Source organism: Equus quagga, chromosome 9 (assembly GCF_021613505.1).
Source record: "Equus quagga isolate Etosha38 chromosome 9, UCLA_HA_Equagga_1.0, whole genome shotgun sequence".
Classification (NCBI taxonomy): domain Eukaryota; kingdom Metazoa; phylum Chordata; class Mammalia; order Perissodactyla; family Equidae; genus Equus; species Equus quagga.
This window is the reverse complement of record NC_060275.1, coordinates 37,765,110-37,909,288: the sequence shown is the minus strand read 5'-3', so window position 1 is coordinate 37,909,288 and position 144,179 is coordinate 37,765,110. Positions and strand designations below refer to the sequence as shown.

Sequence of the window (144,179 nt, the reverse complement as noted above, 5' to 3'; positions counted from 1 at the left end):
ATTATGGAGGGGGCTGGCGCCGTGGCCAAGTGGTTAAGTTCGCGCGCTCCTCTGCAGGTGGCCCAGTGTTCCGTTGGTTCGAATCCTGGGCGCGGACATGGCACTGCTCATTGAGCCACGCTGGGGCGGCGTCCCACATGCCACAACTAGAAGGACCCACAATGAAGAAAATACAACTATGTACCGGGGTTGCTTTGGAGAGAAAAAGGAAAAAAACAAAAATTTATTATGGAAAATTGCAAACATAAAAGTAGGCAGAAGAATCTAATGAGGCTCCAGTTTTTGGTAATCTTCCCGCAGATAACAGTTGTAAAATCTGAGCAAAACATTTAAAAAATTATTTGAAGGCCTTGGAGATTGACCAAAAGAAGGCAGACACCGGAGAAGAGACCAACTTTGAAAGATGACTGGAAATTATTGAGGTTTGTGAGTTTGTGGCTTTTTACCCAAAGGCAACCTCCAATCCGTGAGCAACTCCACCTGCAGAGAGACAAAGCCCAACTGGCTTGAAGGGGACACAAAACAGAGTTCGAGGCCAACAGAAGAACTGGAAAGTTAGGGGGATAATCCACAGAGGCATCCCTGGAGAGGGTGAGCCCCCAAATATGTGCTGTAGTAGTTTCTACTGCTCCCATCACAGTTTAGTGGCTTAAAACACACAGATTTATTATGTCACAGTTCTGGAGGCCAGAAGTCCTGTGCAGGTCTCCCTGGACAAAAGCCACTCTGTTCTTTTCTAGAGGCTGTAGGGGAGAATGCACTTCCCGCTCCTTCAGATTATTGACAGAATTCAGTTCCTTGTAGCTGTGCAGTTTCCTGCTTCCTTGCTGGTTCTCAGCTGATGGTCATTCCCAGCTCCTCCTGGCCACTGCCACATTCCTTGACTTGAAGCTTCCTTCTTCCGTCTTCAAAGCCCGCAGCTGCAGGTTGAATTCCTTTCACACTCTGTCCTTCTCCATCTCATCTCTCTGACCCAGCCTGAAAAGGTTTTCTGCTTTTAAGGGACCATGCGATTAGATTGGGCACATCCCGATTATGCAGAATAATCTCCCCATTTTAAGGTCAGTAACCTTAATCCTGTCCTCAGGATCCCTCTTGCATGTAAAGTAACATATTCACAGCTCCAAGGAATAAGGACATGGATGTCTTCAGGGAGCCATTATACTGCCCACCAGAGTCTGCCCTCTGGTCCCTCAAAGATGTCACATCCTACTATCAATAATAACATTAAATATAAATACACTAGGCATGCTAACTAAATGACAGAGATTGTCAGACTGGATTATAAACAAAACAAGAGCCAATTGCATACTACCAACAACAACAACAAAAACGGGCTTTAACTACAAAGATATAAATAGGTTGAAAGTAAAAGGGTGGAAAGAGATACACTATGAAAACAAAAAGAATAAGAAACTGAAGTGGCCAACAAGTACACAAAAAGATGCCCAACATCACTAATCATAAGAGAAATGCAAATCGAAACCACAATGAGATATTATCTCACATCCATTAAGATGGCCACTATTTAAAAAAAAACAAAACAGATAATAACAAGTGTCACTGAAGAGGTAGAGACACCGGAACCCTTACACACTGTTGATGAGACCATAAAATGGTACAATCACTATAGAAAACAGTATGGAGCTGCCTCAAAAAATTAAAAATAGAATTACCATATGATGCAGCAATCCCACTTCTAAGTACATATCCAAAAGAATGCCAAGCAGGATCTCAAAGAGATATTTGCATACCCGTGTCCACTGCAGCATTATTCAAAGTAGCCAAGATGTGGAAGCAACCCAAATGTCCATTGAATAGATAAATAAAATCTGGTATGTACATACAATGGAAGATTGGGCATCCTTTAAAAAGAAGGAAATGCTGTCATATGCTACCACATGGATGAAGCTCAAGGACATTATGCCAAGTGAAATAAGCCAGTCACAGAAGGAGAAATACTATATGATTCCACTTATATGAAGAATGTTAAGTAGTCAAAATCATAGAAACAGAAAGTAGAAAAGTGGTTTCCAAGGGCTGGGGGGAGGGAAAACTAGGTTTAGTGGGCAGAGAGTTTCAATTTTACAAGATGAAACAGTTCTAGAGATCTGTAGCACAACAGTGTGAGTATACTTAACCCTCCTGAGCTGTACATTTAAAAATGGTTAAGATGGTAAACTTAATATTATGTGTTTTTTACCACAATAAAACAAAAGAAATCCGAAGTGGCTATATTAATATTTCACAAAATAGACTTTAAGACAGAATATTATTAGAGATAAAGAGGGACATTTCATAATGATAAAAGGGTCAACAAATCAGGAAATTATGATTATAATATTATATAACATATTAATAAATTATAAATAATTTTGTATATAATTATAAATAATAAATTTATAAATAATATATAAATATAATATAATAATTATAAGTGTTTATGCACCTAGTATCAGAGCTTCAAAATACCTTAAGAAAAATTAACAGAACTAAAGTGAGAAATAAGCAAACCCATATCTTGGTAAAAAATTTTAAGACTTTGCTCACGATAATCAATAGAACAACTTAGACATAAAAAATCAATAAATATATAGATATATAAAAAACACTATAGTCCAGGGGTTGGTGAACTGTGGTCTATGAGCTAAATCCCACAAATAAAGTTTTATTGGAAAATAGCCACACTCATTCTATGTATTGTCTATGGCTATCTGTGGCTGCTTTCACAGAACTGAGTAGACGCATCAGAGACCATTTGGCTTGCAAAGCTTAAAATAATTATTATAGGCCCTTCATGGGGAAAGTTTGCTAATTTTCTACTCATCTCAACAGTGTTTGTGATTGCTTGTTGGAGCATTTATATAATAGCTGCTTTAAAGTCTTTGTCAGATAATTCCAACATCTGCACCAATCTTGTTGGTGTTTGTTAATTGTTTTTCCCGTGTGAGTTGAGATTTCCTTGGTTTTTCATATGCCAAGTAATTTTGGATTGTCTCTTGGAAATTTTTAATACTACGTAATGAAACTCTAGGTCTTGTTTAAATCCTTTGGAGAATGTACATATTTTTGTTTTAGGCAATAGACTCGCTAGGTTCAGACTAAAAGTTCACCTGCCTTCCGTGAGTTACGGTTCAAACGTTAGTTCAGTTTTCAAAGCCCTTGCAGTGCCATTTGGATAGATCCTGAATATGTACCACTTGGTGGTCATCTGGGACCTGATCGATGACCACTGACCAGATCAGTCCATTAGTTCAGTTCTCAAAAAAAATTGGTATACTGATCAGATCCGTGAGCCCACAGCTCTGTGGTGAGCCCAGAAGTTCATATATGACTTTATGGGATTTTCCCATAACGTTAAGAAAGAGCTCCTTTCTCTCCACAATTTCCCCAGTACATTCTAGTTCCCCAAATTCCACTTTTTGGTTCTATGGCCAGAAAGCTGGGGCCAGAAAGCTACTCCACTGTTGTGTACTTCTGTGACTGCTCCCATCTTTGGCCAAGTGGTGGAAAACAGAAAGAGAGGGAACAAAAGCAATAGAGATCAGTCAATTGGAGAGGAATGTTTCCTTTTCTCAGAGTTTTGGCTCCTGCTGGCTTATAATGTGGCCTTTGCGGCTGCCACCATGGGATGGTTTGGGAGCTGGGGCTCAAGAAAATGAAGAGAAGAAAAAAATGTGTGGAGAATTCCACACTCTCTCTCTGGTGTCAGGTATCTTCTGCTACTCAGCCAGATAAAGGGCTTCCCCTGGAACTCTACATGCATCCTAGTGCCCACTTCTGAGCTTCAGGCTGCACTGCATTCAGGCTAGCAGATATCAAAGGAAGAAAGATGATAAACTCACCTCTAGGTTCATTGATACGTCGTCTTCTTCTTCATCCAACCTGCTACTATTTACTTTTTATTCTTTCTATGGGTGCTCTATGCATCCTGCCCAGGTTTCATAGTCTCATTCAGTGAGAGACAGGATCGAGTGTGTGTCCTCCACCCTCACCCAGAACAAGAACCCCAATGCCAACGATTAAAGAGGGGATATCACTACAGATCTTACAGACATGAAAACGTTAATAAGAGGATATTATACACAAGTTTATGCCAATAAGTTTGACAGTTTAGATTTAATAGATAAGTTGCTTAAAAATACAACTTACCGAAACTAACACAACAAGAAATGGAATATCTGAATAGCTTTATATTTATTAAAGAAATTGAATTTGTTATCAAAAACCCTCAGAGAAAACCCCAGCCCAAGACAGTTTCACTAGTGAATTCTATCAAATATTTAAGGAAGAAATAATACCAATCTCATAAAAACTTTCAGAACACAAAGGATAAACGCACACTTTTCAACTTGTTTTATGAGACCAGCATAACACTGACACCAAAGACCTCACAAGACATAAATACAAAAATCATTCACACAATATAAGTAAATCAAATCCAACAATATACAAATACATCATGAAAAGTGGGGTTTATCCCAGGAACACAAAGTTGGTTTAACACTCAAAGATTAACCAATGCAACCCACCACACTTAGGAAATAAAGAAAAAAACATATGGATATCTCAAGTGATGCAAAAGAAGCATTTGACAAAATTCAACCCCTTTTATGATTTAAAAAAATGTTTTTAACTCTCAGCAAACTAGGAACAAAAGAGAACTTGCTTAATTTGATTGCAGGTATCTATGAAAAACCTACAGCTAATTAATTCTTGATGAAACACTCAACACTTTTTCCCTAAGATTGGAAAGAAGGCAAGGTTCTTTGCTCTTACTACTTCTATTGTACTAGAAGTCTTGTCCAGATCAATAAGGCGGGGGGGAAAAGGGTGTATAGATTGAAAAGGAAAAATATACCTCTATTTGCAAATGGCATGATCATTTGTATAGAAAATCCTAAAGAATCAACAACAACAAAACTTCCAGATCTAATACATGAGTTTAACTAGGTCACTCAGGTAAATTAAGATGTGAGTCTAATTGAGTCAATATACAAAAATCAATAGAATGTTTATATACTAGCAGCAAATGTTGGGAAAGTGGAACTTAAAAAATAATCTCATTTACAATATCATCAAAAGCAGAAAATAGTTTGGAATAAATTTAATAAAATACATGTAAGCCCCATATACTGAAAACAACAAAACATTGTGAAGATAAATTAAAGAAGATTTAAATAAATGGAGATATATACTACATTCATGGATTTAAAGACTTGAGTTTAAGATGTCGATTCTCCCCCAAACTATCCCTAGGTACAATTCATTGTCGATAGGTTTCTTTTGGAAACTGGCAGGACAATTCTAAAATGCATATGGAAATGCAAAGAATCTAGGATATCCAAAGCAATCTTGGAAAAGTAGAACAAAGCTGGAGAGCTTATACTACCTGACTTCAAGGTTTATTCCAAAATTACAGCAATTAAGACAGCATGGTATACACATAATAAAAAGTTTTTTAAAAATAAAAAGAATAAATATAACAAACTCACTGCCAACGATTGTCAACTCATGGCCAGTCTAGTTTTATTTTCAACTCCTTCAACTTCCTTTCTGTCCAGTACGATTTTGCAGCAAATCCTTATTAAGGCCCTGCTCTGTGGCAGGCCCTGGGGTCCACATAGAGGGCAGCAAACACCAAGGCCAGCTGCCATGGCTTCACATTCCGGAGGGGAACAGGTAAACAGTGGATGAATAATAATTTCGGAGAGTGAGGTTAGTAGGACAACAATAAAAACCAGTTCTGGCCCAGAGTGACTTGGTGGGCGGGGGCGAGAGGCGGGTAAGTGTATGTGTTGGGGGGTGGTTCTTTACTGGGGTACTCAAGGAGGGCCTCTCTGAGGGGGTGATATTTAAGCCAAGATTGGAATAATGAGGAAAAGCAGCCATGGGAAGGATCCTCATTCAAAGCAGGAAAAAGCAAAGGCCCTGGGGTAGGTCTGAGCAGGACACATTGAGCAACAGAGACAAGGCCAGCATGGCGGGAGTGGTGTGAGGGTGGGCAAGTGAGACTAGGTGAGATCTGAAGTGGGGCAGTGGCCAGCCACACAGGGCCCTGGAGAACAGAGCCAGGCATTTGTGTTCCAAACGCAGTGAGGATCCTGGAGAGGACTCTGAGTAGGGACACTCTACGTCCCCAAAAATGATTTACATTTTAAAAAGGCCACTTTATCTGCCCTGTGAAGAATGGACTAGGAAAGAGGAAGCAGGAAAAGAATATAGAAGGCTGTGGTAGGAGTGCAGGCAAAAAAAGAGGGTGACCAAGGCATGACAAGAAGTAGGCAGAGTCATGATTTCCTTCTGGTGGGGAGCCGGTAGGGTGGACCGGCTACAAGGGGTGGAAAGAGGAAGTGGCAATGGCATTTGGTGGGGCTGAGACAGAAGAAGACTGAGCGGCAGGGCAGGTTGGTGGGGGAAATCAAGAGTGCTGTTGGGCCCCACTGCATCTGAGGAGACAAGTTGCCATGCAAGTAGAGTTGCTGAGGAGGCATCTGGATATAGGAGCATGGTGCTCAGAGAGGGGAGAAGAGGAGCAGCTGATGGAAGGTGTGCTGGGAAGCAGCGGGAGTGCGTGTGCATACATGTATAGTGCATTTCTCCTTTTTCCTGCTTTATTGGTTAGTGAAACTTATAGAAAATCTAGAAACCGATGCAACTATGTTTTTAAAAAAAACCTTATATATGAGAAACTGAGATTTCACCTATGCTACAGAGTTGTGAAGATTACATGAATTAATACAAGTAAGATACTTAGAAAAGTGCCTCGCATATTCGGTGTTCATTGCATATATTTTTTCTTTTACTTCAATTCCAATGGAAAAAGAGCAGTTTACCTAGTAAGGAATCTTTGCATAACTTGCTAACCATCTGGAAAACATGTCAGTTAGATGCTCTACCTTATACATTTTATATTGATTAAAGATGTGCATGGAAGAAATCAAACTAGAAAAGAATGAGAAAAACATTTGGATGAATAGTTAGTTGCGTAGCTTCAGCATAAACAAGGCCTTTTTAAGCTACACAGAAAGTGCAGACGCAATAATGAAAAGCATTTGACCACATACAAAAGAGAAAATGCAAACCATCAAAAAACATGTGAAAAGAGGCTTTGTCTCACTAGTATTTAGGTGAACCATTGGCCTTTGTCTTTTTGCCCATCAAATTTGACCCAGCTTTCTCAGACTTTGACGCTGGGAGTGTGAATTGCTGCAACATTTTTTGGATGATCTGGCAAATAAAAAATGTGCATATCATTTTGCTCATTAATTTCTCTTTTAGGAATTCAGACAAAAGAAATTAAAAGCACCAGCATATACAAGATTTTTGCTGCCACATCCTTTGAACAAGCAAAGTGCTGAACAAAATTTGAACGTTCATCAATAGGAAAACGGTTAAATAAATTATGGTTCGTTACACTTTGTACTACTGTCAGCTATTAAAAAGCATGTTTGAGAACTATTTCTATTGACCTGGGAAGATGTCTGCGGCCTGTTGCTAAGGAAAAGGGCAAGGTATGTAGTAAGGGACTAACATTCTATTTTTGGTTTTGGTTTTTTGTGTATGTTTTGTTTTTTTGTTGCGTGTGTGTGTGGTTGTTGTGATTGGGAGTGTTTATACGTTCATACATGTACTTATGTGTATAAGGACATAAAAGGAGAGGAAACGCAACTGCTAATGTTGATCACATCAGAAAAGCAGGATGGAAAGGTGGGAAAATCAGGCGCAATAACTTTTCTTTTGAAAAATTAAAATATGTTAATATAGATTAAATACATACTTTCTCTTTACAAACTTTTGTAGTGTTTGACTCCTTTCTGAAATTAAAAATGAAGGATAAATAAGGGTCTAGTATCCAGAACATACTAAAAAAAAACCTTCCTACAACTCAACAACAGAAGGCAAACAACCCAATTTAAAAGTGGGCAAAGGACTTGAACAGACATTTCTCCAAATTAGATATCCAAATTGCCAGCAAACATGAAAAGATGCTCAACGTAATTAGTCACTAGGGAAATGCAAATCAAAACCACAATGACATGCCAGTTCACACTTGCTAGGATGGTTAGAATTAAAAAAACAAAAAAACGGAAAATAAATGTTGATAAGGATGCTGAGAAATTGGAACCCTCGTTAAACACAGAATTACTATATGACCCCAATTTCACTTGTAGTTGTATATCCAAAAGAACAGAGAACAGCTACTCAAATATACATTCCTGTTCGTAGCAGCACTGCTCACAAAAGCCAAAAGATGGAAACAACTCAAGTGTCCATCAGTGGATGAACGATAAATAATAGATGGTATATACATACAAAGTAATATTATTCACCCATAAAAAGGAATGAAGTTGAAGCTGGGTACCTGAGGGTCACTGTAAATATTCAATAAGAACATGACTACCCTTCCACCTTGGTTCCAACACAGACACAGATGAAAAAAAGTTAATCTTGTTAATGTGCTGTTTTCTTGTTTAACCTGAAGGATGATTCAAGGGTAACAAGGATTTTATGAGTTTGTTTTTCAGAAGAAAAAGAATGCTTTCGAGAAGTTATGATCATCAGCTAACCAGCCCCTAGCTATCATGGATGCCCAAAAGTCTGGTTGTCAAAATGCTTATCTGGAGCAAAAGAAACACAGATTTCTGCTTTGTTTCTTCAAAACTCCTCCTCCCAAGCTCCTTAGCTCTATCAACCCCCCTGCTTTCTTTTCTTGTGGAGGCAGACTTGAGAGAACCTATCTTCCCATCTTCTGGTTTTAGCCAACTGGAGTAAACCTTTCTCCATCTCCAAGCACTGGTTTCTCAGTGATTGGCTTATTGCACACAGGGCACAGGAATTTGAGATTAAGAGGTTTGGTATCACAGTTCTGATGCATGCTACAAGGTGGATGAACCTCAAAAATACATTAAGTGGAAGAAGCCAGACACAGAAGGCCCCATGTATGATCCCATTTATATGAAATGTCCAGAATAGATAAATCCATAAAGACAGAAAGGAAACTAGCGATTACCAGGAGCTGGGTGGAACGGGAGAATGGGGAGCAACCGCTAAACGGGTATGGGGTTTCCTTTAGGGTGAGAGAAATATTTTGGAATTAGGTTAACAGCAGTGTTTCACGTAACACTGTAAATGTACTAACCGCCACTTAATCATGTTAAAATTGTTATCTTTATGTTGTGTGAATTTCACTTCAATTTAAAACGGAAACAAACACAATAAAGACCAGCTCGCTCGTGCAGGCGCCGAGAGCAGGCGGACTGAAGTCTCTCCTCCCAAGCGCCCAGCGGCCTCGTGCGGAGCGCGCATCCGCCTGCCGCGCGGCCCGAGTCAATACCCGGCTCAAGAAGCCAGAGGGGACGTGGGCTCGGGACTGACAACAGGGGTGTCAGAAAGGAGGCTATCAGGAGAGAAAGACAGACACGCCGGTGGGACAGTCAGCTCCTGATAGTGCCACCCCTGCCGGGTCAAGCAGCTTCAGCCAGGATCCGGGCCGGGGCCGGGGCCGAGGCCAAGCCCGATCCGCGCCGGGCCAAGGCGACGGGGCGGGGTTTGGAGGCGGAGCGGCCGCAAAGGATCCCGGAACCCGTCAGCCGCGGGCGCCGGTTTCCGGAGGGAGCTTGGAACCGCATGTCAAAGCCGGCACGCTAGGAAGCCGGCTTCCGGAGTCAGCTTTTGTCGCCGCATCCTGGTGGCGTGGGGGCGGCGGTGGCCATGAGGCAGAAGCACTACCTTGAGGCCGCGGCGCGGCAACTCCGAGATAGCTGCCCGGGCCAGGCCCGCTATCTCCTGTAAGACAGGGCCAGGCGGGCACGCGGGCGGCGGGCGGCGAGATGGTTTCCTGGTTCCTCACGGGTCTCTTTCTCTTTTGCAGCTGGGCCTACAGTTCGTCTCACGGTAGGGAGAACAGCCGCCCGCGCGTCCGGCGCGGGTCCGCCGCGTCGCCCCGCTTCCGCACGGCTCTCACACTGGTCCAAAAGAGAAACCCGATCCACCCACTGCCCTGCTAGAGCCCCCCGACGATTCCCAGTTTCTGAAAAACCCAAATTCCTTGCTGTGCCTTACCTTGCCTAACCTACGAGCGGCATTTGACCCCCCCCCCGATCAGTCTTCTCTAAATAGTTTACTTACTTGGTTTCCAGGTCATCACATAGGTCACTCCTACCTCTTTAGCCAGGGCCGCTCGACCTGCGTTGCTGATTCCTCCTAATTTCCCCGATTTCTGTATAAATGTTGGAGTGTCCCAGGACTCGGTCCTTGGACCTCTCTTCTAGCTACACCCACTTCCTTGGTGACAAGTTTTCATCCGATCTCTTGGCTTTTATATTCCGTATACTGGGGACTTCCAAGTTTATGTCCTCAGTCCAGACCTCTCCCCCGAATTCTACACTCAAATCCAGATAACGTTCCTGACAACTTCTTTTGAATGTCCGTTAGGGCAAAATCCGTGCTTCACCCCCACAACACGGTCCTCCTCCATTTTGTCCCATTTCAGGAAATGGTAACTCCATCCTCACAGTTATTCAGCCCCAAAACCTGAGGCCATTCTTGACCCTAACAGGCTTCCTCCCTAAGCCAATATGCCAGCAAATCCTGTTGCTTTAAAATATATCCAAAATCTAACTACTTCTCATCACATTCTTCTTACTACCCTGGTCCAAGCCATCAGTCTCTGCCCTGAGTTACTGCCAGCAGCTCCCAGTGCATTTCTACAGGCGGCTCAATCTAGCAGCCAAAGTGAGCCTAATAGGAACCTAGGCCACATCACGTCATCTCTGCTGCAAACTCACAAATGACTTACCATCTCAGAGGACAAGTGAAAATCTTTTAAAAGGACTACAAGGCCCTGCATCGTAGGCCCACATGACCTCTCTGACCTGCTTTCCCTTTTGTTCTCTTAACTCCGACCACTGCTAGGCCTCCTTGCTGTTTCAGGGCCTTTGCAGCTGCTCGTCCTTAAGCCTGGAACTCTCACTTCACATATCTGTGTGGATTCCTCCCTTGCTTCTGTCTGGTCTCTGCAAATGTCACTCCACAAAGCCTTCCCTGGCTACCTTGTTTAAGATGATAGCAGCTCCATCACCATTCCCTATTCCCCTTTCCTATTTTTTTCTTCCTAGCACTTAACATTTGGTGCTGTTACTTCCTAGCTCTCTCCATGGATTGTCCTTTGTTCCCTGCTGTATCTCCAGCACCCGAAACAGTGCCTGGCACTTAGCAGTCACTCAGTAAATATGAATGAACTTTCCATTTGGCAGCTCTTTGTGGTGCTGTTGCATCCCTAGCACTTAGCACAGTGCTCACCAGTAAATATTCATTGAATAATGCATGGTGTGCCCACCTTCATTTTCAGCTGTGTTACCTTCACACCCCACCTTTCCCTGAATAGTTATACTTTCTTTTTCACTGTGCTTCAACCTGAAAGCTCTTTATCAGGAATGGCTGCCATCTCCAAATACAGATAGAATTTATAGTCATCTGTGATGACCTTTGTCAAGCCTTCTCTTTGAAGTGTTTCTGGCTGGTCCATGCAGTTTAATAATTTCCAGAACATTTTAATCCTATTCTGTTATAGTTCTTACCAGTCTGACCTTCATTTGCATAGGGCTCCCCTAGAATATGAGTTCTTTAAAGATAGCAACTCTCTCACTTCCACATTTGTGTCTTCATAGCCTAGCATGGTAGATAGTCCGTGAGTGCTTTCTTGATTGTATAAAGGGTCTGGGGCAAGTCTGTTGTCCTGTTACCTTGTATTGAGAGAGCTATCTGCAGACAAAGCCTAACCCACAAACCACAAGATTGTGCTGTTTACAAAAGAAACAAAATCACACTATAATTTATTTTGTGATAAACGTGTTTGTAAAATTGGTTAGACATACAGCCTTTTTAACCTAGTGGCGAGTAATGAGTAGCAGACTGAGGCCTTAGAGAGTGGCTAAAAGGAGTGAATCCAGCAGCCAAAGTGAACCTAATAAGAATTAGAATAACTAGAATTACAGTGTTTTGCAAAATAAATTGCCAGTTCATCTTTTTGTAAATTCTCATATTTTGAGTTTCCTTGAGAATGTAATCTCATATTAAATTATATACTTTTTCACATTTATAATAGTGGTAGTTTGAGTTAAAATATTCTGATTTGCTGAATCATGAGTTTCATTTGTATAATTTTAGATGATAAAAGTGCTTTTGAAGGAACATGTCCATACTGTTTCCAGTTGCTGGTTCTGGATAACTTTCGAGTGCGCCTCAAACCCAAGCCCAAAATGACACCCAGAATACAGAAACTTCTTAATCGAGAAGCAAGAAATTATACACTCAGTTTTAAAGAAGCAAAAATTGTGAAAAAGTACAAAGACTCCAAAAGTGTATTGGTAAGATTTCAATTCTAGTTTGTATAAATAAATTAGAATTTTCTTTCACTTAAAATGAGATTAAGAATTAGCCTGAATATAACTCAGAGATTTGTAGTAGTATATTTAGATTGTCCAAGTATATAGATAAATTTTTTCTAGTGATTACTGTTACATCAAAAGTACAGCTTAGGGGCCAGCTCAGTGGCACAGCGGTTAAGTGTGCACGTTCCACTTTGGTGGCCTGGGGTTCGTCCGTTCAGATCCCGGGTGCGGACATGGCCCTGCTTGTCAAACCATGCTGTGGTAGGTGTCCCACATATAAAGTAGAGGAAGAGGGGCACGGATGTTAGCTCAGGGCCAGTCTTCCTCAGCAAAAAGAGGAGGATTGGTGGCAGACGTTAGCTCAGGGCTAATCTTCCTCAAAAAAAAAGTACAGCTTATTTTTTATTTTTCTTTTCTTTTTTTCTTTGTCTCCCAATTCCCCCCAGTACACAGTTGTATATTTTAGTTGTGGGTCCTTCTAGTTGTGGCATGTGGGATGCTGCCTCAACATGGCTTGATGAGCAGTGCCATGTCAACACCCAGGATCTGAACCGGCGAAACCCTGGGCCGCCAAAGCAGAGTGTGCGAACTTAACCACTTGGCCACGGAGCCGGCTCCTTATTTTTTATTTTTCACAATTACCTAAAACCAAACATCATGAGCTCTCAGTTGTTCCCAGATCTCATTGTTGAGCACAGTTATTTTCACAAATTTCAGGATTTCCTGAGCTGACCAATGTGACTGCACCTGAACTGCAGTTACCACTAAATTATTTTTTCAGTTAATGGTCCTCTTCTTCAAAGAGCAGTACCTTATGTACTAAGTACCAGTGTCACTTCTTCAGTCATCCCCATCCCCCCCTTTTCAGAGTATGTATTTAAGTTTATGCCCAACAAAAGCAAGTGCATCTTATGTTCATTCATTAAACATTTACTGAGGGTCTACTTTATGCCACACAACATTAATACAGGTGATATAAAATGGAATAAAAAACCACAATCAAATTACTTGTGGCTGGGGCTGGCCCAGTGGCGCAGCAGTTCAGTGCGCACATTCCACTTTGGTGGCCCAGGGTTTGTTGGTTCGGATCCTGGGTGCAGACATGGCGCTGCTTGGCAAGCCGTGCTGTGGTAGGCGTCTCACGTATAAAGTAGAGGAAGATGGGCATGGATGTTAGCTCAGGGCCAGTCTTCCTCAGCAAAAAGAGGAGGATTGGCAGCAGTTAGCTCAGGGCTGATCTTCCTCAAAAAACCCAAAACAACAAAAAAACAAATTACTTATGACTAACTATATGGAGACCAGTATCAGATACATTTTGTCTGCATGTTCTATGTTAACATTTATCAACTATTCAAGTGTCTCCTTACTACCAGGCACCATGCTGGGCACGGGACATTAAGACAGCTATGTCTGGCCCAAGATTACAATCAATATTAACTTGAATTGAAACTGCCATATTTAGATAGGTAAATATTTACCAGTATTGGACAGTAAGTGTATTTTGCTTTGTCATAAAATTGACTGTTTAATCTATATCCGGCCTCTTCAAAAAGTATAAAGCAACTTACATAGAGCTTTGATATATGCAGATCTTCCATTTGAATTTTCATCTGCTCATGACCATCACAGTACTTCTCAGCTAAGCTAGTTTTTATTAACTTTGTTGAGGCCTGGACTGAATCCTGTGCTTTGTGTCAGATAGGTAGAGGAAAGGCGTTTAACTATAAAATGGACCATTTCTTGAAAAAAAAAGTCAACCTGTGGAGCTAATGAAGTGAAGAGGTGGAAGAATGTGAGAGTTCATTTGATTGGTATTGTAAATTACGTTGGATCTATAGTTATAGAATCACTAAAGGTTTGAAGGAGTCACTTAAATTTTCAGTGATAGTTTGCCATGTTTTATTGGGAAAAGGCTTGGAGTTCATCTGCAAAAAATGTTAAAGGTCTACTGCTATTAGAAAGACATCCTTCCAGATGTTAAAGGACGTCATTCCCAGTTTCCTTCATTGCCCCCAAACATGGTTGTACGCTGAGAAAGTAGAGATTTTGTTACCTTATAAAAGTATTTTAAATTAAATACACGTGTTTAGCCATTAACTTTTTATTGAAGATTTTCTCATTTTAAATTTGTGTCTTGTCTCATTGCTGCTGCTATATTACAAGCTCGCTGAGGGCGGTCTCAGTTACTCACTCTGTAGTACCTGGTGTAGTCCCCTTACGTATAAAAATTTAATGAACATATAGTTTATTGGATTAAATTGTAAGAGAAATCAGGCCCAATATTTCTTTTTATGGTAGTTGATTACTTGTAAAACATGCAACAGAACCGTTAAACATCACGGTAAAAGCAGAAGCGTTCTATCAGCTTTGAAGAGCAATTCTACCACTCCTACAAGTAAACTCAGCCTGAAGACACCAGAGAGAAAGACTCTGAGTTCTACAAACCTGATTCGTGATATGTCTGGTTCCAAAGACAAGAGCCCAGCTTTGATTTTCAGGTATCTTAATTCATTAAACTATTTGAATTGCCACTGTCAACTCTTGAGTATTTCTTCCAATTTCCTCTGTGTAACATACATTCCCTAAATTTGCCATGCAATTCAGGCTTTGGCCCGCATTTTCCTCCATACCCTTTTCTCCTCTAATGTCATATACTCCCCTATCTTCCATTGTTATCTCTGCATATGAGTTCTAGGTATATTCCTCTACTTCCAACTTCTCCCTGGACCTGTTCCCAGCTGCCTTAAATATATCCACTTGACCCCCATACATGACCCCACAGCTAACTACTCAAACCTGCCCATCCTCCCAAGTTCCTTATTCTGTGAATGAACAGGTCCTTTCTAGACATTCTGACCTGAAATGGTGAGTATAATTGACAACTCCTGCTCCCTTGTTCTTGTCCAGTTGGTCACCAGTTTCTAGCCTACTTCCATGGTGCTTGCATCTGTTCCCAGCTTTTTCTCCCTCCTGCTGCCAGCCATTGAGGCCTTTATTCACCTTTTGTCCAGCCTACTACAGTAATTTCCTGAGTCTTCCTGCTGCTTGTTTCAGACCTTTCTAGTCTGATATTCTCCTAAAGCACAGCTCTGATTAGAAGCCTTTAGTGCCTCACTCTGTAGCATATGGGTCAAATGCTGCAGCATGGCTTTCTAGCCCTCACTGTCCGGCCCCAGTCTGTCTTGCTTTGCCTTAATTCATCCTGTGTGTCAGCAAAACCGAGCCACTCAGTTCACTTTCCTCCTCTCAACCTCTGTTCTTGCTATTTCCTCTATCAGAAATTCCTGCGGAAATCTAACTGAATGGGGATTTGTCAAATGATACTAAGTTAACTGTATGACTGGGCACATGTTTTATTTTTGGTAATCCCCCTCAATACTTTATTCATTATGATAGTCCATAGATTTAATTCCATAGAAACTATAAGGAATTTTTCAACATTGTGTTACAAAAGAGAAACTGAGTCTGGTAGTTTCTTGAACGTAGATAACAAAATTCAGCAAGGACTGGATTATTTTTTCTTACTGAATTGAGTTTTATATTGGGTTTGACGTTTATAGAATTGGGTAAGAATTAAAATTTCAGTTCCAGTTTTCTCTGTATCCTTGATTCAATTATTTTGATGTTTGGTATGCTAGGAATTCATCACAGAAGTTTCCACTCTATTGGATAAACGTAGATAAAAGAAAATTCGGCATATTTCAAATAATTCACTTGCATTTAGACCAGACTGCTTTTTAGATATATGCAGGAATGAGATATTTCACATTTATACAGATGGGGAGTCAGAAGAGGAATCAGACTGACAAACTCCAAATAAGGATTTGGGGGGGTGGAACACAATTGGAGAGAATGAAATAGAATGAGGCATAAATACACACGTACCAGATGGGAATCATGTATTCAGTGGATATTTTTACAGGGCCTCCTCTGTGCCTGGTGCTGTTAAAAAGCACTGGAATATAGAATTAGTAGTATAATGTGTCTCCTCTCTAGCGCTTATATTCTAGGGAGGCAGATACAGTGGACTGGTATCTACACGTGTAGGTTGCGATCCTTCACTTTTGAGAAAGGAAGTGATCTTGAGCTGTGAGGAAGAATGTGTTTTTAAGTCCTTGCTTAGAATTGTCATGAATCTTGATGTCAGACTCAAAGGGAACTCAGACCTGAAGATGCTTTACCTTTAGCCTTCTCTTTCAGGTGTGATAGAAGCTTCCAGAACCACCCAGTATACCTCCTAAATGTTGCCTATAGCCTATTTAGTGTGGAGATTTTTTTTTTTTTTTTTAAAGATTTTATTTTTCCTTTTTCTCCCCAAAGCCCCCCGGTACATAGTTGTGTATTCTTCGTTGTGGGTCCTTCTAGTTGTGGTATGTGGGACGCTGCCTCAGCGTGGTTTGATGAGCAGTGCCATGTCCGCGCCCAGGATTCAAACCAACGAAGCACTGGGCCGCCTGCAGCGTAGCGCGCGAACTTAACCACTCAGCCACAGGGCCAGCCCCTAGTGTGGAGATTTTTAACAAAATGGGAATGACTGTGCTGGATACAGCCACTGCTCGTGTGTGGCCATAGTACAGAAGAGTAGAAAATGACGCCAGTAGTAGTTACCTAGGCTAAGCGGGAAGGACACTTTTTAAACCGTCAGTCGTCAGTGTACCTGAGTGTGGTTTTATGTTTCTTTTCAGAACACCTACATCTGGACAGTCAACACCCACTTGCTCCGCGAAGAATGTGAGCAAAACAAAGAAACACTTCTCTCAACTAAAAATGTTGCTTAGTCAGAGTGAATCCCAGAAGAATCCAAAGGTGGACTTCAGAAGTTTCTTATCTTCTCTGTAAAAGGTGGACTAAGGAAATAAGAAATGTTTAATGCAGTTTCTGAAACTAAAGTTACTCAGAAAAACAGCTTTTTAAAAACTTCTATTCTTTAAATACATGGAAACTGGGGTCCCGGAGCACACTTTTCCTGGCATTCTTCAGTGTTTCTGGAGAAGATCCCTCAGAGTGAAGCACTGAGGCCTGCGTGCCCACAGGGCAGCTACGAGGGTCAGAATATAGGAAAGGTCCTCGTAAGTAGTACAGATATATATGCATGTTGAGTGGTTATATTATTATTTTCTCCTCTCTTAATCAGCATTTTCCTTATGTCGTTTTATTTCATAAGAAACTGGAGACATTTCTGGGAAAGTCTCCTCAGTCCTTTCTAGGCGTCTATAGCCTTATTGCTAATTCAGAAAAAGGGTCAAGTGTGTGTGTCCTAGTTTTCCCACAATCGTCTGCATAACTGTCTATTAGTAAAATTGGAACATTATTCCTATTTTGCATGCAAAAGTAAATACATGGACCATTCTTGATTGTAGATGATTTAATCAGATACCAAAATTTTCATTTTTACAGCTTTCTATTCTTCCTATAGTAATATTTCACTGTTAAGTGGCATTTAATTTTCTCTGGTGAAGATTTATTTCTAGGTCTAAAATTTACATCAGAACATAACACAGTAACAGTTTAGCTATCTTAACTCTTTTCTGGAACGTAGATATACTTTTTTTAAATGATAGGCTAGGATTTTATTCAACTTGTTTTTTAAAAACACTTTAAATAAATGATTAGATACTTTAAACTATAACCTGTTTCCAAGCGTCTCTGCTCCTTTAAAGTTTAGAACTTAGATTTTTTTTCATTAGGGCTTGGCAGACTGAAAGGCCAAGGTTATTAACAAGAGTTGGTCTTGTAGTTGTGTGAAGTGCAATTACACTAACGAGTGCCAGCCTCAGAGAGGGATGGTGAGGGTCATCATTCGGAACTTCTTCAGACAGTTAGCCATAGGCTGTGGGAACTGAGCCTTCCCTTTGTGTCCGCAGCATCTAGCACAGTACTTTGGTCATGAAAAATACTCTCCCTTTCTGGCTAACTTCTCCCTGGAGCATCTTGAACTCTTCTTGCTCTTCTATTCGCTTACCCCTCTCCCTGATCACCCAGTCATAGTGAGCTCTTTATAGTTCTCAGAACGTACCATTTTCCTGCCAGCTTTGGGCCTTTGCACGTGGTTTTGGAGACTGCCCTCCACTTCAACCCCACAGCATTATGAGGGGCCACTCTTTTACCACAGTGCTGGTGATCCTGTAGTTTCCTGTTTCTGCCTGTGAGCTCTTTGCAGGCCTGGGTGATCTCATTTCCTGTGCCCCCAGCACCTAGTTTCTTGCCCAGCACATAGCACAAGCTCTGCAAATATTCCTAAGCTACTACATTTAAATTTGAATTTCTTAGCCCACTTGTTCCACACTAAGTTTAGAACTAAGGTCCTTTCCAGCCACATGACTGAGAAGTGAATAAGAAGTAGTAAAAGTAGGAATTCCTAGGTGGGGAGTTGTTCACCTTATCTCAGTTGCAAATGAAGGACATGGATTCTTGACTTTCTTTTCTGTGAGAGAAGGGTCTTTGGGCATCTCTAGAGAGAATATTAAAATTATCGTGTGGACATAAAACTCTCAGTAGAAAACATAGGACTTTATTACCTTGGAGTAAGCAATGGTTTCTTAGATATAACACCAAAAGCACAAGCAACAAAAGAAAAAATAGATAAATTAGACTTCATCACAGTTAAAAACATATGTGCTTCAAATGAGGACACCGTCAAGAAAGTGAAAAGATAACCCACTGAATGGGAGAAAATATATGCAAATTGTGAATCTGTTAAGGGACCTATATCCATAATTATAAAGAATTCTTAAAATTCAATTCTAAAAAGACAAAACATGGACAAAGAATCTGAGCATACAGTTCTCCAAAGAAAATAAACAAATGGCCAACAAGCACATGAAAAGATGCTCAATATCTAACAGTCTTCAGGGAAATACAAATCAAAACAATGAGATACCACTTCATACCCACTAGCTTGGCTAAAATTACAAGGATAACAAGTGTCGGCAAGACTGTGGTAAAATTGGAACTTTCACACATTGCTCCTGGGATTGTAAAATCCGGCAACCACTTTGTAAGAGTTTGGCAGGTCCTCAAAAAGTTAAACATAGAGTCACCATAAAAATGGAAACAACCCAAATGTCCATCAACTGTTAAATGGATACATAAAACATGATATACCCATAGAGTGGAATATCATTCAGCCATAAAAGTGAATTACTGATACATGCTAGAACATGGGTGAACCTTGAAAACAGGTTAATTAAAAGAAGCCAGATACAAAAGGCCACATATCTTATGATTCAGTTTATATGGAATAATAAATAATGGGAAGAATGAGGAGTAACTGCTAAGGAATATAGGGTTTTTTAGAGTGATGAAAATGTTCTGGAATTAGTAGCAGTGGTTCCACGACTCTTGAATATACTGAAAACCACTGAATTCTACACTTTTTTAAAAGGGTGAATTTCATGGGATGTGACTTGTCTCAGTAAAGCTCTTCTTAAAAAAATGAAAATAAACATTACCTAAAAAAACTAAAGTGTTGATACTTAGGTCTGAATGAAAATGATAGTCTTGTAAAGAGGCAGCAAATGTGCAGTGCAGGTCTCCTCTCACACGTGGGCCTGGTGAGGTCTGTGCTGTGTTCCTCCCAGGCTGAGCTCTGTGAGGGCTGTAAGCCCAGACGTAACTCAGCCAGAAAGCGTTCAGTATGCTTCTGTCTGTCCTGGGACTAAACTTACCAGTAAATATAAATAGGAATTTTTCTGAATAAAAATCAATTTGCATATAATACTAGTTATTTGAAAAGAAAACCCCAATTTTTCTTTTAAAAAATATTATTACGGAGACAATTTTTCACAGACTACTAGTTTTAATTAAGTACAGTTTTTGTTTCCTATTTTGATGTTCAAATTGTTACATCTTGGCCAATGAGAGCCCCTTTTAAGCTGGCTTCTTTATTCTTTCAACCGCATCAGAACTTTGAAAGCATCCTTGCTTTTTCGCAAAGAAAACTTCAGGACCATCTTCATTCTCTCAGCCCTAAGACATGGAAGAAGCCACTCTCCAAGAAACCCTGCTACTTTTGAACAGAAATTAGTAGTGACACAGAAGCAGAATGTTGGGGATACTTTTACTGGGGATAGTAATGGTATTGCTACACTAGGCCACTCCAGACGCAGAGCTGGAAAAGATAATTTCTTAAAAGTTCTGAGTTCTCATATTTAAAATTTAACTCAACATTACCAAATGCCTACTTGAACGTTTTAACCCTTCAATCAAATAATAGTATCTTTTATAATTTGATAAACCATAAAATTATTCTTTTAATTAAAATTCTTAATTCTGACTGAGAATTACTTGTTTTGGTGGCAGTACAGCCTACTGGGTAAGATTGTGATCTTTGTGGTCCTGCCCTGCAGAACCTGGCTGTGCCATTTATTAACTGTGTAATCTTTGGCAAATTCTTAATTTCTCAGAGTCTGTTTCCTTATATGTAAAATGAGGATAATAGTACTTACCTGATAAAGATGCTGTGAGGACTCAATGAAATGGTACATGAAAAACACCTAGAAGAGTGGATGGCATATTGAAAGTCCTCAAGCAATTTGTGCTATTATCATAATTAATCAAAAATATGAATATCAACATCAACAATAAAACCACGAGATGAATAACAAGATCTAGCTTTACCCTCTGTGGTGGTTGTCCTTTGAATGCATCTCACTAATGATGTAGGCAAATTGTTTTGAAGGTATTGATAAAAATTTTTCGTTGTGATTATATTGACAAAGACTCTTGACCAAGCTTTAGACAGGCTTCTCTGAGCCCTTTTTTCTACCAGGCCTTGTCCTTGGGCCCTGTCTTGGGCCTGCCTAGCCCAATTTTAGCAAGAATCCTGCTAGGGCGGTTTAGTGAGAATTCCCTGACCCCTGATATCTGATCACCCTGGCCTGTCTTCAGCAAGAATCCTGTTAAGTCAGTTTAGCAAGAATCCCCCTGCACTTGATGTCTCCTCTTAGTAATTTTCCATCCACTGACCCCCTTCACTCTGCTCCTTGGCTACAATTCCCCAGCTGTCTTTGACATATTTGGAGTTGAGCCCCATCTCTCTCCCCTATTGGGATAGTCTTTATACCTATTGCAAAAGTCCTGAATAAAGTTTTCCTTACCCTTTTAACAAGTGTTAGAATAATTTTTTTCTTTAACAATATGAACGCTTGTCTGATAGATCTTCAGTTTAGTTATTTACGTTCATGTTCAGTTCCAGGCGGTATGGAGTTCTAGTAAGTGATAGACTCACTTTGGTGACTGTTTTCTTGAGGTGGTATGTAGGTACTGGAGGTTAAGGGAAGACTGATCTATGAATTCACTTTATGAAATGCAGAAAATCCAAGTGTTTGAGTCTCCAAAGTTACAGAAGGGGTCCTTCCAGCCTCACTTGGGTCTTCCTATATTGGCTCAATCCACAGTTGTAAGTCCAGGATTTATATACACAAGTTTCTCTGGCATAATTCCAAATCATCATTTACTTTTCTCAAGGACAGAAACTGTAGCAACACTTTTAGAATCAACATATTCTTTTAAAAATTGAGCATCACAAAATGTTGGTTGTAAGTCTTGGGTACAATGATCAATTGGCATTAAGGTTTATAGTCAAAAGAGACTGTCACTGAGCTAACATCTGTGTCAATCTTCCTCTATTTTGTATGTAGGATGCCATCTCAGCATGGCTTGATGAGTGGTGCCTAGGTCCGCACTCAGGATCCAAACCTACGAACCCTGGGCCGCCAAAGCAGAATGCGCAAACCACTATGCAACCAGGCTGGCCCCACCTACTTGCTTTTTAAAGAACATTTTCTCTTACTAACTTTAATATGCAATCACACATATGCATCAAATATAATTTACAATATTTAAAATGTCTTTGAGTCCCTGACTTTTAAAAATATAAAATATCCAGACATATCATTAGATCACATTCATTTCAGATTAGTTATTTCATCATTTCATTCTGAACTTTTAGGAAAAGATCACATAAAGCTCATGTAAAGGTTGGGTAGTGGTGTTAAGTACCCATGTTTTGGGTTTCTGTTTCAGTGTTTTGGAATTACGTTTACAGTGTACACATGTATCTCCTTGTTAGTATTAGCTAACTATAGTACCAGCTATTTTTTTCCATATACCCTCAGGGAAACACCAGGTAGAATACCTGATATTTAAATATAATTGTATATGATTAATAAAAAGAGACAAATGGAAGTTTTTTGGTTTAAAATTTCCTTTAACTTTTTAATTTTGTGGCCAAAAGCAGGCCGCTTTTTTTTCTTTTGAGGAAGATTAGCCCTGAACTAACATCTGCCGCTAATCCTCCTCTTTTTGTTGAGGAAGACTGGCCTTGAGCTAACATCCGTGCCCATCTTCCTCTACTTTATGTGTGGGATGCCTGCTACAGCATGGCTTGCCAAGCGGTGCCATGTCCGCACCCGGGATCCGAACCAGCACACCCAGGGTCACCGAAGCAGAATGTGCGCACCCAACCGCTGCACCACCGGGCTGGCCCCAGGCCTATTTATTTACTAGTGACAATTTTATCTTTTTTTAAAGCAGTTTTATGTTGAACTCTCAAGTCAATATGAGTAATGCTTCTGAATTTTAAATATCTACTCAAACTTCTGCTGTTGTCTTGATCAAACCCCTGACTTTCTGACAACTGGAACATAAAGGAACAGTTGAGTGGCTGGCTGGCTCCAAACTTCTGTTTAAAAATATAACTGGGACTTTTGGATTTGGGGAGAGCACCCTCCACCAAGATTTCAGTAAGTGCTGTGTTTCCTATCGATTCAGTAAGAATTTCACTCTTCCCCTGAGCTGCAAGCATACGTCTAAGATGTACCATCTTGTCTAGGATGAAAGTCATCATTAGAAAGAATGATTCACCCACAATATCACTGGCATGCCAATTCTATTCTAAAGAATTTCTAAACTTTTTAATCGTAGTAATATATGTGTATCAAATATGCTAGTATTCTCACTAGGCACTTTCTTGAAAACTACAGTACCTAAATTCACAGGAGAGAAAAACACTTGGACCAGTCACCCTCAGTTTTACGTGGGGGAATTTGATAACCTCAGTGAACATGTGAGCCTTCAGGCTCACGTAGGAGGAGTTATTAACTTCAATAAAAGCAGGAAGATATATTCCAACTAGTCAGTACTTAGGTTAAGCTATGAATAGCACCCTCACTCAAGTCTTTTCTTAAAGATCCAGGTCTGAGAGACACAGCCAAAGCTGGATGAGGGATGTTCCTCCAAGGAGAATTCGGATATTTTACTTCCGCTAGGACCTAGTTCTGGCTGTTGACTCAGACGCTTTACACAGCCAGAAATGGCATTCCTCAGATTGTGTGGTTAGACAAACTAGACATTGCATTTACCCAACAGTAAATAGTTTTAGCAGCAAGAACAAGTGGCATGGTCCTTGGTCTACAATTAAGACAATCCGTCCCACTCTCCCTCTGTCAAAGGCAGTCAATCCCAGTCATGGCAACAATATAGTGAAAAAATCAGACTGCTCATCATGTTTCATTTTTATCTGCTAGCGTCTTTATTTTACTGGTCCATACTCTAACAATTGTTGCAACTGATTTCAGATATGGAGTCAGGTTTTATGAAACGAAACATGTTCTAGACATCACAGCATTTCCTACATGAACCGAATAAAAAACTACATCACCTTTTTAGCGACAGACAAGAAGAAGAAAAAAATATATGTATAAGTGGCTTGGGGTAGGGGAGAAGGGCAGGCAACAATTCTAAAGACAGCTTGTGGTGTTTGGCTCGAGCAGGACATGCTTGAAATCAGGCAACCACATTGTTCTTTAAAACCTCATCCTTTTTTCCAAGAGACCTACTGTAAACTTAGCCATGTTATTCAACATAAGATTTAATGCCTTCAGATTTCCATTGAGCAAAAAGTAAGTTTATATATACTATCTCATTTATCAGTATTGTTGAGACACAGGTAAAGAATACATCTTAAAATCTTTTTCATTGTTTATTCAACCCATGGTCAGTGGATCAGCCTTCAGAGATGAGTTCAAATGTCATTCATCTTTTCTATAAAGCTCTAATCAGCTATTCCCCACAGACGTCAACCATTCTTTCCTCAATGTTCTATAACATTTTTTCACACGGCTAGTGTAGAATGTATGACATTGTAATATAGTATCTGTCTTCCACGTTAGATTCTGACTTCTGTAAGGGCAGAGCTGTATCTTACTCATGTTTGAATTCTCTTGGCTTCTGGTATAGTAGCACCTGCCACATATTAAAGGCTCAACACATTCATTCAGAAACCTTAGAAACTACATGTGCTATATTAAATGGAAAAGAGGCATTTAGTTAGATATTATGTATCACTATTCATTGGGCTTCTGACAACTTAGGTTCATAAAATCTTGAAAAACTGAGGAAGAGTTCTGGCCTGGGTATTCTTGGGAAACTGCGAACTTTGAGAACATTCTCTGCCTACTGGTTACTTAAGTTCAGTTGGCATGGTTCTTAAAACTGTGAAGAACTCATCAAACTTTCCACTGAGACAGATGCATGGAATTCAGATGTGAAATGAGTAATCCTAAAATTCATTTCACATTCCACTTTAGTTAGTGATCCATTTATCAAAAAGGCAGTAAAATATAGTTTCCATTTTTTTTGTCATCCAACAAATTGGAACAGGAATTAAAATGGCTAGACCTGGTGGTATAATTATACCAAGGGCTAATGAGTCTTTTAAGTAAGGCAGATGATGGTCAGACCCCAGATTGCATTCCTGTTTCTCCTCTCTGTCATCCTCGGAAGAATTACAAGAGGTGTGCTAGACAGAGAAATGAACTAAGAAAATATGGAGAAATTTGCCAGGGTGAAGAGAGTGGGGTTCATGAGTTGAAATAAGGCAGATGAAAAGCATTTCTTGGCTTGTCAGGAAAGTACACTTTTTTTTACAATTGCTTTTGTTGGACCAAGTCCTTTTACTCACTCTAAAGGTTTCCCATACGTGAGAAGAAATCTATCTGAGGTAAAGTTTTGGATGCCTAGGACAGGGGTGTGTAAGACAAACCTGCAACTTGAGTGTGCGTGACAATTACCTAGAGAGCTTGGTAAAAAGATATACTGCTGGTCCCCAACCTCAGATTTTCTAATTCAGTAGGTCTAGAGCCCAAGAATTTGCACTTCTAACAAGTTCTTAGCTGAGGCTAATACTGCTGGCCTATGGAACCAGTGGCTTAGAAGAAATATGAAAGTAAGCTTTGGTAATTCTCGAAATTGTCAGTGTATTCCATTCCCACTAGATTGTAAACTCTTTGAGAGCAGACATGCAGTTGAATAATCTGTGTATCTCAAAAGATTTAACAACATGCCTTAAACAGTAGGTATTCATTAAATGTTGTCAGAATATCCTGGTCAATAGTTCATCCTAACTCTACTTTGTTGATGTGAATACAAATAATTGCTTTGAAGAAAAAAATGGAAATCAAAGCAAGAACTTGCACAAATATTTGTACACCCACGTTCATAGCAGTAATATTCACAGTAGCCAAAAGCTGGAAGCAATCCACGTCTATTGACAGATAAATGGATAAACAAAATGTGGTACAGCCATCCAATGGAAAACTATTCAGCCTTAAAAAAGAGAGGAAATTGACACATGCTACAACATGGATGGACCTGGAAAACATGTTAAGTGAAATAAGCCAGTCACAAAAGGACACATATTTTATAATTCCACTTAGATGAGGTACCTAGAGAAGTCAAATTCACAGAGACAGAGTAGAATGGTGGTTTTGAGGGGCTGGAGGAATAGGGAGCTATTGTTTAATGGGTAGAGTTTCAATTGGGGAAGATAAAGTTCTAAAGATGGATGGTGGTGATAGCTGCACAACAATGTTATCAGTGTCCTTAATGCCAGAGTACACTTAAAAATGGTGAATTTTACGTTATTATTTTACCTCTATAAAAGAAAAAGCTGAGTGTTAACATCTTATCGCAAGCCCCCATCCTTCAGTAGTGCTTTTAGCTAAGATGTTGGTTTTTAATTTATTTTTTTAAGGAAGATCAGCCCTGAACTAACATCTGCTGCCAATCCTCCTCTTTTCGCTGAGGAAGACTGGCCCTAAGCTAACATGTGTGCCCATCTTCCTCTACTTTATATGTGGCACGCCTACCACAGCATGGCTTGCCAAGCGGTGCCATGTCCGCACCTGGCATCCGAACCGGCGAACCCCTGGCCGCCTAAGCGGAACGTATGCACTTAACAGCTGCACCACCGGGCCAGCCCCAAGATGTTGCTTTTTAACTTGAATACTTGTGTAATGTTATCATTTCACTGTAACTTGACATGTTACGCAAAATGTGGATTTGGTGATAGTGGAGCTGCTACAGATCGTATCAGTGTAACAGGCAGCATCATGTAGTGGTTAAAAAGCACAGGCTTGGAGCCAAACTTGGAGCTGGGTCTGAATCCTACTTTCACCATTTTTGTTCAGGGTAACACAGAATTTACACTGCCCCATATGTAAAACTGGAATAATCAGAGTATTGCAAAGGATAAGTGAAGTGCTTAGAACAGTTCCTGATGCACAGTAAGTACCATATATGTGTAAGCTACCATTATTTTATATTATAATTTGCATTGTAGGCCTTTGTTTCTCAAAGCGCAGTCCATGAATTACCTGCATCAGAATCACCTGGGTAGTTTGTTTAAAATGTCGATTTCTAGATCTATCCCAAATCTTCTGAAATGATCTCTGGATATAGGTTCCACTGTATACAACCTACTACTGCAAGGGGGGTAAAGTGGAATGGGAATGGGAAGCACCTGAATTCAGACAAAGTGACCAGAGGCCATCCAGGAATGGAGAACCAGGGGCACTGGCCAGAGGATACATCTCCCAAACTTTCTAGATGATAAATCACAGAATTTTCTGATTCAAAACGTGCCCTTTCTGCAAACATCCCAAGTGAGTTTTATCAAAGAAGTTTGACAAACACTGCCCTAGAGATTCCCACAGATTTCTAGTATTCTCCAATTCTGCTTTAAATTCAAGGTGTGGCAAAAGGGCCTGTGCTCCAGGAAGGAGTTCAAGGTACCAAGTGAATCTGTTCACTCAGAAGCACTTAAGAACTACTGAACCGTAGGCCACAAAAGATGTGGTCTTGTTCTCTACCCATAAAGAACTTGCTATATAATGAACTGTAAAACTGATACTTTATCATCTTATTACCTGGAATTTTGAATTGTGAAGCAAGTCACAGACTTCAGAGTTGGTTTACAGCAGTCCCTAAACCCAGTGGCATCAGCATCACATTGCTGGAAATGTAAACTATCAGGTCTTAGCCCAGAAGCTCTGGGGTTGCGGCTCAGCAATTTGTAATTTAATAAGCCGTCCAGGTGACTGATGTTCTCTCAAGTTGGAAACCACTAGCCAAATAAATGGAATCTCTTTCGGCACTTTCTCCAACATAACGTTGCTCAATACTTCCAGTACTTTGCTTCCCTCCCAGTCCATTAATCTCTCCCCTCCCCACCGCATAGCCAATTAATCAGTCATGAAAATAATCTACACATTTCAAAAAGAACATAAAACTTTATTAAGAACATCTCATATTGTCATCAGATACAGCCAAAGAAAGAGGGGTAAAGAAACAGGGAAATTTCATCTTCCCATGTGCTATTGCCACCTCAGAACAGACTTCGTGTGTGCATGGCTGGAATTACAGATGGCAACAAATGCTCTGTATAAATAAATTCTCTAAGTAACACAATGCTCCCTTTGTACACAGAGAACCGGGTTTACTCTTTAAAAAGCTTTGATATAGTGCAACAACTACGAAACAAGACTACATCTGTAGGAGCTGTTTCTTAATAGAATACAAAGCAGTTCAGTAGCTTTATGTTATTTTATATAAATTTTTAGAATGGAAAATTCAGAAAGGACCTTCTAACTTTCCCAATTAATTTGAACTTTTGAGTTTTTAGATTTCTCAGAACAAGTTCAAAATCTACAGTATAACAGATGATTTGCTCATCTACAGTGACAATGACAAACTAGTTTTGTTCTTTTAATTCTGCAAATCAAGGTGACCAGGTCATCCCAGCTTTCACTGATTCTGAAGGAGTTCTTATAGAAAGACGCTGATTCAGAGAGCACGTCAGAAGGGGTACCAAAATAGCTGCATCTGGACTAGTTCTCCTAGAGGGGAGGTGGCCTATCGAGCACAGCCCATCTTCTCAGACTCCCGGGTTCCCCCATGTGGTTCTTTTATTTACTGTAGTGGCAGAAGGAGTAGAGGGAACACCAGAGAATCTGTTCAAATTGCCCTGTCAGACAGCTCTCTGCACTGTTTGTGGAGAAACGAGTGATGACATCCATTCAAACTACAGTAGCCCTGCTACAAGTGTGGTGACACGCTTTTCTCTGGAGGGGCCAGGCCAAATCTAACCCCATTCTTGAGAAAATGTAGTCTACCTTTTAGAAAGGAAGACTTTACTGCTAAGGCTTACCATGTTAACTATCATAAGGCTGAAAACATAACTTCTAAACCAGACCATAGCATTTGTGTTTACAGTTAGTGAATTAACCAACAAGTGAAGGTTTGTGGAGGATTGGTCAAAAGGTGGCATGGGGGGTAGGATTCAGGTTGAGTACTATCACTTATCACAAATCGCATCAAGCTCTTTTAAAAAAATAATGCACTTTTATCATAAATATTTAGAGCAGATACTGTCATTAAAATCAATATCTAAGTCAGAAGTCTGTCTTAAATGGTGAAAATATTTCAACAAACTTCTAGTAGATTTCAAATCTTCCCAGGAGTACACAGTTATAAATTAGTTTTAAATGGAAAAAAATATATTTTGAATGGATAAATCACCACTTTAACAGATCATAAATAAGGTCAAGATGTTGAAAATAAATATACAAATTTTTGCTTTCACTTTAACAACAAAAACTAACATGGTATACTTTTATAACAGGTATAACCAAGTTTTTATAATTGTGCATTTGTTTCCCCCCCCCCCCCCCCCCCCCACCACCATGCTGAATCTTTTCCTTACATATCCTACACCTAGGGACAGAGGTACACAAGACAGACACCCCATGTGTGACTCTGGCTGCTGTACACCATATCCTTAATTAGAGTGACGTTACAAATGCTGGTTAGGATCTACTATTAGTAATTTGTCAACCACTTTACAAGTTAATTACATTCATGATTAAGTGGATTAGGTCCCCACGTGAGCTTTCTGTGGTAGTGTTCACAGGGAACCTAACTGCTATTGTTTCTGTGAGAAAATGTGCCCGAGTCCCAGAAGTTGACTAAAAAATTTTGGCATATAAACCATATACGGATGGGGACTACTTATATGCGTGTCTGTTTTGGAGAAAGGTCAAATTGTTAAAAGAACTGTTTCCAGAACTAGTGACTATTAAAAATAAATATTTGCCTTCTCCTTCACATATAAATTCGTTTTAACTATAATCTCTACTACTGACAAAGACTGAAGCCATTCAGACTAGTGAGACATAATTGGCTTGTGGAATTTAAAAGGTGTTTTATTGACCATCTAATTTGAATCTGCTTACAATGAAAAGAAAAATGTCTAATATGTAAAGTAATGAATGGAAAAAATGTTTATCCTAAGTCATTATTGAGTACAAATCCACAGCTTAACAATGTGATTGAAAAAGAAAGCAGGAGAGCATGCAACTGCTCTAACACACAGGGTTAGAAATAAAAGGCAAAAGTACATTTGTTTTGGTAATTCTAAATATACAAATATAGTATTTACCAGATCTACCCTGTAGTGTAGCATTGCTTAATTTCCAAATATACAGTCATTCAAAAACCTTAAGGAAACATTAGAAATGTTCCACACTACTTTACTGAACATTAATGAATATTGTGTTCTTGAGATATTAGAGCTAAAAATACTATTGTTTTAAAGTTAAATGGCTAAAGGAATAATAAAAGTATCACTTTATGTTTCTTTTAATCCCATAGATGGCTTTATGTTAAAGGGAACAATTATGTTAAAAGGAGACTGATTTGACAAATGGAAATCAGTTCCAGAATCAGAACTGTCCTCTTGGTAGGATGTCAAAATTTATACTATCTCCAAAAGCATTTTCATATTAATCTACTCAAATAATTCTAAAGTTAATCAAGGGGGCCCCTATTTAACACTCCTTTTATTCTACACTGGCAGTTGGAATGGAACCCCTATAGTGCTACTGAGAAAAAAGTTGTCTAGACTATGATCTGACCCTTAAAATGACATTTATGTTTAGTGTTAAATTACTCACCTCTAGGGAATAAGGAATCAAAGACGTTGAGAGGCACAAAACTGATATTTTGGTTGGGGAGAAGGGTGAAGATTAAGTTGGAACATTTAGTCCCTTCTACAATCAAGTCCTAACTATACCATAATAAAGTCTCAAACACCTCCTGATTAGTTCTTACCCTTTAGGAATTACATACTATATGGTGATTAGATACTGAAGAAAATAAAGAAAAACATTTGAAAATACATGAAGAAACAGAAACATGGAATTTCTCACAAGGCCCTGGATCAAAAAAATTTACAAAAAGATCTTTTGAAAATAATCACTATTTGTGAGCTTATTAATACAGAGAGATCATCACTTTGTTTAAACTAAGTCAATGTTAACTTACCAATAAAATAGTAAACAAACCAACAATTTAAACAATTTTATAAATTACTTGTTTCCTTTGTTAGTGTCACTCTCAACAATATACAAAAATAACGCTACAGGACTATCCACCTAACGTGTCTCCATCTCTTGCAAAGTCCTGGGCCCCAGAAAGAGACTGGTCATCAATCTTCACTGTAGATGTCCCCCGCAAAGGGCAGGTGCATGTGGCTGCCAGTGACATTGGGCAATCGAGATAAGTCTGGCAGGCTCTGGATCCGGGACCTGAGTTCTTTGCGCACCAGGGAAACTCTGGCTAACTTGCGCTTGTATTCCTGTAACATCAAACCACTTTCATTAGCATTCTGGGAGTGCAGAGAAGAGTGATCTAGCTAATGCTCTGCAGAAAATCTAGTACTATACTCAGTTATTGCTGAATAAAAAAGATGATTACAATGTGAGCTTTAGGATCAAAAGAGAGACTTTGGAAATAGACAACTAGGTAAATTCTATTGTTATGAAAAGCCACAATCTTAAGCTGTTGTTTCACACCGGTAAAAAGAAGACTAGTGTATTAATACACTTAACCTCAGCATAGAAGATTTTCAGGTGTCCTTGAGCTTGGATAAGAAAAATTACACATTTATTTTCACAAACCTAAACTGAAATTTAGCATTTATCCTCTTGTAAATGTTGGCAACAAACCACAGGAGTATTATCAAGACCTGGGCGTTTGTCTCTAATAGAAACCAGTTGCTTTAATATTACATTATAGTTTTTTACAGCTATCTTGAAATATTGTTTACATTTATTGCTACTTTGAAATTATGGTAGTTATTAGACCAACCACTAAATGTTATTTAAAGTGTCAATAAAGAATAATACTTTACTGCACAAATTTTATTATTTCAATAACTGTACTTTAATATAACTTGTTTCCTTTGTAATGCTATGTATTTTATTTCCTACATTTAAAATATTTAACTTGAGAAGGGGTGCAAGGCTTCAGCAGACCACCGAAGGATTCCAATGGCACAAAAAGATTAGGACACCTGCCACAGCAGCCCAAGAAGTCGGAGACCAGTCAAGATCAAGTTTGGCTTAGAGGGAAACAGCCCATTGTCTCTAGTGGAAATATCTTCTTTTAACTGGTTTCCAGACTTCCACACGGGAAGAGAAGATCCTTCCATACTCAACTACCTAATTGAGGTGCGATGTAAAGGGGGGGAACCTAGAAAATGGGTGTTCTTCCTTCTAGAAAGAATAGAACATTTTCCCTCCCTCTGCCCAAGGCTGATCTCACAAAGAAAGCAGAGCCGGTGAGTGAAGCTTTCATTTTGAATAGAAGGCCTGTCCACAAACAGCCCTTTTTTAGTGTTTCTCAACTCTGACTACACAGCCAGAATTGTGAGTCACTTCTCTCCAGTTTTTCTGCCTAAAGTGAAATCAACCAGTGAGATTTCTTTGTATTACTGAGTCTCTTCTTTTAAGGAATAACTACACCTGGGGCAAGGGATTTGTCAGAATTACTATATCCCAACACCTGGGGCAAGGGATTTGTCAGAATTACTATATCCCAATTACTAAGGGAATGGGGGAGAAGAGGATTCTGAAGCGCGGAGAACTGGGAACACCGGCAAGGAAAGCAGGCAAAGCTGAAAGCTGAGGAAGCTCAAGGGAGGCTCTGGTCACATGAGAGACATTCATTCTTGCCATGTCTATATGTCCCTGCATTTCTAATCTATCAGGAAGATCAAGGTGGAGTAAAATAGAGTTTAACAGGGATCTATAATCTCAAGGTGTGATTTTTCCTTTTCCCTTTTCCCCTTCACCAGTGACACAGAATGGAACATCAGGTAGGTTTCAGCAGAGTAGCTCAGAGTGGTATATAAAGGAGAAGCACCAGGGTATTTCACATGCTAGATGCATACTTCTCGGTGGGATCTCGTTAGACGTCTCCACATTTAGCATGTTTCTTCGTCAGAACACACTGGTATGGAGGCAAACACGGATCTCCATCTGTCCCACTGTTCTTCGCTGAATAATTCTTGAATAAGTAATACCTAAAGCACTCTGGGGTCAGCCTGCTATGTTTAGATGCTGTTCAAAAATGCTCAGAAGTAACTGCTCTCTGTTCCTCTTGAGGTCAGCGGTTTTGAGAAATGTCATATGCGCATGTAGTGGTCATTACTGCCCACCCTATTTTCTAGAATCCAGATAAGCTGTTCTTCAATTATTAAGATTTATCTTAATACATTGATTCAAATGATATGTGGCAATTAAAAGCCTTCAGCCAAATGGTATACACTGCAAACAAAAAATTGGTAAACAAAAAAAAAAGCTCCCATTTACTGAATGCCCATCACATGTCAGGCATTAAAACATGAACTCATTTAATCCTCTCATTAACCCTATGAGAAGAGTGATTATCTTTCAAAAGCATGTGAAATCATACTTTCCCAAAGTAGGAACAAAAGTAGTCATCAAAAGCTTTCTGTGACTGTCACAGGCAGACTTTCATCCTAAAGACAGAGGATTTGAGTAGCTGTGGTAAACTGGCTGATGTTAGCCTGAAGAAATGGATGAAACCTAATTAACTACCCAATTGTATGATCCAGGCATTGTGCTACAAGTTTTAAATTGCCTCACTGGTGGTCTACATAGGTTGATTTCTTACAGCAACAGTGCTTATAAGATTCTGATGTACAATGATAGTACTTTTCTTCCATCAGAATCATCAGAGTACCATGAATGTACTGTCCTTTTTCACAGCACTTTTAAAAAAGCGTTTACCTATTTACAATCCTCTCTGCCCCACAAGACCGTGAGTGTTGTGGCGGCAGTGCCCTGTATGTGGTAAGTATATATTTACTAAGCACTGGAGATAGTGATAACAAAACAGATGAGGTCTCCCGCCTTTCACAAAGCTAACATTTCAGGGGGAAGGAGGTATAAACATATAAATATTATGTCAGGTATAAATACAATGAAGAAAATAAAGTTGGGCAACAGGAGAATAAAATGGAGCAATGTGTGGGGGCCACTTTACAAGTAAACAAGAAAAGACAGGATTAAGAGTTCAAAACTTTTAAGTTTCAGAACCACTGACCTAAAGGAAACTGACTTCCAGCATGACAGTATGAGGAGCTGACTGACCCACTCCCCAGTGAAACTGGTGAAAATTTTTTTAGAAACCACAACAATCACTTAAAACCTCCAGAAATTACACTAAGGGCAAAGAACATATGAAGAAACATCTATTCAAAAAAGAAAATCTAAGAAAATTCAGTAAGAAAGACAAGAGGCTCTGGTATGTAAACAAAGACGCTCCTTCCCTGCCCACACCCAGCTCAGCAAGGCTCCACTCCAGACTGCTGCAGACAAGGTCACAGGGATCACTCTCCCTGCAGCTCCCAGTCAGAGGGCTTTATTCCTGGAAAGGGCAGGACATCAGCATTTCTCATCCTACCCCCAGCTACCTGTTGCTAAGGCTAAGTCTCAAGAGAATGTGTAGTTGAGAGTCTCACTTATGAAACAAAGGCTCCACCTTGCATATGACAAGCTGAGAGTAGTGGGGCACTGGTAACCCTTGCACCAACTGAGGAGGTGGTTGGTGCTCTCCACCAGAAGAGGCAAGCTGAGAGGAACATAAGTGGCTGCACTCCTCGCCTTCACCAAGAGCTCAGCTCCTATGGCAGGGGTATCACTCAAAGAAATGCTTGCTATTGTCGCCACCCCTAGTTCCGGGGCCCTGACTCAAAGATTTTGATGAGGGAAGAAGCAGGCAGTAAAACAGATAGATCCTAATCTCTTCACAAAGGAGCTATTTACAAAACAGAGCAAGGAGAAGTTCAAGCCTAAGGGTGCTGTCAAGAAAAGTGGAAGCTATGGTGAAAGGCAATTAGGAGATTCATGATAGAAGCTAAACCATAGGCCACCAGTTTGCAGGAGAGAAACAGGGAATAAGAAAGCCGGGAGGAGCCGTCCTTGCGTCAGAACAAATATCTAACACTGACCTCAGAAACAAAATCAGTATCTTGGAGAAATATCTGCACTTCCATGTTCCCTGAGCAGAACTCCCAACAGCCAAGATGTGGAAACAACCTAAGTCTCTGTAGACAGACGAATGGATAAAGAAGATGTAGTATATAATCACACAATGGAATGTTATTCAGCCATGAGAAAGAAGGAAATCGTGCTATTTGCAACAACATGGACAAACCCAGAGGACATTATGCTAAGTAAAATTAGCCAGACAGAGAAAGACAAATACTATATAATCTCACTTATATGTGGAATCTAAAAGAAAAGTGAACCCAGAGAAATAGAGTAGAATGGTGATTACCAGGGGTTGGGGTGACGGGGGAGAGATGGTGAGATGCTGGTCAAAGGGTACAACCTGTAAATTATGAGATGAGAAAATTCTGCAGATCTATGTACAGCATGGTGACTAAAGTTAATAATACTGTGTTGTGTACTTGAAATCTGCTAAGAGAGTAGACCTTAAGTGTTCTCACCACACACACACACAAGTTAACTATGTAAGGTGATGGATATGTTAATTAACCTGATTGTGGTAATCATTTCACAAAGTACAAATATGTCAAATCACCATGTTGTACATTTTCAATTTATACAATTTTATCTGTCAATTTTACCTGACTGAAACTGGAGGAGAAAAGAAAAGAAATAGCTCTCTTTTTTCTACTAGTAAACCAAAAAAATTACCCTAAGCATGAGAGAGAAAACACAAACATGGACCCAGTGGAACATATGTATGAGAGAAAGTAGAGGTGTGGCAGCCTAATCTGATAAGCCAATCAATAGGTAAAGCCACTACAGGTTTTATAAAACCCTTTCACAATCTTCTCATTCTTTTCTAACTAAACCAGCATTTTGGAAACAGCTTTCGAAATACTTATTTTTGTTTTAACTTAAACAACTTAAAGAGAAAGACCTGAATTTTAAAATTTAAATAAAAAACTGCCCAACAGCCAAACTATTAAAAAATTAAGCCTCCCCTCTTAACAATAAATACTAAACTGACATATACTGCTTTTACTGCAAGTGTATAATATTCTGGCTATTCTGTGGGTTTAAAAGGCTTTTGATGCAAATCAAAACCACAATGAGATACTACTTCATGCCTGCCAAGATGGCTTTAATCAAAAAGACAATAGAGAGGCCCCATGGCCGAGAGGTTAAGTTTGCACACTCCCTTCAGCGGTGCAGGGTTTTGCCGGTTCAGATCCTGGGCGGGGTCAGGGCATCACTCATCAAGTCATGCTGAGGCAGTGTCCCATGTGCCACAACTAGAAGGACCCACAACTAAAGAAAATATACAACTATGTACCAGGCGGCTTTGGGGAGAAAAAGGAAAAGATAAAATCTTAAAAAAAAAAAAAGCCAATAATTAAAAGAAAAAAAAAAAGACAATAGAGCCACAGAGTAACATCAGCATCAGGGCAGAGTGGGCTCCTCCCTGACTCTCCCTGCTAAGATATAATGAAAAAGATATTCATAAACCAACAGAGGACATTCACACAACACAAAAGACGTCTGAGAGACGCACACAGCCAGATGTCTAAAGGTGGAGGTGCTGGACCACCAGGGGAAGAAGTAGAAAGAGGTAAGGCAATTTCCTTTCCCTCCCCCAAGGTGACCCAGGGTGCAGGACCTTGCAAGGCTTTGAGAAAAGATGGGGGAGGGGCAACTCTGCAGAAACACCTTTGCTGTCCAAGTTCCCTCAGAGCCCATGGGAAAGCCCCACATAGAGGTGGCTAAGCTATTGTGGGGGTGTCTCCATCAAGCCAGCATCCCAGGAGAGCAGATAGCAAGAGCAGAGTGAGAAAGTCCCTGGGATTGCACAGGCAAAAGCAAGCGCCATCCACCTCACCAGCTCAGCCTACTGGCCAGAGCACCCGAGCATATGATAGGAAAGCAGCAGCTGTGAGCGAGTGAGCCAAAAATCACAGATGGGCCCTGTCAGGATAGATTCTAAGGAAAGGCAGAGACATCAGGGGATCACAGAATACACAGATCCTGACCTCCTCCCCAGTGGCGGCAGGTGGACTCTGTGACCAGATACTATCACTACGTGAAGGCATAAATCCACACCATCAAACAGTATGAAGAAATATAGTAATACTCCAGACCAGAAGGAAGATGACAGGCACCAAGAAATCAACCCTGAAAACACAGAAATTTACAATCTAAGTGACAGAGAATTCAAAATAGCTATCATAAAAACATCAACAAGTTAGACGAAAACACAGATAGTTCAATGAAATCTGAAACAAAATTAACGAACAGAGGGAATTCTTAACAAAAGACATTGAAACTATAAGGAAATACCAATCAGAAATGGAGATGAAAAACACAAAGGATGCGATAAAGAAAAATCTGGACTCCCTGAATAACAGAGCTTATATTATGGAGGACAGATTTAGCAGTCTGGAGGACAGAAATATAGAAATGCTTCAGATGGAAGAGGAGAGAGAACTAAGACTAAAAAGAAATGAAGAAACTCTCCAAGAAATATCTGACTAAATTAAGAAATGCCACATAAGGATTATAGGTATTCCAGAGGGAGAAGAGGGGGAGAATGGAGCAGAAAGCTTGTTAAAATAAATAATAGCTGAGAACTTCCCAAACCTGGGGAAGAAGCTGGAAATACAAATGGAAAAAGCTAACAGAACTCCTAATTATATCAATGTAAAAAGACCTTCTCCAAGACATACAGTAGTAAAACTGGCAAAAGTCAATGACAAAGAAAAAATATTAAGGGCAGTAAGGCAGAAGAAAATAACTTACAAAGGAACCCCTATCAGGCTTTCAGTGGGTTTCTCAGCAGAAACCTTACAGGCTAGGAGAGAATGGAATGATATATTCAAAATTCTGAAAATAGACTATCTCATTTATGAGATTTTTTTATGCAAAGCTCATAGTAACCACTAAACAAACAATCAGAACAGACACACAAATGATAAATAAAGAGAAACCTGAGAAAACCATCACAGAGAACTACCAAACTGGACTGGAAGTCCAAAATACATGGGACAAGAAACAAGGGAAATACAGAACAAATGGATAATGAGAGATAAAATGACAGCATTAAGCCCTCATATATGAATAATCACTCTAAATACAATGGACTGAATTTTCCAGTTAAAAAACACAGAGTGGTGGGATGGACTTAAAAACAAGACCCAACAATATGCTGTCTCCAGGAAACAAATCTTGGCTCTAAAGACAAACACAGGCTCAGAGTGAAGGGATGGAAGACAATACTCCAAGCTAAGGGCAAACAAAAGAAAGCAGGTGCTGCCATACTTATATCAGACAAAGCAGATTTCAAGATAAGAAACACAACAAGAATCAAAGGGAGGCAGTATAAAATGATAAAAGGAACATTTCACCAAAAGGACATAACACTTTTGAATGTATATGCACCTAACACAGGAGCACCAAACTATATAAAGCAAATACTAATTGACCTAAAGAGATTATTTAGATTTTTTTCAATCAAATATACCATTCTCTTTTATTTGATACTGAACTCAAAAGTCTCAACTGATAGGGGGCTGGCCCCGTGGCCGAGTGGTTAAGTTTGCATGCTCCACTGCAGGCGGCCCAGTGTTTCATTGGTTCGAATCCTGGGTGTGGACATGACACCGCTCATCAAACCCCGCTGAGGCGGCGTCCCACATGCTACAACTAGAAGGACCCACAACGAAGAATATACAACTATGTACCGGGGGGCTTTGGGGAGAAAACGGAAAAAAATAAAATCTTAAAAAAAAAAAAGTCTCAACTGATATACTTCATACTTCATGTTCAGCAAACATTTCTTGAGCATCTACTACAGAATGTACCAGTCACTGTGCTGGGAACACAAAGATGAAACGTTATCTTTACCTACAAGAGCATACAATTTAATGGTCAAGCAAACAAATAAATAATAATGATAAAATATGATGTGTTCCATCAGAAGCAAAAACTACTTTCTATGATCTACAAGAACTGGAGGGTGGAGGTCTCTGCCACACTGAGCAGTTTAGGGAAGTGTTAATTCAGAAGGGAGGGGAGGTAAGGAGAACACAACAGGCCAAAGGAACAGTAAGACAACAGGGCAGAGAGGACAAAGGGCATGATATGTGCCCAACAATTCACTATTACCACAGTGCAGGTGCAAAATGAAGAAATTAATTGCCTTACCAAATATGGTTACTTTTAAGTTGTGAGAGGATTAGTCTGGATATAGTATAGAAGAGGATGAATCTGAGGAATAAACCCAGCTTGAGTTAACTACAACTGTCAAGGAAAGAAAGGACTAGACCCTGAACCAAGCCAGTAGTAGTAGTACAGCACTTCACAAGCTACACTGTATATAAAGTAGCAATGCACTTTACAAACTACCCTGTATGTATGTAACAGCTTAATTCAAAAGACAAAACAATGTCTAGTAAGAAAAATCAGCAAGACCTGAATGTAGTTCTGATGTGAAGAATGATGACGGTTCAGGCTTGACGAAGGAAGGGATGGAAGTGCTATTATCTGAGATAGCAAAAACGGGTAGAAACTCGTTTGCAGAAGATAAACAGTTCAGTTTCAACATGTTAAATGTGAGTTATCCTAGGGACTTCTAGTAGTAGGCACTTGGAAATGTGGTTCTAGCATTCTGGGCTAGAAATAAAGATTTGGGCTTTATCATCAGAAAACAAAGTCTATCTAAAACCATGAGATGCGTATAAGCTGACCAGGCTTATATGAGTGCATACATGGCAGTGTTTCTCAATCATTTTAAACTATTTTGCCTCATTCTCTTTCCACTCTATCTCCAGCACATCCACCACTGGCAAAGATTTTGTCAAACTTTGCTTTTTGTGATTTGTTTCAGAAAAAATATGTATGTTGGATGTAATTTTCTGAATTACCCATCATAACACACCACATCCCATGATCCTAATGTGCACCTAGAGGATGCTATGGCCCCTCCCTCCCCTGGTTGGTAACCATATAGGAAAGAAGAGAAGTAAGCTAATGGCAGAATGCAGAAATATTCCCAGTGTTAATTAAGAAGGAATGCAAAAAGTGGTAAAAGTGAATCAGGAAAGAGTAGTAAGCATATATTTGGAAAGTTTTGAACTTTTTCTCTTAGGAAAATACTAGCTTTCCCAACACATGCTTTGGGTGCTGTGACTATAATCCAACTCTTTGAGAACACCACCATTTACATCCATTGTCTGAAGAACTCAGTAATTATCTTTAACCAACTCAGAATATCTGTTCTTTAAGTTCTTATAAGAGAATTCAATAACAAATTAGTTTTATATTGATAATTGAAAAAGGTTCACTTAAAGCATTTTATATTTCAAAGTTTAATGGATTCCCATTCTTCAAGTGAGGCTGCACACAGTGACTTACTTCCAGAGTAGAGTATGAAAAGGGGAAAAAAACACTAACTTCTCAATGGAGAAGGCTGACAAACACTACCTTAGCCAGGTGATCAAGGGCACATCAACACTGGTAAGTCATGCTGATAATACGAACCCTGGATAACATGTCATGAAAATGGCACTTTACCTCTGTGGTCTTCCTCCCCAAAATACGTAACTCCAGTGTAATTGTGAGAAAAACATCAGACAAATCCCAATTGCTACATGCTACAAAATCCCTGAGCAATAGTCCCCCAAACTATCAAGGTCATCCAACACAAGGAAAGTTTAAAAATGTGTCACAGCCAAGAAAAGTCTAAGGAGACATGACAAATAAATGTAATGTGATATCCTAGATGGGATCTTGGAATAGAAAACAGACATTAGGTAAAAACTAAAAAAATTTAAGTGAAGTATGGAATTTAGTTAATAATGTATTAAAATTGGTTCACTAATTGTGACAAACGTACCATAGTAATGTAAGATATTAACAATACAGGAAATTGAATGTGGGGTATACGAGAACTCTCGGTACTATCTTCACGGTTTTTCTGTAAACCTAAAATAAAAAGTTTATTAAAAAAAAGTCTAATGGACAAATTTATCCTCCCAAATTATCCAAACCACTTTGCATACATTATTATCTTAATCTTCACAAAAATCCTGCAACATAAGTATCACTATCCTTGTCTTATACATGAAAAAACTGAGATCTAGAAAACTAAGCATAAACTGCTCAAGATTCATAAATGCCAGATTTTAAGACCATTCATCAAAATTAATGAATAACAGGACGTCAGCAACATGGCGGCGTGAGATCACCTGGTACTCTCTCCCGCCAAAGTACAACCAAAAAGAGCAACTGCTTTCCAACCAAAAAGACAATCCTAATAACAGAAATCGTCACAGACCCACAGCAGCCAAACGACGGAAGGCGGAGAGGCTGCAGCCAGCCTCGGAGGAGCTGGAACCGGGTAGGAGAGAACTTCACTCCCTCCCCTAGAGACTGGGATCGCTGCCACGGGTGAGGGAGGAGTCGGGGAGGAGCCGCATGGGGGATTGTCCAGGACTCCCACCGCTGGAGCAGCGCAAACCCTCTAACAGGGGAAAACTTTCGAGTGGGGGAGCCCTAGCAAGCCAGGGCCCTGGGAGACCAGAAAGAGAGAGCTGATCCAATACAGGTCGGCATGAGTGAAAGTGCCCCTCCTCCCCCAACCCACACTGTGCCCCACCATCTTGGCTGAAGGCGCAGGGCTCAGAAAACAAGCCTCTCATCCCATCTAGAGGCAACAGGGTGTAATTGCAGCCGAATAGCATCATGCGCAAAAACCGCTCTACCATCCAGCAACTTATAAAAGCTCCCAGTCCAAAAGGAAAACAATAAAAATACAGTAGGTCCTGAGGGCTTAATATCCATAATATATAAAGAACTCACACAACTCAACAACAAAAAATTAAACAACCCGATCAAAAAATGGGCAGGAGACAAGAACAGACATTTCTCCAAAGAAGATATACTGATGGCCAATAGGCACATGAAAAGATGTTCATCATAGCTGATCATCAGGGAAATGCAAATCAAAACTACACTAAGATATCACCTTACACCCATTAGAATGACAAAAATAACTAAAACTAATAGTAACAAATGTTGGAGAGGTTGTGGAGAAAAAGGAACCCTCATACACTGCTGGTGGGAATGCAAACTGGTGCAGCCACTATGGAAAACAGTATGGAGATTCCTCAAAAAATTAACAATAGAACTACCATATGATACAGCTATTCCATTACTGGGTATCTATCCAGAGAGCTTGAAGTCAGCAATTCCAAAAGCCCTATGCACTCCAATATTTACTGCAGCATTATTTACAATTGCCAAGATGTGGAAGCAACCTAAGTGCCCACCAACAGATGATTGGATAAAGAAGATGTGGTATATATATATATATATATATATACACACACAATGGAATACTACTCAGCCGTAAAAAAGAACAAAATCGTCCCATTTGCAAGAACATGGATGGACCTTGAGGGAATTATGTTAAGTGAAATAAGCCAGATAGAAAAGGACAACCTCTGTATGACTCCACTCATATGAGGAATTTAAACATGTGGACAAAGAGAACAGGTTAGCGGCTACCAGGGGAAAGGGGGGCTAGGGGTGGGCACAAAGGGTGAAGGGTTGCACCTACAACACGACTGATAGACAATAATACACAACTGAAATTTCACAAGATTGTAACCTACCATTAACTCAATAAAAAATTTAAAAGAAAAATTAATGACTTATAAACTAACAGATCTTAGTTATTCTTGGTTGAATGATACAACATTCACCATTCAAAAAGATGATACAATAAAAAACTATTCGAGATGTTTTGTAGAATATCATTTGTATTAAGTTATCCACATTCCCAGGCAGACATAAGAATATTGCAGAACTTTCTGCAATTTAAGATTCCAAATAATATATGGCCATTAAAACAATATATGAAAATTACTTTAAAAAATAATATGGCGAATCCTGTGGTATTAAGCCTAATCTGAACACAAAATTTTCTTGAATCCAAAAATGATACAAATTCCTTTTGTTCAAACTATTCCTCTGTTACTTGTCCAGAATCCTCATCCAATTTCTGTCCATCCTTCAAGCGCCAGCTTAAATCTCAAGCCCTCCCTTGAACCTCCCCTGATTACTTCTCGCACACCTGAACTTTCACTACTACTTGTTGACCAATCAACAATGTACTGCTTTGACATACTATTGACTATCCACATACTACACATATAGAATACACTTTAAAAAAAGGTTGATAATCAAAATGCCAAAAAATGGAAAAAAATTCTAATCATGCAAATGGTTGAAGTCCTTTCACACACATATATACACATATATATATTTCTTAAGAAAACTAAGTTCATAATCAAGAAGACAGATCTTTTTTTCATATAATGGTTTAGTCACATCCTTTTAAAAATTATTTTTGGCAAGAGGAGGATGTAAATAAAATGAAGAAGTTACCTGAGGGCCTTTCCTACTATGCAACAAATAAAATATTTAAACTTAACCAAAGAACCAACTTTGCATCTTTTTCCTCTACATATTCTGCTCTCCTTTCCATCTTACCCACCTTTGTTTGGCCAACAGCTATTTAAAAATTTTTGAATGAAACACAATTTAAGTCCATAACTATTAAGTATATCCTTCAATTAGTGTGTGTCTGTGTATCCATCTGTGTAATCAACAGCTAGATCAAAATATAGGCTTTTTCAGAACCCCAGGCCTCCTCATCCCACCTCTCCCAACTTTTAATCACTATTTTCCAAACTTCATTTAGCTAACTGCCATCCTTCATAATGTCTTTATCACAAGTCACATATTTACTTAATATTTTTATTTAAATGAACTCATTTTATAATAGAGCTTCCTCCTAAGAAAGAACATCCGTACAATCACAGCTTTGTTGTGCTACTTTCTGTGCTGGCTTTGGATTTGATTCACATACTACAGTAAACATAACTATTAGAATAAAGGTTCTTAGGCAGCACCATGGCATGGGTGCCACTTTGGGAACCAATGCTTTATCTCATTTCTCAACTCTGTTTACATGAGTCAATTTACTTCTCCCTTACCATTCCCCTCATTCAACCAGACCCATTATTTCTGTCCTTAATTTACTGATTATCCTTTACGTGCCAGTGTCATCCACCACTACCCTAAAGCCTGAAACCCTCAAGTCTGACTAGTTTTTTTTCAGTCTCAGCTTTATACCAAAGCTCACTTCCACTGGTCGTATCCAAGCCTCTCCTCTCTTCAAAATTTTACCCACATGTTATAGTCCAGGTGAACCTTCCCTTTGTCTAGAAACCCTTTCAGAGTTCCTGCCTGCCATCCTCCTTCCTGGCCACGAGCTGAAATCATCTCTGTACTGTTTTATTTACACACACACACGAATCTGTCTCCATCCCAATGGCAGGAACCTTCTTTATACTGCCACATTTTCTTTATACTTCTTTATACTTCAACATTAACGAATCAGGAAGAGTGATGACTTGTGCGCACTGAAAGTAAGTTAGAGCTAGCCTGAAATCTGAACCACTGTGAGAAGAGCTTTTCTTTGCAGTTAGTAATGAGTATATATCAAGAGTCCAAATCTCCGTTCTACAAGACCTACTGCAAGACCACACTCCACCACAGAAACTTCTCCTACTCTAGCCTCACACTAACTTCATAGGATCTGCTCTTATTCGAGTTACTTATGAACTTAAATATTACTATACTGTTTTCTAGTCTTCATATCCATAATTAGGAGGAAACACACTTTGTATCTATCTTACTTACAGTGTCCAGCAGAGCACTGGGTATGAATAGGCCCCCAGTCAATACTCCTGGGCATGAAGTCAGAAGATCTGGATACAAGCATTGCCTCTTCAATATACTACCTATGTGATCTTAGGCAAAGACTCCCTGAGATTATCCAAGCCTCAGCTGCTTCCTTTATAAAATAGAGGTATCTATTTTACATGGCTGTGAGCATTAAATAAGTTAACGTGGGTGTTTTCAAATTATGAAGTGCTAAATAATCGCAGTTATCATTCTGGGATGGCACCAGAACCAGCTTGCAGTAAGACCAGCTAAGAGAATCAATTCCCTGAAATTTGGAGTTATTCATTTTAGGGCTGACCCAGATACAGTTGCTTTAAATATAGTCATGCACGCATGATGATGTTCACTCAACAACGGACCACATACACAATAGTGGTCCCATAAGATAAGAATGGAGCTGAAAAATGCCTATCGCCTAGTGATGTGGTAGCCATCCTAAAGTCACAGAGCAATGATTATTCATGTTTGCGGTGATGGTGGTGTAAATAAACCTACATGCTGCCATTCATATTAAAGTAAAGCACATACAATTATGTACAGTATATATTTGATAATGATAATAAATGACTGTTACTGGTTTATGTATTTACTATACTATACTTTTAATCGTTTAGATTGTACTCTACTTATAAAAAGTTTACTGTAAAACAGTAGTACTGTAAAACACAGTAGCAGCCTTATACATCTCATGTTTACCGCGTCTCTTGATTGCATCATTTTCTCTTGTGCTTGATTTAATTTCATGCTGTTTTGTTCATCACGGCCCCTAAGCATACAAAATCCACTGCTAATGTTGCCAGTAAGAGGCCACGTTGAGTGATTGACCTGGAAATGACATTAAAAGTGATTAAGGACTACAAAGGTGGAAAATCAGTGGTGGTTATTGCTCGCCAGTCAGGCATGTCCCACTCCCCCATAGTTACGATCTTGAAGAACACTGACGGAAGCTGTTAAAGGATCTGCTTCATTGAAGGCAACAAGACTAACAAACATTCCAGAAGAGCCTATATCAGACATGGTGAAACTTCTAATGTCTCAGATTGAAGACCAGGTAGAGAAGTGTATCCCTCTCAGCACTCTAACGATCACAGCCAAAGCAAGAAGTTTGTCTGTAACGCTGAAAGAAAAGGACCCAACTATGATGTTGAATCTACTGCTAGCTCTGGGTGGTTTAAATGATTCAAGAACCGTCATTCGTTACATAATATGAAAGTGAGTGGTGAGTCTATAAGTGCTGATGTGAAGGCAGCTGAAGAATTTTTGAAAACTAGATAAGCTGATTGTGGAGGAAAATTACTTGCCAGAGGAAATATTCAATATAGGTGGAAGCTCCCTATTCTGGAAACAGATGCCTGAAAGGATTTTCATCCATAAAGAGGCCAAGTCAATGTCAGCTTTCAAGGCTTTTAAGGACAGGATAACAGTCTTGCTTGGAGGCAATGTTGCAGGCTACAAATTGAAACCCTTTGTGATCTGGCACAGTAAGAACCGCAGAGTCTTCCAGTACATTAATAAGTACACACTACCAGTGTACTACAGGAGCAGTAAAAAGTCATGGATGACTCAGCTCCTCTTCCAAGATGCCCTCCTGAATTACTATGCCAGTGAAATGGAGAAGTACTATTTCCAGAATAACATACCTTTCAAGATTTTGCTTATTCTTGATAATGCTCCTGGACATCCTCCTTTTACTGGTGATTTTCATCCCAATATCAAAGTGGCGTTTCTTCCTCCAAACTCTACTTCTTTGATCAAATCCATGGATCAAAGAGTTATAGCAGCTTCTAAGGCCTACTACCTGAGAACCTTTGCCCAAGCTTTTGCTGCAACTGAGGAAGACGCTGATACAATTCTGGAAGGATTACAAAATCTATCACTGCATCAAGAACCTTGCTTGGGCTTGAGGTGATGTCACCAAGGAACATATGAATGGCACCTGGAAGACACTCAAGCGGTTCATCCATGACTTCAAAAGGATTTACCAAGGATGAAGAGGTTGCAAAAATCAACAAGGCTGTGGCGGAGATGGCAAACAACTTTAACCTGGGCACAGATGAGGATGATATTGAGGAGCTCCTAGAAGTTCCTGAATAAATGACTAACGACGAGCTGTTGGAACTGGAACAGGAATGCATAGCTCAAGAGGCAAGAGAAAAAGAAACAGCAGAAAAAGAAGAATCTCCAAGAAAAGTCAGTGCAGAGTTTAGCAGCAGCTTTTCCAGACCTCAACAAGTTTGAAAACATGGACCCCAACACTGAAAGGTTTTCACTAATAGAGAGGAATGTTCACAGTGCATTATTTTCTTACAAGGAAATTTATGATGAACAAAAAAGAAACCAACCAAGCAAACCACCATGGACATATTTCTGAAAAGAGTGACACCTCCTCAAGAAGAGCCTCAGGCAGGTCCTTCAGGAGTCATTCCAGAAGGCGGCGTTGTTATCACAGGAGATGACAGCTCCATGTATGCTATTGCCCTTGAAGACCTTCCAGTGGGACAAGATGTGGAAGTGGAAGACAGTGACATTAATGATCCCGAACTGTGTAGGCCTAGAATAATGTGTCTGTTCGTGTCTTAGTTTTCAACAAAGAAGTTTAAAAAGTAAAAAAGAACCAATTTTAAATAGAAAAAAATCTTACAGAATAAGGATGTAAAGAAATAAAACATTTTTGTACAGCTGTACAGCGTTTCTGTTTTAAGCTGTGTTATTACAAAAGAATAAAAAAGTTAAAAAAAATCAAAGTTTATAACGTAAAAATGTTACAGTAAGCTAAGGTTAATTTATTATGGAAGAAAAACATTTTTTAAAATAAACTTAGTGTAGCCTAAGTGTACAGTGTTTACAAAGCCTACAGCAGTGGAGAGTGACATCCTGGACCTTCGCATTCACTCACCACTCACTCACTGACTCACCCAGAACAACTCCACTCCTGCAAGCTCCATTCATGCTAAGTGCCATATACAGGTGTACCCTTTTTTATCTTCTATGCCATGTTTTTACTGTACCTTTTCTATGTTTAATTATGTTTCCATACACAAATACCATTGTGTTAGAACTGCCTACAGTATTCAGTACAAGAATACACTGTACAGGTTTGTAGCCCTGTACATAGCCCAGTGTGTAGTAGGTTATACCATCTAGGCTTGTGTAAGTACACTCTATGATGTTCATACCACACTGTGATGTTCACACAATGACGAAATCGCTTAACGACACATTTCTCAGACCGTATCCCGTCATTAAGCAATGCATGACTGTAAAAGTCTTAACTATTTCTGAATTTAAGTATTTATATGGCTGTCTTTTTCCTGCAGATGCTGCTAATAATTATGCTCCCCTCGCTCATACATGACTGTGCCCTTAAAAAAAAAACCACTTGGAGAAGTCCAACTGCATCCACATGTGGATCTTTAGTGGCCATTAAATGCTGTGGTCAACAACTGCAAGCATCATGCCTACCATGTTACAGCCCCTTGCTTCCTACCCACTTGCTGAGAGACAGCTGCTATAGCAGAAAGACGAAAGCAACAAGTCAGGAAGCCCAATCCTGATTCTAATGAGCAAGCCGTGTGGCTTGTGCATGAAGCAAGTTTAAGCACAGTCCAGATTTCAAAATGCTCTGAAAACAAGGCTTATCAAAGTCATTCTCTTGCACTTTTCACTTATGAAATCCATCTTTAGGGTGTATTTCCAGCATAATATGATTGGGCTGGACAACACCCAGTTAAAAAAGATACACTAGGATTTTTTTCCAGCAAAAAAAACAGGGACATCCTAGCATGATGATTAAAGACTTTCCACTCAATAGTATTTCTTTTCTTTTTTTAAAGACTGGCACCTGAGGTAACATCTGTTGCCAATCTTTTTTTATACACACACACACACACACACACACACACACACACACACATATTCTTCTCCCCAAAGTGCCCCCAGTACATAGTTGTACATTCTAGTTGTAGGCCTTTCTGGCTGTGCTATATGGGACACTGCCTCAGCATGGCTTGATGAGCGGTGCCATGTCTGCATCCAGGATCTGAACCAGCAAAACCCTGGGCCGCTTAAGCAGAGCGTGCAAACTTAACCACTTGGCCACAGGGCTGGCCCCTCAATAGTATTTCTCAAAGATGGAGATAGAGGTGCACTATTTCCATGTGACATCTTACCTCCACAGTATTCCAGAAGGTATCTATGCAAATATCGAAGCACCTTAATTTCTTTCTCAATATATGCATCCTTAGCTGAAATCTGATTCAGTTCTGGCCACTTAAAATTTATCTATTTTATCATTCTTAACAATTTTCACTGTAATTAAATATTCGAGAATTAAATATTCTTGGATCACAAAAAACTAATGTGGAAGGTAAAGCTGGTTATATTCATTCAAAATCGTATCAAGACCATCTTCAGAACAGATTATAGAACACTTTAGGCTGATGGTAACCTTCACACTTCTGGTTCCTTTTATTTGTTCTCCTGAAGATTCCTAAATGGTTTCATTCTTTGATGTCTATTTCATTATATCTTTTGCCTCTCTTAAGATGTTAACATACAAGTCTTTCTTAGATGACTTTCTTCAATAATTTTTTTCAGGATCCACCATAATTCACTCCAGTTGGCTTACCCTGGAAATGGGACTCTTTGCTAGATTAGATAGGAAAAGTTAATTGAAGTATTGATCAAGATTTTAAAAACTACAATTTTTTTTAAACAAGGCCAAGAAATTCCCTGATGTCAGGGACTTTCTGAGATCGTAGAGATTAGCCAAGTCTATCGCCATCTCCAGGAGAAAAAGTGCAAAGCAAGTAAAGATTTCAGTGCTCTGCCCTAACTTGTCTTCCAGAAAACAAATACCCAAACTTAGCTTGGGTTTGATATTTTTTTAAAATACGAAATCCAACTATCGAATTCTTTGTTTTTTCTCCCCAAAGCGCCAGTACATAGTTGTATATCCTTCTAGTTCTTCCATGTAGGATGCCACCACAGCCGGGCTTGATTTGTAGGTATGTAGGTCTGTAGGTCCACGCCCAGGACCAAGCCAGTGAACCCTGGCCGCTGAAGCGGAATGCATGAATTTAACCACTACACCACCAGGCCAGCCATTTCTTGTTTCTTTTCATATTATCCTATACCTCTCAAATGGAGCCATTTTCTTTGACTGTCTACAGGAAAGTTTTACCTTTTAGTGGGAAATACTTTAGTGTAAATGAATGTCATCTAACACATCTTACACCTTTTAGTTCCTCTGATGGCTTACTATCATTCCCTTGAGTAGATATCCTAAAAGCGGATTTTGCTTTAAAAATATCCTTGAAATAAGTAATTTCTCACCTGTGAAAAGTTGCAATTCTACTACTGCAAAGGTTCACTAACCTTTCAGGTTGTTAATAAACAAGCGGAAAAAAGAACGTTTTCTCAGGGACTAAGTTTTCTGCAAGGAACTCAATGCCTACCTGGCTATCAACTGAGTTTTGAAAAGTCAATAAGGCTCAATTGTAATGAGGCTAGATACTGTTATAAATAAGCTTCATACATTTCTAGATTTTACGTAGCATACTATGACCCTAAAGAAAATTTCGACGCGCTTACTAAATGCCAACCATTGTTCTAAGTGGTTCACTATATAAAGATAAGAATCTTTATAGGTAGAGACTACCATTATCAATGCATTACAGATAATGAAGCTAAAGCACAATTAACCACCAATTAAGAAACTTCCCCCACTCAACAGATGGGGGCAAAAAGGGCTTCAAACCTAGACAGTCTGGCTTCAGAGTCCTCATGCTTAACCATTATGCTATCCTGCCTCTCATGTCTTGGAATTATTATTGGGATGGGTATTCTGAAGAAGTATGTTATCCAATTGAAAGTTACCTTACATCAAATACAGGATCACCACAGTGTCAGGACTAACAGTCACGTTCCTAAAACTCAAACTCCAATAAGTTAAGGAAACAAACTGTGACTTGTATTAGGTGGTCTAATTCTGCCATTAAAACGTCTTTGAAACAAACAGTAGTGGAGAGGAGTTGTTCTCTCATGAATAACAGAATATTGACCTCACTAGATTAATTTTTTAAACAAAGAGGGACCAATAATAGTAATAGCAGCAACATCATAGAGATGACACAAGGGTAAAAACAAGGCAAGGAACTAGCCAAATCAGGAATGATGATCAATATTCCAGGAAAGCTGAACCTACTAATAATTACCAGCTTTGACCTTGGGGAGAGTGAATAAGCCAGGAACTGATAGGCAGCATGTAACTCAGGCTATTTCTCTATTTATTAAGCAACTTCAAAATCAAGCAAGGAGAAGGAATTTAAGGAAATCAGCTATAACAATCAAGTTAACTTTTCCACTTGTACTGATATTTAAACGAAGTAGACAATTAATTATGCTATTTTTAAATTACTTCCATTTTCTGTGTGACCTTTTAGCCTCACTCCCTTAGCACATATTATCCACTTACTGAAGAATCACACTACCTTGGGGTCATAAAGGTCAGCTAAACTGGTGTTTCCCAAATTGGGTGTTCACTGGAACACTGCTACACGAGGTTTTAATAGGCAGGCCATACCTCAGATTCTGGGCTGTCTGGGAGCAGAAAAAAAGGTTTCTTTGCTACATACCTGCTCTAATCCTCAATATGCCCATGTCCAGAGTGAAGCTCCAAGAATGGAATCTGGTTTTGTAACCTTCCTCAAAATCAGTCAAACAAATTTTTGCTGAATACGTACTACCATCTCCCAGAGAATACAATTGTACAGAATACAACTAAGCAAACATTAGACCTAGCATTTCTCTTGTCCTTGTCATTCAAGCTCTTCTTGACCACCTCCAACAAAAGTAAACTCATTATTTTATTTATCCTTGACTTTTGAAGAACAGTTTCACTGGATATAGAATTCTAGGTTGGAGGTGTTTTTCTTTCAAAACTTTTCACCCCACTCCTCCTTGCTCATGTGGTTCTGCTGAGAAGTCATTGTAATTCTTATTCTGTAGGTAAGATTATTTTCCCTCTGGCTTCTTTCAAGGTTTTCTCTTTGTCTTTAGTTTTCTGCAGTCTGAATATGATATGCCTAAGTGTAAACTGTAGATTTTTTGGTATCCTGACTTGAGTTTGTTCTGTTTCCTGGATCAGTGGTTTGATGTCTGTCATTAATTTTGGAAATTCTTGGCCATTATTACTTTAAAATATTTCTTTGGCTTTATTCATTTTCCTTTTGGTATTCCAAGCATATGTGTGTTACATCTTTCAAAATTGTCCTACAATTCTTTAATGTTCTGTGGTTTTTGTTATTCTTTCTTTTTGCATTTCAGTTTGGGAAGTTTCTACTGACCAATGATCAAGCTCACTGATATTTTCCTCAGCCAAGTCCAGTCTATTGAGGTGACCTCCAAAGGTACTATTCATTTATCAGGTTTTTTTTTTTCTTTTTTTTGTAGCATTTGCTTTTGATTCTTAAGCATTTCCATCTCTCTACTTGAATCTGTTCTTGCAATGGTGTCTATTTTCCATCAGAGTTAACTCATGAATCAGTTATTTTAAATTCCTGGTCTGATAATTCCAAAATTTGGGCCATACACGAATCTGTTTCCGGCCTTTTGGCATGCCTTGTAATTTTTATGAAAGCTGAACATGATGATTAGGTAATAGGAATGGAGATAAATAGGCCTTCAGTGTGAGGTTTTACATTCATCTGGCCAGGAGTTGGGCTGTGTTTAAGGTTTGTCAAAGATGTAGATGGCAGAGGCTGCAACTCATTACTAAACAGTCCTGTCACATTAGGCAGTTTGGACAGAATGGTCTTGCTTGTCATCTGTAATACATCCACTGGTCCTAGTTCTGCCCTCTTAACTAAACCCAATTCCTCTCTTCTGATAGCTTTCAAAGTATCTGAGGACAGGTAGCACATAAATTATGCCTGTCTCCAAGTCTGATCTCTGATATAACCATTTCCTTCAACTGTTCTACAAGGTATTTTTGTTTCCATTTCTTTTGCCAAACTGGCCCCTGCCTCTGGATACATCATAGTAAATTAATTCCTTTTGCTAATGTGGAATCCAGAAATCCAGTTGTGGTTTAACCAGCATCCAATGAAACAGAACTTACTTTCCATATTCTGTGCAGTTAATTAGTGGTTTAACACTGTTTAATACCAGCTATGTCACCAGGTTGATTAACAGCTACATGACCAGTGCTTTCTGCCATGAGTGATGCCAAATCAGGTCCTGAACATATTGATGCAAAGAGCTGATGGGAATCTAAATGCAGGATCGACAGTGGAAATGTTTAAGCAGAGAAAGGTGATAATGAAAGCACTGCAAGATCCACATGGATTCCCATTCAATTTGCACTGGTATGGATCAATGGTCATCACACTGTGAGTCTTGGGTGAGTATCAGAGGCAGCCCTAATTCAACTGAAGTTGTAAGCAAATTCACGTAGATATATGCATTTTTCAAGGGTGTGGCAACTCAAGAAAGGATAACATCTACGTTCTCATGTTCTACAATCTTTCCTTCTGAAGTTTCATACACACCCACACTTTTTTTAATTAAAGAAAACTAAATACACTTAGCTATTCCCAAAAGTCAAATGGTAACTAAAATCTCATTAGGAATTAGAATTAATATAAGACATATTACTATAGCATAATATGTCTAGCACATATTAAGTTGCCAAAATTTATCAAGTTTACTGATAATGAGCTGTCTACTTAATATTTGTGCATTTCATTGTACGTAAATTCTCAATTTTGTAAACGTATTAACAGTTTATTGATCCTAAAAAAACTCCCAAGAGTATTATTTTACATTGGAATAAGATGACTGGATATTAGAAAGTTTCCAAGAATGAAACAGGCTTTGCTCTGAAGCAGTGACTTTCTCCATAACCTGATCTAAACATGACCAGACTTGGGAGGTGCTTTACAAAGAATTCTTGCTTGAGGAGCCAGCCTGGTGGCACAGTGGTTAAGTGCACATGTTCTGCTTCGGTGGCCCAGGGTTTGCCAGTTCGGATCCCAGGTGAGGACATGGCACCGCTTGGCACACCATGCTGTGGTAGGCATCCCACGGAGAAAGTAGAGGAAGATGGGCAGGGATGTTAGCTCAGGGCCAGTCTTCCTCAGCAAAAAGAGGAAGATTGGCAGCAGATGTTAGGTCAGGGCTAATCTTCCTCAAATAAACAAACGAAAAAAAGAATTCTCGCTTGAGGAAGTTAGGCCTGACAGAATTCTTTCTACGAGATTATGTTAGTCTGAATGACATAAGGCTCTCCTTAAAATTTCCACTGATTTAACTACGTAAGAGGGACACATTTTACTTTAACAAATCTGATGTGTGCAATGATATCAAAATTATCAAGACTGGGGCCAGGGGGCCAGCCTGGTGGCACAGTGGTTAAATGTGCACATTCTGCTTCGGTGGTCCAGGGTTCACCAGTTTGGATCCAACGTGCAGACCTACACACTGCTTGTCAAGTCATGCTGTGGCAGGCATCCCACATACAAAGTAGAGGAAGATGGGCATGGGTGTTAGCTCAGGGCCACTCTTCCTCAGCAAAAAGAGGAGGCTTGATGCCAGATGTTAGCTCAAGGCTAATCTTCCTCAAAAAAAAAAAAAAAAAAAAAAGACTGGGGCCAGCCTGGTGGCACAGCTGTTAAGTTCACACACTCCACTTTGGCAGCCCAGGTTTCACCAGTTCAGATTCCAGGTACGGACCTATGCACTGCTTATCAAGCCATGCTGAGCCAGGTATCCCACATACAGATGGGCACTGATGTTAGCTCAGGGCCAATCCTCAGCAAAAAAAAGAGGAAGATTGGCAGCAGATGTTAGCTCAGGGCTAATCTTCCTAAAAAAATAATAATAATAAAGTAAAAAAAAAAATTATCAAGATTTAAATTCTAGTTCTAACACAAATCTTACTTCAAAAGCAAGGAGCAGATAAATTAGATGGTATAGTTACCAATAATAGCACTCCCCCATTAATTACAATGGTGTACTGAAGGAACTGGACTTAGAAAGGCAATGAGGACTTCTGTTAAACAAATAACTTTCAATACTCTTGAAAGTAAACATCCCCCTGCTAAATCTGTGACATATACCTAATTTTTCAATAGGTCCAACAAATATAACTTATTTACCCTAACGGAGATAAGTTCCACTCCTTCCTGAAATGAAGGAAGCAAGATACAATAAACGCTTGCCAGCTATACTTTTAAGTTAAAAAAATCACTTTCACAAACATTTTTTAAAAGATGAAACTGAAGATACACAACTGTTTAAAATAAAAGAACAAAACACAGTGGAATACATCAAAACATTAATGATTGTTTCAGTGTTAGTACAAACTTGTGAGTGCTTTTTTGTTGTTCTTTTTCAATATTTTCCAAATTTATACATGTATTGTTTTTATGATGGGGAAGTGTTTTATGAAAAAAGGGCAAGAAAAGAAAAATTTTAACTCTGCATATGCTCTTACAAGTTGAATTAAACTACTCGGAAGTTCCCTACTATGAGATAAGGAATAGGGAAAAAGTCAAAAGCTTGAATAGATTTTACAAATCATTAGGTTTGATACATACATTTTGAAGATGAGAAAAGAATGTGCTTAATAGTACACAATTTCTTCAAGTTCACAGAGTAAGGTGTAGAACCCATAACTCCAAAGTCTCAGTTCATTACTGTAATCTACAGTCCATACTCACTGAAGACTAATCAAGATACAGACCCAAGTAGGATGCAAATCTGTACATACAGTATGGTTCTAACTGTTTAAATCTTTTATAACTATGTTTATTTACAATGATGTTTCCAACCTGATTTTTATAAGACTAAAGGAAATATATCAAAATATTATCAGGAGCTGTCTAAGCAGTTCTAATGTATTCATTTTAATGTAATTTATTTCATGATAAAAATTTAAATTTTAAATCATAATCTCCCCTACAACAGAGTTTAAGTGCAATAGCAGGGTTGCAAGTTAGGCACAGAGATGCTGGTAATTTTTTACCCATATTAACATATGGAAATGTTTCTTTTATACAGTATTGGGAGATTTCATTCAAGAGGCTGAAGAGTTCTGAGAATGTAAAAATAAGCTATTAGAGACTTCAGGAGCAGTTTCTTGATGAATATGAGATTGGTTTGGGTTTTTTTTTCCATTATTGAGTATAGAAATTCAAATGAAGGGTAACAGTGCTTATTAGTCAGAAAGGGGCAGAGATAATCAAATCTAGCCAGCAGATGACATGCCAGAATTCAAACTCTCTCACTAGCACTAGTCATCTAGATGCTGCACTCCTCCCTGTGGATGATAAACTGTAAGACAGGTCTAGGTAAGGAGTTGAGAAAAAAGGGTCACCTGGTATACATGACACCAGCTTCTGGGTGGAGATACAACACTAAATTCTTGCAGGCATTTAGAAAGCTGTACTGTTTGTTCCTGTATCTTCTTTCCTTTTCCCAATTTTCCTTCTGTCCTTCATCTTTTTTCTCTTTTACTTTGTTTCCATTCCCTTGCCTCATCCTGTGTTCCAATGTCAAAGGAAACTTTTAATATTGTCATCTTTTACAACTGTGAAATTTTCAGTTCTGCATTATCTACAGGGCATCTCCAACTTTCACACAGAGCTCCTTTTGTGTGAAATGTATACAAACTATATACTGATATACCTTATATACACTATTTATAATATATACACCATATACAAATAATCTTAAACAGCTTTTTTGGCATCAAATTGCCTTTCACACATTAGTTAGCAAACAGGTCAAAGCTGCCCCATGATGATGCTGCAGTTAGCATTTCAGTTTTATATAGCAGTCTGTGATTTTATGTGGGTACTGATACTTGTGATAAGAAAGAAGGATAGAAATCAGACATGCAAAGAGTGGCAAATATTTAGGTCCACTCAGATACTCCCTGGACTTCAGCTGGTCAACCATATATTCTGGACTAAAGGAAAGTGAGAACAGAATTTAATAATTCTGAATTGGGATTCGTCAAAAAATCCCAGGATCCAAATGCAAAGGGAATTTCACAAATCCAAAGAGGAAGATATAGCTTCTTTATATTTCACGAAAAGGCAAGATGGCAAATTGTTACACATCTTTTGCTTGACAGATTGAAGGAAAGTTGATGGGACTGCCATCAAAATCAGCATCACAACCTCCAGCTCAATCCAATAAAAACTATATCCTTCTTCCCAACTTGAAGAGCAGTTCTTCCTGACTAGTAAATGTTATTCCTATTTAACCATGAGAATGACATATTCTTTTAAAATTACATTGTCTATATTTAATAATTAATCTATGTCCTTCCTAATTCTACATCTCAAATACTACACAGGGGCTTAAAAAACATCAATAAATATAGTAAAGAATTTTGCTCTCTGGAGAAAAAGAAATGTCCCTCATAGCATATGATTTTGTTGCTAAAATTCAGTATAATTTATTTCTATTCACATTTTTTAGGAATGCATTATGTGCAAAGGTGAACGCTGACTTACTACATTAAGTTTAAGTTTCATCAGCACAATCTCCTTTTCCCAAAATCTCACAAAGGATCTCACTTGGTCCACTGTTCCATTCTCATTTCACAGCCATTATGACTTTAACGGCATTACTTATATTGTTTCCGGCTTACTGGCCTAGACCTCCCAAACATTCTTTTGTTGATCAGAACAAAAAAGTAGAGAGATTCTCATAAAATGGGTGTGAGGACACCCTGTTTTCTGATGGATACTAACTAGGGGGGGGAGGGATGTCCAGGTAATTAGGCATTTTCAGTAGTTTACACCACTGAGCTGGCTTTTTTCTATTAACTATTTCCTAGGGGAAAGCTCTCCCCTTTGAGCCTACTGTCTTAGATACTATCTTTCTGAAAACGCTGGGTGATTCCAGTGATGTTATCATCTTTAGGTAACTACAGAGAGTATGTACAACCTGCTTGGGTTGTCAGTAAGGTCAACAAGATCCAACATGGATTATACCAATGACTGGTTTTCCAGACAAATGACCTTCATCACTCCAGGGCCTCACCAGCCTGGAGGGAACACTGCCCTTTTCCTCTGCTCCAAGCTCCACTCAGACACACACTCCTCACCACTGCTACCTGGCCCAAGAAGGGGGGGATGCACAGGAGTTGACTCTCCTGATTGTTTCCACTGCAGTACCTAGTCACTGTGTGTTATTCCAACCTCCTGCTTCCAGGTGTTCCACTTCCAGACAAAGAGAATTTGTGTAAATGCTCCCACCTCTAGGAGGGCACATGCCAGAGTGTGGTTGATTTATTCAATTCCTGTTAGTAATCCACCTTCTAAGAATACTGCCATTTGGGGGGGGGGGGGGGGCACCCATAGCATTCCTTCTCTTACAAGAGCAGAACCATTACATACATCATATAGAGCATATTAACTTCTTCATTTCCTATATATCTATGTCTCCATTTTATCTATACCTATCTTTTAAGCAATCTTCCCAATCATTATGAATAGAACGTGCTCTGACAATGGAAATGTTCTATATCTGCACTACCCAACATAGTAGCCAAGAGCCATATGCAGCTACTGAGCTTTCAAAATACATCTAGTGCTGAGGAATTAAATTTTAAATTTTACTTAATTTCCAATTTAAAAGCACACGTGCCTAGTAGCTACCTACTGAATAGTACAATTCTCTCTTTCTCTACATTTCACCTCAAACCCTCCATTTCAAGCGTCTCTCCCTCCGTTTTATTTCTCCCTCCTCACTTCATCTCCCTCTCCATTTATTCCTCTTTTCATTATATCTCTCTTCATATTTCATATTTATATAATAGATATGTAACACAATATGTATCTTTATTATACAGTTAAATGATAAAGACAGATTATACTAGATTTTATATTTCTTTATATTTTAACATACATTATCTTTTCTACAAGTTCTAGAAGGGAAAAGGTGCAACTCAGTATAACATCTTGGAAAGTCAAGGGAAGAATGCCTAAGCACCTATTCTGCCTTTGTTTTCTCTAGAGAATAGAGTGAAAATCTAATTCAGGCAAGGAAATAATGTGAACACTACACTTTAATTAAATCCAAGTCTCTTAACATAATTAATTACATTCCAGAACACTGGGATAAAAGGTAGAAAACACTTTAGACCAACTGGATTTCTGAGACAATTACTTCCAAGAAATCACAAAGAAGTACCAAAAGGGTGAACACAGGCAAATACTGTACCTAATTTGAAAAGAGGTAGATTCCATAAACAACAGACTAGTAGGCCTGAGGCAGGTAAGTCAGAATCTCAAAAAATGATTGAACATATTGTTTATAAAAGAACTAAGGAATCCAGGTGCAATCACTGAGATGCTAAGACTATAAGTAGCAATATATACACTTCCTTTTTGAGAGAATTATAGATATAAAAATACTGCAGACATCTTACACCCTTTTACAGTATCTGAATAAATAAGACATTTCACTAGTTAAATGATAAGGTAATGATAAATGATAAGCTAGCTAGAAAATCTCCAAGTTTTTTTTTTGTTTGGGGCTGGAACTTCTGAGGTACTGACTATATGCTGGGCAGTTTCAAGTAAATCCCATAATAACCATATAAAGCAGGAACAGTTACTACCCCTTTTGTGCAGACAAGGAAACTGAGGTCAAATGCTTTGCCCAATGTCACTGAGCTGGTAAGTGGTGAAGCCAAAATTTAAACTCAGGCAATCCAATTCCAGTCCCCACTCTTCACCACAAACCTAAACTGCCTCTTGAAGTGTTCACTGATCTAAGACCAAAGTCAACCAAGAAAAACTTCTAACCATAGGCTTATGTTTCTGGACTTATATCTTCAACACATAAGAATATTTTTACTTATAACTTAGAACATATCTTTAAGAAATCTGCAGAAGAAACAAAACCAAGAGAGCCAAAATAAGAAATAACAAAAGTCACATTTAAAAAAAAACTCTACATGCTAAAATATTGACTCAGATAATAAAGACACATATATTTTAAAAACTAATTATAGAGCCAGCCCTGATGGCTTAGTGGTTAAAGTTCAGCATGCTCTGCTTCAGTGGCCCAGGTTTGGTTCTTGGGTGCAAAACCACACCACTCGTCTGTCAGTAGCTGTGCTGTGGCAACAGATCACATAGAAGAACTAGAAGGACTTATGACTAGAATATACAACTATGCACTGGGGCTCTGGGGGGCGGAAAGAGAGAGACAGGAAGACTGGCAACAGATGGTAGCTCAGGGTGAAACCTTTCCCCACAGGAAAAAGAAAAAGACCCAACTACATGAGAATTTGATGAACAACTCCAAAATTAAGAATGGGTCACATTAAAACAAAAAAGAGGTTTAAAGTAGTCCCAAAATTAGTATGGGCAAAAAAAGATGCCAATGTTACACTGTCAAAATATACACACTCCACACACATAAAACCACCCCTCAGAGCCTAGGAGTAAAAAACAGTTTATACGCAGGAAAAACAAATGCCACAAGTTATTTATGCTATAGTAAAGATTTTATTTACTATAACTTACTTAAATACTCCTTGAAGAATAGAAAATATAAAGACTCACCACACATTTTACTATAATTATTTACTTTGCTTACTGAAATGATCTTAGATCCTTTCTCAGAACCTATTACTTTCATCAAACATATACTTTCAAATATTTACTTGCATAATTCCTAAACACTTGGGTTAGGAAAAGTAATCTAAAAGTGGAGAAAGAAAAATGGTTTAAGCATTCATTGCCAGCAATAAAAAAGCAGCTAACCAACCAAGAGACACATACTAAGGTTTATAAGAAGTAGACAACAGCTAATTAAACAATATTTTACATTTACATTAAATAGGGCCAAACATTCCCATACACTTGGCCAAGCTCTGGAGGTATGTTAATGGACATTTATACTACTGATTCTCCTATGAGCCACTTTAAGAAAGAATGCAACCAGTGCCTTTTGGGACTCCCAGCAGCACGGAGAGGATCCAGGTAACACAATAACCAAAGCAGTACTAGATGCTGTGGCTGATGTGCTGGTCTAGTAGATGCAAGGTTCCAGTCAGGTCTCCACTGACTCGGCAAACTCACAAAACTGGCACTAACTAATCTCTGACTCTGATCCCCTTTCGACTTGCCCTGGAGGTGTAGAATCTGTGAACTGGCCAAGTAAGAGCTATAAGACATCCCTTTTGCCAACAGAGACCCATAAAAATCTGACTAAACAATCTCCATCCCCAACATTAGACAAGCATGCTGTAAGGAAGAATAAATACAACAAAAACAACAGCAACAATTAAAAACACCCATGGAAAATACTGAAGGAAAATGATAGAAAGGAGGAAAAATGATGAGAAAAGATGAGCAATGAAGTAAAGATTTGGAAGATTCGATATATATAAAATAGGAATTTAAGGAGAAACTACAAAAAATTGAGAAACAAAAATAAAAGGCAACTTAAGTTTTCCAATAAAAGGGCACATCAAACATCAAGCAAAATTAATGAAAGATCAATATCTTATGTATATGCTAATCAAAGTGTTAAATGTGTAGGAGAAAAGAAAAAAAATACAGTAACTAGGCCAAAAGCGAAAAAGGAAAAAAAGTGGGGGCCAGCCCCATGGCCAAGTGGTTAAGTTTGCATGTGCTGCTTCGGCAGCCTAGGGTTTCAGGGTTTCGGATCCTGGGTGTGGACCTAGCACCGCTCGTAAAGCCATGCTGAGGTGGCGTCCCACACACCACAACTAGAAGAACCCACAACTAAAATATACAACTATGTACTGGGCGGCTTTGGGGAGAAGGAAGAAAAATTTTAAAAAAGTAAAATAAAACACTACTAAAAAAAAAAAGAAAAAAGTGGCCCAAGAATTCTATATTTCATTTGAGCCTAGCTGTAATGGGTGAAGAGAAAGGAAAGCCACCCTTATTATTTCGAATTATGCATTTTCACTATCAACAGTAGGTTGTAGTTTTTATCTTCCATTCAATATTTGTGGTTATCTCCCACATGTTCCTCAATGCATGAATGTACATGTGCACACACATATAAAAGTATATATTCGAACAAATACTTTTGTGAAATTTCTTAAATAAAAAGGTATATAATAAATTTCTAGCAACTGTTCAGAAATGTGGAGAAACTGGAACTCTGTGCACTGTTGGTGGGAATGTAAAATGGTGTAGCCACTATGGATGGTATAGTATGGTACGGTGATTTCTCAAAAAATTGAAAAGAGAATTATCATAAGGCCCAGCAATCCCACTTCTGGGTATATGCCCAAATGATTTGAAAGCAAGGACTCAAAGAGATATTTGCTATGAACCCATGTTCATAACAGCATTATTCACAATAGCCAAAAGGTGGAAGAAACACAAGCATCCATCAACAGATGAATGGGAAAACAAAATGTGGCACACACATATCATGGAATACTATTCAGTCTTAAAAAGGAAGGAAATTCTGGCACATGTAACATAGGTGAACCTAGAGGACATTACGCTAAGTGAAATAAGCCAGTCACAAAAAGACAACTACTGTATAATTCCACTTATATAAGGTATCTAGAGTAATCAAATTCACAGAGACAGAAAGAAGAATGGTGGTTGTCATGGTTGGGGGCGGTGGAGAATGGGGAGTTGTTTAATGAGTTTCAGTATTGCGAGATGAAAAGAGTTTTGGAGATGGGCTGCACAACAATGTGAACAGACTTAACACTACTAAACTGTACCCTTAAAAATGGTTAAGATGGTCAAATTTATGTTATTGTGTTTTACCACGATTTTTTTAATGAAAAAAACTATACTATCACTTTAATTCTCCTAGAATTTCTCCTACGAACCAGTTACTTTTAGAGAATAATGTAATTTAAATGATCTAGTAAAATGCCAAGAACAGAAAAAATCATTATGTAAAATAAGGAATTCTGATACTTACTGTTAACTGTTATTCACACAGATTGGGTCACATGAATTTACATCAATAATATGTAAGAGTCTCACTTCTACCTCCCCTTGTCATCACAAAGGATGCCATTTTGTTTTCTTAAATCATAGCTGAACTGAGCATAAAAATCGTATCACCTTATTGTTTTAGCTTTCTTTTTTCTCCTACTTCTAAGAATTTACAAGAAAATTACCACAGATAAGCAAAGATTTAGGTAAAAGGTGATTCAAAACAGTATTTTTCAATACCAAGAAACTGGAAAAAACAATTGCTAAACCATATGTAGCTGGTTAAAGAAATACGTCTTTACAAAAATGACAACTATTAAAATAAGAATATTTATAATTATGGTAAAGTGTTTACAATAAATGTGCAAAAAAGACAATGTATAAAATACCATGTACTGTATGACTTCATCTTCCAAATCTTGTCAAAGGTTACTCAAGGGATGATGAAATTTTAGGCGGTATCTGTGTGTACTTATCACTAGTTTCTAAACTGAGGAGCACGTACTACTTTTACAACTAAAAATAAAAAAGAAAACTTTCATTTATTGACCTACCTAAAACCAAAATCATCCTTTCCCCGCCCAAATTAGTCCCCTAGTTTAATACCCTTTCAGTTAATGCCAGAATCATTTGCCCCATGGTTTTCGAAATCTCATTTATCACTCATTCCCCCTCCTCCCCTACCCTCAGATCGAATTAACAAATTATGGTGATTCAACTGTTTCCCCATCTGCATGTTCATTTTCTCACTGCTATCATCAACTATAGTTCAGGCCTTTATGACCCACGACATAAAATTTTCTAATCAAGTCCTATCTGGTCTCCCTATTGCAAATCTTTCACCATTCTAACCCACTCAGCAACTACAATCAGGTTTTCAAACAGTGCCAATGCCACCACTCCTCTCTACCCTTTGGACTGTTATAGCCATCTCCTCAGGCTGACATTCAGTGCCCTTCACAATTTGGCTCCAATCTACTTTTCAATCTCATCTCACTCCTAAGAACTCTAAGCTGGTACAGTAACAACAAATGATAGCAGTTGATATCAGTTATTGAGCACTTACTTTGCCTCAGGCAGGATGCTAAATGCTTTATATGCATAAATCTTTAATCACAATGCCTCTACTGAAGGGTGCTACTATTATCACTTCAGTCCATGAATGAGTGAACAGGTAGAAGGCAATTACAGCTTAAACTCTTCTCTTTCCGTAAAAGAAAGAACACTGGCTTAAGGACTGATTTTATTCATGGCACCGGTTCTCCCAGGAGGTATCACTGCCGACTTACAAACTTAGTACTGAAGCACTGCTGAGGACTGTTCATTTGTTTTTCATGTTTTCTAACACATTGTTCATGTTTTATTCTGAAGGAAAAAAGGGGCAAATTTACAAAATTTTACAATTTTAAAATAGCCATTCATTCCTTTGTTCAAAATGCTCAGCTGCAGTCCTAGAAACTGAGGTCTGTGAACACACAAACCACTTTTTTTTTTTTTAAGTATTGGACTATACTAATATGACTTAAAAATTAGTTAACCTATTGTGCTGGATACAATTTTCTTCAAAAGTCTCAAGTATCTTTAATCATTTTTATTTATTAAAGTATCATTCTTTTCTGATTTAATCACAAGATAAATCACCAGTTTAAAATATTATAGACTTCTTGCAAATTACATTTGTATTCCATACATGCATTCATCATTTAGTGGCCTACTAGCATTTATTTGCTCAACAGAAACACCTGTGTGTGTACCAGGAGAAAGGTTTTGCTCCAAGTATATTGAGGATATGGCAATAAACATGAAAACAAAACAAAGTTCTTCCTCTCATGGAGTTCATGTTCTAGAGGCAGGTACAGAGGATAACCAACTATACAAAGTTTTAAATTTTCAAATAGTGATAAGTACCATGAAGGAAAAACAAAAAACAAAATGACAATATAACACAGTGGGAGGGAGGGGACAGGAGGAAGGGGGGCAGGACAAAGGGTCAGTGGAACCAAATGAATGGAAAAGAGGTGACACAGCAACATAAACCTGAATGAAAAAAGGAACCGAGAAAAGCTCAGGAAAGAGCATCCCAGCCACTCTGTCAGCAATTAGCAAAACAAAAACCCTGATGTGAGAACATGCTTCACTGCTTTAAGAACAAAATGCATGCCTGTGAGATGGTACAAGATGAGGTTAAATGGAGACTCATGACTAGTGAGCTCAAAGCCATATATGGAGTTTAAAATAAGATCCAAAAGTGTACAGGGAAGCACTGGAGAATCTTTTTTTTTTTAAACAAAGTATGATGAGACCTGATTTCTTCTTAAAAGATCAATCTGGCTGCAGTGATGTAGGGGGTTAAGAGAGGGAAAAGGAAGATCAGTTGTTAACAATCCAGGCCATGAATGACATCCACTTAGATAAGCGTGATTTGGCAGGAGTTATGAAACATATATATTATAGTTCTATTTATTTAGACACAAAAGGCCTTTCATTTATATGACAAATTGAACTCACGTTTATCTCCACTCTCTCCCAAAAAGCCACTAAAATAATAAAGCAATTTATAAAGGCATAAACCCACGAAAATGGAGATGAGGCAACCACAGTACACAGATGTCAGGAAACTTTTGGAAGATGGAAAAAACTGAAAGAAGGGATAATGATCAAAAGTAATGCAATTCATCTGAGGAAGTCTGGACAGGCTCAGGACTTTGAGATAACCAAGCTCCTTAAAATGTAATGCTGAGTCTTAAGGCTGACAATAAGGATCAATTAAAAATCTTTACATCAATCTCTTAAAACACTTATCCCACAGAGCCAAAAGATGAGGGATAAGAAACCAAGCCAAATATCTGCATTTGGAGATCCAAATCACATAGATTAGAGGTAAGGCACTGTTCTGAAAACAGACGCCCTATGTTATCTACCCAGCAAATGTGATGCATTTTCTCTGGAGAGAATGGCTGAGAAGACATATAGATAATATTCAGGAATCATCAAAGACAATGATTTAGTACAATCTTACTGAAAGTCAGATTGGTAACATGTATCAAGTCTTTAACATGAATCGGCAATTTCATCTTTAGGAATTTATCACAAGAGATGATATATGTGAGTAAAAGAGTTAACTAGAGATGTCACTGCAATACTGTTTATAAGAGCAAAGCAACGGAAACAAATAGTCATAAGAACATACAGTAGTTAAATTATGATACATCCAGACATTAAAAAGGAAAATAGTGACATGATAAAACACACATAATATATTACATGAAAAGGACAATATACAAAATAATACACGGAGCCAGTACATAGGCCTAGCCTTTTGCTTATGTCGCTTTTTTGCTACAATGAAAATAGATTACTTGCATAATCAATCAAAATAATTAAAAGATTTACATGGTTCTTGGAAAATGGCTAAATTAACCATAAAAAATTTTAGACTTAATAATATTTAGATCTCAAAAAATAATGTTAGAAACCATTAAGAAACTAGTAACATTTGCTTCTTTTAAAAATCCACATAGCTCCATCTTATCAAATTACCTCTAAATTTAAACAATATGGTTTCAATGGAAACCAGAGCAAAATGTAAAGAAATAACTGAATCACAGATGAAAGATTCCATAGTCAGTTCTATATACTTCTTACAACTATGCCCTTGAATAATATTTATAATTTGATGATAATCATCAAAAAGCTACATGCAGATAACACCTTCAGCAACAGATTTTTAAATCTGCATTTTCAGTGCTATATATTTAAAACATTATTTCCTACATTAATAGAGTGTGACACAGGAATTTCATTAAATGTCTTAGGCAAAACAAATTTATCTTAAGCATTTAAAAAAACGGAAATTAAACTTTTTGGAAAACAAAAAGTTTTATAAAAGTAAGCTCTCCTGAAAAACCTGGAAAATACTGTCTAGCAGATAAAGGACAGACAACAAAAGCAAACAGTATGTCCAAAAACAGGGAAAAGGCCAAGTAAATTAAGAAATGTCTACTTAGCAAAATGTTGTCATTTAAAATATTACATATGAAGGCAAATGTGTATAAATAATAATTGAGAAGTAAAAAATTTATACACGGTAATCATTAGTTAAAATTACAGACATGAACAACACCAAAAAGTAACACAAACAAAAACCTAATGTATAATTAACAGTGGGTAAAACAAATGGGCCAGTGGAATAAATAATTGCATTCCCACTAATTATTAATCAATAAATGAGATGGGGACATTTCCTATCACTTTCAAACAATTAGTGAGATGCCTACATCATACATACCACGAACAAAAAGTTCTAATGAATAAAATTATTGGGGAAAAAAAGCCTACAGAAAAATAGCATAGTACTTTTATAGTTAGGAATTGAGAAGGCCATCTTAACTATGTCCAGAAAGCCCAGAATCTAAAAAGGCAAAGACAAATATTAATACACAAACAAAACCAAATAGAAAAGCAGTCAACTACATAGGGAATTCGCAGCAGAAATAAAAAGTCTAATAAATATTTTTTGAAGATGACCAATCTGAGTGGAAAAAAGAATAATTTTTAGCCTATTAGATATGCAAAAACTTAAAGATCACTGACATTCAATGTGGGCAATGCTGCATAGGAAAAGATGCACTCACACTGCAAGGTGCTTAAAAACACAGGGCTTGAGTACACTATCAACACTTAAACATACATTTCCTTTGACCCCACTATTCTGTTTCACTTCTAAGAACCAATCCTGCAGATGTACTTGCACAACTATACAAACCTGGATCACCAGGATGTTTTCTGTAGTACTACTTATAATGCACAAAACTAATAAAAGTAACTCAATGGATGCAATCTGACATCATGAGAAGACAGACAGACTTAAATAAATATTCATACAATGAATAATATGTCCTCATTTTTTAAATAAAGTAAACCTAAATAGACTGACGTAAAAAAAGTAAACCTAAATAGACTGACGTAAGTCTGCAAAAGATAAACACTTTCCTCTCTGACAGCTTTCCTATCCTGACTTCTAGAACTTGGAACTATGATTTGATTTCTCCCTTTAAGAGCCCTCAAATTGTGATTTTCAATTTTCCATGGAAATCTATTCCATAGACTAGAAAATCAATTTTCTATGGAAGTCTAGCAATTTAAAATAGATGAATGTACTACAAGATAAACGGATTTTATAAAAGCATGTTTCCCTATACCAACTGTACCATGAAAAAGAAGTATTCAAAATAGAGCAACAAAGGTAAGACATAATCTCATTGAATATGGAACAATTTCTGATCTCTATTTTGCCCTCTCTCCAAAAATATAAAAATCAAAATGTCATTTTAATTCCCCTATCCATAAATGCCCTCCAAGATAATAAGCTGGGTGAACAATAGTTTATGCAATAATTTCGACTTCTGAATAAATGATTCCTACAGCAATCTATAAAATATTTTATAACTATAAATTAGACATTGTCTGTTTTAGGTTATCTGTTTAATAACCAGCTAGTCACAAGTTTAAAAAATGATGATTCATAATTTCCGAAGTTTTTTTAAACCTTCATGTTTTCATTTATCACAAATGCTTTAATAGCGGCCTCTTTAAGAAATATGAAATAGCCAATTCCTGAACTGATACTTTAACTTCAAGTCCCATTTTCAACAACAACAAAGAGCAATTAATGACACCTTACTACATGGCAATCACAGTTCATGTTCAAAGGTGCACAGTAACTGAAAACTATTTGATGATATCACAGCTGATATGGTAAGTAAAAATCTTGACATCTCGGCCTCAACTTCAAAGTCATGCCACCTACTTGGTACAAAAAAAAATGTCTAAATATCTCAAAGCATTTTCATATCTTCTGACAAAGGAATCGCTTAATTATAAATGATAATTTACAAAGAGTTCTGTGGAATAACTTCCTGGTTTATTAGAAATCTTAAGTATTTCTTTATATGTAAAAAACATTTAACATAATTTAAGTGGTTTCTTCCTATGATAAAATCTAGTCATGCTAAAACAATGAAGAAAGTTCCTAGAACACTTTACTTCAAAACAGTGACTGTGAGGAGGGGGTAAGCAGAAAGAGTTGGAGAGAGAGTGCTTTAGCTTTTGCTGTCACCTTACATTGCCTTAAGTAAAACTTGGAAGCAAATTACGCACTTTCGGTGGCAGATTCCCTGGGTTCTAAACAATTTACTACCTCTTTGTGACCCTGGGCGAGTTACTTAATCTGCCTGTGCCTCGGTTTCCTTATGTGTAAAATGCGGATAATAATATTTCCTGCCATACAGGATTCAATGAGCTGATGTATGTGAAGTGCTCAGAACAGTACCTAACACATCGTAAATATTATTATTGTCAGTCTCACCACCTGTAACTATCAACTATGAAATCTGGCTGGAAAGCACTGGGAAAAGAGGGGGTTGGGAGTAGTATCTGATTTTTTTTCTACACTTACATTTCAAACACAAAACTCTATTTTTGTAATCAGTGATAACCAACTTAAGTGAGAAAGCAGTATAAAGTAGAATAACAAAGTTCCGGTCTTCTTTACAATTTTCAAAAACATGAGACAATACAGGCTTTGGAGTTTGATATTTATTTTTAGCAGGAAGAATATGCTAATGATGATGACATCGTTAGAAGATACGCCCATGTCCAACACCTGCAACAGAAGCTCAATAGAAGTTAAAGAAACCATACCAAAAACTAAAGACAAAAATCGTATGACATTACTTACCCTTAATTCCACTAACAATGAAATAAGTAACAACATGTTTAAGGTTGAAGTTTCATCACAAGATCAAGAACTGGCAAGTTAACTATCAAATGATAGGTATCCTTTAAAAAAAGTCTATCTTTTCCTTTCTATGTAGAATTGGGCAACTTCTCTAAAGGTAGAGGCTGGTGCCAACAAACTACACTCTGAGAGTGTATATGTGAGCAGAGGAGGAGCAAACTGAAAAGAGGTAATGCTAAATTAAGAGCTGAGAATTTGGGGTGGGAGAGCCCTGCTGCTGATCCTTAATCAAGTGGTTGTTCTCAGAGGTAGAAACAGCAATCACCTTTGGCACAATGAGAGACTGCTGAAACAAGAACTAAACACTAATAAATAAAAGTAAATAAAGACAGGCAGTATTATAACATACCTAAAAATTTACAGAGAACTGTCTCTAAATACAGTCATGCGCTGCAGAGTGATGTTTCGGTAAACAACAGACCACATATACCACGGAGGTCCCCTAAGATTGGTACCATATAGCCTAGATGTGTAGGAGGCTATACCACCTAGGTTTTTGTAAGTACACTCTGTGATGTTTGCATAATAATGAAATGGCCTAAAGATGCATTTCTCAGATCATATTCCTGTCATTAAGCGACGCATGACTGCAAATAGATCCAGACAAATTAGAAATTCTCCTACATATTATTAGAATAAGAAACTCCTATAGAAGTAAACAATTTAAACAAGAACTAGTCAAGTGAAAGATTCTATTAAATAAAATCAAATCTGGCCCATCCATCCCTGACAATGGCTACTCTGCTCAAAGAAAATATGGGAGTGTTTCTTTTTTTTATCCCTGCACCTCCAGACTTCTCATCAACAGTATTGATCATCGCTCAATTTAAAGGAACAATGACTTTCTCCCTAAGGGTGTATGAGCCAAGAGTGGGGTGGGACTATGTCAAGCATCACAATCAGGGATGGAATGGGGAGTAACTTGAAACTACCTTCCAAAGCAAAACTGATGAACTGTTCAAGGACAGGTAGACTAGCATACTCAAACAAATTCTATGCCCAAAGAAGTCCTTTTATTTTTCAATTGTACACGCAAAAGACTGCGTGTACTCAGAACAGGAATTAAATAAATACAACCATAATTTAGTGTAGTTGACACCAGATTTTATACCAACTGCTATTTTCCTATTATTTTTGTTCTTGAAGATAAGAGTTTTTACTCATGAGATGAATCACTACTACTGGAATTTCACATGAATAATTTTAAAATGCAACCAATTCTGCTAATTCCAAATTTCTAAATTTACTTACGCAGGTTAATTTGGGTCAAGTAGAAAGAAACCAGTTAATGCAAGGAGTAGCTTACCTGGGCCACTGTCTAAAAAGGTCTATGTCAAAAAAATGCAAAATGTGCAGGAACATTAAAATATTTTAAAATCCCTACTGAAAAAGTAAATAAACACTAAAAAAGGAAAAGGTTACGCACTTCCAATTTATGCTCTTTCTCTGCAAGGGCTTCCTTTTGACAACGAAGAAAATCTGCTAACATTCGAGTGAGTTGCTTCCTATCATCTATTTCAGCCGCCAATCTGCCATTGTAATCTGCCAGCAACATACATGCATCCTCTACCATTTTAGAAAGCCTTTCTCCAGATTCTTTATCTAAGAAAAGCACAGAATAATAAAATTATTACACAACAAAAACAATACCATATGCCGTTCCCTCACTCTGACTCCCAAAACAGTTCCAGACCACATTTTCTTTTCTCACCTGTTATTTTATCTAGTAGGGATACTTCTTGAACTTCAACAGGCAAAGAAGCTATCCTCTGATGAACTGCTGCATCACCTGAAGCTGCATTTTCTAGATCTTGTAATGCTCTAACGAGATCTAGAGTCTAAAAAGTTACACAACTTTAGAATCAAAATAAACGAAGCTTAAACAAATACAAAAGACTTGAAATTTATTTCATATTCCTTAATCCTTACGGGTTATTTCCTAGTTCAAAGTTTCAAATATAAACTGCTTTCAAAGACAGTCCATTTCGTATATATATTAAGAAAAAGAAGCTACACTTTGTTAGGTACTGGAAACATATAAATTGGAAACATATAAATGAGACATGGCCCCTGGCCTTGAGGAGCTCATATTCCAGCAGTGGAGACAGATAGCGTAAAACTAATTCTCTGACTATTAAAATGATGAGATTACTTTATATGCCATATATATACAGTAGGAAAAGGGAAGGCAGGCTGTAATTTTAACCTGGAGGATACAAGTTTTAGGTATGATATATTCATTATATTATTATACATGAGAAGAATTTTCAATACTAAATTAGACATTGGGGGAAGGAGGATACACATCATCTTCTACCACAACATAGAAGAGTCTCCCAGATTCCATTTCTAATTGATGTAATTAAAGCACAAGAGAAATGTAGTTTTGGAATACGTTCAAATATGGTGTCTTCAACGATTCTATGGTTTGTTAATAAGATCATTAAAATATTACAAAGTTCCACATATTTGAGGACTAATATTTATATAATGCTTACATATAAAAATTATTTTATCATTAGGATATTTTAATTGCACCCTTTTCTTACCAGCTATAATTAAGAGGGAAGGGTAAGTCTTTGCCTTTGAAATTGGGGATTTCACAATTCATGTCTATAAAGTTATTCCAAAACAAAATGAGTAAACTTTCTTTTTACTAAAAGCCTCCATCCCCTCCTACCTCCTTTTTTTCTTTTTTTGATCTCTAAGACTTGATCTTAGAACACTAGGAAATTACACACACAAATTATCAATTCTGTGTACATATTAAGATGATACTGATAGTCAGTTACCGATTTTTCTTTAAGCTATTCCCTTATAAAAAATGCTATCACTAGAGTCTACAAAATAGCAAATGATTGAACATGACAAGAATGAACGGAATCTAATAAGAAATATACTATCCCAAGTGTGCTTTTAAATCCGTTACTATGTGTTTAAAATCTCAATATTTAAAAAAATAATTTCATTATAAGATGTAGCCCCTCCACAATGAAAGTGAGCTTAAAAGCAATGACAATTACCAGGAAGCTTATTTCTCATGGTGCCCCAATTAACTTATATATTATTATTTTTAATCAGTCTTAAAAATTTCTAAAATTTTCTAGAGTTCTTAGAAGAAACCTGGCTTGATGGTCTTCACAATGCATGAATGCTTTAACTACAACCTACTTTCACCAAACCTTTGCATCCCTACCAAGTTCATTCTAAGTTCCCAATGCTGGGTCAAGGATCAAATAAGAATGCAAAGTTGTCTGAAACAACACTAACAGAGGAGAATAAAATGAGTTCAAAATGAATCCTACAAAGAGAAAATTTAGTCATTCTTATAAAGAATGACATAAATAAAATGGTCACTACAAAACTAAACCATGGAGAATTCAGCAGTACAACTAATCCAAAATGGTCATTATAAAATGAAAAGCAATAGCACTTTATACAAGTACTAGAGAAGTCAGACAGTTACTCAAAGATACTCCTAAGTACAACTGAGGTTACTTTTTCATCAGGGAGAATAGGAGTGGGTCAGACCCTGTATCTAGAACTCAGATAAACTACTATTCATGGAATCATAATGGGGCTCTTGGCACAAAGTGCTTCTGTGTTGTGAATTATTACCAAACTGGAAAGAGATACAAACCTAGAGTTCCTCCAAATCTTATGTTCTTATTACTTTTCTATTCAAGCTCTTGTCCATAGTGACCACGTAGGCTTCAGCATTCCTGTCACTGAGCCAAGAGATAGCTTGGTTCAGATCCTAGCTGACCTCCTTGGTCGGATTCTTTCTGTCTCCTTAGTACTAACACCGATATAGATCCACAGTTCTAGGCAGTAATCAGTTGTATCTTTCTTTCAAACTCCTTTCATGGGGGAAAGAACTCCATCCAGGCCCTGGTTCCATGCAGTGAGTTCGGGTCCAGTCCTCCAACTCCCAGAGAGTACTGTGAGCTTGTTACCCCGTAACATACTAATTTCCGGCAACCTGTGTCTGCTTCCAGACCAAAGCTCAGTAGGAACCACTCCCTGGCTCATATATTGAGTTGTGTTTCTGTATCATTTCTAGCCCACGAAGATATTTACCTTGTTTTAAGGGTATGGCTATGTCTTCATTTTCTCCTTTTAAATTTTATCTGTCCCTCCTATATGTTTGAAACATAGAAGGAGGAAGCTTTAAGACTCAATGCCACATAATTAAAAATTAAAAATGTCTTTCTGGAATTATCTGATGGCTAAGGAATGCTATACTTACTGTACCAACCTGAGAGGACAAAGGGTACTAAGATAATGATTCTAATTCAAGTTATTTTACCATGGAACTACATGGTTCTATATAGTTACTAAAACCATATGAATACATACTTGTTGCTCTAACACTCATTTTTACATGTTTAAAAGCAAAAAGACTAAAAAGGGCAGTGTTTATCTCTAGGACTGGAATTTTTAGTGTACTTAAATCACAGAACAAAATAGCCTTAACACACAGTGTCTTATTTATTTAAAAGGAAATTGTTTAAATGGTGGATATGTCACCAGACCTAATTATACTTAGCAATCAGAAATACTCTTTCTATGCAAAATACAACTGCCTAATATACAATACACAACATATTGCATTAAACATAAACAATTTGTTGATCAGAAAATAAGAGATATTCACACAGTTTCTTTCTTGTAAGAATTATAATAAAAATCAATTTATAGAAATAAAACATTGAAATTAATAAATCTTGGTGGCCACATGAAGTAATAGTAACGTAACTCCCCTAAGAGAAAAACTACCTGTGGTGGTTCACTTGGAGATCCCAGAGAGGAACAGTTTTCATTTTCATCCACCTTTATCTGTTCATAAGTTCGCTTCCTAGGCTTCTTATCACCATCTGAATTGAAGTAACATTTAAGTTTTAATGAAAGAATACATTTTAACGAAGAGATCATGATAAAAGATTATCATAAAAGATTGTACTTACACAGAGCTTGCTTAAGTTGTTCTAATACATCATTTTCATAAACAGATCTTTCTTCCCAAATAGATAACACTCTTCCAAGGTGCTTCTTACAACTTTCATCAGTTTCACTAAAGAAAAAATAAAAATATTAACAGTAAAACTGCATAGTGCTACGGAAAAGGTAATGATGATTTTAAATACAATTAGTCACTCATTCCCTGAAAAAAGTTACTGAGTACCACTATGTGACCAGTAGTAGTTCAGGGTTGAAGTGATCAAGACAGACATAATCCCCCGCTTCCCTTAAAGAGCTTATAGACATATTATTAAACAAATAATTACAAAAAATGTAAAAGTGTTAGTACCAGCTAATAGGAGTTTACAAAGATGCCCCTAACCTAATGGGGGCTGAACATGAAGCTAGGAAGATTTCTAATAGGTGATTTTTTAAATTTATTTAACAAACATTTATTGATCAATCCACTATCTTTGACACTGAAGATACAAATGGAGCTTTATGGCAGCTGTTATCTATAAGTGCCACAAAAGAGAACAAGGTGTTAAAGATACGTGTAACAGATTTCGCTCAGTTCCAGAAAGATCAGGAAGGGTATGTGAGGAAGTGATATTTAATCTGAGATCTGAAGATTGTGGATATACAGGACATTGGGAAACAGACTACTCTCAGCCACTTCCTACCACCTACATCACTATCACTGTAGACTAAGCCGCTATTATCTCTTGCCTGGATTTTTGTTAAGAGTCTTCTCATTGGTATCCCAGGCTCTACTCTTTCACTCTCTTCTCTACTAACATAAATCAGATCATATTGCTCTCAATCCTCTTAGAGCTACCAATCATACCAAGAATAAAACCACAATTCTTATCCTGGGCCACAAGGTGGACATGTTCTTCTTCCTGGCTCCGTCTCAGTCCACATTCCCTAAATACATTCTCCCTACCTAGAATCCTTTCCTTCTAGAGTCAAATGGCTCATCCTTTCCTTTAGTCTCTGTTCAAATGCTATCTCCCCCAAAGAGTCATTCTTTACTTCGTGATATAACTGAGCAGCCAGCCCTAATGGTCTAGTGGTTAAGATTGGTGCATTTGGGGATGGCCCGGGGTTTGCCGGTTCGGATCCCAGGTACGGACATGGCACCACTTGGTAAGCCATGCTGTGGCGGGCACCCCACATATAAAGTAGAGGAAGATGGGCACGGATGTTATCTCAGGGCCAGCCTTCCTCAGCAAAAAGAGGAGAATTGGCAGCATGAGGAGAAGGAGGATGTTAGCTCAGGGCTAATCTTCCTAAAAAAAAAAAAAAAAAAAATGATTGGTGCATTAGCCACCATGGCCTGGATATTCGTTCCTGGTCAGAGAACCACATCACCTGTGTCCATCGGTTGTTACACTGTGGCAGCTGTGTATTGCTGTGATGCTGAAAGCTTTGCCACTGGTATTTCAAATACCAGTAGGGTCACCCGTGGTGGACAAGTTACAGCAGAGCTTCCAGGCTAGACCAGACTAGGAAGAAAGACCTGGCCACCCACGTGCAAAAAAAACTGGCCATGAAAACCCTATGAATAGCAGCAAAGCATTGTCTGATAAAGCATGAAAGGTGAAAGGACGGCACAAAAAGACCAGGCAGAGTTCTGCTGTGGTATACACAGGGTCACTAGGAGGTGGAATAGACTCGTGGGTACTAACAACAATAAATGACCACCGCCACACTCTCTCGTTCCTTCCCTGCTTCATGTTTCTTAATAGTACTTATCTTTTGACATTATAATATATATTCACTTATCTATCTAGTTATTAACTTTGTCATTCACTGAAATGTAAATTTCACTAGAAATTTTGTTCACTACTGTATCCTCCGGGTCTAGCACAGAGTAGGCAGTCAATAAATATTTTAATAAATTCTAGGGAGACATAACATACATAAAATCTTAGGCAGAAAGAACTAAAAGAGGTTGACTTAGCTTAAACTGTAGACTACAGGGTGTATGTATGGAAGAAATGTGACACAGGAATGGGATGAGGGAGACAGGGCCATGCAGACAGGAACATCTTAAGTCTTGCTCCGGACTTTAGACTTGATCTCTAGGACAAATGAGAACCACTCAAAGGCAAGGGAGAGTGTTATGATCAGCTCTGCAACTCTGACTAGAGTTTCCTAAATGGAGTAAACAATACCGGAGGCTACTTCTGCAATTATATAGAAATGACATTGTGGTAATTGGAATGGAAACAAATTTAAAGAACTGAAGGAACTATAAGTATTATATGGAATAAGGGGAGTGAAGAAGAAAGAAGAGTGGTATATATTATAAATCTCAATATTACAGAGAGTTAAAGATGACACATAATTTCTTGTGTGGGCATCTGGATAGATGAAGTTGCCATTCACGAAGAGAGTGAAGCCTAGAGGAGCAAGCTTGACAGGGAGCAAGGACATAAGGAGTTCGATATCAGACAGTGAGTCTGAGATGTTTGGAGGCATACAACTAGAAATTCGATTAAGTAAAACAAAGAAAAAAAAAATCCAGACTGCAGTGAGTTATTAGGGTGTGGATAACAAGAAAATACATGCAGCATATAAAATTGCCCAGAGGGCAAGTGAAGAATGTAACTCCAGAAGGGGCTCTAGGACTGAACTCTAAGAAACACTAACGTCTGAAAAGTTGGTTGAAGACAGTACCTAAACTGAAGGATAAATAATATTTATTTAAGAAAACAACATTCAGCAGTATTTCATACTCTTATAATTTTTAAAAAATGCACCCAGTGTGACTAAAATTGCAGGGCATTTGATGAGTATATTTTCATCCTTAAATCATTCAACACAGATCATCATTCACCACTGAATTCTATAATTTAGACTAATTTAACAGTCTACCCCAATAATGCTTACCAAGTAATCTAACAAATATTTGCAGAAAATGTTTGGAAATAAGCATTTAAAAAGGGCATAAGCCAAAGACTTCTACTCTCAGAATTTTTCCGTAGCAAAATTTTTCAACGAGTTTATGATTATTTTAAATATTCTCTATTTCCAAAGCATTTTAAAATGTTATGACATACACCCACACACTAGAAACCCTTAAAATCATTATAAGCAACATGAGGGGAAAGGGTACTAAGTTTATCCAGAAATATTAGTTGGAACACTGATAGCTTTATAAACACATGAATTTTCAATTCAACACCTTCATTCATTCTTAATGAAGTTCACTTCAATATGGCAGTTGCTTTTGGTCTCTTAAAGGAAAGCTGTAATTCAAGTACTCCAAATGCCCACCTTAGCAACAGTTCAAAAAAAATTTTCCTTCACAGAAAGTATTTAACACATTTACAAATGCCATTGACAGGTAATTTCAAATGAAAACTTCAAAGAAATACATTCCCTGTTTTTTATTTTAATGGCTTCTGGAAAATTTTAGCAAAAGGACATATGATACATTTAAAACAGATTACCTAGTATCCAGAACAATTATCATACCTTGAAACATGCTTAAAAGCCTCCACTATAACTGGTGCAAAATCTTTTGTAAACTCCGGCCCCTTCCTTTTGCTGTTCTGAATGACATCATTGGCTAGGTAGAGAAAAGTAAGCTTCCTGTTTGGTTTGGCTGAAAAATAAAAAAATTTAAAAATCTACTTAAAATATCCTCACTTAACTTGAAATAACTTTCTCAATTCCTGAATTAAGCAGTTGAAAACTACGACAAACCTACTAACCTTTATGTGCCATGTTCAGCCCTAGTTTGTCATTGTCCTACCAAACTTATCAAGTCACCATTCTTTAAGTCACCAAGATAACTACTCTCTGCTTTCTGAAGATCAATCATGTGAGGAAAAAAGAGAACTCAAGAGGCAGAGGTAGTCAATGAAACATCTTTTTATTTCCTTGGAGTTTTACTAAGTCACCCAAACTACTTATCCTTGACTGCTAGTCTTATCACTATTCCCAAACTAATAGTTTTATACACTGAAATCCTCATGCCTGTATAAAATTGCATCTCTGTGACTCCATCCTTGCTAAATTTTATTAAAACTATTACACAGTATATGAAATGTAGACATTTAAAATAAAATGGCGATTGGTCATGTTATTAAGATGGTACCCTAAATCTTGAATTTATGATTGTTAATACCCATGCTGATTTAAAAATCAATTATTAAGTTATTGTGAAACAAAAGAGTACAAAATGTAAAACAGGCTGAAAGAGACATCGTTTCAATCAACTACATATTTTTTTGTTTATGAAATAAGTATTTGCCAAGCTAATACAATAAACGTTAGGGAGATGGGTGAAGTTTAGACTCTGTTTCCCCCTTTGGATTACATGGCCTTAAATAACTGAATTCATCTTGACAAAAATATGACCCTACTCACTACATTCCGTGGGCGTAGTCATCCTTCTAAAATCTTGTTGAACAAGATGTCAACCACTGTGGGCCAGAATACATTTTTATTGGTTACAATGTTAAGTGGCATATTACTATTGAATATGACTCAAACAAGATTCATATACAAAAGGAATATTTACTTGAATATAACCTTTATACTGACTTTCCTTAATATAATTTTACTAGAATTAAACCTGAAACATTCAAAGTTGTACAATTATACTCAGAAGCATCATACTTTGTGGCATGCACATTACAATGGTGTAGGGACTTACATGCAGGACTGATAATCCACTGCACTGCTCGTGTGGGCCAGTTTACTGGATTTAAGACAAAAACTTGGGCAGGCTTCATCTGGTACTGTAGATTTGAGCATTCAATTTAAAATTTAAGCGTTCAACATATTAAAAACCACTTCTGAGTTCACATCTTTCTTGAGGGGGAAACTAGCGGCCCAATCTTCTCACAAAAAACGGTAAAATATTGAGTCACAACCGATCAGACTTTACAAACCTGTGCCGTACATTGCATAACTTCGTCTGCCTATCTAAAGTTGTGGCTCATCACTTTTCATGCTTTTGAAAGTCACTGGCACAGAATAAAGATAAGGAAGAGGCGGCAATAGCAAACAACTTCTGATTCTTCTGGCTCGTCTCATTAGATAAACCACAGTACAACTGGTTAAGATACCAGGACCCTTTCCCATGAAGATGATAACAATGGCAACATTCCCAATATTCAACCCTGTCCCTTTTTTACCTACTCCTGCCCAAAGAAAAGGCTGGTATTATTTAATTCAAGTATTTGCCTTCTCAGCATCAAAGTGAGTTTAAAAACTCAAATTTTTATTACTACCTAATTGGGAGAGTGCCTGCAGTACTTTTGAGTGAGCACCTGATCTAATGGGCTCTTTTTCCTAAACAACAGTAACAATTATCAACTTTTACTATGTGTTACACAATACTCTAAGCACTTAACATATATTACCTAATTTAATCAAAAAATGTAAGGTACCATTATTTATCTGAAGTTAGCAGTTGAATAAATAGACATCAAAAAGGTTATGTGCCCACACTGAAATAACCAGCAAGCTATCAGCCAGGATTTGAATCCAAAAAGTCCAATTCCAAAGCACTCCCTCTTATCAACTACACTATGCCTCCTGTAATAAACAAAAGAGGATGTCACCTTTTGAGAATATTAAGTAGCAACTCAATCAAAATATTTTAGAATGTTAGCAGCATTATTCACAACAGCCAAAAGGTAGAAGCAACCAAGAGTCCACTGACAGATGAATGGATAAACGAAATGTAGTATATACATACAAAAGGAATATTATTCAGCCTTAAAAAGAAAGGACATTTTGGGGCTAGGCCAGTTGAATAGTGGTTAAGTTTGCGTGCTCCACTTCAGTGGCCCAGGGTTTGCAGGTTCTGATCCCAGGTGCAGACCTACATACCGTTCATTAAGTTATGCTGTGGTGGCATCCCACATACAAAGTGGAAGAAGACTGGCACAAATGTTAGCTCAGCAACAATCTTCTTCAAGCAAAAGGAGGAAGACTGGCAACAGATGTTAGCTCAGAGCCAATCTTCCTTACCAAAAAAAGAGGACATTCTTACACATCCTACAAAATGGATAAACCCAAAGGACATTATACTAAGTGAAACAAGTCAGTCACAAAAAGACAAATACTGTTTGACTCCACTTATATAAGGTGCCTAGAACAGTCAAATTCATAGAGACAGAAAGTAGAATGGAAGTTGCCAGGGGCTGGGGAGAGGGAGATATGGAAAGTTACTGCTTAATGGGTAAAGAGTTCTAGTTTTGTACGATGAAAAGAGTTCTGGAGATGGATGGTTGTACAAAAGTGTGAATGATATCACTAAACTGTACACTTAAAAATTGTTAAAATGGTAAATTTTATGTTATGCGAATATTTTACCACAAAAATGAAAAAGTATATATTTTACAATGTTTTTTAAATTCATGGGCTATTAATCTCTTATAAATAACTCAGAATGGTTTCTACAATGTACACTAAAGAAAAATTTACAAGATTTCAAAATATATTTCCCAATATATTCCAAAGGACAAACTCTGTACCAGAAGCATGGATTTGGTATGGGATGCAAATACCGGGACATTATTTTCATTTTTTTCCCTTGTAAAACCTAGGCTAAAATATGAGAAATACCTAGAAATTTCCATAATTTATACCCCTTTCTAAATTTTCTGAGAAAAAAAAATTTACTTCCATTTAAAACTATGTATACATTTATGTAGGGCAAGTTAATAAACTAATGGAACTAATCACAACAAGAAATTGCAGAAGAAAATCACAAAAATGATTTTCAAATGAATTGATAATTTGTAAATTAACAGAGCCATAAATTGTTATTAAACCATACAAAGTTAACAGAAAGGGCAAAGAAGTCATTTCATAATTCTTTAAAGAAAAAACCATTGGCAACAGAATATAAGGCGAAATCATGGGTCTGACCTAGTCATTTCCTATGTTTCTATCGTTCACAGTGTTCGTTATAAAGACACCCACTTTCCAAATCTTCCATTCCGTCAATTAGCACTGACTTAATGTCTGCTGTGCGCCAGGGACCACGCTGGGCACACGTCAAAAATAACCTTTCCTGTTCACGAGGAGTCTGCAAGCTCCATACAAACTGGCACGTGATAGGTCACATCACTGAAAAGGTTAGCTCTCTTTTTTTCTTTATTCCTTCTCTCCTTTAATGCATCACACCAACACTGGAAGCAATCATAAATATAATATTATATCACAGTGTGTCTGCATGTGTGTATACTGCTATATTTGTACTAATAAAGTAGAAACCAAACAAGAAACAGTCAATATTTATACTGCAAGGAATCATTGTCTTATATCTTGCCACTCTGAATTAAACTCCGGTGGGTACTAACTATAGCCCCTTGTCCTGGGGCCTTAAATAAACAGGTACATGAAAACACACAAATAACAATAAAAACAAAATTTGACTAACATATGAGAACATAATATTATCTAAAAAGCTGACCATATCCCCCAAAAAGGCAATACAAATTCAGTTCATCACACAAGTAAGAAACAGTTACATAATTATTCACAAACAACTCAAATAAAAGAAAGATCAGTTACAAGGCTTCAAAAAAGAAGAGTCCGGGCTATTAGATAAACAATATGAAACGAACTTAGCCACTCAAAAGATTACAGAAATGTCCTCCAATATCACTAATTCATGATCAGTTCATATCTAGTTTTACTTATTCATAATCAGAAAGTGATAGGATCATTACTTATTTTCTTACACTGTACAGACCATATGCCTACTCATTCTGATATAATGCAGCAAATCGTAATCTAACTCAATCATCAATGTTTTTATGGAGAGTGAAATTTAAAACCAGAGTAGATGACAATGCTAATAAATACAACAAACAGCTAAAATTTTAATGTATCTATAAACATAAGAACACTTTTTCCAGGGGAAGCTCTCTACTTAGAGAGAAGAAGCAAAAAGCTGAATAAACAAATATATATATCCATGCATGTATACACACACATGCATGCACAAACGAGCACCACTGTAGGTCTTATAGAAAAAAATCAGAAGAAAAGCCATTATCCTGAAACAAAAAAGATTTATTAACAACTGTTGGACAGCCTCATTTAATTTCCTAGTAACTGAATCACTACAGACTAGAAGACACGCTCATATGGATGGACAGGTGACTGTAGGACAGAAACTACTTTAACTTAGTAATACTCTCTGCCACATAAAGTATATAATCAACAGACAATTCCTGAATGTATTCTATCTGTCCCAGACAGAACAAAGAGTTCAGTCAGACACAGCTGGCTGCTTCTTAATAGCTGAGGTGGGTGAAAAATGGACAGAGCTGGTGTATTCCTGTACCACTGCCAGGAGGTCTCAGATGTTTGGCAGCCCATAAGTTACGCAAAATCCTTCAAAGATTTTCAATTGTTCTCCAGATAACACTTTTTCCTTAATATGAACTAAAAGCCCAAAAAGGTCTCTCTGCCATCTACACTATTCTCTCTTCATGCCTAATACTACTACTACTCCAACTTCTCCAACTCCTACCCATCCTTAAGACTTCAGTTAAATGGGTTCCTCTAGTTTTCCCTGATCATCCAGTAAACATACATCAGGCATAAAGACACCCATTCGTTATAAAGACACCCATTTTCCAAATCTTCCATTCCGTCAATTAGCACTGACTTAATGTCTGCTGTGCATTCACAGGGCAGGCAGCCCTGATATGCTCTCATGGCACCCCATGCTTTTTCTATGGAGCACTTAGCCCAACTATAATTGTTTTTATTTAATCTAGTGCTTCCCAACTACGCTAAGTTCCATCAAAAGCAATAACTGTCAGTTTCATCTACCAATCTATGGAATCAAGCCCAGTAGCTGATTTACGAAATCAATCAAGTTTGGCATAGACATGTGCCTTTAATTATTTGTTCCACTAACTTGACTTCTGGTCTCACCCAGCATAGCTAAAAGAGGAACATATGTAAAATTACACTGCTCCCAGAAACTTCAACTTCAAATTCAGATTATGAAAAACAAACCTACTTAAGAGATTTAGCTACTCTTGCGTATCTTCAATGTATTGAGTTCAAATATCTTCATTTTCCCCCTCCATTCTACACTTCTCACGAATCAATAACCTACAGAAAAATGGTCAAGTAGTGTAAATGGGAAGGTCAAAGAAACACAAATGTTAAGCAATTAAAACCGACTATCATTTTCTATCCATTAGATTGATCAAGATGAAAGTCTGACACTAAAGTTGGCAGAGTATGGGTAAGATTATCACCTTTAGACATCTTCAGACATTGATGATTAAAATATAAATGAGCACAATCTCAGAAAAATAACTGGGAATATCTATGAAAAATGTACATGCACAAATCCCTTGACCCTGTGAATTTCACCTCTAGGATTTTATCCTATGAATATATTCTCACAAATGCACAAAAAATCCCTAAGGATATTCACGATAATATCAAGAAAGAGATGACTAAATAAATCGTGGTACATCTATACAATCCAATACTCTACAGTTCTTCATAAATGAGACAGAGATCGAACAACAAAAGACTCCAAACAGCCAAAGGATCCTAAGAAAAAAGAAAAAAGCTGGAGGTATCACACTCTCTGATTTTAAAATATAGTACAAAGTTATAGGAATCAAAACAGCATGGTACTGGCACAAAAACAGACACACAGATCAATGGAACAGAATCGAGAGCCCAGAAATAAACCCACAAATCTGTGGACAGCTAATTTTTGACAAGGGAGCCAAGAACATACAATGGAGAAAGGAAAGTCTCTTTAATGAAGGGTGTTGGAAAACTGGACAGCCACATGCAGAAGAATGAAAGTAGACCATTATCTCACACCATACACAAAAATAAATTCAAAATGGATTAAACACTTGAATGTAAGACATGAAACCATAGGACTCCTAGAAGAAAACACAGGTAGCACATTCTTTGACACTGATCTTAGCAGCATCTTTTCAAACACCACGTCTCAACAGGCAAAGGAAACAAAAGAAAAAAAAATAAACAAATGGGACTACATCAAACTAAAAAGCTTCTTCACAGCAAAGGAAACCACCAACAAAACAAAAAGACAACCTAACAATTAAGAGAAGATACTTGCAAACCATATATCTGATAAGGGTTTAATATCTAAAATATATAAAGAACTCATACATCTCAACAACAACAAAACCCAATTAAAAAATGGTCAAAAAAACTGAAAATTTTTCCAAAGAAGATACACAGATGGCCAACAGGCACATGAAAAAATGTTCAATATCATTAATTATTAGGGAAATGCAAATCAAAACTACGATGAGATATCACCTCACACCCATCAGAATGGCTATAATAAACAAGACAAGGAATAACAAGTGTTGGAGAGGATGTGGAGAAAAGAGAATTCTCATACACTGCTGGTGAGAATGAAAACTGGCACAGCCACTATGGAAAACAGTATGGAGAATCCTCAAAAAATTAAGAATAGAACTACTACACGATCCAGCTAGTCCACTGCTGGGTATTTATCTAAAGAACACAAAAACACAAATGCATAAAGATACATGCATCCCTATGTTCATCACAGCATTATTCACAATAGCCAAGACTTGGAAGCAACCTACAGACTCATCAAGGGACATGGATAAAGATGTGGTATATATCTATACAATGCAATACTACTCGGCCATAAAAAAGGATGAAATCTTGCCATCTGTGACAACATGGATGGATCTTGATGGTATTATGCTAAGCAAAATAAGTCAGAGGGAGAAAGTCAAATACCATATGATCTCACTCATAAATAGAAGATAAAAACAACAACAAACAAACACATAGAGACAGAGATTGGACTGTGGTTACCAGAGGGGGAGAGGGGAGGAAGGAGAGTGAAAGGGGTGATTAGGCACATGTGTATGGTGATGGATTATAATTAGTCTTTGGGTGGCGAACAAGATGTAAACTACACAGAAATCAAAACATAATGATGTACACCTGAAATGTATGCAATGTTATAAACCAATGTTACCACAATAAAAAATAATAGGATTTAAGTTGTGACATAGAAGCAAAGAATTCAGTCTAAAAATTAATTCCTGTGGTTAAAAATAATGTAAAGATTAAACATTATTCTTAATAGGAAGTCAAATAATTTAAAGTACTATTAATATTACATACATGTACATCTCAGATAAAATCAAATATATGCAGAAAGTAAAACCAAAAAAAAAAAGAAAAAGAATTTGACAGAGGGGTCAAGAGTTACCAAAAATTAAGTCATAAAGGGGAAACACATGAGTTATATATTAAATGATTAACTTGAGCCTACAAGTTGAAAAGGGCTTCTGGGTAGTGCTGACTTGGTGCTCCACCAGTTGACTTTGTCCTGCAAGTGCGATTATCCATGATCACTCCTGTTTCAATGTTCGGTAACACACACACACACACACACACACATAAAAGAAAATTCACCTAGGCCAGGCAAATAAACACCTTTCCCATTCTAAAGGACCAAAGGCAATTCAAGTTCCTAAAATAATTTTTAAAACTTTGATTTTGGTATATGCAACAAATAAATTTTAAAAATCTTGAAAAGAACAAACTTCATCCTAACCATTAGACCACTATACAAGACCCTGTCAACTGGAAGAGTTCTAGAAGAACACACATCACACTGTTTACTTATGTTATGCTTCTAGAGTGGAACTGAGATTAAAACTTTCTTAATCTTTTAAGAATAATATTGACTAGTTTCTTAAGACTTAGGCATTGTTCTAAAAGTTTTTTATGTATTTCATTTAATCTTCAAACAATCCTACAAAGTAAACTGTTACCCCCATTTACCAACGAAACAAAAACTGTCAAAGTAATTAAATGCCCTCAAAAAATGCACTGAAATCAGCAATCCCAGGACCCATACTGTAATCCCTAAGTAAGATTTTGCCAATAAAAGCAGGAAACACCTAAGATGAACCTGGAACATCCTGTCATGATAGCAAGCAAGAAAGCTATTAAAAACTACTGGGGTTGTATCCAAAAGACATAAGCAAGTCTCCAGGAGGTGCCACTGGCTAAGAGCATCAAAAAGAATGACTACAAGAATGTGAAACACAAACATATAAAAATCCTTAAGTTCATTAAAAAACAAGGTGCTGAAGAACTAATTCAGTTGACAAAGGGGAAAAAAAAATCAAAGCATTTATCCTGCTTTTCCTATATGAACTGTATTTCAGAGTCACCAATGATTGGTGAAGGAAAGTTCTTATACAACAAATGCTCAAACTTCAGTGTGCCTCAGAATTACCTAGAGGGTTTGTTAAAACACAGATTACTCCTTCCTACCCATACGGCTTCTGATGGAGGTCTGGGGTAGGGCCCAAGAATTTGCACTTCCAACAAACTCTCAGGTGATACTGACGCTGGAGTCTAGGGACCACACTTTTGAGAACCACTATTGTAGAATTCTGGATAACAAACCCAGAAAGAAAGAATTAGATACTCATAGTTTTGCAACCCCTGATAAAATGAAGAGTCTAACCAGAGAAAGACAAACACCATATGATTTCACTCATATGTGGAATATAAACAAACCCATGGACAAAGAAAACAGTTCAGTGGTTACCAGGGATAGGGAACGGGAAGTGGGCACAGGGGGTGAAGGCAGCACTTATGTGGTGACAGACAAGAAATAATGTCTAACTGAAATTTCACAATGATGTAAACTATTATGAACTCAATAAAAAAAAAAATGTACAGTCTAACCAACCATCATCAGTGCCTACTAAAATCACTGTGTGAAAGGTGATGGGGAACTTTATGATGGATTTATAATGATGACAACTGAACCCATTCATCAATCTTACCCTTAAATATAAAACAACTCGACATTCTGTGTCTCTTAATATGATGCAACAGAAGTACCTAACAGCCAATGAGCTATTCCCTGGGAATGACATCGTAAGGATGGAATCAGCCAAGTGCATAAGGAGGGCAATTCTACAGTCCAGTCCATGTGACACAGTCTCAACAAATAAACTGCACGAAGAAAATGGGAGAGGGGGCATGAATATAAGAGACCTGTTAACCAAATGTCATGAATCAATCTTGCTGGATTCTATTTTGAACATAAACTATAAAGAGACATTTTTTTTTTTATTAATGTTATGATAGATTACAACCTTGTGAGATTTCAGTTGTACATTTTTGTTAGTCATGTTGTGGGTACACCACATCCCCCTCTGTGCCCTCCCCCCACCCCCCCCTTTTCCCTGGTAACCACCGATCAGATCTCCTTATCAATATACTAATTTCCACCTATGAGTGGAGTCATATAGAGTTCGTCTTTCTCTGACTGGCTTATTTCGCTTAACATAATACCCTCGAGGTCCATCCACGTTGTTGTGAATGGGCCAATTTTGTCTTTTTTTATGGCTGAGTAGTATTCCATTGTGTATATATACCACATCTTCTTTATCCAATCATCAGTTTCTGGGCATGTAGGCTGGTTCCACGTCTTGGGTATTGTAAATAATGCTGCGATGAACATAGGGGTGCAACAGACTCTTGAGATTTCTGATATCAGCTTCTTAGGATAGATACCCAGTAATGGGATGGCTGGGTCATAGGGTATTTCTATTTTTAACTTTTTGAGAAATCTCCATACTGTTTTCCATAGTGGCTGTACCAGTTTGCATTCCCACCAACAGTGTATGAGGGTTCCTCTTTCTCCACAACCTCTCCAACATTTGTCACTCTTGGTTTTGGATGTTTTTGCCAATCTAACGGGTGTAAGGTGATATCTTAGTGTAGTTTTGATTTGCATTTCCCTGATGATTAGCGATGATGAACATCTTTTCATGTGTCTATTGGCCATATTCATATCTTCTTTTGAGAAATGTCTGTTCATGTCCTCTGCCCATTTTTTGATCGGGTTGTTTGTTTTTTTGTTGTTAAGCAGTGTGAGTTCTTTGTATATTATGGAGATTAACCCTTTGTCGGATAAGTGGCTTGTGAATATTTTTTCCCAATTAGTGAGCTGTTTTTTTGTTTCAATCCTGTTTTCCCTTGCCTTGAAGAAGCTCTTTAGTCTGATGAAGTCCCATTTGTTTATTCTTTCTATTGTTTCCCTCAACTGAGGAGTTACAGTGTCCCAAAAGATTCTTTTGAAACTGATGTCAAAGAGTGTACTGCCTATATTCTCTTCCAAAAGACTTATTGTCTCAGGCCTAATCTTTAGGTCTTTGATCCATTTTGAGTTTATTTTGGTGTGTGGTGAAAAAGACTGGTCAATTTTCAATCTTTTGCATGTGGCCGTCCAGTTTTCCGAGCACCATTTGTTGAAGAGACTTTCTTTTCTCCATTGTAGGCCCTCAGCTCCTTTGTCAAAGATTAGCTGTCCATAGATGTGTGGTTTTATCTCTGGGCTTTCAATTCTGTTCCATTGATCTGTGGACCTGTTTTTGTACCAGTACCATGCTGTTTTGATCACTGTAGCTTTGTAGTATGTTTTGAAATCGGGGATTGTGATTCCGCCAGCTTTGTTTTTTATAAAGAGACATTTTTGAGGGAATCTGGGATACTGAACACCAACTGGGTTTAAAATAATCAAGAATCAAAGTTAAGGGGGCTGGCCCAGTGGTGCAGCAGTTAAGTTCACACGTTCCGCTTCAGCAGCCCAGGGTTTGCCAGTTCGGATCCTGGGTGCAGACCTACGCACTGCTTGTAAATCCATGCTGTGGCAGGCGTCCCACATATAAAGTAGAGGAAGATTGGCAGTAAATGTTAGCTCAGGGCTAATCTTCCCTCCCTGCCCCCGCCCTCAAAAGAGAAAGAAAGTTAACTTTGTTAGGTGTGCTACAATTCCTACAAATATATTAAATTTTAATTAATTAATTTAGTTTTTTGGTGAGGAAGATTGTCCCTGAGCTAACATCTGTGCCAAGCTTCCCCCATTTTGTATGTGGCTCCCTGCCACAGCATGGATTGACAAGCAGTGCGTAGGTCTGCGCCTGGGATTCAAACCTGCAAAGCCCAGGCCACCAAAACTGAGCATGCAAACTTAACCACTACACTGCTGGGATGGCCCCTAAAATTTTAATATAGCCCTTAATTTATCTATTATAAATATACACTGATATATATGGTTAAAATGCTTTGAAGCTGGGATTTGCTTTAAATAACCAGGAAAAAAGGAGGTGTCACAGTGGGAAGATTTAGGCAGATGAAACCAGAAAGACAGAACATTAATAATGTTGAAGCTGGGTAATGGGTTCATGGAAGTTCAGTATCTTGTTATCTTTACTTTTGTGTATAATTTTTAAAGTCTATCATAAGAAGTTAAAGACTTAAAAGTTGAGCATAAATAGTGAAATCTCCTTTCATCTCCACCCTCTCATCATAAATATGAGTTAATTATTTAGCGTATCTTTTTTGAACAATTTTATGTTCCTTTGGAAACATTATATACCTATTCACATATACACAGATATACACATACATAGAATATTTTCATGAATGAGATCATGCTACACGTTTTACAAACGCTTTCTTCACAATTCATATATCCAAGACATTTTTGTATTCATGAACAGATCTGTTACCAAACTCTTTTTAACAGCTTCATTCCTTTTATAATACCTACTCAGTCACATGATATGTAAGTTGTTTCAAATCTTTAATACTTTTCATCTTTGTAAACCTGAGCAAGTATGTCTATAGGATACATTCTGAGAGGCAGAGTATATAGATGGGAAGATACGCAATTTAAATTTTGACAGACACTGTCAAGTTGCCAGCCAAAAAGGCTGGTCTGAACTCTTCTCACATGAAAATGCTCATTTCTCACATCACCACCAACACAATACTATTAATGTTTAGAATTCTTGCCAATCTCTGGGGAGTAAAACGGTCATGCTTTTATTTGCAATTCCCTAAGTACTACTGAAGCTGATTTCTTAGTCATTTACATTCCTTCTTTTGTGAATTGCCTTTTCATATACTGCTACTCATTTTTCTACTGAACTTTTTCTTATCAATTTATAGGACCATTTTACATGTTATGAGTATTTCTTGTTTTAGATATTACAAATATTTTCTCCAGATCTGTTGCTTAAAATTGAAATTTGATATTTTCTGCATCTAGGAATTTTATAATTTTATGTAGCCAAATCTATTTCCTACATGACTCCTGGCCTATATCTTATTTAGAAAGTCCTTTCACAATCCAAGACTAGAAACAATTATAAATGCATAATATATCTTTTCCTTACACGACTCTAGTTGATTTTTTTCAATGTTATATCTTTAATTCAACTTGGTTAACTTTATATATGGAACTAGGTAGGAATCAAAGAATCATTTGTTAATATTCCCTCCCTTCTCTCAAGAATTTCAAGTTCCTAATTTACCAAATGCCCATATAAAATGGGTCTCCTCCTAAACCGCTACTCTGTTCCTTTCATATATATTCTTATTCCTGTACTGACATCCTACTCTTCTAATTTCAATGCGTTTACAGTCTGTGTGGATATGTAAAAGGGCACATTACCTCCATTATTGTTTTCCCTTCAAAATTTTCAAAATTCACAAGACAAAAACTGCCTTGGCTCTTCTTCCACATTTACTTTTCCCAATGATCTTTAGAACTAGCTTTAAATTTCTTGTAAAAAAGAAAAATAAAATTCTTTATAGATCGCCCTGAATTTACAAATTAATTTGAGGATAACGGACCTCTTTACAATGAAGTTTTATTTAGAAATTTTATAAACTACTGTACTGTTTTAAATTTTACAACAAAGGTCTATGTTAAAGTAAAAGTAACTGTTTAGCACAGAGTTACATTAAAATAAACTTGGTAAAATACTAATGCAACATGCAAACCAAAGTTGTGACAAATAAAAATGGCAAGCAATAGCATATATTGGAGTATATGAGGAAGCCTTTTGGTGTAAACCTAATTCGACCTTGACCTTGTCTTTCCAAAAGGGCCTGACACAGTGGCCATTGAGCATGCATTGTATATCTGCTTTATATATTCCCTATGGCAAGAACAAAGGCCCTCGAGATAAAGGTGCAACTTCCCTCCCCCTCCCAACATTGGCATCCCCTTAAGGATTAAGTATCTTTCCTTAGGCTAGAAACTGATTGCTGAGCTCACCTGTGATCACCCAGCTCGAGATAAGAGACTTGCCTCCTGCTACACCCACTGAGATAGCAGACCCACTACCTGCTGTGTCCATCAAGCGCTGTGCCAACAGGGCAATTTTGTGACTATTGTGGGAGTGACATTTCAATCATATGTGAAACAGCCTGTTTGGGGGTATATAACCACTCTGTATACCTCACTTCCTTGGTGCCCTTTCTTCCCTCGGGAAGAAAGGCCCTGGGCCATGGTCCTCAGATTTCAGCTCAGAATAAACTCTCCTAAATTTTCATTTATAGATTGGTTATGGATTATTTTCCTTGACAGTATCCTATAATGTCAAAGACAAGAAAATACTAGTAGAAGGTAGTAGTCTCAGAGTTCCAAATGATGTGTTCCAATTCCAATATAATAACCAATTTGTAGGGGACTTCTGCTTCTGGGAAGACAGAGCAGATGTACTTTTGGCTATTCCTTCTGCAAAGTACAACTACAAATCCTGGTAATTATAAATAAAACAAATATAAGAAGAGAAAAGAATGCAGACTGACTAGGGACCTCAGGACCCAAGGAACAACACAAAGTGAGCTCCCTGTGTTTTCTTTTTGCCTCATTTATCTCAGATTGGGAGTTGAAGAAGTCAGCAACCCAGAAACCTAACAGACACAGACATAAAAAACTCCAACAAAAGCATTCTCACTCCAGCCAAAGAGTAAGGAAAAGGGCAGCCTAGCAAGACAGAAAACTTTTAGGCAATAACCAATCTACTCCAGCCAAAAACCACAGAAAAAAAAACTATGGCCCCACCCACATCCACACCAGCAAAGGCTAAAAGAGACGCAAGGCTGTAACGTGGAGCCCAACACCTCTCCAGAGTGGCGCCAGAGAAGGCAAAGTAAGAAGCCAGTGGGGAGCCTGAACTCCCACTCGCAGCCAACAGTAACAAAGAGCACCTCCCTCCTGACAGGGTAGTGTCAGAGAAATCTAGCTAAAACAGGATTAAATAAGGTCCAGAGTCTCATAACATATTACCAGGAAAAAATGAAAATCTATAGATCAATCAAAATCATTCATAATACCAAGAACCAGGAGGATCTCAGACTAAATGAAAAAGACAATCCAACAGTTGTCAACACTAAGACAGAGATGTTAGAATTATCTGATAAAGACTTTCAAGCAGCCATCATAAAAACACTTCAACTAGCATATGCAGATGTGCTGCAAATACAATACATCAAAATTTGTGGAATAAAGCTGAAGCAGTGCTGAGAGAGAAACTTGTAACAGTAAATGCACACATAAGAAAAGATGAGCAAGACTGAAACCAATAATCTATACTCCTACCTCAAGAACCTAGAATAAGAGCAAAATAAACCCAAGCAAACAGGAGGAAATAACAAAAATAAAAGCAGAAATCAATGAAATTGAAAACATAAAAACAGGAAAAGAGGGGGCCGGCCCCATGTCCAAGTGGTTAAGTTTGCGCGCTCCACTTCGGCAGCCCAGGGTTTCACCAGTTTGGATCCTTGGTGCGGACATGGCACCACTCATTAGGCCATGTTGAGGCGGCATCCCATGTACCACAACTAGAAGGCCCACAACTAAAATATACAACTATGTACTAGGGGGGTTGGGGGAGAAAAAACAGGAAAAAAAAAAAAAAACAGGAAAAGAACCAATGAAACGAAGAGCTGTTTTTCCTCCCAGTTTTATTGAGATATAATTGACATACATCACTGTGTGAGTTTAAGGTATACAGCATAACGGTTTGACTTACATATATTGTAAAATGATTACCACATAAGTTTAGTTAACATTCATCATCTCACATGGATGCAAAAAAAGATTTTTTTTCTTCTTGTGATGAAAATTTTTAGGGCTTAACAACTTTCCTATATATCATAAAGCAGTGTTAACTACAGCTGTACATTACCTCCCTGGTACTTATTTATCTTATAACTGCAAGTTTGTACCTTTTGACCACCTTCTTTCAATGCCCCCTCCTCTCATCCCTCACCTCTTATAACCACGAATCTGATCTCTTTTTCCATGAGTTGGTGTTTGTGTGGGGTTTCTTTTAGATTTCACATATAAGTGACATCATATGGTATTTGCCTTTCTCCGACATTTCACTTGGCAGAACGCCCTTGAAGTCTATCCATGTTCTAGCAAATGGCAGCATTTCCTCACTGTTTTTATAGCTAAATACTATTCCATTGTATATGTACAGCACAACTTCTTTATCCATTCACCCACTTAGGCTGTTTCCATGTCTTGCCTACTGGAAATAATGCTGCTATCAACATGGGGGTGCAGGTTATCTTTCTGAGTTAGTGTTTCTGTTTCCTTTGGATATATTCCCAGAAATGGAATTGCTGGATCACAAGGTAGTTATATTTTTAGTTTTTTGAGGATCCTCCATAGCGTTTTTCCATAGTGGCTATATCAGTTTACAATCCCATCAACAGTGCACAAAGCTTCCCTTTTCTCCACATCCTTGCCAGCATTTCTCTCTTGTCTTTTTGATGATGGCCATCCTAACAGACAAGGTGCTATCTCCTTGTGGTTTTGATTTGCATTTCCCTAATGACTAGTGATGTGGCGCATGAAAAGAGCTGCTGCTTTGAAAACATGGATACAAGTCACAAACCTCTAAGAAGAATGACAAAGAAAAAAAAGGGAACACACAAATTATCCGTATCAGGACTACCACTATAAACTACACAGATATCAAAGGGATAATGAGGGGATACAATGAACAACTCTAGATACATAAATTTGACAACTCAGATGAAAAGGACTACTTCCTCAAAAAACACAAACTACCACAACTCACTCAAAATGACACAGAAAATCTGAATAGCCCTATAGTTCTATAACAATTAAGGAAATTGAATTTGCAATTTTAAAATTCCCAAAAAAGAAACTTCCAGATCCAGAGGGTTCCCACCAAAGAAACCTACCAAAGATTTAAACAAGAGTTTTAAAAATTCTACACAATCTCTTCCAGGAAATAAGAAAGAAGGGAATACATTCCAATTCATTTTATGAAGTCAGTACTACTCTGATCTCAAAATGACACAATACAGAAAAAAGAAAGAAAAGAAAACCATAGATGAACAGCCCTTATGAAAACAGATGCAAATATCCTTAACAAAATATTAGTAAACAGAATTCAGCAATATATAAAAAGAATTAACAATAACAAACAAGTAGAATTTATTTTAGAGATGCAAAGGTGGTTCAAGATTTGAAAATTGATAAACATAATACACTATATTAACAGGCTAAAGAAGAAAAATCACATGATTATGTCACTTAATGCAGAAAAGGCTTTTGACAAAATTTAGCAACCTTTCATGATAAAAACTCTGAGAAACCAGGAATAGAGGGAAACTTCCTCAACTTGACACAGCATCTAAAACTAAAACCTATAGCTAACATTGTATCTAATGCTGAAAGACTGACTGCTTTCTCCCTAAGATAAGGAACAAGGCAAGAATGTCCATTCCCATCATTCTTATTCAACATTGTGCTTTGAAATTCCAGCAAGTTCAAACAGCAAGAACAAGAAATAAAAGAAGTCAGAAATGAAAAACCAAAACTGTCCCGATTTGCAGGTGACATGATTGTCTACATAGAAAATCTCAAGGAATCTACCAAAAAAACTTCTACAACTAATAAGTGTGTTCTGTCAAGTCACACGAAACAAAAAATCACTTGTAAATATACTCAATATATTAGCAACATGTGGACAGCAAAATTAAAATCAGAATACCATTTTAAATTGCTCAAAATAATTTACATTAAGTGTAAATACAGCAAAACATGTACAGGACTTCTTTGCTCAAAGCTACATAATGTTGATAAAAACATCAAAGAAGATCTAAATAAATGGAGAGAGATACTACGTTCATGGTTTGGAAGACTCAACCTAATAAAGATATTGTCAATTCTCCCTAAACTGATATAAGATTAATGCAACTCATCAAAATCCCAGAAAAATAATTTTTATTGATATGGACAAGATTATTCTAAGGTCTGTCTAGAAAGGCAAAGGAACTAGAATAGCTAAAACAATTTTGAAAAAGAATATGGTGGGATGAATCAATCTACTTGATTTCAAGACTTACTAAATAGCTATAGTAATCAAGACTACTTGATTATTATGTATGGTATTGGTGGAGAGAGAGACATATGGATCAATGGAATGGAATAGAAAACCCAGACACAGACTTACACAAATATGCTCAAGTCAATCATGACAACGGCACAAAAGTAATTCAATAAGGAAAAGAGCCTTTTCAACAAAAGGTGCTGAAACATTTGAATATCTACATGTAAAAAGTGAAACGACTTAAATTTCATACCTTATACAAAAATTAACTCAAAAAACAGATCATAGATTTAAATGTAAAACTATAAACACTTTAGAACAAACACAGAAAAAAGTCTTCAGAATACATGGCTAAGCCAAGTCCTTAAACTGGACACTAAAAGGATAATTTATAAAAGAAAAATTTGATAAAGTGGGGTTAAGTAGCAGGTTTGCTGGGAGTGAAGTGGATGTGGCTATGGAAGGGCAACATGAGGGTTCCTTGTGGTGATGGGAATGTTCTGTAACTTGACCATATCAATGTCAATATCACAGCTGTGGTGGTGTTTTGCAATATCTACAGTTTTAGAAATTACAGAAAGCTAGTTTTGAACAATGTTACTATTGGGCAAAGCTGGCAAAGGGTAAACAGGATCTTTCTGTGTTATTTTTTACAACTGAATGGGAATCTAGAATTATCTAAAAATAAACTGTATTTTAAAAAATTTCACATTAAGACTTCTAGTTTCAGGGCTACAGAATCACTATACAAAGCACTCCCAGAAGAGGGTGGCTGGAAGAAACTCCAGACACTATTTATTCTACATATCTATTTACAGACATTGATAGCAATATCATCGACTTAACTGCAAAAGGATCTGAAAGCTAAAGCTCTAAAAACTAAAACAATTACTACATTAAATTAGGCAAGATTCAGATTAAATAAGACAAAATTAATGTAAAGCATTCATGGTGTCTATCCATCTAAGAACAGTTCTCAAATGGTCTCAGGACCCCTTCATACTCTTACAAATTATAAAGAACTCCAAAGAGCTTTTGCTCACGCAGATTATTATCTACCAATAATTACCTTACTAGAAATTAAAACAGGAATTTTTAAAATATGTATTCGTTCATTTAAAAACAGTAATAAAAAATCATTACATGTTAAAATATAATATTTGTTTAAAAAATATATTTCCAAATTTAAAAAAAAAGTGAGAAGAATCATACTGTTTTATACTTTTGCATTTCTCCGGCTCAAGAGACTACAGCTGGATTCGTGTCTGCTTCCCTATTAAATATATCATGATATGTTGTTTTGGTGGAAGTAATGAGAAAAAGCAGGCCTCACCCATATGGTTGGTAAAAGTATTTTAATAGCCTTTACAGATAATTTGGATACTCTTCTTTGAAACTACACAAAACCAACAAGTTGTAGTTCTTCAAAGATTCTAGATTGTAATAAGAAATCTGAAAACATATCAATAAACTTTTTAAAACTGTTACATTAAAATCCTTTAGTCTATCATGCTCTTTGAATGTATCTTTCACTCATGCATAATTTTGTAACATCATGCATTGGTCTTTTGAAAATACTGGTTTGCTGAGTTACGCAGACATTCTAACTGTTTTAAGTAACATTTCATTAGGCAGTATCAAAAATCACATTTGTAAATATTACTCATTTCATGGGAAAAGTGTTTAAAGTATTGGGAAGTCATCAGGCTCATGGTAGCACATGCAAGTTTTCCAATATTCTAATTTTTCCTTGAAAACTTGAATTTTGTAATAGGCAACAAACTGTCGGTTGTCTTCCTTGACAAAACAGGCTCTCTAAATTCATTTTAGAAAAAGCATCTGCTGAATACCCACGTCTGAACAACCAGTTTCTCTGTCAGTTGTTTTTTCAAATAAAAATAGTTTAGCTCACAACTCAGTCACACAGGCATATTTACTCCAGAATGTTCAGTACATAGTACTTTATGTATACTTCCCATTTTGTCACAGATTAATAAAAAGCTGTGCACTTACATTTAACATTATACTCAATAACAAAAGACTAAAAGCTTTTCCCCTGAGATCAGGAACAAGAGAAGAATGTCTTCTTTCACCACTTTTATTCAACATAGTATTAGAAGTTCTAGCCATGGCAACTAGGCAAGAAAAAGAAATAAAAGGCACCCAAATCAGAAAGGAAATGGTAAAATTATCTTTTCACAGACATCATCATCTTACTTGCAGCAAACCCTAAAGATTTCACCAAAAAAGTGGTTAGAGCTAATAAATGAATTCAGCAAAGTTGCAGGATACAAAATCAACTAAAAAATCAGTTACATGTCTATAAGTTAACAATGAACAATCCAAAAAGGAAACTAAGAAAACAATTTCATTTACAATTATATCAAAAAGAATAAAATACTTAGGAATAAATTTAACCAAGGAGGTGTTAAGACTTGTACACTGAAAACTACAGAACACTGTTGAAAGAAGACATATACTGAAACACATCCCATGTTCATGGATTGGAAGACAACATTGTTAAGATAACACTACTCAAAGTGACCTACACAAGAAATACAATCCCTATCAAACTCCTAACGGCATTTTTGCAGAAACAGAAAAACTCATTCTAAAAGTCATATAGATTCTCAGGTGATCCCATATAGCCAAAACAATCTTAAAAAAGAAAATTAAAAGTTGGAAGACTTAATACTTCCTGATCTCAAAACTTACTAGAAAACTACAGTAATCAGAATAGTATGGTACAGGTATAAGGACAGACTTATAGACCAATGGAATAGAGACCCCAGAAATAAACCCTTGCATATACAGTCATCACTAATCATTATGGAAATGGAAATTACAACCACAAGCAGATCCCACTCCACACCACTATGATGGTTTTCAAAACAAAACAAAAATAACAGGCACTGGAGGATGTGCAGAAATTGCAACCCTGGTGCACTGCACATGGGAATGTAAAATGGTGCAACCACTGTGGAAAACAGTACAGCGGTTCCTCAAAAAATTAAACATAGAATTACCACATGATTCAGCAATTCCACTTCTGGGTATGTCTCAAAAGAACTGAAGAAGGGACTCAAGCCAATACTTGTACACCCACGTTCCCAGCAGCATTATTCATAACAGTCAAAAGGTAGAAGCAACCCTAGTGTCATTAACAAATCAATAAATAAAATGTGGTGCAGGCATACCTAATTTTATTGCAATTCACTTTATTGCACTTCACAGATACTGGTTTTTTTTAAACAAATGGAAGGTGACAACCCTGTGAGCAAGTCTATTGGTGCCATTTTTCTAACAGTATTTGCCCACTTTGTGTCTGTGTCACATTTTGGTAATTCTCAAAATATTTCAAAAGTTTTCATTACAAGCATGTGCTGCATTAACAATGTTTCTGTCAATGACAGACTGCATAGACGATGGTGCCTAAGATGAGTACCATGTAGCCCAGGTATGTAATAGGCTATACCTCCACATTTGTGTAAATGCACTCTATGATGTTTCCATAATGACAAACTCGCCTAACAATACATTTCTCAGAATGTATCCCCATCGTTAAGTGACATACGATGTATTATTATATTTGATATTGTCATCTGTAATCAGTGATCTTTGATATTACTACACTAATTGTCTTGGGGAACCATGAACTGTGCCCATATAAGACTGTGAACTTAATCGATAAATGGCATGTGTTCTGACTGCTCCACCGACAGGCTGTTCCCCTGTGTGTGTCTCTCTCTCCTCAGGCCTCTCTATTCCCTGAGACACAACAATACTGAAATTAGGCCAATTAATAACCTTACAATGGCCTCTACGTGTTCAAGTGAAAGGAATAGCCATATGTCTCTCACCTTAAATCAAAAGCAAGAAATGATTAAGCTTAGTGAGGAAGGCAAGCAGAAAGCCAAGATAGGCCAAAAGTTAGGCCTCTTGAGCCAAAAAATTCGCCAAGTCATGAATGCAAAGGAAAAGTTCTTGAAGGAAAGTAAAAGTGCTACTCCAGTGAATACACAAATGGTAAGAAAGTGAAATAGTCTTACTGCTGATATGGAGAAAGTTTTAGTAGTGTGGATAGAAGATCAAACCAGTCACAACATTCTCTTTAGTCAAAGCCTAATTCAGAACAAGGCCCTAACTCTCTTCAGTTTCATGAAGGCTGAGAGAGGTGAGGAAGCTGCAGAAGAAAAGTTTGAAGCTAGCAGAGGTTGGTTCATGAGGTTTGAGAAGCTCTCTCTGTAATATAAAAGTACAAGGAGAAGTAGCAAGTGCTGATGTAGAAGCCACAGCAAGTTATCCAGAAGCTCTAGCTAAGATAATTAATGAAGGCAGTTACACTAAACAAGAGATTTTCAATGTAGATGAAACATATATTGGAAGAAGATGCCATCTAGGACTTCCACAGCTAGAGAGAAGTCAAGGACTGGCTTCAAAGCTTCAAAGGACAGGCTGACTCACCTGATAGGGGCTAACGCAACTGGTGACCTTAAGTTGAAACCAATACTCATTTATCATTCTGAAAATCCTGGGGCTCTGAAGAATTACGTTAAATCTACTCTGCCGGTGCTCTACAAATGAAACAACAAAGCCTGGACGACAGCATATCTGTTTACAACATGGTTGACAGAATACCTTAAGCCCACTGTTGAGACCTGCTGCTCAGAAAAAAGAGATTGCTTTCCAAATATTACTGCACACTGGCAATGCACCTGGTCACCCAAGAACTCTGATGGAGATGTACAACAAGATATTGTTTTCATGCCTGCTAACACATCTGTTCTGCAGCCCATGGACCAAAGAGTATTTTTAACTTTCAAGTCTCATTACTAAAGAAACACATTTCATAAGGCTATAGTTGCCAGAGACAGTGATTCCTCTGATGGGTCTGGGCAAAGTAAACTGAAAATCTTCTGGAAAGGATTCACCATTCTAGATGCCATTAAGAACATTTGTGATTTGTGGGAAAAGGTCAAAACATCAACATTAACAAGAGTTTGGAACAAGTTGATTCCAACCCTCATGGATGACTTTGAAGGATTCAAGACTTCAATGGAGGAAGTAACTGCAGATGTGGTGGAAACAGCAAAAGAAATAGAATTAGAAGCGGAGTCTGAAGATGTAATTGAATTGCTGCAATCTGATGGTAAAACATTAATGGATGAAGAGCTGTTTCTTATGAGATGGAATCTACTCCTGGGGAAGATACTATGAAGATTGTGGAAATGACAACAAAGGACTTAGAATATTACACAAACTTAGTTGATAAAGCAGTGGTGGCATTTGAGAGGACTGACTCCAATTTTGAAAGAAGTTCCACTGTGGGTACAATGTTATCAAACACCACCAAATGCTACAGAGAAATCATTCGTGAAAGGAAGAGTCAGCAGATTCCACAAACTTCACTGTTGTACTTTTAACAAACTGCCATGTCCACCCCAACCTTTGGCAACCACCACCTGGATCAATGAGCAGCCATCAACATCAAGGCAAGACGCCCCACCAGCAAAAAGATTATGACTCACTGAAGGCTCATGTGATGGTTTGCATTTTTTAGCAATAAAGTATTTTTTAATTAAGGACTGTACATTTTCTTTTTAGACATAATGCTATTGCACACTTAATAGTCTACAGTATATTGTAAACGTAATTTTTATATGCGCCAGGAAACCAAAAAATTCGTGTGACTCACTTTATTGTGATATCCACTTTACTGTGGGGGTTTGGAACATAACCCACAATCTCCCTGAGGCAATGCCTGTATACACATACAATGGAGTATTATTCAGCCTTAAAAAGGAAAGAAGTTCTGACACATGCTACAACATGGATGAACTTTGAAGACTTTATGCTAAGTCAAATAAGCCAGTCATAGAAGAGCAAACTTTATGATTTTACTTATATGAGTTACACAGAGTAGTCAAATTCACAGACAGAAAGCAGAAGAGTGGTTGCCAGGGGCTAGGAGAGGAGAGAATGAGGAGTTACTGTTTAATGGGTATACAGAGGTTCAGTTTAGGAAAATGAAAAAAGTTCTGGAGATAAGAGGTGATGATGGTTGTAAAACAATGTGAAATAGACTTAATGCCGCTGAACTGTATACTTAAAAAGTGATTAAAATTGTAAATTTATATTATATATAGTTTACCACAAAAAAGAAAAAAAAAAGACTTTATGTACATCTTACCACAATGAAAAAATACACACCCACACACAAAAAAAGACACGCACTCAAGGGTCAAGATTTAAAAAAATTAGTGATCCAAACTGCTCTGATGAGCACAGTGAGGAAAGTGACATATTTTTAGCTGTGAGTGTGTGGTGTGAAAAATACAAAGACGACTGGGACAGTGCGGTGCCTCTGCTTGGAGTAATGATTAGGCACTACTAGTTTTCACTCACCTTTGCATTCACACCATCAAAGCTCATGTCAACACAGTGAAAAGGAGGAAAAATGTCTTAGTAGAATTATGAAAATAATTTTTACCTTGTGGACCCATACATACCCTAAAATAGTCTTGGTCATCCACTCAGGGGAATGTGCTGACCACACTTTAAGAACTACTTTTCTAAGAATGGATAAATATGAGAGGAGCAGAAAAATATGACAGACTAAATAAGCTGGAAATTTTTCAAGTCTTTCTCAATCAGGGAAATGTTTATAACTAGAGTTCATTCTTTGCCTTAAGATGTCAGAAGTTCCTAAATCAGGCCCTATCTTTAAAAGGCCCTATCTTTAAAAGAAATAGCAAAACATCCTGCAATACTCCTTCCAACTCTTAAAAGTCTCAGATTCTACATAATTTCCAATATTCATTCAATAACTCATTCAATAACTCACTGAGTATCTACTGAATGCTAGGTTGTGAGGGAACAAAGAAATAGGCTCACTCCTCCAGTAGTAAGAAACTCAATACCATTAAAATACAGTATGACAAATGCTATAATAATAGCAGTAAAAAGTACTCGGGAGGTGATACCACAGAACATGTCAGAGTAGGGAGAACAAGCATATTTGAAGAAAGAAAAAGAATGAAGAAAACTGAACAAAGCATAGGGACCTGTGGAACACCACCAAGATGACGGACACACACATTATAGGAGTCCCAGAAGGAGAAGAAAAGGGTGCATAAAGACTATCTGAAGAAATATGGCCAAAAACTCCCCAAATTTTGGTGAAAACATGAATTTACAAATCCAAGAAGGTCAAGTAGGATAAACCCAGAGATCCACCCCAAGACACATAATCAAACTGTCAAAAGTGGAAGAGAGCAGTTTACACCAGAGCTTGGAGGCTTGGGGAACAGAGTAGAAATAGGAAAACAGAAGAGTATATAAAAGCACATAGACACATAAAAGTACAAGGTATTTATATCATTTTTCTATTGAGAGAAAATTCACAGAACATAAAATCAACCATGTTAAAGTGTATATTTCAGGGGTATTTAGTACATTCATAAGGTTGTGCGACCATCATTTGTATTTAGTTCCAAAACATTTCTGTCACCCCCAAACCTGACCTCATACCCATTAAGCAGTCATTCACTCCTCATTCCTCCTTTCCCCTAGTCCCTGACAACCACTTTCTGTCTTTGTGGATTTACCTATTCTAGATATTTCATATAAATGGATTCAAAGAATATGTGACATTTGTGCCTGGCTTCTTTCACTTCACATGTTTCTGAGGTTCATCTACCTTGTAGCAAGCATCAGTACTTCATTCCTTTTTATGGGTGAATTAATATTCCACTGCATTGATATACCACATAAATCCATTCATCCACTGAGAGACACTCAAGTGGTTTCCACCTTTTTGGTAGTGGGCATAGCACTGCTATGGGCATTCCTGTAAAGTATTTGTTTGCATAATTGCTTTCAATTCTTTTGAATATATACATAAGAGTGGAATTACTGGGTCATATAGTAATTCTATGTTAACATTAGTAAGGAGGACAACTGGTTGTTGAATGAGACTAGACACAACTGGGAGGCTACTGCAAGAGTGCTAGTGAAAGATGAGAACCTGAGCAGTGGGATGGGAAAGGAGATATTGCTAAAATTGCAATAAAAAAGCTGAAGGTGAGGCATGTACAGAGGGGTCAAGACAACCTTGAACTTCTGAGCTTAGGCAACTGGTAGACAGTAATGCCTTTCACTTAAATAGGAAAGATAGGAAGAGCTACAGTTTGGGACAGGAGTGGGGAAAGATGACATAACGGGTTACTTTATGCTAGTTGCATTTGAGGTGCTCAAGAAATACCATTCAGAAACATTGAGACTGGGGCTAAAAAAGAGGATTATTGAATCCTCAGCATATGGCAGAAAGTAGAAGTAACATCTAAAGCATCAAATTATAAATACATAAAATGAAATTACTTTTTAACCATTAAGGGTTTTCTGCCACAAGCTAGTTATAGCATATCAACTGCATTTTAAAAATTCTAAAACCATAACTTATTTGGATTAAATCCACAATAAATATTAGTTGACTTACTAATTAAACTGTAGTAAACCCAGATGAAGTGCTATAATACTCAGGGTTCTCCTGAGAAACAGAACCAATAAGGTAGGTATGTGTGTGTGTAAACATATAAAAAGATTACAGTATTATAAGGAACTGGCTCATGTGGTTATAAAGGCCGACAAGTCTCAAGATCTGCAGTCAGCAAGCTGGAGACCAAGCAGAGCTGATGGTGTAGTTCCAGTCCAAAAGCCAGCAGGGTCAAGACCCAGGAAGAGCTCATGTTTCAGTTTGAGGCCAAAGGCAGAGAAGAAGGCAGTCCAGCAGCAAGATCATTCCGTCTTACTCACAAGAGGGTCAGCCTTTTTGTTCTATTCAGCCCTTCAACTGAGTGGATGAGCCCCACCCACATTAGGGAGGGCAAGCAATCTGCTTTACTCAGTCTACAGATTCAAATGATAAATCTCAGCCAGAAACACCTTCACAGACATACCCAGAATACTGTGTGACCAAATACCTAGCCACCTCATGACCCAGTCAAGTTGCAACATAAAATTAACTATCACAAGTGCTGTTCAAGATGATAACTCATGATACTCTACTAAGAAAACTGAATTTTTTGATAGTTCAAAGAAAACATGGATCTTGATTACCCAAATTTCACTTGTTTTAAAGAATAGTCTATAAAATAGAACAGTACACATTATGATTTGTGCAAATACTAAAGAGACAACGACAGTGTGTTGAATTAAATAAGGTTTTTAAAACAGAATTCATTTTCTTGAAGCAGAATGATAGTCCCTGAGATAGACCAAAGTGTGCCATCACAAAAATCAACCAATGCAAACCATTTTCCCAATTTACAAAAAAAATTTGATGCAAACCTTTTCAGTTTTAAATCTTTCTGCATAATGTAACTTAATCCTTTGACACTTCCTTCTATTAGCCTGTACTAGAATTATGTAAGATGCATTAGACAGTCATTTTGAACTTAAATATGCATTTCATGGCAGTCTTTATGGAGCTTTACAAAGCATCATGAACACCCAGAAAGTTTGAGAATCACTTATTTAAACAATTACAATAAATACATTTAGAATAAAATTGTCCAGTTCTCAGCCTAAGAAGATTCACCATTATAAAAATGTGAGTTCTTTTTAAGCTAATGAACAAATTGAAGTAATAACTCCAAAAATACCAAAATGTTTTCTTCCTATAAATGACAAGCTGATTTTAGCACTTATAAGGGGAAAAAAGAAGAATGTGCAAAAAAAGAAGAGTAATTTGCAGCGGGCAAGGTAGGAACTGGGGGGAGATGTCCTACCAAATATGAAAACATAAGAGTGACAGTGGTACATGAGTAGACAGACAGACCAATGGAAGAGAATGACAGTCTAGAAATACGCTAAACACATAAGAAAACTTAATATACGATGAAAGAGACATTTCAAACGGGTGGGGGTAAAAATGAACTTAAAAAAAACAGTGTGCTACACTAAGGTTTATCACTTCTATCAGGGTCTTTTAAATCATCAGCTGAAACCATTAAGAAAATATCTAGAATATTTAGTAACACAAATTAATATTCATAAATTGTAAAAGAAAAAGCTGACACATCCTAAAGTTCATGAATAGAGTGACGGTTATATAAATTTTGGTGCATCCATAAAACGGAATATAATGCAGCCCTTTTTTAAAAGGAGGATACAAACATCTAATATACAAATACTTTTGACATGAAAGGTTGAAATGAAAAAAAGCAGAGCACAGAGAAGTCTATATAATACTCTACCATTTGTCTAAACAAGAAAGAGAGAAACTATAACATGAGTATATGACTGTATATGCATAGAAAATTCTAGAAGAATCCATACACTGGTAACAGATTGATTCTGGGTAGGGAAAATGAATGGGTAGGGAAAGGAATGGGAAAGAGCCTTACTCCTCTCTTTATAATCTTTTTTGCCTTTTGAATTTTGTACCTATGTGCATGTTATTACCTACTGAAATATGTATTTACTAAATATACTTGGAAACGTAAGTTCAAGCATTTAACATAAGCATGGCAAACTTTTTTCTTAACTTCTCCATTATTATAGATACAAGGGACTAAGGAAAAGCCATAAAAAGAGATATAAAAAGAAGAATCCCCGACAGCAGCCAAGAGTTATGCCAGAGAACCAAAAACACAGATGACAGCAAGGTGACTAAATAAATAATTCATCATTATAATCTTCTCAATGCATTTTTACAAAGAGTAAAAACACCTTAAATCACTTAAAGTTCTTTGCAGACATAAAACATTAAAATTTTAGGGGCCAGCCACGTGGCCAAGTGGTTAAGCTTCGCACACTCCGCTTCGGTGGCCCAGAGTTTTGCTGGTTCGGATCCTGGGCGCCACATGGCACTGCTCGTCAGGCCACGCTGAGGCAGCGTCCCACATGCCACAACTAGAAGGACCCACAACTAAAAAATATACAACTATGTACTGGGGGGATTTGGGGAGAAAAAGCAGGAAAAAAAAAAGTTTATCTAAAATGTTTATTATCCTGCCCAGTTCCAAAAAGGAGTTATGAACTGAAATGTTTTACTTAAAATGTCAAATAACATTTGTTCTACATAAGATCACATCCAAATTGATTAAAGCTTTGTACAGCTCCTAGTAAATTCTACTCATACTTCGAATCTCAAATCAAAAAAGTCTTCTTTGATTGCTTATACTAGGCTAGTTTCCCAGTTATATTTCTCCTTTGTATCACTGTGCAGTTACTGGTTTAGTAGAAACCGTTTCCCTGACTGATATGCAAGCTCCATGAAGACAGCCAAGTGTCTCTTATGTGCTGAATCATCCTTGATCCAGCAAGAATAGGAGCTCAATAGGTATTTGCTGAATAAAGGAAACCAATAGGAGAAAGTTTTACTTATACATTTTCAATGAAAAATTCATTTTATTCAGGGGGGCTGTCCCAGGCCAAGTAGTTAAGTTTGCCCACTCTGCTTCAGTGGCCCAGGGTTTCACCGGTTGGATCCTGGGCATGGACCAGTCATCAGGCCACGCTGAGGTGGCATCCCACACAGCACACCCAGAAGTATCACAACTACAACATACAACTATGTACTGGGGGGGCTTCAGGGAGAAGAAGGGAAAAAAAAAAAAAGATTGGCAACAGATGTTAGCTCAGGTGCCAATCTTTAAAAAAAAAAAAGTTATTCAAAAATACACCTATAAAATTATGGATTATCGTATTATGTTTATGTAGGAGCACACCTTTATTTTTATTAGAAATTTAAGAGTAATTTTCTTAAATTAAGTTTTGCAGCAGCAAAAACAGTATCAAATCAATAGTTTTTTTTTTTTTTTAAAGATTTTATTTTTTCCTTTTTCTCCCCAAAGCCCCCAAGTACATAGTTGTAGATTCTTCATTGTGGGTCCTTCTAGTTGCGGCACATGGGACGCTGCCTCAGCGTGGCTTGACAAGCAGTGCCATGTCCGCGCCCAGGATTCGAACCAACGAAACACTGGGCCGCCTGCAGTGGAGCGCGCGAACTTAACCACTCGGCCACGGGGCCAGCCCCAAATCAATAGTTTTTTTAAAACTCTTTATGTGTCACAGGAAAGAGAATCTAAAGAAAATTACATTATAGGCCAAAGGGAAATTTCATAAATTCAGTTTAAATTCACATTGAGTAGGAATTAATATTTTGGAGGGAAGATGTCTACTTAAGGCAAAGCAATGTGCCCTAGCCTCTTGCTCTAATTACCAATTTATAGGAAATGATCTAGTTCTCAATATATGGTCTGTGGATCCCAGAGGGTCCTCAAGAACCTTTCACATGGTTCATGAAGAACTATTTTCACATAATACTAAGACATTATTTGCCTTTTTCACACTCGTTCTCTTAGACGTGTACAGTGGTATATTCCAGAGGTCATGTGATACATAATACAGCAAGACTAAATGCAGAGGCAGACACAAGAATCCAGCTGTCTTCAATTAAGACAGATATAAACATGTAAAACAATCACTTTTTTCTCTAACATTTTTAGAAAAGTTATTTTTCATTAAAAATGTTATTTCATGTTAACATGAAACTGATTTAGTATTATTTTAAAATAAATAATTACTAAATATTTTTAAATGTTTTAATTTCTAATATAACTACCAATAGATCTAACCCACATAAATGAAAGATCTGGGGTCCTTAATAATTTTTAAGAGAGTAAAGGAATCTTTAAATCATACAGTGAGAATCCGTGGTCTACCCTGTGAGAATTTCCATGGTACAATCAATTTGGCTTTTCCAAAGAATAAATTTAAAATAAAAGACAGAGAGAATCTATAGATGCAATGGACTTAAGGAATAAAATAATCAAATGCAATGAATGAACTTTACTCGGATCCTGATTCAAACAAACGGTTAAAAAAAAAAAATGCAAGGGGCCAGCCCAGTGGCCAAGTGGTTAAGTTCTCACGCTCTGCTTTGGTAGCCCAGGGTTTCACTGGTTCAGATGCCGGGCGTGGACATAGCACCACTCACCAGGCCATGCTGAGGCAGTGTCCCACACAGCACAAGCAGAAGGATGTACAACTAGAAACACAACTATGTACTGGGGGGCTTTGGGGAGAAAAAGAAGAAAAAAAATAAAAATAAATAAAAAGACTGGCAACAGATGTTAGCTTAGGTGTCAATCTCAAAAAAAAAAAAGTGAGACAGTCAAGGAAACAAATACTGGCTGGATATTTGATGATATTTTAAGAAATTAACTTTTTTTATATTGTTGACAAAGAATGTAACTGTGGAAGCTGGCTGATGACTACCTGGGAGTTCATAAAACTCATGCAGTTTGAGAACATCAAATCCTTTTAAGTGTAAGAACTTACAAAATATAAACACTAACTTACTCATTCAATTCTAACTCTAAAACAGAAACAAATAACAGTATCAGACAATATAAAAGCCACTGAATTGTCAATTCAAAATAGGATCTCTTCATTTTCAGGATTTATATTGCTACATCTTTTTAAAGCAAACGAAAAGTGTTCTTTGCCTTTTCTATTTTCTAAAGCCAAATAAATTACAGCCTCTAAGAATACACAGTACTTATTTTAGCACCTCTTAGAAATCTAAAGCCGTATTCATGAACTTAAATATTAATTCAACATATTTAAGAACTTTCATGAAAGGCAATTTGCTGGGGTTATGGAGGCTAAAAATTGAAAAAAGAAAACAATCACGTAAAGGAACCCATTATCTACTTCATAACCAACCCATAACCCCCCAATCCATAATACAATATAAAGTGATAATTGGTTCCTGAAAGATTTCTAATACAGTTTATTGATAACAAAGTACTGATTTTAACAAATGATTACATATAGAAGGAAAAGCTAAACTTTAAATAATCTAATATTTTAATTGTTGCCAATTTTGGGAAAAAAAGTAACAAGCATTCAAGGGCTGAACATTCCCAGGTTTGGTTCTTCACATCCCAAGCTATTTCTCGCCTCAGCACCTTCACATATTCCCAGTGGCTGAATGCCCCCTCCTTGCTTATGGAATAGCTAGCTCAGAGAGGACTTTTACCAAAGGCCACCTTACAGAGATGATTTCCCTCAACATCTTAACTACCTAATGGGCTTAATACAGAATTTATATTTACAATTTTCTTGTTTATTGTTTGCCCTCCCCATGAGACTACAAATTCTATGAGGACAGGGACAAACTTTCTTGTTTTCTTTTTTTTTTAATTGAAATATATTTGACATACAAAAGTTCTGTTTTCTCTATCACTGGAATATCCAATGCCTGACACATGGAAGATAATAAATACAGGGTGAATTAATACACTCTAAAGGGCTGAGGCAATTAAGATTTTTTTAAGACTCAAGTATGAGTAACATACAAAAGGTTGATGTAAAGAAGTCAATTAACTAGACTAGTGAAGGCAATGACTCTAATCAACTGCAAAGAACTTCTTCCTCTCTTGTTTTCTACAACTCTTGCAGAGATGTTTTTGCTGTTGTGTTTGTGTGTAGAAAAGAGCCAAAATGTGGGTTTTTTTGTAAATTCTGGTACATTCATGGTCAGTATTTCTACAGCAATGAATGTAACATATAATTTAACTAAGAGTGTATATTAATAGTTCTATAATTTAGTCCAGTACTGAGTCATTTAGAGTTTAAAACAATCACCTTCAAAAGACACTATTGGGGCCAGCCCTATGGCCAAGTGGTTAAGTTCTTGTGCTCCACTGCAGTGGCCCAGGGTTTTGCCAGTTCGGATCCTGGGCGCGGACATGGCACTGCTCATGAAGCCACGCTGGGGCAGCATCCCACATGCCACAACTAGAAGAACCCACAACTAAAAATACACAACTATGTACCGGGGGGGCTTTGGGGAGAAAAAGGAAGAATAAAATCTTAAAAAAAAAAAAAAAAAGACACTATTAAGAAAATGAAAAGACAACTTACTGAATGGGACAAAATATTTGCAAATCATGGTTCTGATAAGGGACTCACATCTACAATACATAAAGAACACTTACAATCTGATAATAAAAAGATAACCCAATTTAAAAATGGGCAAGGATTTGAATAGACATTTCTCCAAAGATGACATACAAATGGTCAAGCAGCATATGAGAATATGCTAAACATCATTAGTCATCAAGGACATGCAAATCAAAACCACCATGAGATACCATTTTACACCCAATTAGGTGGCTATACTCAAAAAGATAATAACAAGTGTTGACACAGATGTAGATACATTGGATCCTCACACATTGCTGTTAGGAATGTCTAATGATGTAACTGTGGAGAAGTATATCAGTTCCTCAAAAGGTTAAATGCAGAGTTCTTATATGACCTAGCAATTCTACTCTTAGATATATAGCCAAGGAAAATGAAAACACATCCACACAAAAACTTGTACACAAATGTTCACAGCAGCATTATTCATAATAGTCAAAAAATGGAAACAACCTAAATGTCTATCAACTGATGAACAGATAAATTCATACAATGGACTATTTGGCCACACAAAAGAATGAAGTACTGATAGATGCTACAACATGGATAAGCCCGGAAAACATTATGCTAACCAAAGGAAGCCCATCACAAAAGACCACATATCACATGATTCCATTTAACAAAATACTAAGAATAGGCAAATCTATAGAGATAAAGTAAATTATCTTTAATTTATGGGTTGATGCCAGGGGTGGGGGATTGGGGAATGGTGGCTAACAGGCTTGGAGTTACTTTTCCGGGTGATGACAACATTCTAAAGTTGTTTATGGTGATGGTTTTACAACTATATACCTAAAACCACTGAACTGTACACTTTAAATGGGTGAACTGTATGGTATGTTAATTATTTCTCAATAAAGCCATTAGAAAACAACAATAAAATGGTCACTTATGTTTTTGGTTATACTCTATTGCATTTATTAAGGAAATTATAGCTACTTTGGTCTTCACAAAGGCCTTGGGGTATATCCCTCCAAACAGAAGTTCTCCGTCTTTAAAGGAGACAAAGAAAGGTAGAAAAAGAGAGGAAATCTTCAGAACTGAATGATAAACAAGTCTGACACATCATTTTACCTACACCTACATCCTTATATTTTGAACAGTTATTTTTCCTACTGTCACATTTTCATCTTCTTTAAACTCTTCAAGAAAGTAAAGAATGCCTCACAATACAGAACGTTCAATCAATTTTCCTTAGTTTATTTCTTGATTTCTCTATTTCAAATTTGATCAATTCTTTTCATAAATACTTATTTTGCAGAGGTAATGTGAAGATTCAAGATCTCATAGGAAGACGGCTAACACAATGCCTGGTGCTCAGTAAATTACTATCATTATCATTATGATACATAAGACAGAAGATTCTCAAGTTGATGAGCAAAACTGCAGAGAGGGGGGGACACAAAGGCTATGCCTTACAAACGCAAAGTCATGTGTCAAGAAAAGGGAAACCCCTGGCAGAATTTAATCCCAGACCAAAGTGACAATTGGAGCAGGAGCATGATCATCACTACCATTATTACTACCATTACTATCATCACCCAACACCACCCTCCTCCTAATTTATGTATATGCCTTTAATTTCTTCTAATTATGAAGCACTTAAACATATGGAAACCCCAAACCCATCGAATAGCACATCTCATCATTTTGTCACATTTGTATCAATTTTTTTAAAAAAAATATATGAAATATAAGATAACACAGATCCACTTTCATTTCCTCTCTCCCTCGGAATATGGTGTTAATCATTACTATGGACATTTCAACTGTAATCACAGGTTATCTGTAAACAATATTATTGTTTCGTGTGTTTTAAAACTTTACCAAATAGTATATTGGTCTGTACCTTGCTTTCTTAGCTCAGCATTTTGCTTGCTGCTTTTTAATTCAGTTGTGTTGTTTCATGTAGCTCTAGTTCACTCGTGAAAGCTGCTGGACATTATTATATTGTATGAATAGTCATGCCTACCTTAACCACAGGGATATGTTCTGAGAAACGTGTCATTAGATGACTTCATCACTCTGTGAACATCACAGTGTACTTACAGAAAACCTAGATGGTATAGTCTACTACACACCTAGACTATATGGGACTAATCTAATGGACCATCGTCATATACGTAGTCCATTACTGACTGAAATATCATTATGCAGCACATGACTGTGTCACAATATATTTTATTCAGCACAACTGTATCACAATATATTTGTCCAAATTCTAACCAATGAGATGTTCAAACTGTTTCTAATTTTGTCATTAAGAGGCTGCAATAAACATAATTCCTTGAGCAGAGGTACTAGTTTCTCGAAATATTCCTGGAAGAACTGCTAGGTCAACGGATATATACCTTCAACTCCATTAGAGGTTGCTAAGTCGATCTTCTTACACTCCAACCAGCAGTGTAAGAGAGCTCCTGTTTCTCTTCATCTTCACCAATTCTTAGTATTGTCATACTTTTCAATTTTGCAGACTAAAAGGTATAAAGTGGTACCTCATTGGTTTTTTTTCCCTAATTAGTAAGATTAAGTATAATTCATTAGCCTTTCAAGTTTCCTCTCATGTGAAATACGTTTAACAGTATTGCCATTTTTCTATTCATTTGTGGAGGTTCTTAAGATAGTCCGGGTATCAATCCTTTATTGATTATATGTGTCTCTAAATGCTCTTTCCAAAAAAAAGTATAAATCTGTTGCTGATTTTGAAATCTAGTAAGGTCTAGAAGCAAAGATAATTCCTGCCTTCTCAAAGTTCACAGCTATTTTGCAGACGTTTATATCTCTTTCTCAAACCTTTTTGGCCACTCACAGAAGACGAATTCCTCTTTGAGAGCCAATACATATAGACTTACATATGAACTGAAAAAGGAGGCTCTAAATCCATTTCTTCTAAGTGATCAACCACAAGCAAATACATAAGAAAAGGACAGTTTGTCTCCATTCTACATAGCCAATGCTACATTTTGGCTCTCATATTAATACGTTATATAGCTTTTACATGGGTCAGTAAACAAGCACCTACTTTGAATAATAACTGTTAAAGCCCCTAATTAGTAAATAACCATTATATCGATACATCAGGATGTCTAAAACAACAATGAAGAGTGCCCACTCTCTCTATCCAATGAATTAAGGTACAAACCCAGACTAAGCAAATGAAATTTCTTTATTTTCAGTCTCACTAACATACAATCAGTTCTTACAGATAAAGCTGATTTGCAGAAGTGAAATGATTCTGGATATTTTAGTGACAGCAAATTACTGCTCAAAAAAGTTAACATCATTTACAGGAGCACAATCGAATGTTTTGCAAAATAAAGACGCTGCCCTAGAGGCAGATAATCACACAGCAAGAAAGGACCTTAAATCACTTACTCGAACTCCCTCATTTTCAGGTGAGGAAAATGCAATCCGGAAATTAAGCAATTTGCCCAATCCAGGTCTTCTAAAATCTACAAATTCAGGGTTCTTTCCATTGCATCACGCAGCTGCTTCTTTTAGACTCCCCAGTTCTAAAGCTCTGATGCCTCTATTAAGCTTACAATTACAAGATCGAGTTGATGTGTTATAGAAATGATGGAGGTAAACTCACACCAATCTTTTCCTTTCCACGTCTCTACCCTTTCCCTCTCCATCCTCCATTATAATCTACGGAATGAAAAAAGAATTGCCTGAATTTCTGGCTCTAATTAGGTGCAGAGTCCTGAGCCCCTGGCTACTGTTTCTGCGTTAAATCAATAGAAGTGTTTTTTTTAAATCTTCCATTCCTTTATTCTACATTATCTACTAAGCGCCGACTTTGCAGGAAGCGCAGTGCACACGGCTCCTCCTAGCCCGCGGACCACCAACGCCAAGAGGCCGGGGGCGCCAGGTAGAAGGATACCAGGCAGCGGGGAGCTGGGATAGCAGAGGAGTGAGGCTCCCGAGGCGCATGGTGGGGGTGGGTCTTAGGGGCGCTAGGGAACAGGCCGGGTGGCGGGGAGCAGCCGAGAGGCGCGGGCGACTCACCTTTACGCAGCTCCCGCTCCCACACTGTGACGATGGGCCGCGAGTGCTTGCGGTGGTGGATGAGCCACAGGGACAAGGTCTGCACGCTCTGCTGCGAGTTGCTCAACTCCGACAGCTTCTTCTCCAGCGCCGCCTCAGAGAAGGCGGACATCCCTCCGACACCGCGTTCACGCCGTTCCACGCGGTGGGGCCAAGGGGAGGAGAGTTTCGCCGCCCTCGCCGCGGCCTCGCCCCCTCACCCCACCCTTCCCCACTGCTGCTGCTACATCCAAGACTGGCCGCAAACCAGCAAGATGGCGTCCGGCCTGCAGTGACGTCACGGCCGGCCAACGCCCCGCCCCCGGAAGAAGCGGGGCCGGGAGGCGGGTCCCCCGAGCGGAAGGGGCGGTGCCGAAACTAACGCAAGGGAGGCGGACGCGGGTGTGTCTGGGCCGGGCTCTGGCGCCCGGCGGGAAACGGTTGTTGGGCCTAAAACCCTACTGGGGGAAAACTCTCTGGCAAGAGAGGAGTGATTCAAAACGTCGACATAGGCGTGAAAATTGGTACAGCCACTTTGAAAGACTATTACATTTTAAAATACACCTTCCCTGTGACTCTGCAGTTTCACTAATTGCTGTCAATGATAGTGAAACACCAGCATGTTTGCGTAAGGAACTGTATGCTAGTTGTTCTGTGCAGGGCAGTAACATTGAGAAGTTAGGACGTTCACAGCAGGTAAATGGCTAAATTAATTGTGATACATCCATATTGCAGAATACATGCAGCAGTTTAAAAGATGAACAAATCCAAGATATTGTGGATTTGGGGTTTTTTTAAGTTGCAGAAGGAGAAGTACAGTATAGCATTTAAGTGTATATTTTATATGAATTCATAACTTGGTAAATGCATGACAAAAGCTCTGGAAGAATACACACTATATTAAGACTGGTGTCAGGGAGAGGATCAGAATTGGAGCCCTTAAGCTGTGTCTGTATTGTTTTCATTTTTACAAGAACATATTAATGTATTACTTACATGATTAAAAATTAACTTCAGAAATCTCATAATTAATCTAGCACATTTTAACATTATACGTTTCTTAATTATGAGAGTTCACAAAGGAAATAAAAATATGTACACCGTCAGTCTAAATATCAGTACAAGAAATTTCAAAAAAGATACGTAAGAAATCACAGGAATTCCTAAGCCATCTTTTAAGAAGCACTGTTCAAGAACTTTGCACCAGGCAGGCATTAAATATATTTATTTGTTTGATTATAAGTATAGTTTATATTTCCCATTTTTAATGTCACTACAGCTTGAGGGTCAGACACCTCAGAGGTGAGGTAACTCTCCTTTCTCTTCCTCTCACTCCGATATCTATTCCTGTCTTTATGTTCCTTTCTTTTTCCATTGCACATTCTTTTGTTTATCCAATCCTCTTAGTCTAGTTTTTAACCTTAACTTAGTCTGAGTTTAACCTGTCTTCCAAGACCTAAGTGTATCTTCAGCACTATTCCCTTCCTTGAACCCTGCAGCCACAAAAAATTGCTACATATCATCTACCAAATGATGTCTTCACCTGAGGTTCCAACTCTTCCCACTCCCTTCTTCTGTTTCTCAGTTCTACCCGAACTTAAAAACCACCTTAAATTCCGCTTTCTTTTCTTTCCCAACTGGTCCAATGCATGCAAGAAGTTCCTTCCTGTGTCATTTACTGACTTGGATACCTTATTTAGCACTTACTACTAGTCTACGCTATTTATAATTTTATATATATATTCTGTCTCCAACTAGATTTTACTCTCAGTGACTCAGCCAAAGTAACAATTCTCCTGTTTTCCTTGGTACTCAGTCTTATTTGGCTGCTCTTCCTCTGGACTCCCACAGTATTCTGTACATGAGTGTACCATGGTTTTCCATATCAGGCTGTTAGATCTATATTTATTGACATTGTTACTTATTTCTGTGTTTTCAAAATAGTGATTGTAGCTGTTTATGCCCTTAGATAATTATGAATTATTTCCATATCTGTGTCCTCTGACTATACTTCTTGATTTTGTCTTCCCAAATTCAGACTTCAAATTCAGAATTATGCATTTTTCCCATAAACTGTCTTTGGCTTTCCCAGAATGGCCACCAAGTAACAAAAACACGTGCTCCTTCAACTTAAAAAGGAAGGCTACCACAAGAAAAGACTATAGACCAATATTGCTTATGAATATGGATGTAAAAATTCTTTACAAAATTCTAGCAAACTAAACCCAGCATCTTATTAAGAGGATTATACATCATGACCAAGTGGGATTTATCCCAGGAATGCAAGGGTGGTTCAAATACAAAAATCAATCCATATAATACGCTATATTAATAGAACAAAGAAAAAACACACACAACTGTCTCAGTTGGTGCAAAAAAAAATTTTGACAAAATCCAGCACCCTTTCATGATTAAAAAAAAAAAGTTGTGCTCACTTCATCAGTACATATACTAAAAAAAAAATTGGAACGATACAGAGAAGATTAGCATGGTCCCTATGCAAGGATGACATGCAAATTCGTGAAGGATTCCATATTTACAAACAAACAAACAAACAAACATCAAAGTAGGAATAGAAGGGCACTTTTTTTTTTTTAAGATTGGCACCTGAGCTAACAACTGTGGCTAATCTTTTTATTTTTTTTCTGCTTTATCTCCCCAAATCCCCCCAGTACATAGTTGTATATCTTAGTTGCAGGTCCTTCTAGTTGTGGCATGTGGGTCACCACCTCAACGTGGCCTGACGAGCGGTGCCATGTCTGCACCCGGGATCAGAATGGGCAAAACCCTGGGCCACTGCAGCGCAATGTGAACTTAATCACTCAGCCACAGGGACGGCCCCAGAAGGGCACTTTCTTAGTTTAATAAAAGACATGTATGGAAAACCGCACAGCTAACATCACACTCAATTATAAAGACTGAAAGCTTTCCCCCTAAGATTAGGAACAAGACAAGGATATGTACTTTTGCCACTTCTGTTCAGCATTATCCTGGAAGTTCTAGTCATAACAATTAATCAAGAAAAAGAAATATAAGTTATCCAAATTGGAAAGGAGGCAGTAAAATTATGTGTATTTGCAGGAGACATGATCTTATATAGAGAAAATCCTAAGGAATCCACAAAGAAACTATTAGAGCTAATAAAATAATTTGACAAAATTACAAGATACCAGATTGAATACAAAAGTCACTTGTATTTTGATACACTAGCAATGAATAATTTGAAAATGAAATTAGGAAAACAATCCATAATATCAAAAAAATAAAATACTTAGGAATAAATTTAACCAATGAGATTTTTAAAAATACACTGAAAACTACAAAATATTGTTGAAAGAAATCAAAGAAGCCCTAAATAAATGGAAAGATATACCTTGTTCACGGGTTGGAAGACTTAATATCATTAATATGGCAATACTACCCAAAGCAATCTTCAGATGCAATGCAATCCATATTAAGATCCCAATGGCCTTTTGTGCAGAAATGGAAAAGCTGATCCTAAAATTCATGTGGAATTGCAAGGGACACTGAACAACCAAAGTAATCTTAAAAAAGAAAAGCAAAGTTGGAGAACTCACAGTTCCTGATTTCAAAACCTACTACAAAGCTACAGTAATCAAAACAGTGTGACATACTATTCATCCATAAAAAGGAATGAAACAGTAATACATGCTAGAAGATAGAGGAACCTTAAAAGCATTATGCTAGGTGAAAGATGCCAGATACAAAAGATCACATATTTTATGATTCTATTTATAAGAAATATCCAGAATAGGTAAATCCAGAGACAGAAAGTGATTGCTTGGGGAGATGGGGAGGGAGAGATGGGGAGTGACTATTTAATTGGAATTTTCTTCCGAGGTGCTGAAGATGTTTTGGAACTAGATAGATATGATGCTTGCAACACATCATAGATGTACAAATGCCACTAAATTGTACACTTTAAAATGCTTAATTCTATGTTATGTGCATTTTACCTCAGTACAAAAATGGAAGCCTAATAAGAATAATTAGGTTTATTTCACATTCTTCAAATTTTAATTGACCCAAATTTGCTGTGAGGGCTCTTATGTTTACCAAGCTTAGGATAAAAGAAAATTTACAAGCTAAAAAGTTTCAGTCTTTCTAAGTTAAATTATGTATAGGTAAACTATTAAGATGCATATGTTTCGATGATGTTGTACTTCTCAGGTTAAAAGAAGCATACTAATGTTCATGTACAAAGACTGTACGATAATAAGCCACAAAAGATTTTACTTATAGGTTTCTACATTTCAAAATTCTTGTCAACTGATGGCATGTATAATATATTTTATGAACTAAATTAAAGGTCCTGGAGATTTTTTTTAATACTCTCAGGATAATCCTAAATTAATCCTCAACAGAGTATTCTACTCTTCTCTCTTCCGATAATGGTACCAAATATAATAAATCAGGGAAAGCTGTTTGGTCTTGTCACCAGTAGGTATGAACTGCTACTGTACTCACCAGCCGTCTAATCGGCTTGTACATGAAGAATCACCTGGGCTCAGCTAGGCAGTTCTCTTTCAGAGTCTCACATGAGGTTGCAGCCAGGCAGTAGCTAGAGTCATCTCAAAGTCTTCACTAATATGTTTAATGCCTGGGCTTGGACTCAGACTCTGTTTGAATTGTTTACTAGGAGACAAAACAGCTGGGGTCACTCAAACCAATCTCTCTTTCTCTCCCTCTCTCTATTCAGTCTCCTGTAGAGAGTGTCCTGGGGTAATTGGAAGTCACATAACACCCTTCTAGCTTATTGTATTAGACAAGACAGTCAAAGCTCATTTAAGTTCATGGGGGTAGGGACATAGCCGCCACCCCTTGATGGAAGGAGTGCAAACAACTTGCAGACATGTTTTGTGACCGCCACAGACTGGAAGACTGTCCCAGCCATAGACTTTCATCTGAGGAGTCTTAGGAATCTTCCAGAGGTAAAAAACTGCAAATAGGAAAGGCATCCACCGAAAACCTTCAGATTAAGTTAACAACTGCGTGAAGTACACAGCTTCCACTCAGGACCTGCAGAACCAGATCCAAATACCTAGAACCAGAGATTATCATGCTTTAATATGCATGCTCTTGTTCTTTATTTTCTAATTATTTTTCTTACTCTTATTGGGTTTAAGACACTTGTTACCTCTTGACACCGTACCCATAAGGCCTTATTCTTTTTTTTTCTCCCCAAAGCCCCAGTACATAGTTGTATATCCTAATTGTAAGTCATTCTAGTTCTTCTATGTGGGAAGCCACCACAGTGTGGCTTGATAAGCAGTGTGTAGGTCTGCGCCCAGGATCCGAACTGGTGAACCCCGGGCCGCCAAAGCAGAGCACATGAACTTAACCACTCGAAGGCCTCATTCTTAATATTGCTCTTTTTATCTTTAGTTAGTCCTTGCTATGAGCCCAATACCTAGTGTGATTTTCTTGTGATTTAACTAAGATATATAATTAAACCAACTGTTGGGTTTGTATCCACCTTCCTTTGAGTGCCACCCAGTTCCCTCTAGTATCTTCCCTTTGTAAAAAAAAATCAGTTGATTTCCTTGTTAATTAGATTCAATTACTAATAACTTTTTGTATGGTTTACACCATAACAGGCAAGACATTAAAAAGTCTAAAATCCATGTTATGCCACACCTAAGAAGAGACATTTCTGTCTCCACCAAAAAGAGGGGAGGGGATACTACGTGTTAAAGTAAGGAAGGAACAGGAAAGGTAAATGAATGCCACCAACGTCTTAGAACCCCTTTCTCAAAAGTTCATAAACTTGGATAGGCCATGATCAAAATAGAGCAGCTTTAGATATAATATTGGCCTCTCAAGGTAGAATATGTACTATCTCAAAAGAAAAATGTACTTATATTCCTAAAGACTTCTCTGGAATGTTTAATATTACTAACGTTTTCCAGGGGAAAAAAAGAAATTAGGAGATCAGGTACTTTGGCTGATTTTCCTGTACATGTAAATATTGCCATACAGACATTGTCACATCAGATGACACAACAGCACATCTTCCAACAAAAGAAATATGAAGTACTGCCTTTAGTTCAGCAACAGATGATGATCTCTAACAACCTCTGGTCAATGGAATCTTGACAATGGGTCTGAATTTCACAGAATAATATATACTGCAGGCTGAATTCATCTGCACTCAGTTAAAATGGGGAATTGAGAAAGTAAAAAGCTAACCCTGGAAACTGAAAGCTAGGCTGTAATGTTCCTAACAAATCATCAACTACCCTCACAGGATATAAACAATAAGCAGACAAGGCCATTCTGTGACGGTAGTGGGACAAGACAGGGTCAAGGTCACTTTGACACCATGAAAATTGCTAATACATTTCTCTCATAACAAACATAAATGATTACAGCTTCCTTCACCAATGATATCTCTAGCCCCACCTTAATCTTTTAGCATTCTAGATAGAAGTTACCAAGATCTACCCAATCACCAAATTGCCCCCGCTTCCTGACTGCACCCCATCCAGAACAGACCTCTGCAAAACCTCCTTAGGCTCACCAACACAAGCTCAAGTCTCATAATAAGCCCTTCCCAATTCCTTCTTAATGACACACAGTTGCTCTGTTCTGTGCTAAATAACCTACCTGGTTCTTGTGGTCTTCAGCTGGTGAGCTTTGATATAGGTTATGTGTCAAACTTTTAATAGTGGTCAATTCTATGGATAAGAAAACAGGTAATTTCTTCTTTCCAATGTACATATTTCACTATGGTTTGAATTTTTGACCACAAGCATGTGTTAGTTATACAATGAGAAAAATAATAAGTATATTATGATTGGGGCAGGGGAAGGACCTCCACTGGCTCCCCTTTGCCCATAGAAAAAGATTATATCCTTATTATGGCATACAAGGCTCATATTAATTCAGTTCTACCATTCTCAGCAGCCCCATCTGCCACAGCTCCCCTCACTATGTTCTTGAGCCTCCAACAGCACCAAACATCTGAATTATTTCCCAAATCCTATACAATTCCATTTTCCACTGCCTTCTATCCACTTAAACCTGCAAACGCCTGCCCCCTCCCCCAAATAAATAACTTCTTTTGAAAATTGGTTTGAATCAACAAATGAATGAACAAACAAAATGCAGTATATGTATACAACGGGATATTGTTCAGCCATAAAAAGGAACGAAATTCTGATACATGTTACAACATGGGTAAACTTTGAAAACGTTATGCTAAGTGAAACAAACCAGACACAAAAGGACGAGTATGGTATGATTCCACTTATGCGAGGTACCTAGAATAGGCAAATCCATAGAGGTTACCAGGGGGTGGGGGGAGGAGGGAATGAGTAGTCATTTTTTAATGGGTACAGAATTTTGGTTTGGGATGATGAAAAAGTTCTGGAAATAGGAAGTGGTGATGATTACACAACATTGTGAATGTACTTAATGTCACTGAATTTACACCAAAAAATAGTTAAAATGGTAAATTTTATGTTATGTGTATTTTATCACAATAAAAAAGGAAAAAACTTGATTTGAATTTTTATGGAAAATTTCAAGACTATACAAAAATTAAGAGAAGAATATAACAAATCTCCATGTATCCATCAACAGTTTCAACAATTATCAACTCCTGGCCAAACTTCTACCCCTTCTCACCCACCATCCCCCACACTGAATTATTCTGCAGTGAATTCCAGACATTATATCATTTCATCAATAAATCTTTCAGACTTTCTCTAAAATAACTTAAGCATTTCTTTACCAAGGAATTCCTATTCCTCCTTCAAAACCCAGCTCAGATATCACCTCCTTCTGTAAAACCTTTCCCCATGTCCCCTAGAACCAGCAGGACCCATTTGTCCCTCTGTGTATCTATGACTCTTTGCCCCTCCCTCTAGAACAGGGTTTCTCAACACTGGCACTATTGACATTTTGAGACAGATAACCGTTTGATATGGGGGCTGTCCTGTGGATTGCAGGATGCTTAGCGACATCCACGGCTTCCACCAACTAGATGCAAGCAGCACCTTCCTTTCCTTTGTGACAAACAAAAATGTCTCCAGACATTGCCAAATGTCCCATGGGGGGCAAAATTGCCCCCGGTGAGAACTGCTTTTCCAGAACTGCCCTTAAGAACTGCACTGCAGATATTTGCTTCCATATCTGTCTCCACTTCTAGACTGAAATCCTCAAGGACATAGACAGCTTCTTCTTTATCTTAGCATAGCCAGCATCTGATTCTTAACTAGGAATTCCATGAGAAGAAAGCTGGAAGGCCAAGAGAGCTTGGGCAGATCTTCACAGAACTTCACGAAAATCTGAGGCCATTAGGTCTAGCCTTCCATTCAGCGCCTTAGTCACTTCCATAATATCCCAATCTGTTGTCTCTCTAGCCTCTGTTGGGGAGTCAAGTCATTGGATTCATCTTCCTGCTGAGGGGCTCATTTTGTTCAAGTTCTTATGGTGAGTGGAAGCTTGCTCACTCTGACTTTACCCATTGTCCCAAATCTGTCCTCTGAATTCTTATAAAATGAGCCTAATTTCACTTTCATGTGACAGCTCTTCAGGTATATGAAGACCACTACCATTCTATTCATTCATTAAATCACTTAAAATATACACTTGAACAAGAGAAAAGCAACCACTGACCTCAGGAACTGGCCCTATCAGGTAGGTCTAGGTGGCATAAGAGCTGGCCTGGCATTCACAGATAGGCATTCTCCTGATGAACAGAATCTCATAGAACAACTACATCAGAGAAGGCCACTCTGTGACCTTGATAAAGTAAGACAAGAATGAAAGAAGACAAAAACAAGACCATTTCAAAAATTTTATCTAAGCAGAGAAAAAAACACAGTCACTGTGCAAACCACAAAAACACCAAATATCCCCCTCACCCTGCTAATGTCACTGACTGCTGCTTCTTTACCAATTACAGACAGTTTTAGCCTGTGCTCAACCCTCCATCTAGAAAAAATTCATTAAGATACTCACAGAATTATTCCTGTTTACTGGCAGCATCCAATCCAGAGCAAAGCCCTACTCCCTTGAAACCTCCCCCAAAACACCTAACATAAGCCTAAATGCCGAAGTCCTTGCCCACATACCCTTACCTGGCATCTCCGTGGTTCCCCCTGGTGAACATTCTGCTTCATTGCAACAAGCCAAAACCCTCGTTTATTCAACTACAGGTAGGTTTCTGGTGGTGGTTGTCAGGAGGAGATTGACATAAGGACCACTCAATGTGGGCCAGACCCTTGGGATACAGCAATGAATACAACAGACAAAAATTCATGTCCCTCACAGAATTTACATGGAAGTGAAGAATGAACCACGTGTGTAAGTGTCAGAGACTATGCGTTAGATTAAGTACCATGGGGAAAAGTAAACAGGCATAATGTGTATCGGAATTTAACTGATTGACTAAGGAAAGCCTTCTGAGATGACATTTTAAAATCTAAGGAGAGGAAGCATGAGCCAAGCAGCTCTTTCAGAGTGTTCCAAGCAAAGGGAACAGCAAATGCAAAGGCCCTGGGACATGAGTGTGCCTGGTGAGGCTCAAGAAACAGCAAGGAGAACTCATGTGGCTGGAGGGAGGTGATCAGAGAGGAGAGTCAATAGGAGGAAGAGAGTAAGACGAGGTCAGGGAGTGAAGAATGATCATATAGTGCCTTCTAGACTACTGCAAGGACTTTGGCTTTTACTCTGAGAAGGAAAGTTGTTGGAAAGTGTTGAACAGAAAAACGACATGATCTTACTTACATTTAAATTTTAAAAAAACAAACATTCTAGCTGATGTGTTGAGATGAGAACGGGGGAGAGGGGATGAAGATGGAAGCAGGGAGACCAGGCACTTGTAATAATCCAATGAGAGAGGATGGTGATTTGGACCAGGCTGGAAACACAGGAGGCGAAAAGCTGGCAGATTCTGGATATATTTGGAAAGTAGAACAGGCCAGATTTACTAGTGTGGGGGCAGGGGCGAAGGAGAAAAGTCAAGGAAGACATTAATGTTTTCAGCACGAGCTAAAGCTGTAAGGCTGACGGTTGCCATTAACTAAGACAGGGAAGACAGTCGCAGGGTAGGTTTTTTAGGAGAAAAGAACAGGAATTCATATTATATGTGCAATTACAAGTGGAGATGTTGGGTAAGCAATTGGATAGCCTACAATTCAGAGAGGTCTGGGTCGGAGTTAATCACTTTTGGAGTTTGACAATAGACAGTATTTAAAGTCATGAGACTGGATGAGATCACTAAGCAAGGGAGTGCAGACTGACAGAGAATGTCAAAGACTGAGCTCAGGACACTCCAATGTTTAGAGCCTGGGGAAATGAGAAGAAATAGGGTAAACGCATCCAAGGGAAGAGCCATTGAGACAGGAGGAAACCAGTAGTGTGCATTCTTTATGCATTTGAAGTGGGAAATGATCAACTATGTCAAATGCTGAAAAATGACTAAGATGAGGATGAGAATTGACTACTAGATTTAGCAACATCTTCCTTGGGCCTTTTCTTTTCAGGAGAAATATCTGATTCTGTAATTTTGTTTAGTTTTGTTTGTAAAATATCACTTCCTAATGCACTATATAATTTACCTATTTATCTTATTGTCTGCCTATTCTTACTAGAATGAAAGCTCTATTAGGGCATGGATTTTTGTCTATTTTACTAATTAATAAAATATTGCATAGAACAGTGTCTGGTCATAGTAGGAGCTCAATAAGTATTTGGTGAATCAGTGGTTCGTGGATCCATCTCTGTGTTGATCTGACATCTATGAACATGCTCATTTGGCAATGTTTCTCTAAAACTATTACAGTATGCCCTAGTCAAGTCATGGAAGACTAGGATGGTTCTCCTTTGCTCAAAGCCTGGCATTTTACAGTGCAGCCAAGCAAGCCCAGCCTGTTTGGCAGACAATCACCCTGCTACTCCATGCCCCCCCTTATCCAGCACTGTGTCTTCCCCATGAACTGAGGAAAAAAATCCACAACCAGCCAGCCTTGCAGAGCTCAGGATATGTGCCATATCTCTAATGATGGGATCACATGTTTCAAAGGAAATGGAGAAAAAGGACATCAGACATTACATTGGGAAATCTCTTTTAAGATAGGGGTGCCCAACCTGAACTCCCAAATTTTTCAGCTTTGGAGACCAACAGACAGGAATTTAAGCCTCTTCTCTGGGATCAAGTTGCTCTGGGACTTTTGTCAAACCGATGAATTTGAGCTTCATTTTCCTCATCAGTAATATGTAACTAAATCAGGTCTACATTGCAGAGTTGCCCTAAGAATTGAGAGAATTTTGTACAGGCCTATAATAAACCTTCATAAATTCTCTTATTCTTACTTCATAACTGCTTCCCATTTGACAAATGTTTTCAGCTAAGATAAAGTGGAAGTAAAGAGTTTGTTTCTTTTTTTATCTTTTATTGAGTTAATGATAGGTTACAATCTTGTGACATTTCAGTTGTACATTATTGTCTGTCAGTCGTGTTGTAGGTGCACCCCTTCACCCTTTGTACCCACCCCCCACCCCACCTTTCCCCTGGTAGCCACTAAACTGTTCTCTTTGTCCACATGTTTAAATTCCTCATATGAGTGGAGTCATAGAGAGATTGTCCTTCTCTATCTGGCTTATTTCACTTAACATAATTCCCTCAAGGTCCATCCATGTTGTTGCAAATGGGATGATTTTGTTCTTTTTACGGCTGAGTAGTATTCCATTGTATATTATACCACATCTTCTTTATCCAATCATCTGTTGGTGGGCACTTAGGTTGCTTCCACATCTTGGCTATTGTAAATAATGCTGTAGTGAACATTGGGGTGCATGGGACTTTTGGAATTGCTGACTTCAAGCTCTTTGGATAGATATGCAGTAGTAGGATAGCTGGGTTGTATGGTAGTTCTATTTCTAATTTTTTGAGGAATCTCCATACTGTTTTCCATAGTGGCTGCACCAGTTTGCATTCCCACCAGCAGTGTATGAGGGTTCCTTTTTCTCCACAACCTCTCCAACATTTGCTACTATTAGTTTTAGATATTTTTGTCATTCTAATGGGTGTAAGGTGATATTTTATTGTAGTTTTGATTTGCATTTCCCTGATGTACAGCGATGATGAACATCTTTTCATGTGCCTATTGGCCATCCGTATATCTTTGGAGAAATGTCTGTTCATGTCCCCTGCCCATTTTTTGAAGGAGTTTGTTTCTTTACAGTAACACAGTACAATATAAAAGTCCAGATAGGGGCTGGCCCCATGGCGCAGTGGTTAAGTTTGTGCCCTTTGCTTCGGCAGCCCAGGGTTTTGCTGGTTCAGATCCTGGGCACAGACATGGCACCACTCATCAAGCCATGCTGAGGCGGCATCCCACATAACAAAGCCAGAAGGACCTGCAATTAGAGTATACAGCTGTACAGTGGGGCACTTTGGGGAGAAGAAGAGGAAAAAGAAAAGATTGGCAACAGATGTTAGCTCAGGTGTCAATCTTTAAAAAGAAAAAAAGGACAAATACAATATGTGTCCTTTTGTGTCTGGCTTATTTCATTTAGCACAATGTCTTCAAGGTTCATCCATATTGTAGATAATTATATTTTTAAATTTTCTTTTTTCTCATGAGTGAGAAATTCTGTGATACATCATCTTTAATATGATGAAAAGTAATTTGAATCTTTTCCTGTGACTGCTCAATTCATGTCTCTTGTACATTCCTCCTAGCTAAGAACAGGAAATACCTCTACATTTATTCAAGTATTTGTGTCCATTAGCAACATTTTAAGTTATGTTCATATATATCTTGCAGAGATACGTTAAATAAAACTGGATCCTTAAATTGACACTTAAAAAAAAAAAAACTTAATAGTTGAACTCAAGTGGTATCATTTCTAAATTACAGTTGTCCTTAAGTTTGGAAGTTGCATTAAAATTCCACAAGGCGGCAGACTGGTTCCATTAAATCAGGCTTGCTGCACTGATATAAATACATTCCAGGTATTGTCAGCATTGGCCTAAGCATAGCAAAACTTTCTAAGCCAACACAAGGAAACCGTGAAGATATTTTCTCCCAAAAAGAACTTTACAATTGTTGGTTAATTTTTTAAATAAGTTTACAAATCTTACTTACCATTAAATTAGTTGTAATAGAATCATAGAATTTTATATTTAAACCAAACTTAATAATTTATTTAATTACATAATTCTTGCCCAAATGCAAATAACTTTATTCTTGGCTTAAAAACAAAAACAAAATGTAGCAGTGGGAATATAAAATGGTGCGCTTGCTGTGGAAGATGGTATGACAGCTACTCAAAATATTCAACATAAAATTATATGATTCAGCAATTTTTCTTCTAGGTACATACTCCCAAAGAACTGAAGCAGAGACTCAAAGAGGTACTTCGTCAAATTAATAAACAGAAACCTCATTAAACTGAAGTCAGGAGGCCAAAAGAAGGAGCAATCACATCCTATGTCCATAGCACCTCCAAACAGGAAGAAGAAAGACTTCCTTTTCCTGATGGCAAGAAGCTCACCCAATGAGAGACTGTCACAACTCAGCCAATGAAAAGCCACTACACGTGGAACTCTCAATTCCTCCAAAGAATTCTATGTTTAAAATACCCTTCCCAACTTCCTCTTCTCCTCTGTAAGAGTTTCTCCTCCCTCACTTCTGGGGGGCCTTGCACGTGGCTGGCCATGGTTGCAGACTCCAAATTGCAATTCTTTGCTGATCCCAAATAAACTCATTTTTGCTGGAGAAATAACTGGCTATTTATTTGTTTAAGGTCAACAGTTTTTACACCCATGTTCACAGTAGGATTATTCACAATAGCCAAAATGTGGAAGCAATTCCTCTACATCAGTGAATGAATGGATAAATGGAATATGGTATGTACATACAATGGAATATTTTTCAGCCTTAAAAAGGGATGAGATTCTGACACATAATACAACATGGATGAGCCTTAAAGTTATAGTAACTTTATATATGTAAAGTTTTTTATATATATAGATCTTTATATATATAAAGTTATAGTAAAGTTGTTGCCTTTATCAATTGTTCATTCTTTTTAATACTGAGTAGTATTGCATTGAACAAACATACTACAATATTGTATATCCATTTAACTGTTGAAGGACATTTAGATGGTTTCCAGTTTCTGGCAATTATGAATAGAACTGCTATACAAGTTTTTTGTGTAAATGCACGTTTTAATTACTCTAGGGCAATTACACAGAAGAGGGACTGTTGGGTCATAATGAAGGTGGATGTTTACTTTGATAAGAAATTGTCCAATGGTTTTCCATAGTGTCAGTACCATTTTGCATACCTACCAGCAACGTATGAAAGCTTCAGTTGCTCTTCGTCCTTGCCAGTAATTGGTATTGTCAGTATTTTTTATTTTAGCCATTCTAGTAGGTGAGTAGTGATATCTCATGGCTTTTTTGGTTGTGTGTGTGTGTGTGTGTGCACGTGTATGTGTCCGGGTTCTTCAAAGGGAATATATTGATAAGGAATCATTTTTCTTTCTTTCAGTGTATTTCTTTCTTTTTGTCAATTTTCTTTCTTTTAAATTAAATTAGTATACAACGTTCATGGTTGTATTTCTAGATATTTTTCTGGATATAAGGACCTGGAATTTCTTAATCTCTGCCACTGGAAATAAGCTACTATTTTCAAAGCTCAGTAATACCTTCTTCCAAAACAACCAACAACATTGCAAAAGTTGGTCCTACCCTTGACGTGATTTACTAATTTGTACATGATACTTCTATAGTTCAGAGATTTTCAAACATTTTTCTGTTACCAGCCATGACAAAAGGATGTCCATGTGTGGGATACTCTCCCATGCATAGTACCAGAGACACGAGCAACATCCTTAAGACAGACTATGGATTCTCATGCTTCCCATGCTATATGTTCATAAATTACTACATGTAATTTCATACTATATTAGGATTGACTGTGAATCCACTCCAATATATTTTTTAAAATTACTCACAGATTGTATTATTTTTAACCATTATTAGAAACACATTACTTGATCAAAACTTCTTAACTAATAGTAACATATATGACACAACATCACTATTTGACTATGAAAGAACCACTATTCTATACTATTTCCTCATTTCATGTAAATTGTATAATTTATTGCTATAATGTTGCTCATAACATTCTCTTATTCTTTTAATGTCCATAGATCTATCCTTCCTTTCATTCCTAGCATTGGAAATTTTTGTCGTCTCTTTTTTTCCTTGATCAGTCTGGCCAGAGAGCTTATCAATTTTATTGATCTTTTCAAAGAAACAGCTTTTGATTTCATTTATTTTTATCTATGTCTACTTTCTCTTTCATTTATTTTTACTCATTATGGTTTTAATTTGTATTTCCCTAATGACTAATGATGTTGAACATCTTTTCAGGTCCTGATTGGCCACTCTATGTCCTCTTTGGTGACATATCTGCTCAAATCTTCTGCCTGTTTTAAAAAATTGGGTTGTCTTTTCAGGGTTGTGTTATGGGAGTTCTTTATATATTCTAAATGAAAGTCCTTTGTTGAATATGTGATTTGCAAATATTTTTCTCCCAGTCTGTAGCTTATCTTTTGTATTATAATTTTTGGGGGCAGGCCTAGTAGCATAGTGGTTAAGTTCACACGCTCCACTTTGGCAGCCCAGGGCTCATAGGTTTGGATCCGGGGTACAGACCTGGTATCACTTGTCAAGCCGTGCTCTGGCAGCGTCCCACATAAAATAGAGGAGGATGGACACAGATGTTAGCTCAGTGACAATCTTTCTCAAGCAAAAAGAGGAAGATTGGCAACAGATGTTAGCTCAGGGCCAATCTTCCTAAAAAAAGAAAAATTCAATTTTGATGAAGTTCAAATTATCAATTTATTATTTTATATATTATGCTTTTGATGTCTTGTCTAAGAACTCTGCCTAACCCCAGGTCATATTTTCTTTTATGCTTTCTTCTAAAAGTTTTATGGTTTTATCTTCATATCTATGGTACATTTGGGGTATATTTTTGTACAAATTGTGAGGTTTAGGTAGATTTTTTCCCCCATAATGTTCAACTGTTCCTAAACCATTTGTTGGAAAGACTATTGAATTCCCCATTCAATTGCCTTTTCACCTTTGTAAAAAAATAAGTTGGCCATCTTCGTCTATTTCTGGACTCTCTATTCTATTTATATATATATATATATTTTTTGTTGTTGTTGTTGTTGTTGAGGAAGTTTGGCCCTGAGCTAACATCTGTTGGCAATCTTCCTCCTTTTGCTTGAGGAAGATTGTCACTGAGCTAACATCTGTGCCAATCTTCCTCTATTTTGTATATGGGACACTACCACAGCATGGCTTGATGAGTGGTGCATAGGTCTGTGACTGGGATCTGAACCTGCAAACCCTGGGCTGCCAAAGTGGAGTGCATGAACTTAACCACTATGCCACGGGACCAGCCCTATTCTATTCTATTGATTTATGCGTTTATCCCTTGGCCAGTACCACAGAGTCTTGATTGCAGTAGGTTTATAGTAAGTCTTAAAGTCAGATAGTATGATTCCATCGATTTTACTCTTCTTCAAAATTTTTGGTTATTCCAGTTCCTTTGTCTTTCTATGAAATTTTAGTATCAGTTTGTATACCTAAAAAGATCCTGCTGAGGATTTTGATTGAAATGGACATATTAACTATGTTGGGCTTTGCAATCCATGAGCATGGCATTAGGTTTTTTTCCTCTTTTATCATCATTTGTAGTTTTCAGCATGGTTTGTTAGATTTATACGTAAGTGTTGCATTTTGAGGGGAGCTATTGTAAATGGAATTTTATTTTTAAGTTTGTTTCCAAGTGTTCATCGCTCAAAAATAAAAATGTGATTGACTTTTGTGTGTTGACATTGTACACTGTAACCTTGCTAAAATTGCTTATTAGTTCCAGGTAGGTTTTTTGTAGATTCATTGGGGTTTTGTAAGTAGACAATTATGTCATCTGTGATTAGGAACGATTTTATTTCTTCTTTTCCAACCTTTAAGCATTTTAATTAATTTTCCTTGCCTTATTGTACTGGCTAGGATTTTCAGTAAGATGTTGAAAATGAGTGGTGAGAGTGGACATCCCTGCCTTATATCCAATTTTAGGGGGAAAGTATTTGATCTTTTACTAATGAGTATAATGTGAGCTATAATTTGCTGAATTGTTTTTTCTTTTCTTTTTTTTTTTTAAAGATTTTATTTTTTCCTTTTTCTCCCCAAAGCCCCCCGGTACATAGTTGTATATTCTTTGTTGTGGGTCCTTCTAGTTGTGGCATGTGGGACGCTGCCTCAGCGTGGTTTGATGAGCAGTGTCATGTCCGCGCCCAGGATTCGAACCAACGAAACACTGGGCCGCCTGCAGTGGAACGCGCGAACTTAACTGCTCGGCCACGCAGCCAGCCCCTGAATTGTTTTTTCTTAATCATAAGTGCTTGTTAACTTTTGTCAAATGTTTTTTCTGCATCACTTGATGTGATCATGTGTTTTTTCTTGTAGGTTTTTTTTCTTGTACTGTCCTTGCCTGGTTTTGATATCAGAGTAACATTGGCCTCATAAAATGAGCTGAGAAGTGTTCCCTCCTATCTTCTAAGAGGGATCATTTACCATTGGTGTTATTCTTCTTCACATATTTGGTAGAATTCACCAACGAAACCATCTTAACCTGGAAATTTCTTTTTCAGACAAATTTAATTTCTTTAACAGTTATACCACTACTTATGTTGCTTATTCATCTTGGGTGAGTTTTCATAATTTGTGGGTTTTTTTTTTTTTTGAAAGGAAGATTAGCCCTGAGCTAACTACTGCCAATCCTCCGCTTTTTGCTGAGGAAGATTGGCCCTGAGCTAACATCTATGCCCATCTTCCTCTACTTTTTTACATGGAATGCCTACCACAGCATGGCTTTTGCCAAGCAGTGCCATGTCTCCACCCAGGATCCAAACTGGTGAACCCCAGGCTGCCAAGAAGTGGAATGTACAAACTTAACCACTGTGACACCGGGTTGGCCCAGTCTGTGGTTTTTGAGAAACTGATCCATTGGATCTAAGTTGCCAAATTTATGTGAGCATAGTATTCTTTTATCATTTTATTATGAACTCAACAAAAATGAAAATGTAACATATCAAAATTTATAAGATGCAGCTAAAAGCAGTAGTTAGAGGTAAATTTATAGCCTTAAATATTTATATTAGAAAAGAAGAAAGATTTCAAATCAATAATCTAAGCTTTCAATTTAATAATTTAGGAAACAAAGAACAAAAAGCCAAAACAAGTAGAAGGAAGGAAATAATAAAGATAAGTGCAGAAACTAATGCAATTGAAAACAGATACAGAAAATCAATGAAACCAAAAGTTCATTCTTTGAGAAAATCGCTATGATTGATAAACTTCCAGTCAGACTGATCAAGACAAAAGATACATTACCAATAGTAGGAATGATATCACTACAGAACCTATTTTTGTTGTTAAGTGAATACTCTCCTATAAATAACTCTATGCCTATAAATTTGGCAACTTAGATAAAATGAACCAATTCCTTGAAAGATAAAGTACCAAAACTCACCCAAGATGAAATAGACAACCTGACTATTCCTATATCTATTACATAGATTGAATACGGAGATTAAAAACCTCAAAGAGGGCCAGCCCAGTGGCACAGCGGTTAAGTTCGCACGTTCAGCTTTGGTGGCCTGGGGTTTGCTGGTTCAGATTCCGGGTGTGGACATGGCACTGCTTGGCAAGCCATGCTTTTTAGGCATCCCACATATAAAGTAGAGGAAGATGGGCACGGATGTTAGCTCAGGGCCAGTCTTCCTCAGCAAAAAGAGGAGGATTGGCAGCAGATGTTACCTCAGGGTTAATCTTCCTCAAAAAAAAAAAAAGAAAAAAAACTCAAAGAAAACTCCAGGCCCAAATTGCTTCAGTGGTGAATTCTAACAAAAATTTAAGGTTGAAGTAATACCAATTCTACAAAATCACTTCTAGAAAATAAAAGAGGAAGAAACACTTCCCTACTCATTTTATGTGGCCAGCATTATTCTGACACTAACACCAAACAAGGCAGTGCAAGAAAACTATAGACCAAGATCCATCATGAGCAAACAGAGAAACAAAAATACTCAACAAAATATTTGCATTTTGAATCCAGCAGTACATAAAAAGGATAACATATTATGCACAATGGGATTTATCCTAGGAATGTAAGGCTGGCTCATCATTTGAAAATTAATTAATGTGATCTACCATATTAAAATCACACGATCATATCAGCTGATACCAAAGAAACATTTGACAAAATTCAACAATCATTTATGACAAAAATTCTCAGCAAACTAGGAGTAGAAGGGAACTTCTTCAATCTGATAAAGGGCATCTACAAAAAATTACCGCAAACACTACACCTAATGGTGAAACACTGAATGCCTCTTCCATTAACATCAGAACAAAGCAAAGATGTTCACTTCCACCATTCCTGTTCAACATCATACAGGAAGGCCTAGCCAGTGTAATAATAAAAGGCATACAGATTGGAAAGGAAGAAATAAAGTTATCTCTTCTCATAGACGGCATTACTACATAGAAAATTCCAAACTATCTACAAAAATCTCCTAGAACTAATAAATGAGTTTAGCAAGGTTGCAAGTATAAAGTTAACACACAGAAATCAACTGTATCTCTACGTAGTGAGAAAGAAATTGGAAACTGAAATTTAAAAACCAGAATGATTTATAATGGCACCAAAAAGATGAAATATTTAGGTATAAATATAACAAAATATGGGCAGGATTTGCATTCTGAACGCTATGCACTGATAAAATAAATTTTTAAAGACCTAAATAAATGAAGAGATACAGTTGTTCATTGACTAGAAGACAATATTGTTAAACTGCCAATTCTTCCCCAATTTATCTATAGTTTTAACCTAACCTGAATCAAAATCCAAGCACAATATTTTTGGAAATTGAAAAACTGATTCTAAAATTTATATGGGAAAGCAAGAAACTGAATGGCCTACATATTTTGAAAAAAGAAAGCAAAATTCAAGATGTCATAATTTCAAGTCTTGCTGATTTCAAGGCTACAGTAATCAAGACAAAATAGAAACTTCAGTAATAGACTCAAATAAATACGGTCAGAAAGCTACAGTAATCAAAACAGTGTGGTGTTGGTATAAAGACAGATAGATAGACCAACAGAATAGAACAGAGAGCCCAGAAATAAATCCTTGCATATATAGTCAAAAGATCTTCAACAAGGGTGCCAAGACCATTCAATGGGGAAAGGATAGCCTTTTCAAGAAATGGTGTTGGAAAAACTAGCTATCTCTATGCAAAAGAATGAAGTTGGCAGGCTGGCCCTGTGGCCTATTGGTTAAGTTCAGTGTGTTCTGCTTCAGCAGCCTGGGTTCAGTTCCTGTGTGTGGATCTACACCACCTGTCAGCGCCCATGCTGTGGCGCAACCCACAAACAAAATAGAGGAAGATTAGTACATATGTTAGCTCAGGGAGAATCTTCCTCAGCAAAAAAAAAAAAAAAAAAAAAAGGAATGAAGTTGGACTTTTACCTAACACCATACAAAAAAAGTAACTCAAAATGAATCAAATAACTAAACATAAGAGCTAAAAATATAAAACTTTTAGAAGAGAAAGCATAAGGGGAAAGCTGATGACATCAGATTTGGCAAGAATTTCTCAGATATAACACAAAGGCACAGGCAACTAAAGAAAAAATAGACTAAGTGGACTTCACAATTGAAAATTGGGGAGGTGATGTCAGCATCATGGTGGAGTGAGCTTTCCCAGTAATCTCTCCCCTCCATTACACAACGAAAAGGACATTCATACTCCAACAGAGGATATCCAAACACAACACAAAAAACGTCAGAGACCCACGCAGCCATATGATGGAGGGCAGAGAGGTTGGAGGCTCCTTTGGAGGAAGTAGAACGGGGTAAGAAAAAACTTTTCTCCCTCCCCTAAAGACTTTGATTCAGGGCCACAGGCAGCCTCCAAGAGGGAAGGAACGGGGGAGGGGATGTTGCTTTGCGGGAGCATCAAGGATCCCCAAGAGCCCTTGCAGCCTAGAGGGAAGCCCTCTACTGGGGCAAAAGCTTTTGTTAAGGGAGTATCGAAAGCTTTTTGATAAGGGGGTAACCTTATCAAGCAAACACCCCAGGAGAGCAGACAGTGAGAGCAAAGAGAGAAAACCCCAAGAGCACACAGGAGAAAGCACCACTCCCCTCACCTGCCCAGCACCAGCTCCAGCACCTGGGATCCCGGCGGATTGCAGGGGGCTCAGAATACGTGGCTCTTGACCCTCACTCAGTGGCGACAGGCGGTAACTGCAACCAAATAACACCAGGATGCAAAAAAACAGAGCCACTCCCTCTAGCAATACCAAACATTAAATTAAATCTCCAGACCAGAGAGAAAACGACAAGTACCCAGAAATCAGTCCTGAGGATGCAGAAATATGTAATCTAAATGAAAAAGAATTCAAAATAGCTATCATCAAAAAACTCAACGAGTTAAAAAGGAATGTAGAGAAAAAAATTCAACAAGTTCAGGAGCTACTTCCTAAAAGAGATTGAAAATATAAAGAAGAATCAATCAGAAATATTAGAGATGAAAGAAGCAAAGGAAGAAATAAAACAAAATATGGATTCCCTGAACGCTCAAGTGGACATCATAGAGAAGTGTATCAGCACAATTGAAGATAATGTTGAAATGCTCCAGATAGAGGAGGAGAGAGAACTAAGACTAAAAAGAAATGAAGAAAGTCTGTGAGAAATATCTGACTCAATTAGGAAATGCAACACAAGAATTATAGGCATTCAAGAAGGAGAAGAGAATGAGAATGGAGCAGAAAGCTTTCTCAAAGAAATAATAGAAAACTTCCCAAACCTAGGGAAGGAGATGGAAATCCATATGGAAAATGCTATCAGATCTCCTAAATGTGTCAATGTAAAAAGACCTACTGCAAGGCACATAGTAGTAAAACTGGCAAAAGTGAATGACAAAGAAAGAATCCTAAGGGCAGCAAGGCAGAAGAAAATAACCTACAAAGGAACCCCTATCATGCTTTCAGTGGATTTCTCTGCAGAAACCTTACAGGCTAAGAAAGACTGGAATGACATATTCAAATCTTTGAAGGACAAAAACTTTCAGCCAAGAATACTCTATCCAGTGAAAATATCCTTCAGATATGATGGGGAAATAAAAACTTTCCCAGACAAACATAAGCTAAGGGAGTTCACAGCCATGAGACCCACCCTCTACAAGAAATCCTCAAGAAGGCCCTCATACCTGAAAAAAAAGGGAGAAAGGGGTTACAAAGTATGGCGTAAGGAGATAAATAGGTAGACAGAATCAGAGCAGGATAGCAAACACTCAAGTATAGCATTAAAGACAAAGGGAAGGAAAACACCAAAGACAAAGATAATCTTGTCATTTTTAACCACAAACTCACAACACAAGATGGAATAAGATGTGAGAAAAACAACTTTGGAGACGAAGAGGAAAGGGACTGAATCCACTTAGTCTAAGGAAATAATAGGCCATCAGAAAATGGACTATCTTATCCACAAGATTTTAAATACAAACCTCACGGTAACCACTAAACAAAAAGCAGAATAGAAACATGAATAATAAATAAGGAGAAAACAAAGAAACACAACATAAAAAACTACGTAACTCAATTAGTAGACCAAAATACACAGGATGAGAAACAAAGGAAATGCAGGAGAACCAGAAAACAAGTGATAAAACGGCAGCATGAAGCCCTCACATATCAATAATCACCCTAAACGTAAATGGATTGAATTCTCCAGTAAAAGGACACAGAGTGGCAAGATGGATTAAAGAACAAGACTCAATAATATGCTGCTTCCAGGAAACACATCTCAGCTCCAATGACAAACACAGGCTCAGAGTGAAGGGATGGAAGACGATATTCCAAGCTAACGGCAAAAAAAAGAAAGCAGGTGTTGCCATACTTACATCAGCCAAAGTAGACTTCAAGATAAGACAGGTAAAGAGAGACAAAGAAGGGTAGTATATAATGATCAAAGGGACACTCCATCAAGCAAAAATAGCACATAAATATCTATGCACCCAACACAGAAGCACTAAAGTACATAAAGCAACTACTAACAAACCTAAAAGAAGATATTAATAACAACACAATAATAGTAGGGGACCTCAACAACCCACTCACATCAATGGATAGATCATCCAGACAGAAATTCAACAAGGAAACAGTGGAATTAAATGAAATAAAGACCAGTTGGACTTAATAGACATATATAGAACACTGCATCCCAAAACAGCAGAATACACATTCTAGTGCTCATGGAACATTCTCAAGGATAGACCATATTTTGGAAAATAAGGCAAGCCTCAATAAATTTAAGAAGGTTGAAATAATAACAAGCACCTTTTCCAATCACAATGCTATAAAGCTAGAAATTAATTACAAGAAAAAAGCTGAGAGGGGCCAGTCCCATGGCCAAGTGGTTAAGTTTGCGCACTCCGCTTTGGCGGCCCAGGTTTCAACAGTTCAGATCCTGGGCATGGACATGGCAGTGCTCATCAGGCCATGCTGAGGTGGCATCCCACATGCCACAACTACAAGGACCAAAACAAAAAAATATGCAACCATGTACTGGGGGGATTTGGGGAGAAAAAGCAGAAAAAAGAAGATTGGCAACAGTTGTTAGCTCAGGTGCCAATCTAAAAAAAAAAAAAAGAAAAAAGCTGAGAAAGGGACAAAGATGTGGAGACTAAACAACATGCTATTGAACAAGCAATGGATCATTGCTAAGACAAAAAATAACAAATGTTGGAGAGGGTTTGGAGAAAAGGGAACCCTCACACACTGCTGGTGCGAATGCAAACTGGTGCAGCCACTATGGAAAACAGTATGGAGATTCCTCAAAAAACTAAAAATAGAAATACCATACGACCCAGCTATCCCTCTACTAGGTATCTACCCAAACAACTTGAAATCAACAATCCAAAGTAACATATGCACTCCTATGTTCATTGCAGCACTATTCACAATAGCCAAGACCTGGAAGCAACCCAAGTGCCCATCAACTGATGATTGGATAAAGAAGATGTGGCGTATATATACGATGGAATACTACTCAGCCATAAAAAAGACGAAATCATCCCATTTGCAACAACATGGAGGGATGTGGAGGGAACTATGCCAAGCAAAATAAGCCAGTCTGAGAAAGACAATCACCAGATGATTTTACTCATATGTGGAATATAAACAAACACATGGACAAAGAAAACAGTTCAGTGGTTACCAGGGGAAGGGAGTCAGGGGTGGGCACAGAGGGTGAAGGGGAGCACTTATGTGGTGACAGACAAGAAACAATGTACAACTGAAATTTCACAATGATGTAAACTATTATGAACTCAAAAACAAACAAAAACTAAAAAAAAAAAGACAATTTTTGTGCATTGAAGGACAATATCAACAGAGTAAAAAACCCACAGAATGGGAGAAAATATTTGTAAATTACATATCTGGTAAGCAATTAATATCCAGAATATATTAAGAACTCCTACAACTCAACAAACAACCCAATTAAAAAATGGGACAGGACTTGGAAAGACAGTTCTCCAAGGAAGATACACAAATGGCCAAAAAGCACATAAAAAGATGCTTATCACTAGTCATCAGGCAAACGTAAGTCAAAACCACAGTGAGACACCATTTCACACCCATTAGGATGACTATTACCAAAAAACAGCAAACAAACAAAACAGGAAACAAATGCTAGCGAGGATGTGTAGAAATTTGAATTCTTGTGCATTGCTGGTGGGAATGTGAAATCGTGCAGTCACTGTGAAAAACAGTGGTGGTTTCTCAAAAAATTAAACACAGAAGTACCATACAATCCAAGCAATTCCGCTTCTGGGTATATACCCACAAAGAATTGAAAGTAGGGAAACAAGGTATTTGTGTCCATGTTCATAGCAACATATTTGCAGTAACCAAAAGGTAGAAACAACTCAAATGTCCATTGATGGATGATTGGATTAACAAAATGTGGTATATACATACAACAGAATACTATTCAGCCTTAGAAAGGAAAGAAATTCTTACATGCTACAACATGGATGAAACTTGAAGAAATTATACTAAGTGAAATAAGCTACACTCAAAAGGACAAATACTGTATGATTTCACTTATACGGTGTACCAAGAATAATCAAATACATAGAGACAAAAAATTGGACAGTAGTTACCAGGGGCTGGGGGGAGGGGAATGGGGAATTATTGTTTAAAGGGCACAGAGTTTCAGTATGGGATAATGAGAAATTCTGGAGATGGATGGTGGTGATGGTTGCACAACTTGTGCATATATAATACCACTGAACTGTACATTTAAAAATGGTTAAAATGGTAAATTTTATGTATATTTTACATTTTTTAAAAAAAGGAAAAAATCCTTTCCAGCTATCAATGACATAGTGCTTATGGTGACAGCTATGGAACTGTGGCAGTTTGCCACCTTAATGTCCACTACATTTTACATGGGAGGTTCAAGCTCCACTCCATTTTTGGAGTTGTAGTTTCTCTTTCTGGTCTACATCAGTTCCTCTCTCTCTGCACACTTCCCCTCCTCTCCCTTGCTACTCTTTCCTAAACCCTTCACCTCCTAGGATGGGAAGATTCAAGGAGACAAGTTTTTAATAGACTTCCTGAATACTAAAAATTGCCTTCTATTTTTAATATACTAAAGTTTTTCTTTAATCCTGATTATTTTATTAAATTTCTGATGCAATTATGATTCTAAGCTTTTTTTCTCTTTAATCTGTTCACATGGTATGTTATTATAATGGGTTTTCTGATGAACCATTCTTGAGTTTCTAGGACCACCTTACTTGATCGTGTTATATACTGCCGAGTTTGATTTTCTATTTAGGATTCCTGTATTTATATTCATTTTTGCTTTTCCTATACTATCCTCTGAGGTTTTGTGAGGGTCTGGGATTTTACCCAATTTAGAAGCTGCAAGTTAGCCTATAACTGTTTCATGGCTAACAGCAGTAAGACATGAGACTTCTGGAACACAAAGGACTTTATTGCTTACTGCATAGCAAGTAGCATGAGTATCATTTCCATCAGGACCTCTTGACTCTGAAGTCCCACAGAAGCAAAGTGAAAGGTCTCAGATGGATTCTGCACATGCTGTGAGTTTGTGTAGCAGTTGGGCTTGGGGAATTCACCTCTCTTATACAAGGCTTGATCGTTGTCTCAAACCTTATCCTTCAAGACTCACTGATAAATGGCCCTAGCAAAGTGGTCAGGGCCTTACGTTCTTGACATAACTAGCAAGAATGTATACGGAGTCTTAGGGTCCAAGGCAGATTGCCTTTCCCAACTTGGTTTTATATCAAGGTTACACTAACCTCAATTAACATGATGAACATTCTTTTCTTCTTTTTTTTTGAGGAAGATTAGCCCTGAGCTAACATCTGCTGCTAATCCTCCTCTTTTTGCTGAGGAAGACTGGCTCTGAGCTAACATCTGTGCCCACCTTCCTCTTTATATGTGGGATGCCCATCACAGCATGGCTTGCCGAGCGGTGCCATGTCTGCACCCAGGATCTGAACCGGCAAACCCCGGGCCGCTGAACAAAACGTGCGAACTTAACTACTGCGCCACCGGGCCAGCCCTTGAACATTCTTTTGTCCTAATCCCAGAAACTACTTGGATAAGCTGGAAATTTATGTGTTGAAGTTTTGGTAAAACTCACAGTAAAGTGTCTTGTTTTGGAGGAGGAAAGGGAGAATTTTGAAGTGGTGATCATTTTCTTTTAACAGTAATTTACTTTCTATTTTTTTTCTTGAGCGACCATTTATATTTTTCCAAAAAATTAATCCATCAAGTTCTCAAATATATAGTCTGCTTTTATAATTTCTTGAAACTACTCTATCTCTCTGTTTCCTTTTTCATTCAAGATATTATTTATTTGTGCTTTTTCTTTAACTATCTGTCTGGTAAGTTTTTTACCCCTAAAGGATCAGCTTTTGGTCCATATTCTACAGCTCCTGCATGGGAACTAACTACTTAAATCCTCCACATATCCACTAACGGGTTCAAAACTGGCGTGGGAACTATTATTCCTATTCGTCCTGTTTTGTGGACTGGTCAGCACACGTTCCACCTTCAGAATCTCTGTAAAAAAAGTAGGTACAAGTCTGTGTTCCCCAAACTCGAAGAACATTTCCAGCTATTTCAGAACCTCCTTATCTTGCACTGATCTAGCAGTGACAACAGGGTAGGTCTGTGGGCTTTTGAAGCAGAGTAATCATTCAGCCAGAGAATGAGATGCCTCATCTCATCCTTTCACACACCCCCAATCCAAGTAATTGTCTTGTTACCCACATCCATCCCTTTCACTTGGTTTGGAGAATAGACATGCTGGTCCAATTGTCTCTCAGTAGGCCTTAGTGGGGTGCAGGGTCTCGTCCAATTTTTTCTGATTCTCTATAGAATGTAGGATATTGGATCTTCTCACGCTTAAGGCTCTGGTTGTTAGGGGAAGGAAAAAGTTAGAGACAGCTTGGAACAAACTGTGTACCGATATTTGTGGAAATGCCCTTTAAGATAAAGAGTTTAAAACTGAATAAAGCCACCCAATACAATGATATAAATACTATAATCTGGATTGTACTTAAGAAAATCAGATATCTCAAATTCATAGAAACAGAAAGTAGAATGGTGGTTACCAGGGACTGTGGGGAGGAGGAAATGAGTTTTTTTTTTTTTTTAATGGGTATAGAGTTTCAGTTCTGTAAGGTGAAAAAGTTCTGAAGATCCATTGTACAACAAGTGAATATACTCAAAACTACTAAACTGTAAACTTAAAAATGGTCAAGATGATTAAAAAAAAAATCAGACATCCAATATCAAGGTGACATGGGGAATTTATTTTGTAGAAAAGCAACATCTAGAGAACGCCACAAACAGCCCTAGTATGTCTAAAGTACTATATATAAAAATGACAATTGCTCACAATGACAATACTGAAGCACTGAAAGAGACGAAAGTACTTTCTGAATCCAAGTAATTAAGTTATACCCAGTGTGGTTTTAATGTCCTTATATATCTCAAAGTTCTAATACGCTCACATTTGGTAAACCGCATAACCAGACATCCAATCACATAACCTCGGGTGATACACAACTTGGGGATATCCAAGTCTTCTGGAAATAGAGAAACTTACTCATACTCACATGGATATCTCCACACAAATATTTTAAAATTCCAATTTCTTGGTCAAGTGATATATTGCTTGAATTCATTAAATATATTTAGACTTCCCCATTATACAAAGTTAAATGTACACCTAAATTACTAAAAAGTGCTCACTGTGGTTTTACGGGAACATTAACACTCTGAGAAAAAGGTTTATGAATGTACTCTATACTAATCGCCTTTTTAATTTAAATCTAAATTTTCCCCTTCTATTTTATAACCAGTTTTGTGATTTTTTTGTAAGAAATCTATGCCTTCTTAATTCTTACAGATTCTTGTCTTTTTCTCCTCATTCTTAGGTTAAATTCAGTTCAAGCTTTATGGGTATCTTAGGCTTTGTGCGTGTTCTGACTCCTAAACACCAGCAGTTGTTCAGGGGCCTAAAATCCAGCATGGGAATTACTGTATTAAATTAGATCTAAGAAAAAGCATTAAAGACATTTTCCTGAAATATACAGAACATGTCATGCCAAATCTCGTGTTTATACAATAAACTGGCAAAACTGGTAAATTGCACATATAGCTTATATTCCCAAAGTAGAATAACTTAAATATAAAAACGTATCTTTATGTTACCACCATAACTGACCTTATGAGCATAATAAATGGCAATATCCAATACAAAAATCACAAAATCCACTAACCTTAAATGCTGCATACCACAGGGTACAAACTCTCATCTCCCTATGACCTATTCAAACTATAAACATCAATGTTTTTTAAGCTACTCTAGCATCTATACCCTATTAGAAATTTATACGAAACACAATTTTATGTTCAAATATGGAAATAAGCAACATAATTCCAAAACCCAAAAGAATCCCAGCATTCTGTAAAAAGAAATATCCCCAGCGGCTACATCCATGGTCACTAGCATCATTATGCAGCATCTCAGGTACCTTAAAGGAGAAAAAAAAGAGCAACCTTTAAGTTTTCAGAACCACAGATTAGTTTTTAGAAGAGTTTGCAAGAGAGAATATTAGCTTTATATGTAGCTGGATAT

At 37.6% G+C, this 144,179-nt stretch overlaps 3 protein-coding genes and 1 pseudogene across 5 annotated transcripts in view; 2 read left to right on the top strand and 2 right to left on the bottom strand.

Moving 5' to 3' along the window:
* The first annotated feature begins 9,639 nt into the window (after nt 1-9,639).
* C9H18orf21 (chromosome 9 C18orf21 homolog) lies at nt 9,640-21,458 on the top strand. Of its 2 annotated transcripts, XM_046672206.1 has the most exons (5): nt 9,643-9,791; nt 9,875-9,897; nt 12,172-12,371; nt 14,694-14,893; nt 17,081-21,441. In XM_046672206.1, exons 1-5 carry the CDS (start codon nt 9,715-9,717, stop codon nt 17,232-17,234), a joined length of 654 nt encoding a protein of 217 aa, XP_046528162.1. In that variant the 5' UTR covers nt 9,643-9,714; the 3' UTR covers nt 17,235-21,441. The 2 variants fall into 2 exon arrangements, with proteins under 2 accessions (XP_046528163.1, XP_046528162.1); XM_046672207.1 differs by lacking the exon at nt 14,694-14,893 and having other exon boundaries at nt 9,640-9,791; nt 17,081-21,458.
* A 6,483-nt stretch (nt 21,459-27,941) lies between these two features.
* Nucleotides 27,942-115,134, bottom strand: RPRD1A (regulation of nuclear pre-mRNA domain containing 1A). 2 transcript variants are annotated; one of them, XM_046671701.1, is made up of 7 exons: nt 114,841-115,134; nt 78,080-78,209; nt 74,599-74,705; nt 74,411-74,508; nt 71,343-71,469; nt 71,058-71,233; nt 27,942-31,371 (listed from the first exon to the last, which is right to left on the bottom strand). In XM_046671701.1, the coding sequence occupies exons 1-7, from the start codon at nt 114,989-114,991 to the stop codon at nt 31,222-31,224; spliced, it is 939 nt and encodes a 312-aa protein (XP_046527657.1). In that variant the 5' UTR covers nt 114,992-115,134; the 3' UTR covers nt 27,942-31,221. The 2 variants fall into 2 exon arrangements, with proteins under 2 accessions (XP_046527657.1, XP_046527656.1); XM_046671700.1 differs by lacking the exon at nt 27,942-31,371 and adding an exon at nt 64,423-69,496.
* Nucleotides 115,135-117,300: 2,166 nt separating this feature from the next.
* On the top strand, nt 117,301-117,398 carry LOC124245225 (uncharacterized; annotated as a pseudogene).
* A 25,429-nt stretch (nt 117,399-142,827) lies between these two features.
* The window catches only part of SLC39A6 (solute carrier family 39 member 6), an 18,751-nt gene continuing 17,399 nt past the window's right edge, over nt 142,828-144,179 (bottom strand). Inside the window, exon 10 of the mRNA XM_046671391.1 lies at nt 142,828-144,075. Coding sequence (XP_046527347.1) covers nt 143,923-144,075 — 153 coding nt within the window. The 3' untranslated portion in view covers nt 142,828-143,922. The remainder of the gene's footprint in view (nt 144,076-144,179) is intronic.

Bases quoted from the DNA above. Each gene is read 5' to 3' on its own strand.
- C9H18orf21 (XM_046672206.1), top strand. From the start codon at position 9,715: ATGAGGCAGAAGCACTACCTTGAGGCCGCGGCGCGGCAACTCCGAGAT. The intron at 9,792-9,874 runs GTAAGACAGGGC...TCTCTTTTGCAG, and splicing joins GGCCAGGCCCGCTATCTCCT to CTGGGCCTACAGTTCGTCTC. The intron at 12,372-14,693 runs GTAAGATTTCAA...TTTTTATGGTAG, and splicing joins AAGACTCCAAAAGTGTATTG to TTGATTACTTGTAAAACATG.
- RPRD1A (XM_046671700.1), bottom strand. From the start codon at position 114,991: ATGTCCGCCTTCTCTGAGGCGGCGCTGGAGAAGAAGCTGTCGGAGTTG. The intron at 71,470-74,410 runs GTAGTTTTTCTC...GTAACTTTTTAG, and splicing joins CTCCAAGTGAACCACCACAG to ACTCTAGATCTCGTTAGAGC. The intron at 69,497-71,057 runs GTGCGTAACCTT...CTTCTGTTGCAG, and splicing joins AGAAAGAGCATAAATTGGAA to GTGTTGGACATGGGCGTATC.